The sequence below is a fragment of the Phocoena sinus genome, chromosome 11, assembly GCF_008692025.1.
Source record: "Phocoena sinus isolate mPhoSin1 chromosome 11, mPhoSin1.pri, whole genome shotgun sequence".
NCBI classification, from domain to species: Eukaryota; Metazoa; Chordata; class Mammalia; order Artiodactyla; family Phocoenidae; genus Phocoena; species Phocoena sinus.
Genome location: NC_045773.1, coordinates 51,709,553 through 51,853,731, shown reverse-complemented (window position 1 = coordinate 51,853,731; position 144,179 = coordinate 51,709,553). Strand labels below are relative to the sequence as shown.

The 144,179-nt window shown below is 45.0% G+C and overlaps 3 protein-coding genes, 1 long non-coding RNA gene, 1 other non-coding gene and 1 pseudogene across 8 annotated transcripts; 2 read left to right on the top strand and 4 right to left on the bottom strand.

Annotated features, from left to right (window-relative positions):
• Positions 1–21,216: 21,216 nt before the first annotated feature.
• LOC116762138 lies at positions 21,217–26,981 on the bottom strand (annotated as a pseudogene).
• Positions 25,283–31,766, top strand: CCR4 (C-C motif chemokine receptor 4). Of its 2 annotated transcripts, none has more exons than XM_032650520.1 (2): positions 25,283–25,303; positions 29,105–31,766. In XM_032650520.1, exon 2 carries the CDS (start codon positions 29,155–29,157, stop codon positions 30,232–30,234), a length of 1,080 nt encoding a protein of 359 aa, XP_032506411.1. In that variant the 5' UTR covers positions 25,283–25,303; positions 29,105–29,154; the 3' UTR covers positions 30,235–31,766. The 2 variants fall into 2 exon arrangements, with proteins under 2 accessions (XP_032506411.1, XP_032506412.1); XM_032650521.1 differs by lacking the exon at positions 25,283–25,303 and adding an exon at positions 26,829–26,996.
• Positions 31,767–32,587: 821 nt separating this feature from the next.
• Positions 32,588–32,721, bottom strand: LOC116762973. Its single transcript, XR_004352397.1, has one exon. It is a non-coding gene; the product is annotated as a U11 spliceosomal RNA (small nuclear RNA).
• A 16,710-nt stretch (positions 32,722–49,431) lies between these two features.
• GLB1 (galactosidase beta 1) lies at positions 49,432–140,333 on the bottom strand. Of its 3 annotated transcripts, none has more exons than XM_032648559.1 (16): positions 140,152–140,333; positions 117,617–117,786; positions 115,143–115,293; positions 114,364–114,424; positions 113,023–113,117; positions 108,003–108,183; positions 105,388–105,446; positions 103,837–103,958; positions 103,710–103,750; positions 98,191–98,303; positions 77,666–77,740; positions 74,841–74,930; positions 71,400–71,513; positions 69,617–69,748; positions 67,451–67,690; positions 49,432–50,068 (listed from the first exon to the last, which is right to left on the bottom strand). In XM_032648559.1, the coding sequence occupies exons 1-16, from the start codon at positions 140,221–140,223 to the stop codon at positions 49,826–49,828; spliced, it is 1,959 nt and encodes a 652-aa protein (XP_032504450.1). In that variant the 5' UTR covers positions 140,224–140,333; the 3' UTR covers positions 49,432–49,825. The 3 variants fall into 3 exon arrangements, with proteins under 3 accessions (XP_032504450.1, XP_032504452.1, XP_032504451.1); XM_032648560.1 differs by lacking the exon at positions 49,432–50,068 and adding an exon at positions 58,699–59,587 and having other exon boundaries at positions 140,152–140,312; XM_032648561.1 differs by lacking the exon at positions 67,451–67,690 and having other exon boundaries at positions 140,152–140,310.
• Positions 136,084–140,274, bottom strand: TMPPE (transmembrane protein with metallophosphoesterase domain). Its single transcript, XM_032648562.1, has 2 exons — positions 140,152–140,274; positions 136,084–137,762 (listed from the first exon to the last, which is right to left on the bottom strand). Exon 2 carries the CDS (start codon positions 137,651–137,653, stop codon positions 136,310–136,312), a length of 1,344 nt encoding a protein of 447 aa, XP_032504453.1. The 5' UTR covers positions 137,654–137,762; positions 140,152–140,274; the 3' UTR covers positions 136,084–136,309.
• LOC116761983 lies at positions 139,794–143,458 on the top strand. Its single transcript, XR_004352189.1, has 3 exons — positions 139,794–139,948; positions 142,795–142,967; positions 143,317–143,458. It is a non-coding gene; the product is annotated as an uncharacterized LOC116761983 (long non-coding RNA).
• Positions 143,459–144,179: the final 721 nt, after the last annotated feature.

The window sequence follows — 144,179 nt, the reverse complement described above, 5'->3', positions numbered from 1 at the left end:
CTGCATTGGGAGTGCAGAGTCTTAACCACTGGACCACAGGGCAGTCCCACAATATGGCTCACTATGGTGGGGACAGCCATTTCTCCAAGAAACCCTGGTTCCTTGTATTGCAAACTGGTATTTAGAAACAAAAATCTGGGTGCAGAGTGGACTCACTTCTGCTGGAGTGTCACTGCTCTTAGGCCCTCTCGGCAGACAGCACTAGGACATATATTTATGTACATAGATGCACCTACACACATATCTACGTGTAATATACTAAGAACCTTGAGTTCATACTGATACTTCTGATTCTAGCCCAACATCACAGGCTTTATTCCAGTCTCCTTCCTTTCATTATTTGTAAGTTTCTTCACAGAGAGAAACCTGGGACTCATTATCTAAAATATACTTACTTATTTGCCCAGTCCTAGAATACATATATACTAGTTTCAGAAATGCTTCACCCATAGTCTTATGTAAAACAAATTTGCTACCTAAAATACCATATTGGTGTACAGTTCTTTTCATCTTTAGCCTTACAACTAAGGACCATGTTCCCTTCTACAAAAGGATTTGAGCTGTGTTGCCTCATTCCTTCTAATTTTTCATATCCAGGGAGTGGTTGTTTAGTTTGGGCATTGTCTAGGATGACTTAAAACCAGTTACAGGGAATTCCCTGGTGGTCCAGTGGTTAGGATTCCACTTCTACTGCAGGGGGCACAGTTTTGATCCCTGGTCAGGGAACTAAAATCCCGCAAGCTGTGTGGCGCAGCCAATAATAAATAAAATTTTTAAATGTGTTGTCTTAAAAAAAAATGACAGTCTTCTCAGTTAGCTCACCATTTCCATTGTTGATCTTTTTTTTCCCCAACAAGACTGATTTTGGGACTTCCCTGGTGGTTCAGTTGTTAAGAATCTGCCTTCCAATGCAGGAGATGTGGGTTCGATCCCTGGTTGGGGAACTAAGATCCCACATGTCACGGGGCAACTAAGCCCATGCACCACAACTACTGAGCCCACACGCTCTGGAGCCCATGCACCACAACAAAAGATCCCGTGTGCCACAACTAAGACCCAACGCAGCCAAAAAAAAAAGAAAGAAAAAAAAGACTTTTTTTTCTCTTTTTGTTTTAAGGTTGTGCTATGACTTACACTTACTCTTGATCCCCCATGCCTAGCCTAGTGCTGCAATGAAGGCTTTCCTAGAAGAAATGAGGAGGTGGGGAATGTAGCCCTTTGGTGGGGAAGAAGATGTGTGGGTTTTGGAACTGGGTTTGGAGGTGAATATTCCTGCAACACTGACTGACAAATGTGAACATGACCTTGTTAGTCCAGTCAGACAGATGCATGATTTTGGCTGGGTATTCACCCACTTTTACCTCGTGGGTTCCATGACATGAATGTACTTTCTGCTCAACCAAGCCCTTCTAGGGCCTGCTGGGACAGGTGGCCTGACAACAACTTTGTTTTCTTAGGTGGGGTAATTTCCTAGTGTTTTACTCAAAAGATGTCAACTTTGATTTTAGTGACTGAAGACTTATCTTGGCAACTTTTACAGTCAAGCATTCCCAACATTTTTTTAAAAATATTATTGAAGTGTAGTTGATAACATGTTTTAAGATGGCTATCATATATAACACTCAGAATTCTGTTTCTACTAATATGTGCTATCCTTGCTACAAAAGGCTAAAGACAGAGTATTTTCACTGGACCGAGCTAACTATCATTGAATTGGAAACTTTTAACTTTTTTTTTTTTTTTTGGCCGCGCCGCTCAGCATGTGGGATCTTAGTTCCCCGACCAGGGATCAAACCCGTGCCCCTTGCAGTGGAAGTGTGCAAACCTAACAACTGGACCACCAGGGAATTCCCAAAACTTTTAATTTTTTACACTGTGTTCTCAGTTAGCTCACCATTTCCAGGGAGAGACCGTACTGCCTGAGGAGAGCTCAACAGCAGCCTGGACCACCTTCTCCCAGATGAGCCAGGGTTATCTTCGAGGAGCTGGCACCAGAACAAATTCTTAGTAAGAATAGGGTGGGCTGGGGACTGCAATACAGTCTCTAATCTGTACTGAGAGATCTCATCAGGTTTGGGAACTCAGTTTAGGAATGTGCCTGTAACATTAAGGTCTGGGATGGGAATGAGGAGAGAAAGGGGGAGGGATCCACCCAGAACACGCTGTCCCACTGCCCTCATGCGGGGAGGGCTGGGCAGGTGCCAGAATGTCAAGGTTCCCAGCCAAGTCCGGCAGAATCCCCAGGAAACAGGCTCTGTCGTGATTCCAGCACCACTAGTATTGCTGCACCTTCCACATAGCAACATACCCTCTCCCAACAAGATCTCCCTCCAGGACGTTTTTTCTAAAACAAGAGAGACCGAGATGCAGGCAGAAGCCCACTTTGGAGGAGTAGGAAACCACTGGAGACAGAGGAATGGCCTTTTCTGGGTGGGGCAGTTTGCCCATTTGTGACAGAGGCCAGGTAGCACTCTCCAGTGTTAAGGAGCCACTCCTTACTCATTTGGGTTCCTTTCTGCTTTAAATATTTTTATTCTTTTTTTCTTTGTATATATTTTTAAAATATTTTTATTCTTTCTTTATGTGTATATATTTTTTTCTTAAATCTTTTTATTCTTGATCGTATCAGATATGCAGGTGTGTGTGTGTGTGTGTGTGTGTGTGTGTGTGTGTGTGTGTATAGGTATGACTATGAACCGAAGAGTTCATTTTCATATTTGTCAGTTCTCCAGGAATCTCTGCCAACACCACCCGTAACAAGCTGTGAAACTGAGCCCATCTTGTCTCTTCCCTGCCAGCTGGCTTCCTTCACCAACTTCCTCACACCTGCCAGGAGGACCTCCGTTGTCACACTCTCAGACTAGAGTTCTGGCAATGCCCTTTCGTTTATTCATTAGTATATTCTATAGTCAAATATTCAAATATTTCAACTCTGTTTTCTTTCTCATTTTTTACTAGCATTTATGACTAGCTTATTTTACCTTGTTTATTTTTATTTATTTATTTATTTATTTTTGCGGTACTTGGGCCTCTCACTGTTGTGGCCTCTGCCGTTGCGGAGCACAGGCTCTGGACGCACAGGCTCAGCGGCCATGGCTCACAGGCCCAGCCGCTCCACGGCACGTGGGATCTTCCCGGACCGGGGCACAAACCCGTGTCCCCTGCATCGGCAGGCGGACTCTCAATCACTGCGCCACCAGGGAAGCCCTTACCTTGTTTACTGATTTGTCATTTTTATCCCCTCCCTCTCTGTTTAGCTCACTTGCTGTTGTATTTCCAGGGCCTAGATAGTGTCCAGCATGGAATAAACACTCAATACATATTTGAAAAATGAATGGGGGACTTGCCTGGTGGCGCAGTGGTTAAGAATCCGCCTGCCAATGCAGGGGACACGGGTTCGAGCCCTGGTCTGGGTAGATCCCACATGCCACGGAGCAACTAAGCCTGTGCACCACAACTACTGAGCCTGTGCTCTAGAGCCCGTGAGCCACAACTACTGAAGCCTTGGGTGCCTAGAGCCCGTGCTCCTCAACGAGAGAAGCCAGGAGTGACGCCACCGCAATGAGAAGCCCGCGCACCGCAACGAATAGTAGCCCCCACTCGCCGCAACTAGAGAAAGCCTGCGTGCAGCAAAGAACACCTAATACAGCCAAAAATAAATAAATACGTAAATACATTTAAAAAAAAATGAATGGGGACTTCCCTGGTGGTCCAGTGGTTAGGACTCTGTGCTCCCACTGCCGGGGCCTGGGTTCAATCTCTGGTCAGGGAGCTAAGATCCCACAAGCCCCACAGTGCAGCAAAAAAAAAAAAAAAAAAGAATGACAGATCTATGTAAGGTATTTAGAATTTTGTAAGCAGTATTAATTCCAACTAATTATGTTTTTTGTTTCATCAGTCATCACTTCACTCTATGAATCATCTGCTCTGGAACACATATTTCTTGAACGCCTCTATGACCCAGGCACTGTTCCAGGTGCTGGGGATACTGCAGTGAACAACGTGGACCAAAGTCCTGCCCTCGTGCAGCTCACATACTGCGTGCCCCGCTTCCAATCTCTCACTAGTTCCTGTCATTTCTCCTGAAATGATCCCATTCCTCTTTATTTCCTCTCTCACTGTGCTTCTCCCTTTATATGTAGAACCAGAGCTTCTTCGCTCCCTGCTCTCTCTACTCTCCTGACTTCACAGTCCCGGTGCCCATTTCCTCCTGTGTCCTATCGCCACACTGCCCAGAGGGGAGAGGGGCCTTGGAGCTCAGCTCGGTGGTTTGGCTTTGGTGGGTAGGATGATATGGGTGTAAGGATGGCTGAGACTTGGGGGGCTGGTTCTATGGCAGGTGCAGGAGGCCAGGGGGAGGGATGAGAAGCAAGAGACAAGCCCAGAGTGGGGACTGGGAATAGGTGGGAAGAGCTGAAGCTAAGAAAACCTGAGGGAAAACATGTTAGTGGAGACCTGGAAGGCTTGGCGACAGGTGGGATTGGAGGTTCATTCAGAGGTTCAGTGGCTTCTCTGTGTCAGACAGGAGCCCAAACCCAGGGGGTGGTTCCAACCCCACGCTCAAGACCTTTCTATACTTTGGTTCTGGTGAGTAAAGGGAGAGCTTCTCTCTCTTCTACCCCAGATTTTGTCATCCAGCCTTGGGGAAAGAACTTTGTGGGTGCCAGACCAGAAATCCCAGCTTTCAGAGGCCCTTAATTCAGGCGCTGCTGCCTCCTCACAAGTGAAGCTGTCTTACCTTTGGGCTCACATTTCTCATCTCCTCCATGCTAGGACACTGCACCTTCCTGATCTGTTTCTCCTCCAAATCTTTTTAGAACCAGGAGTGTTTGAGAAAGAGCAGCTGCTCTAGAGAACGTTAGAGAAAAATCAGTGTCCTCAGGGGATGACCAGATTTTAGTATTTAGTACTTAGTATGTTGAACGTGGAGGAAACACTGTGAGAGATGGTAGAGGATATTGGAGTGGTGTGGGAGAAGGCATTCCTGATGAAAGGCCATGAGGTCAAGGATGTACAGTGGAAGGGTTTCAGGGTGGTGGGCTTTCTTCCAAGGTTGAGCTGCCCTCCCTAACCCTAGAGATGTTCAGCCCAGTCCTCTCATTTTTAATTTATTTTAATTTATATTATTTATTTTTGGCTGTGTTGGGTCTTTGCTGTGCACGGGCTCTCTCTAGTTGCGGTGAGTGGGGGCTACTCCTGATTGTGGTGCGCGGGCTTCTCATTGCGGTGGCTTCTCTAGTTGCGGAGCACGGGCTCTAGGTGCATGGGCTTCAGTAGTTGTGGCACATGGGCTCAGTAGTTGTGGCTCACAGGCTCTAGAGCACAGGCTCAGTAGTTGTGGCACACAGGTTTGGTTGCTCCACGTCATGTGGGATCCTCCTGGACCAGGGCTTGAACCATTGTCCCCTGCATTGGCAGGCGGATTCTTAACCACTCTCCACCAGGGAAGCACCAGTCCTCTCATTTTAAAGGCAAGAAGGCTTGGGGTCCAGAGGGGAAAGTGCTGCCGAACTTCTTCCTTTCTCAGTCATAGGTTCCAAGGCTGGGGTAAAGTTTGAGGGGTCTTTTGGTCCAGCTCCAGGCACAGCCTCTTCCCGCTGGACCCCTCCTTGCAGGGGGACCTCATCCCCTAGCCAAGCCATTTTCCTGGGGCTTCCAACTGTTGGACCCAGTTCTGTCGATGTCATCCTGAGAGGCCTCCAATCTAGAAATGCCTTTTCCTAAAGAAGCCTAAATTTAGGTACCAGAAGGTGCTACTAATCCCCCTCCCACTCCTCAGCCCCTGAACTCCTCACATTCTTCAGATAACTAGTTAGGGAAATGACAAGAGCCTGCACCAGGTTTATCTGTCCCTTTACTTACAGTTCTAGTCATCCAACAATTTAAAGGGAGGCTTTTGCATCTTCCTCCCTTTCGTAGATGAGAAAGCTGATCTCAGAGGGGTTAATTCCCTTCCCTGAGGCCACAAAGCTTGGAGGTTGTGAAACCTGCTGTGAGTGAAGCTTGGCCTCGGACTCAGCCCTTGCAAGTTGTTAGTATGCAATCTGCCTCCACTTCCCGGGTCGAGACAAGCTCCTACTCTGATGGGGTGGGGTGCGGGGTGGGCGGGCGGCACAAAGGCAGGGCAGTCTCAATGCAGGATGATCAGGGCTGGTCCGCCTGAGATCAGATTCTCCCAGGTTGGAGGAGGCTTAGAGGAGAAGATGGCATTGCGTCGGCCTCTGAAGGAAGAACCGGAGTCAACTGGGAAGGAAAGCGAGAAGGGCATTTATGGCAGAGGAACCAGTGTGAATTCAGGCTTGGATATGCAGTAGCTCTCAGCCTCCTATTACTCACAGCGCTGAGCCTTGACAGCGCAACAGTGAGACGTCTAGATGTTCCCGTGGATCTCGCCCCATAGGAACCCACAAGACATGAGTCCTTTTGTTTGCCTTGACTGGCCGAGAGGCGGCCTCCCCTAGACGGGTTACTCCTATCAGGCTCTTGAGGTCGCCTGGGCGTGGATACACTTTCAGCCTCGAATGAAAGAACACACTCCTTGGAGCCACAGCCTCTGGGCTCATTTGGCTCTGATTGGCTGCAAGACTCGCGCCTCCAGGCTAGCCACTCAGAGGCTCCCGCCAGTTCCCCCTTGCCTCTGATTGGCTGGGAGAAGCGCATACTCAGACACACCCTGAGCTACAACCTCAGAGCTGGGAGGGCCGTCTTCACAGACTCGCTGGTCCCTGACAGGTAATTTGAGTGGGGAGCGGGGGAGGGACTGGGCGCCAGGAAGTGGGGAAGGGGAGGCTGTGGAACCAGGGAAGCGGCTCCCACCCGCCTTGGAGCACTGGAAGGAGGGGGAGCCGCCCAGGTGAGGGCCAGGCTGTGGGGCGACCGGGCCCCATCTCCCCACAAATCTGCCTCAGGGCATAGCAGTCCCCCTGGCCGGCAACCCTGGGCCGTTTCCTCCCCTCAGTGAGCCTCTGTGACATGGGGACAGACTGGGGGGTGAGGACAGGCCGTTGGGGACAAGGTCTTACTTGGTGTCGAAGGGTCGCGAGGGGCCGGAAGGACGAAAATGATTCATCAACTGTCAGTCCCCTTTGCAGTGACTGGATTTGCTCTTTGATGAACATGTTGGCCTCTCCTTGACTTCACACTGATACATTTGTTCATAATTAGAAAATAATGCATATTTTGTTCTTTGGAGTTTGCAAAAAAGAGAAAACTAGCTGGTGGCTCCAATCCTCACTTGATTGGAAGGAAGAATTGTCAGCGCTAAGCCTTAGGAAGGAGCTATAGCAGTTGTAGTGAGCTTGAAAGAAAAGGAAGACTGGTCTTCGGGGTGCAAAAGAAAGCAAGGAGATGGGAATTGACCACCTCATGGGGGTATTCCTAAGGTTTACCTATGAGATAAAGCCTTGCACCCAATACCTAGCAACCACTAATCTGTTCTCAATCTCTATAATTTTGTCGAGAATGTTATAAAAATGGAATCTTACAGTTTGTAACCTTTTGAGATTGCATTTTTCATTCAGCATAATTACCTTGCAATCCATCCAAGTTCTTTTTTTTTTTTTAATATTTATTTATTTGGCTGCACTGGGTCTTAGTTGCGGCACGTGGTATCTTCGTTGCCGCATGCAGGATCTTCGCTGTGGCATGCGGGATCTTCAGCTGTGGCATGCGGACTCTTAGTTGCAGCATGCATGTTGGATCTAGTTCCCTGACCAGGGACCAAACCCAGGCCCCCTGCATTGGGAGCACAGAGTCTTAGCCACTGGACCACCAGGGAAGTCCCCATCCAAGTTCTTGTGTGTAGCTTGACACTTGTTTTTAGGAGAGGTTGGGGTTCTTTGTGGACCCATGAAGTGACATGGGCTGACTCCTCTTAGCCAGATCTAATGTCAAGAAAAGATGGCTCAGAGCTCAAGCACTGGATGTTAATTTAGGCTCCATCACTTACCAACTTTATGATGTTGGCATGGCTACTAATATGTGTGTATCTCAATTTCCTCATCCACGTATGGAAGATAATGAAAAAACCTACTTCATAGAGTAATTGTGAGGATTTAAATGGATAGATTATATATTCAGTAGAGTGTATATTACAAAGTAAACATTCCGTAGTTCATCTTTTAGAGTTCTCTTATTATCCATTTTACTCATGTCCATGTGAGAGAATAAGATTGATTGAATTATGGCTTTTCATATTTGAAAAGGCCCGTGATTACTTCAGCCTATGTCTAATATCCATTACCATTAATATTATGATCTACCACACTAAACCTTTTACCATCTTCAGACAGCTGGTGGTATAATCCTCCTAGACTTCAGACTATACTACTAAGGTACAGTAATCAAAACAGTGTGGTGCTGGCACAAAAACAGACTCATGGGTCAATGGAACAGAATAGAGAGTCCAGAAATGAACCCATACACCTATGTTCAATTGTCTATGACAAAGGAATCAAGAATATACAATGGAGAAAAGACAGTCTCTTCAACAAGTGGTGCTGGGAAAACTGGATAGCTATATGTAAAACAATGAGATTAGAATAGTCCCTCATACCGTATACAAAAATAAACTTGCAATGATTTAAAGACCTACATGTAAGACCAGAAACCATAAAACTCCTAGAAGAAAACATAGAACACTCTTTGACATAAGTCATAGCAATATTTTTTTGGATCAGTCTTCTAAGGCAAAAGAAATAAAAGCAAAAATAAATGAATGAGACCTGATTAAACTTAAAAGCTTTTGCACAGCAAAGGAAACCATTGACAAAACTAAAAAAACCTACGGAATGGGAGAAAATATTTGCAAATGATGTAACAAGGGGTTAATATTCAAAATATATAAATAGCTCATACAACTCAATATCAAAAAACAAACAACCCAATCAAAAATGAACAGAAGATCTAAACAGACATTTTTCCAAAGAAGATGGCTAACAGGTACATGAAAAGTCACATGAGAAGATGTTCAACTTTGCTAATCATCAGAGAAATGCAAATCAAAACCACAAGATATCACCTCACATCTGTCAGACTGGCTTTCATCAAAAAGTCTACAAATAACAAATGTTGGAGAGGATGTGGTGAAAAGAGAACCCTTGTACAGTGTTGGTAGGAATGTAAATTGGCACAGTCACTGGAAAACAGTATGGAGGTTCCCAAAAAACTAAAAATTGCACTCTTGGCTGTATATCCAGAAAAAACAAAAAGGCTAAATCAAAAAGATACATGCACCCCAATGTTCATAGCCACACTATTTACAATAGCCAAGACATGGAAGCAATCCAAGTGCCCATTAACAGACAATGGATAAGTAAGATGTGGCATATATACACAATGGAATATTATACAGCCATTAAAAAAGAATGAAATTCTGCCATTTGCAGCAATATGGATGGACCTAGAGAATATTATGCTTAGCAAAATGTCAAAGACAAATACTATATGATATCACTTATATGTGGAATCTAAAAAATAATACCAATGTTTTCAGACTCATAGAAAACAAACTTGTGGTTACCAAACGGGGGAGGAAGGGGAGAAGGGACAAATTAGGGGTACAGGATTAACAGATACAAACTACTATGTATAAAATAGATAAACAACAATGATATACTGTATAGCAAGGGAATTATAGCCATTATCTTGTAATAACTTTTAATGGAAAATGCTGAATCACTGTGCTGTACACCTGAAACTAATATAATATTGTAAATCAACTTTTTGAATAAAAAATAATAAAGATATAAGAAAAGAAACAAGAAAATAGAATATTTGGTATTTTAGGTAATAGGAAATGCTAGGGAGAAAAAAGCAGAATGGGGATTAAAAGAATATGTGAGAGAGTGTTGAAATTTTCATTTGGATAACAATTGAAGACCTCATTCAGAAAGTAATTTTTTTGGTAAAAACTTGAAAGGAATGGGAGAATTTACTGTACATATCTGAAAGAAGAATATTCGAAGCACAGGAAAAACCAAATGTAAATGACCCGAGGTGGCAGCATGCCTGGTGGCATCTCTGAGGCAAAGGCTAGTGTTGAGGGAGAAAGGAAGAGATGGTAGGAAATGAGGTTAGAATATTAAGAGTAGATCATGTAGTGTCTTAAAGTCATAATAAAGGGCACTGACTTATGTATACATGTAACTGTTTCATTTAGATATAATTCGCATACCATAAAATTCACCTTTTTTTTTTTTTTTTTTTTTTTTTTTTGCGGTACACGGGCCACTATTGTGGCCTCTCCCGTTGCGGAGCACAGGCTCCAGACGCGCAAGCTCAGCGGCCATGGCTCACGGGCCCAGCTGCTCCGCGGCATGTGGGATCTTCCCAGACCGGGGCACGAACCCGTGTTCCCTGCATTGGCAGGCAGACTCTCAACCACTGCGCCACCAGGGAAGCCCAAAATTCACCTTTTTAAAGGGTACAATCCAGTGGCTTTTTGTATATTCACAGGGTTTTGCAACCATTATCATAATCAATTTTAGAACATTTTCATCACCCCAAAAAGAAACCCCATACTCATTAGTGGTCACTCACCATTCCATTCTCTCATCCTCCTCTCCCCCAGCCCTATGTAACCATTAATCTACGTTCTATCTTTATAGATTTGCCTATTCAGGGCATCTCATGTAAATGAAATAATATCTGTTCTTTGTGACTGGTTTCTTTCACTTACCATAATGTTTCCTAGGTTTATACATGATGTAGCATGTACTAGTACTTCATTCCTTTTTATAGCTGAATAATAGTTCATTGTATGGCTATATTACATTTTGTTTATCCAGTCATCAGTCTTCCAAAGTGGCTGCACCACTTTGGAAAACTGTTTTCCAAAGTGGCTGCACCATTTTACATTCCCACAGTAATGTGTGAGGGTTCCAGTTTCTTTATGTTCTTGTCAACACTTGTTACTATCTGTCTTTTGGGTTATAGCCATCCTAGTGGATGTGAAGTTGTATATCATTGGGGTTTTGATTTACATTTCCCTGATAGTTAATGATGTTCACCATTTTTACATGTGCTTATTAGCTGTTTGTATCTCTTCTTTGAAGAAATGTCTGTTCAGCTCCTTTCTTCATTTTAAATTTGGTTATTTGTCTTATTAAGTTGTAAGCGTTTTTATATATTCTGGATACAAGTCGCTTATCAGATATATGTATTTTTTTCCCATTTTGTGGGTTGTCTTTTTACTTGATGGTATCCTTTGAAGCATAAAAGTTTTTGTAAGTCTGATTTACTTTTTTTGTTGTTGTTGTGCTTTTGTTATATATCTAAGAAGGCTTTGCCTAATCCTGGATTACTTTTGATAACTCACAATATCTTAACTTGTGGCTAGGATTAATCTGAAGATACTAAACTATACCTTCTGTCACCTGCTGGCAATATTCATTACCCTAATACTGCAGTTTTCAAAATGTGGAATGTGGAGCCCTCTGGTGGGAACCAGAGATTCTTTTAGAGTGTTTGCAAGTCCAAAACTATTTTCATAATAATAAGATGTTATTTGCCTTTTTCACTGTGTTGATATTTGCACTAATGGTGCAAAAGCATTGGCAGGTAAAACCACTGGCAGCATCATGACATTGTAGCCTCTGGGAAATTTCATTGTACATTCTTTATTTATTTACAAAAAAAGAAAAAAATATATATATATATATTTATTTATTTGGTTGCACCGGGCCTTAGTTGTGGCACGTGGGCTCCTTAGTTGCAGCATACATGTGTGATCTAGTTCCCTGACCAGGGATCAAATCCGGGCCCCTTGCATTGAGAGTGTGGAGTCTTAACCAGTGTGCCACCAGGGAAGTCCCCTCTTTGTACATTCTTTAGGATATAGAAGAAAAAAGTTAAAAACAGATATATAGTTGACCCTTGAACAACATGGGTTTGAACTGCGCGGGTCCACTTATAGGTGGATTTTTTTCAATAGTAAATACTACATTACTACACGATCTGATCCGTGGTTGATTGAATCCACGGACATGGAACTGCATACTTGGAGGGCCAACTTAATTTATAGTCGGATTTTTGACCACATGGACGGTGGGTGTCTCTAACCTCGACGTTGTTCAAGGGTCAACTGTAATTCTAGAAATTCTTTAGAAGTTAAAATTATTTACTTTGGTATTAGTAGTAGTATTACAAAAATAGTTTTGACCTCATAGGCCCCTTGAAACAATCCTGAAGCCCCTTTAGGGGTCCAAGGACAACACTCCAAGAACCACTGTACTGCCGTAATAGATCCTTTGATGGAAGAATCATTTGAAATGCACTTTAAATTTCTACCAGTATCACATATATTGAGGAATCTTTGATCTAATTAAATATTAATTTGGGGGGGGTTGGGGAGAAGGAAGGATTGTCCTTGCAGCAAGTAAGGAGAATACTGGGGATCTTTTTCCAAAGAGGTGTCTCCCCGAACTGCAAAACTGGGGAAGTTTTAAACTAAGGGTACGTGCATATTCAGGAGGGGGCTTGAGCTGAGGAGAATTCAGTGTAGAATTGGGGCAAAGGTCGACAGAGTCCAAGCTTTAGTTGGTTGAAGTCAGGAGGGTCAGCATCATCATTCCATCCTCCACCTGAGTGGGGGTCTTATTAGTTCCTGCAGAACTGGTGTCAGGACTTGCTGAAGCTCAGGTTCTTTATGCCTTGTCACAGAAAGAATCCACTGAGAGACAAAATGATCGGTAAGAAGTGGCTTTATTTAGAGAGGTACACATTCCATAGACAGAATGTGGTCCATCTCAAAAAGTGAGAGCGGCCCTGGGAAAAACACACTCCACGGACAGAGTGTGGACCATCTCAGAAGGCAAGAGTCTAAATATTAATATTTAATTTAGTTTTTGTATGTGACTATAAGTATATTTTAAATTAGTACATTATTTCTGTTCTTAACTTTTTTTTTCTAAATTCTGTGATGAAAAGGCTGCACATGCATATAATCAGATTGTGGCCCTTAAAATAACTGCCAAAATGAAGCATTGAATCCTAGTTTGGGTGCAAGAACAATAGTCAAGATCTGTCATATGACATAACAGCCGGGGTAATATCTTTATCATTAAACTAATTATGTGAATTTTTCTAGGTTTTAGCCTACAGTAATATTTCTCCCCAACTATTCCAAGCTCTGTAATAAACTATGACTGCTAAACCATAAGGTGGGTGGGAATGATATTGTTGATGATCATCTTGAGCACATTCATAGGTAAGAGTTCTGAAACTTAACTCTCAATTTCTTGAGAAGGGATATTTTTTCACACGTAAATTTTCCACATGTTTAAGAATGATAATATTCTTTGGATCTTCCAGATTAATTCTGAGCTGAATTTAAATGTTAGCTATAAAATTAGATTGAATTGAAAAGCTGGTTACATTACTTCATAGCACATGACCCATGAGAGGCCCTAGTATGCAGATGAGGATGTGACAGTGAATTTGGAGTGGCATTCAACTCTGGAGGTAATAGAAGCATCAAGCAGAAACTCTTAGAGAAGCTGAAAGAAGCTAAAGCATTTAAAAACATACTAAATGGGTGAGTTTAAATACTATAGTTATTCCCTTAGTTGCAAAACTTAGTTGATTAGAAGATTTTGCTCATGAATAAATGATGTAAGTTACACTCAACATGGAAAATGCATTTCTTTGTTTCACTCTCATAATTCTAAAATCAGTTTTGTCTGTTAAAATATGTTTAATGTAGCTTGGCTGACACTTTTGACCAAGTCAGTCCCACTTCTCAATTATATGCAAGAATGATCCTTTTCCAGCACTCAGTTATTGATCACAACATCTCTTCCTTTTATCCTTAAATAAACCAAGACATTCAAATAAATATATCTTGGAACTGCTAACAATGTGTGCATGTCCCATAAAGTAAAATGAGCCCCGTTTCAAAAAAAGTATGAGGGAGGAGGGCTTTTGTAATGCAGATATACCATTGTACCGTGGATACATTTTAGTACATGAGCTTTTTATTACATCATGTCATTGTGTAGGTGTGAGTACTGCTTATATAATATTTGCACCCAAAAGTGTATGTATACAGGGACACACACACACAAGCTTACACACACACACATTCTTGTTTGATGACATATTCACAATATCATTTTGTGTTTTATTATATAAACTTTAAATATTTTCAGAAAAGAGCAAAAGTTAATTTTCTCTACATGACATTTTTAAGTACCATAGATAATATATAAAAAATGTTTTCTGATTAAAAATACATTTTATTTTATATTAAGTATCACTTCTTATCTTGGAATGTTCTCAAATATCATACATAGCATGAGAGAATCACAGTGGCTATGTGGATATAAGGTAAATATTCAGTCTTTCCTACTTCATCTCCCTCTCCACGTTGACTTCTGGCACTTAGGAAGGCTTGGTATATCCCAGCTCTTTAACCCTTGGTGCTAATGTTTAAGCAGCTTCTGGGACTAAGTGTTGACGTGGGAGTGTCAGGGAAATGGCAGGGCCGGAGGAGGCCAGAGGAAAGAGAAGAGGGAGGATAGGGATATCTGTTCCTAAGAGATGGGAGAGACAGTGTCTGACACCTGGGAACACTGAGGAGGGAGTAACCCCTAAGGGAATATGGCCCAGGGTTTCTCCCAACTGCTTCTAAGCAGTTTTGTTTTTCTTTGTTGAAAGCCCTGGGTTTTGCAGTTCAGGGTTTCATTATTTAGCACATCATGGAGCCATTATTTTCCAAGAGATTTTTCTCCTCTTTTTACCCTAGACCAAAAAAAGATGGCAGCAACAGACCATGGTGTACCTCTGCAGTCTGTTTCCCAGTCTCCACAGCCACCTTCTGCCTCCACAGGTCCCACCCAAGGATTCTCAGAGCTGCAGGAATGAGATTTTTTTCCAACTTCTTTCCTCATGGTGACTCCTCATGTACCCTCTTGAGGGCTGTGGTAAACTGTTTCTCTGTAGTAAAAATGCCTGTGATACTCTTCTCTACTGCCTCTCTCACATATAAGATGGCAGTATTAAAATTCCTCATATTGAATATACTGTCATATTTCCAAAATTATTTACATGGTAAAATAAAAATATATTCTTTGAATATGCAGAGCTGTATTTTATATTTTGTGTCTTCAACTGTGTTTAACAAGGAAGGAATAGAACCTTGGGTTAAGATGGGAGGAAGAACCTCACAGGGCTGATTTACAGGTAGAAAGTCAGGATTGGAGGCAGTTTGTTGTTCCAGAGACAGGATCTGGTGGATTGTAGGTGTGTTGGGTGGTAGTTGCTCTGGAGGAGGAAAGGTGGTCGTTGCTCTGTGTGGAGTATATGTCCTGAAGAACTGATGGAACATGTTGGTATCTAGCAGTGTGGAAGGGACCTCTCTAGGGTCTAGGCGCTGTTCACTGGAGACTCTGCTGCCCATCAACAGTCTCCCATTGTTTTTTTCATACTATTTCTCAGGGTCAAACAACTGCAATTTCACCAGTGGGCTATAGTCGCCGGGGGGTGGGGGGGGTGGTAGACAATATTTGGGGGGTTCCTAATAATGTAAAAAGTCTATCTCTGGAAGAAAATCATTGAAATTGGCCTCCATAACTGAGGAGATTCAGCAAATAAACTCATAAATCATATGGCTATGTATATGTTTCTTTTGATTAGGTACAGCAAAGATGAAAAGGCAGGAGTGTTGCCCCAGCCTGCTCCAGTGTTTGGCATTCTTTATTGTGTGAATTTGAGGAAAGAGATGAGCAAGGTTCTTAGATCAACCATACAGCTTCTTGCAGCCTCTCCCAAGCAGAAGCAAAGGGAACGGGTTGAAGAGCTGTGCTGCCGAAGCGGCTGCTGGGAGTGGCAGTAGGTGTTTGGTGTCTCCTGCTGGTCAGTGTTGAGTAGTTAGGGGGCAGGTAGCCATGACCAGCTCCTCTGAAGCCATGCCCCCATGCTGCTCCCTTGGCTGGTAGGCTGTGAGGCACCACCCCTCCTTGTGCCCTACAGACAAGACCCTTGTGAGCCTGAGCCAGGCTGGAGCGAAGCCTTTCAGGCTTTATCCGCTGCCTACCATATTTCTCTCTCTTTCTCCTCTCTGGGCCACTGGTGGGTTTTGTATAGGGGTAGGGGTGTCGGAAGTTAGGGTTCAGAAGCTCAGAGGTTGGTGGGAGGGCTGGGCCCCACTCTCCTCAGAGCATGAGGGCCCGCACTGGGGGGGCAGGCTCTGAGGTGTCTGAGCCTCACCCAGAAAAAAATCCACCTCAGGGGATCGAAATACCCTCTGGCCAATGACCCTGGGCAGTTTTTTCCCCTCAGTGACTAACTGTAATATGGAGACCAGCTGGGTGGGAATGAGGTCGTTGGACTCTGGGCTCCAGCTCCCTTCTGGCGTCAAGCATCACCCCTGGGAGGAGTAAGGTGTGTAATCAACCATCGATCTGTTTGAGATGATTGGATTTGTTCCTTCATGAACGCTGGCCTCCACTTGACTTCACACTAATACATTTGTTCATAAAAAGAGAATAATGCATATTTTATTATTCAGAATTTGGCTGTACTTGTGTGTTATATTTAGTTCCTTGGATGCAAAGAGGAAATTAGCTGTTGTCGCCTATCCTCACCTAACGGGAAGGAAAATTGTCAGGGTTAAATCCAAAGAAGGGGTGCTGCACACTGGCTAAGCTGGCCCTGGTGTGCTTTGGGGCAGAAGAAAACCATCAGGAGCTCAAAAGAAAGCAAGGAAGTGGAAGGTGACTATCCCATGGGGTGTTCCCAAGAGCTACCTACTGGATGGAGCCTACAACACATCCGCATCACTGTGCTCAGAGGTAGAGCTAACATTCGATTAGAGAGAAGAGCGTTGGGCTTCCCTGGTGGCGCAGTGGTTGAGAGTCCGCCTGCCGATGCAGGGGACACGGGCTCGTGCCCCGGTCTGGGAAGATCCCACATGCTGCGGAGCAGCTGGGCCCGTGAGCCATGGCCGCTGAGCCTGCGCGTCCGGAGCCTGTGCTCTGCAACGGGAGATGCCACAACAGTGAGAGGCCCGCGTACCGTAAAAAAAAAAAAAAAAAAAAAAGAAGAGCATTGATGAGATTATGGTTTCTCTTATTTCAAAGAATTCTGATGCCAGTGATGACGTCAGCCTGTGTCTGATCTCAGTTACCATTAGTGTCCCTCCCTGCCTACTACACTGAGCATCACCATCCCAAACAGGTTTCCTGCCCTTTCTCTATTCCTTGCCTCTGACCCCACTGTTTCCTTAGCCTTGCCAGTCAGTCCTTATGTCATGCCTTCATTTGGCAAATATGGTTGGCAACTATCAACCCTTCTTAGGAGCCTTCCTTCATTCTAATAAGCAGAGCCAGGTATGGTTTCTGTTCTGTTATAGAATTGTGCTCATATCTCACTTACTCAGTATTATACTTTATAAAATTATCTCTTTATTTTATTATGCAGTTCTGTTCAATCTTATTTTACATAATACTCTGTCATAACTATCTTCTTATATTGTCATCCCCTCCACTGGATTGTGAACTGGTGCCCTGAAACATGGACACTTCCTCTTGAAATCACCATTGTCCAGTATGTAGGAGATGTTCAGGAAATCTTGTTGAATCATTGAATTAATTTTCACCTAGGAGAATTGGTCACAACTTAAATTCTTAGGAAAAAATCTCTTGCTTTTGTTGTTGTTTGCTAGGAAGATTGCACATTATTCCATTATCATTTATTACTAATTGTATTTTCTATTTGGTGAATTGTTACTTTTATACTTTTTGCCCATTACTGAAGTCTTAAGTTTCTTGGTTATGTCATATAAAATAATTTGTGTAAGATATTCATTCAGTGAATAATTTTGAGCATATCCTATGTGTGACATTGTTTTAGGTGCTAGAGATGTGTAGTTAGCAAAGAAACAAAAATCCTTGCATGGCAACCTAAATGTCCATCAACAGGGGAATGGATAAAGAAGATGTGGTACATATATACAATGGAATATTACACAGCCATAAAAAAGAATGAAAGAATGCTATTTGCAGCAACATGGATGGACCTAGAGATTACCATACTAACTGAAGTAAGTCAGAGAAAAACAGATGTTATATATTAATGCATATATGTGAAATTTATAAAAATGGTACAGATAGATCTACTTGCAAAGCAGAAATAGAGACACGTAGAGAACAAACGTATGGATACTAAGGGGGGAAAGGGGTGGGAGTGGGATGAATTGGGAGATTGGGGTTGACATATATACACTACTATGTATAAAATAGATAACTAATGAGAACCTGAAATAGATAACTAATGAGAACCTACTGTATAGCACAGGGAGCTCTACTCAGTGCTCTGTGGTGACCTAAATGTAAAGGAAATCCAAAAAGGAGGGGGTATATGTATGTGTGTAACTGATTCACCTTGCTGTACAGCAGAAACTAACACAACATTGTAAAGCAACTATATGCCAATAAAAAAATCCTTGCATGTTTGGTAGAATTTTCCTATAAAACCATCCTGAGGGTTTTTTTTTGTTTTTTTTTTTAACTTTGTTTTTGTGCAAAGCATTTAAACTACTGATTCAATTTTTGAAAGATTATGTCAATTTTTATTTAATTTTCGACTGATTTATACTTCTTTTTGAGACAATTTTGGTAGGTAGATTTTTCTAGGAATTTATCCATTTCATTTAAGTTTTCAAATTCATTGTAATAAAATCATTCATAATATTTATTATCTTTTAAGTCTCTGCTCTGTATTTATTTCTCCCTTTACATTCCCAAGATTGTTTCCTATTTTTTCTTTACTTATTTTCCTAGAGGTTTGTGAATTTTGTTATTGTTTTCAAATACTTTTATGGGTCTATTTTACTTTCAATTTCTTTTTAAATTATTTATGTTTGGCTGCATTGGGTCTTCGTCGCTGTGCTCGGGCTTTCTCTAGTTGCAACAAGTGGGGGCTACTCTTTTTTTTTTTTTTTTTTTCCGGTACGTAGGCCTCTCACTGTTGTGGCCTCTCCCGTTGCAGAGCACAGGCTCTGGACGCACAGGCTCAGCAGCCATGGCTCACGGGCCTAGCCGCTCCGCGGCATGTGGGATCTTCCCGGACTGGGCACGAGCCCGTGTCCCCTGCATCGGCAGGCGGACTCTCAACCACTGCGCCACCAGGGAAGCCCTGGGGGCTACTCTTCATTGCGGTGCACAGGCTTCTCATTGCGGTGGCTTCTCTTGTTGCGGAGCATGGGCTCTAGGTGCGCGGACTTCAGTAGTTGTGGCATGTGGGCTCAGTAGTTGTGGCTCATGGGCTCTAGAGCGCAGGCTCAGTAGTTGTGGCACACGGGCTTAGTTGCTCCACGGCGTGTGGGATCTTCCCGGACCAGGCATCGAACCTGTGTTCCCTGCATTGGCAGGTGGATTCTTAACCACTGTGCCACCACGGAAGCCCCACTTTCAATTTCTGTTTAACTAATTTCTCTCTTATGTTTATTATTTTTTCCTTAAATTCTTCTTCTTCTTCTTCTTCTTCTTCTTCTTTTTTTTTTGCCACACTGCACAGCTTGCGGGATCTTCCCCGACCAGGGATTGAACCTGGGCCACCTCAGGGAAAGCCTGGAATCCTAACCACTAAGCCACCAGAAAAGTCCTTCCTTATACCCTTTTTGAGTTTCTTCTACTCTTCCTTTTTCTGCAGTTTCTTTTTCAAGTTAAACACTTCTTACCAATTTGTAGCCTTTCTTCTTCTTTTCTGGTATAAACATTTAAGGTCTAAATTATCCTCTAAGAGCCTCTTTAGCTGCCGACCACAATTTTTGTTGTTGTTTTTTTCGGCCGCACTGCACAGCATGCAGGATCTTAGTTCCCCCACCCACACCCCCTGTAGTGTAAGCTTGGAGTCTTAATCACTGGACTGCCAGAGAAGTCCCAGACCACAATATTGGATAAATGATATTTTATTATCATTCAGTTATAAGTGTTTTCTATTTTCTATAGTACTTTCTTTGACATCCAGGTTACATGAAAATGTGTTTTCTAGTTTTCAAATGTGCAGTAATTTTTAGTTATTGTCAAAAAACAAAACGAAACAACCCATTTGTAATATAACTGTTTGCAATCTTTTATTTCCTTTCCAAAGTTTTGTCTGTTTCTTCAGACCTCCCCTGTAATATAGTTTGTTCAAATGCTTTCTTGACCCAGTTTTGAGGACCTGTCAGTTCCCCTTTTTGAGGAGTTAGGTCCATACCCCAGTCACTTCCCACATTAGCCTCTTGTGTATACTCTGGGATCACTAGGAACCAGCCCTAATTGTCCTGGGGACTGGGAATCAGATGACTAGGGATAGCTCCTTTGCTCCAAGCCTACAAAGTTTTTCAACTTAGCCAATCAACAGAGAACTCTTGAAAACTAACTAACCCCACCCTGCTTGCCATACATAAGTTGCCCCCTACAGCTCTAGCTTGCTGTTACTGTCCTTGGGTGCAACCCCTGTGTGGCCTGCCTCACAGCCTTCTCTCATTTTAAGCTGTAAGTAACAGGTCTGACACCAAATTCTGGATGCTTTATCACCTCTGCTCTGCAGCAGAGTTCCGTGGAGCTCTTCCTGAAGGCCTTGGGAGTTTTTGCCTTCCAGTGTCAGACACGCTGGGTGGCTATGGTACCTGTGGCCCGGGGAATTGTATTTTGATGTCTTTGGTCGTGGAATAAGGTTTGTTCCACTAGGGGGCGCTGTAGGCTCAGACTATTGCTTTGTTTCTTGCTGAAGGTCTGTGCTGTGCAGCATATGACATACCACCTTGCTTTGGGGGTGGGTTTGCTCTGGGTATTTTTTTGTTGGTCACCTTCTCTCTGGTCAGGTTTCAGAAACTTAGCTCAACAAAAGATATTGTCCATGAAAATGTCAGGAGGGTAGGCGTTAGCCCTGACTGTGTCTCTGGCTGTGTTGCCTTGAGTGCACCACCTTCCTTCTCTGGATTCTTTTTTTTTTTTTAAACCACTGTTAATCTTTTAGTAGACACAGCTTTCTGAGTTTTTTCTGTACATGGATCACTAGGTAAGTATCTTTGTAGTTTTACAAAAATGGACTGATGCTGTATATATGATTCTGAAAACTGGTTTTTTAAACATTTTACAATGTACCATAAACATTTTTCCATGCAATGGATGAAAATCTGCTACTGAAACACACAGGGCTGCAGTTGGATAAAGAGAGTGACACCTAAAGTATAGTATTAGCATAAGGTTAAATAAAGCACAAGGCCTTGCAAATGCCTGCCAGGGGCACTACACAAAAGGAATGTCTTCAAAGCCCCTTTGTGGGGCCCTGCAGCCACCCCTGAGTTCCCTTGGGCCCCTCGGGTGGAAGGGGTCCTGTAAACTTTTTTGCATCCAATTTCTGTCTGGTTTTCTTCACCTCATCCTCCACCCTGGCCATCTCGTCAAATCTCTTATCATCGCTTCATTGCTCAAATGCATATCGTGTACGGCCTCCTCGTATTCCTTGAGACACTGAGCCAGCCCCTTGTTGGTTTTTCTTTTGGCCTTCCTGGGTACATGATCCCCAGCTGGGCCCTTTCCTGCAGCCCTTGGTTCGCTGGCTGGCTTTTCTTCTTTTGGCTTTCCCTCACTTACTGGCTTTCCCTCACTCACTGGCTTTCCCTCGCTCTCTGGATTTCCTTCTTTTGGCTTTGCCTCACTCTCTGGCTTTTCCTTATCCTTTAGTACTTCCTCATCTTCTGTCTTTCCCCTGAGATCTGTCCTTCCCTTGTTTTCTAACTTTTCCTTGTCTTCCACAGTACAAGCTACTCCCGGCTTTCCCGCAACCAGTGGCTGTTCTTTGTTTTCCATCTTGCCTTGGTTCTCAGGCTTTCCTTCATTTTCACTGCGAGGATTCAGGACAGGTTCCTCCTTCTCTAGCCCAGTAGAGCACTGGGAACAACAGACACATACACCTGAAAGAACCTGGAGCAACAATTAGGGGCTCCCAGACGGCTCCGGGTCCGACAGCAGGCTTCTCTGGATTCTTAAAATTTCATCCTTTATTCTTTTTTTTTTTTTTTTGTGGGTGGGGATATTGTTTAGTTTTGAATCCCTTACTGGAGGGAAAACCTATTTAGTATTTCTCCAGGACACTATCATTTTTACTTTGCAAACCTGAAGACCGACTTTCTCCAGGGCAGTAACCTTTGCAACTTGGAAATCTGAAACCAGCTTTTTTTTTTTTTTTAAATTAAGTAATTTATTTATTTTTGGCTGTGTTGGGTCTTCGTTGCTGTGCACGAGCTTTCTCTAGTTGCAGTGAGCAGAGGCTGCTCTTCGTTGCGGTGCGCCGGCTTCTCATTGTCGTGGCTTCTCTTGTTGCAGAGCACAGGCTCTAGGTGTGTGGGCTTCCGTAGTTGTGGCACGTGGGCTCAGTAGTTGTGGCTTGCGGGCTCTAGAGCTCAGGCTCAGTAGTTGTGGCTCACGGGCTTAGTTGCTCTGCGGCTTGTGTGATCTTACTGGACCAGGGCTCGAACCCGTGTCCCCTGCATTGGCAGGCAGATTCTTAACCACTGCACCATCAGGGAAGCCCTGAAACCTGCTTTTAACCTGAACAGCAACTCAGAAATTGGTTGTGGCCCACTGCGTCTAGATCAAAATAGTTCCTGGATTCCTAGTTATGGCTAAGGGCAACATCCCAGGCTCACCCATTTCAAGAGAGAAAGCTATTCCTGTGTGTTTTATTTATCCTACTAATTTTCACAGCTGGTGCCATTTTGAGCACATATCTGTACCAGGCACCATGCTAAGTGTTTTACAAACATTAGGTCATTAATCCTCCCACAATCCTCAGGCTTTATCACCCTTTTTTACAGATGAGAAAATTGAGGTTCGTATAGCTAGTACATGGTGGCCCTGAGATCCAAACCCAGACTGAGCAGGCCTCAAAAAGCAAGTGCCCTTAGCTAACATAGACCCTGGAGCTTGGGCTTATCCCCACTCATGGGGCCAGGTGTCTGTCACATGGCCAGTCAGTCAAGGGAGCACCAACTAGCTTTAAGGGACCATCTCCAGACCCACAATGACCAACTACCACTGATGACAATTTGGACATCCAGATATCATCTGTTCTAGACTTTACCACTTCTCCCCCCTCCATGGAGGGTCCATGGAGACTTACGCAACATGCTCAGATGGCCTTGCCCAGGGTAACTCGTCCCTCAAGGCCTCTAATTCCATGGTGGAAACTTCCTCAGGCTCTGCATTTCTAAAAATAAGTTACTCTGTATAATGGGCATGGATTTACTGGTCATATTGTTACCGAATCAGGTCGTATGGACCCCTGCTCGGGCCCTAGCCCAGCCGAGGCCCCCTGCCTCAGCAGGGAAGTTTCAGGTTCGTGCAGCCAGAAACAAAAACGAAGCTGAGATTGATGCAGTGCAAGCTTTATTAAATGGCCTGAGAAAGGAGAAGTGGGAACTTTGTTTACGGATGAGCTTCTCACACACGTGGATCAACTTTGGGTCATAGCCTAGAGCAGGGGTGTCATTTAGTAGCTGATGTAGTGAAATCAGCATAGAATGAGGCTCAGGGGTTGCTGGAGGTCAGATTCATCTTGGTTCCAGCTGGTTCTATCTGAGCTTTTGTTTTTCTCTTCCTATAACTCCGCTTTTTTGTCTCCAGACCCTATGATTAAAGATATATGTTAGTTCCTGTCCAAGGGAGGGGTTGGCGGGTTTTGAGCAAGGATCTGGTGTCAGCTCTGGCAACAAAATATATCTGGGACATTTTTACTCTACATCTGCTTCCAGAGTTCATGATACTATTAGCACTGGAAAGCACTGCCGTAAGGAACTGTATTTAACCTGAATCAAAGCCCAGCATTCCCTAAGGTTATTTGTCTACTTCCTTTTCACTGGATTTCTATGAATCTGGTTCCACAGTTCACAGGTGGGAATATTACTCTTGCTGAGGAGTCCTCAGCCTCAGCACTGCTGGCCTTCTGGGCTGGATGACTATTGTGGAGGGCTGGCCTGTGTGCGGTAGGATTTTAAGCAGCATTTCTGGTCTTTTCCCATTAGAAGCCAGAAGCAACTCCCCCCACCCTAAACAAACCTTACTCTTATATATATATATATATAAAGCATATATATTTGCATATATATATATATATGAAACATAAGCAGATTTACTATTTATCTGTGGTATTATTATTATTATTAATTTGGCTGCACCGAACAGATTGTGGGATTTCAGTACCCAGACGAGAGATCGAACCCGGGCCACTGAATCATAACCACTAGACCACCAGGGAACTTCCCTATTTATCTGTGGTATTAAAATATATCATGGGGAGGTGACTAGGAAAAAAAAATCCAAAAAGACTCCTTGGGAGGGGTGATAATGGAAAAAAAAAGGTTGATAAACACCACTCTAGCTCAATTTTTCAGTTCTTATTTGTGCAAATTCCTCAGGAAAAATGACATTTGTGGCTCTTGTAAGCTGAACCAAAGAGCCAAGCAACTATGGACACATAGAAGGAAATGGCTGGGAGCTGGCAGAAGCTGGCAGGATACCATATAGAAAAGACTCAGGACTGATGTCAGCTCCTTGGCTACGATGGGTACATGAACCTGAAGAAGCTCTCAGCCAGGAGCACTGTCAGGGGAAGCTCTGCTGTTTCTCAGTGGAAGGGGCTTGGGGGAGGGCTCTTCCTGTTGGGAAAAGGGCTTAGAGCTTTGTTGTCATGTCACTTTACACCAGGCTGAGGATGTTTATTGAATGTGGTTGACTAGGGCCTCCACATCACTGCCAGACATTTGGATACACTTTTCTCTCCTCCTGACTATCCTTATTCTTAAATAAATCTGGCCTCTCACTCCAACCTCCTCAGATCTCACTGTTTAGAGAACACTGAATATCTTGATTGCTGGCCACTGTACATCCATGATGGGGAAATAACAAACAGCCCACTGATCCAGAGTATAAAGATCACTTCTACAGCACATAGCCAGCTAAAATGAAAAAATTTAAAAATCCAACAAATAAATTTTAAAACATTTAAAAGTTTCTCTCTTGAAAAACTTAACTTCCCTCATCTTGCAGAGAGCAAATCTTCCCAGCTTTCAGTTTGGGGAAATGAGTGACTAAGAGTTTAACCTGAACCCAAGCTAAGAGTCACTCATTTTCTGCATCTTACTTCTATCAAAAAACCCCACTTGAACTCAGCATAGATGGATGAGGAACAGAGCTGGTGCTCACAGGAAGCCACGAGCCCTTCAAAGGCTCCTGCCGTTCTTAGTGCCGTGCTTCTTGAGCAAGCCAGGCACTGCCTCGCAGACCTGCCTTGGAGCCACTTTCAGAAACACAAGGTAAGGGGCCGGCGTGGCGGGGGGGTAGGGGTGTGCGGGTGAGGGGACGCGTTCCCAGGGCCTCAGGCCCTGCATTGCTTTGTCCACAGGTGTGTGGACTTTGGAAGCGCTGAAAGCTGCCCAGCCACACAGCTAACCCTATCACTCAGGCATCCTGGTCATCCTGCTGGTCGTTCTGTTGGCACCTGTTCTGCAGCTCACACACAACCTACCCTCCCAGCCCTCATCGGACTGGCTCTCACATACATACAGGGCTCTCCTCCTGCACACATGTGGCCTAAGTCACAGGCTCAGAACACACAGCTAATTTTCATTCAACATATACACTTTTCCGCTTCTGGCTTCTATCGACTCCCAGGTCAAGAAACACCTGCCAAATAAGGCCTGCAGAATAATTCCAGACATTCACCAGCTGTGTTGACTTTCGTTTCTTCTCCTGATAATTTCCTAACACCTCAGTCTCTCTTATTCCTTTCATTTTCACTGGTAAAATTATGGAGGAAGGCTAGAATTGTTATTCATTTAACTAGAATTGATAATCATTTAACACAGTTTTTTTTTTTTTTTTGAGACCCTGAGATGCCCCAGGTCTTCAGCATCTGTTTGCAGGAATAAACCAAAACCTCTCTCTTGAGAAACACGTAGCTTGGGTGTTTGGAGGTCAGGGTGGGAGATGGGGAATAGATGTGAATTATCGAACAATGTGAAAGGGTTTTGATAAGGAATATCAGGGTGCCACTAAGAAGGATGCAAGAGGAGGTGGCCTTGAGTTGGAAAGCCTCCTGCATTGCTCCGATTCACATGTGGACGTGTGAATAACTTTAAGAAGGTTTTAACCTCTTCATCTGCCAATTAGATAAGAAATGAGGGTGGTTGGCGAGGTAGAGATTTCTGGCTATGATGTGCCTTTTCTAGATCCGTCCTGCTAATTCCCACTCTGATAGGATTCAGTGTGTAAGATTGATTTTTTTTTTTTTTTTTTTTTTTTTTTGGGGTACGCGGGCCTCTCACTGTTGTGGCCTCTCCCGTTGTGGGGCACAGGCTCCGGACACGCAGGCTCAGCGGCCATGGCTCACGGGCCCAGCCACTCCGCGGCATGTGGGAACCTCCCGGACCAGGGCACGAACGTGCGTCCCTTGCATCGGCAGGCGGACTCTCAACCACTGCGCCACCAGGGAAGCCCAAGATTGATTTTTTACATGTGGTTTCGATGAAAAGGCCAAAAATTTCCCTCAATTTACCCAACTGAATACTGCAACCTTCTACAGGGCCTGGAAAACACATTTGCTGCATTAGTGTCAGGTCGGCCCAGGAGTGGCCCGCCACCCAGCCTGGGAGGCTAGGTGTGTTCCAACTAAGAAGGTGCTCCAGAGGAAACATGGGGCTTGGGTGTGGCGTGCTAGGGCCCACCCCCACCAGCTCTCAGGAGCTGACTGTTAAATCTTCAGGAATTTTTGAGGCGGTTGGTGGCTTGAACTTGGCCATGGTGGGAGTATTTACACCACGGAAACCAGCAAGAGCCATAAATCAGAGCCCCCCCACTCCCCCGCACCTCTTTGCCCTCGCAGACCTGGTTCACCAGCACAGCACTGGGACTTGGGGCCCGAGGAACAAGTTCTCTACATGGTTGTGTGGCCTTCAGGAGGCGTTTAACTTCTCTGAGTCTTTCACGAGTCATCTACACCATGGCTCAGTATGCTTATTTGGCTTAGAGTACCAGGTTTTTGTTGGAGGGGGTGTGGGAACAGGAGCACAGGACTGGGATTGAATGTACGATATGAGTGAACATGCTCTGAAATCCTATGAAGTACGAAGCACACAGGAGGAATTAGAATTTTTTTTTTTTTTTTTTTTTTTTGCGGTACGCGGGCCTCTCACTGCTGTGGCCTCTCCCGTTGGGGAGCACAGGCTCTGGACGCGCAGGCTCAGCGGCCATGGTGCAAGGGCCCAGCCACTCTGCGGCACGTGGGATCTTCCCGGACTGGGGCACGAACCCATGTCCCCTGTATCGGCAGGTGGACTCTCAACCACTGCGCCACCAGGGAAGCCCCTAGAATTAAAAAAAATATATATTTTCTTGGTCCTTGCCCCCTTTTCTTTTCTTCTTCTTTTTTTTGTTTTTTTGTGGGGGGGGGGTGGGTTTTGCGGTACGCGGGCCTCTCACTGTTGTGGCCTCTCCCGCTGCGGAGCATAGGCTCCGGATGCGCAGGCTCAGTGGCCATGGCTCATGGGCCCAGCCGCTCCGCGGCATGTGGGATCTTCCCGGACCGGGGCACGAATCCATGTCCCCTGCATCGGCAGGCGGACTCTCAACCACTGCGCCACCAGGGAAGCCCTATTCTTTTTTTTCCTATTCTTTTTTAAAAAATATATTTATTTATTTATTTGGCTGCATTGGGTCTTAGTTGTGGCACGCAGGAGCTTCGTTGTGGCATGTGGGCAATCTAGTTGTGGCGCACAGGCTCAGTTGCCCAGCGGCATATGGGATCTCAGTTCCCTGACCAGGGATCGAACCCGCATTCCCTGCATTGGAAGGTGGATTCTTAACCACTGGACCACCAGGGAAGTCCCAGAATTTTTTTTTTTAAATAGATTTATTTATTAATTAATTTATTTTTGGCTGCGTTGGGTCTTCGTTGCTGCCCACGGGCTTCCTCTAGTTGCAGCCAGCGGGCGCTGCTCTTCATTGCGGTGCGCGGGCTTCTCATTGCGGTGGCCTCTCTTGTTGCGGAGCACGGGCTGTAGGCGCGCGGGCTTCAGTAGCGGTGGCGCGTGGGGTCAGTAGTTGTGGCTCTTGGGCTCTAGAGCGCAGGCTAAATAGTTGTGGCACACGGGCTTAGTTGCTCCGCGGCATGTGGGATCTTCCTGGACCAGGGCTCGTACCCGTGCCCCCTTTATTGGCAGGCGGATTCTTAACCACTGTGCCACGAGGGAAGCCCCCAGAATTTTTATATAAAGGCAAGAGGCCAACCTGGTTCCCTTCTAGCCTGATGATTTACCTAAGTCATCACTGAATTTTTGGTGTTACAGTCTGAAGGGGAAACATGCATAGATTTTAAAATCTTTTTTAAATTTTTTGTTTTTGGCTTTCATGTCAGAAAGGCCCTGGATAAAGTTCTGTTGGGCACGTCAGCTAGTCTTGTCATTCTTTTTTTTTTTTTTTTAACATCTTTATTGGGGTATAATTGCTTTACAATGGTGTGTTAGTTTCTCCTTTATAGTCTCGTCATTCTTGCGAGTGATTTCAGTAATGCCAGACTAACTTTCAGAAATATATTTTTGAAAAACACCTCATCATTGGGACTTCCCTGGCAGTCCAGTGGTTAAGACTTCGCCTTCTGGTGCAGGGGATGCAGGTTCGATCTCTGGTCGGGGAGCTAATATCCCACATGCCTCACGGCCAAAAAACATAAAACAGAAGCAATATTGTAACAAAATTCAATAAAGACTTTAAAAATGGTCCCTGTATTGAAAAAAAAATCTTCAAAAAAAGAAAAGAAAAACCTCTTGTTGATAAAGAGGTTTTACTACCCCCGCTTACAAACAGGAGAACCAGAGCTCCCAGCAGAGGGGTAGAAAAAGTGGCAGAGCTGTAATTTGGAATCTGCCTCCAAAGGGCAGGATTATTTCACTTCGGCTGCACTGCCCTTCAGTTCAAGGACCTGAGCCCTTCAATGTGGGAAGGTTGGGAAGAGTGTATGGTGATCTGGGCAAAATACGAAGCAGTTGTGCTCTGTACGCAGCACCGTTCTGATTTGCTTTTGTTCTGATAGAAATCTTGTTGGCCCTTCCACTCATTAGGTTCTTCTGGTTGGGCTCAGACCTGCCGTGAGAAGCCTGTAAATCTGAAAATGAACCCCACGGGTATAGCAGACACCACCCTGGATGAAAGCATCTATAACAATTATTATCTTCATGAAAACGCCCCCAAACCTTGCACCAAGGAAGGTATCAAGGCATTTGGGGAGCTTTTCCTGCCCCCCCTCTACTCCTTGGTCTTTCTGTTTGGTCTGCTTGGAAATTCTGTGGTGGTTCTGGTCCTGTTCAAGTACAAGCGGCTCAAGTCCATGACCGACGTGTACCTGCTCAACCTTGCCATCTCGGACCTGCTCTTTGTGCTCTCGCTCCCTTTCTGGGGCTACTATGCCACAGACCAGTGGGTGTTCGGGCTCGGCCTCTGCAAGCTAGTTTCCTGGATGTACCTGGTGGGCTTCTACAGCGGCATCTTCTTCATCACACTCATGAGCATCGACAGGTACCTGGCCATTGTGCACGCGGTCTTCTCCCTGAGAGCGAGGACCTTGACTTACGGGGTCATCACCAGCGTGGCCACGTGGGCAGTGGCTGTGCTCGCCTCCCTCCCAGGCCTTGTGTTCAGCACGTGTTATACTGAGCACAACCACACCTACTGCAAAACCAAGTATTCTTTCAACTCCACGAGGTGGAAGGTTCTGAGCTCCCTGGAGATCAACGTTCTAGGGCTGGTGATCCCCTTGGGGATCATGCTGTTCTGCTACTCCATGATCATTAGGACCTTGCAGCACTGCAAAAATGAGAAGAAGAACAAGGCAGTGAAGATGATCTTTGCCGTGGTGGTCCTCTTTCTGGGGTTCTGGACCCCTTACAACGTGGTGCTCTTCCTGGACACCCTGGTGAAGCTGGAGGTCCTTCAAGACTGCACCTTTGAGAGGCACCTGGACTATGCCATTCAGGCCACAGAGACCCTGGCTTTTGTTCACTGCTGCCTTAATCCGGTCATCTACTTTTTCCTGGGGCAGAAATTTCGCAAGTACATCGTACAGCTCTTCAAAACCTGCCAGGGCACTTTGGTGCTCTGCCAGTACTGTAGGTTCCTCCCGATTTACCCCGACACCCCCAGCTCATCTTACACACAGTCCACGGTGGACCACGATCTCCACGATGCTCTGTAAAAGATGAAAATGCAAAAAGCAGAGTTAATAAGCTTCTCAAATTAAGAGCTTATTTAAAATTGTATTGTAGTAAGAGTTTCCTGAACAAGTACCGGGAAGAATTATATCCACTGCAAAAAGTAGGGCTTCTCACCCTGCAGTCAGCTTTTCTTCCTGCCAAGTACAAGTTCAGTGTGACCAGAGTTCACCCGGACCAAGGTGCCCTTCCTCGCACCAGGCTTTCCTGCAGGGATGAGTAAACCCAAGGAGGATTCTGAGCAGTGTTTCAATGAGGAATTGGATGATTTTGGAAAGGGAAGACCAGTCCCTTCTAACCTGAACTCATGGGATTCTCTAGAGGGGACCGTAGAGAATTGACTGGGGGAGTAAATCTCTACTTCTTGCTGTGAAAATGAGCCCTTTAATTAACTTCTAGCTTTTTGTGAAACAATATAGAAAACTTCGGCATGCTGTCTCAGTGTTTTCCTAAGAATATATCTGAAGCATGGTATACTCCATGTAGCCAGGTGTCTGCAGAAACCAATAGTGAAGTAATGAACTTAGATCTTGATTCTTTTATTGTAAAAGATTATTTGTTAATGGAAGCCAAGCTTTCAATGCTGATTACAATCATAAGGAGAAAAAGGCATTAGCATGGTCTGATTTCCAAACATGAAATACAAGGCATTAACAAATCTAAACATACTTGTGGAACTCCAAACACAGCTTCATATGCTTGTGGACATGTTTTGTTTTAATTATAACAGATGAATATTCAAATTAAAAAAATAATACATAGGCCCAGACACATTTATTTGGGGTCTTTTACTCATTTACAAACATTTCCTTCAAAACCAAAAATGATGAGGACTAATCAAGTATGACAGTTTTTCCTTAATCATTTTGAAGTGCCTGCCATCAAGTGAGGCAAGAATAGTCCACTAAAAGTTATCGCTGATGTGGCATAAAAATGACTTTCCAAGGTGTCATCCTCTCTTCTAAAATATTGGCCCTGCTTTTTAACTTTTGGATGACTCAAAAGTTCTGACAGGTCATTTTAATTATGTAATTAATCATTTTACACCATTAAGATAAATCTCTGTTCGTACAGCCTTAATCAGAATTAAGTAAAGACTTTAAGAAAGTCTAGGGTTACCTGTACTATCTCCAGAAACAAAACCTATTTTACAGACTATTACCTGAGTTAACCAGTTTAAAATGTTTCTGTAAATTTACACATTATTGCATGCTTTACATTTATAAAGAATGCATTTCCAGAAAATTTATTTTCAGAAGTGATTTTAACAGGGTAAGTTGATGTTGCCTTTGTAGAAATACAATAAAATACAATAAAATAAACCTGTGTATGGTTTCTCCTTGGTATGTGTGTGTTTGGTCTCCTGATGGGGATGAGAATCTGAGCCACTAATATTCCAATTGTCTCGATTAATCATCTTTGCTACATGTCATAGACGAGATGGATGTCCCCGAGAGGAAGAATTAAAGGGTTCACTGTTAAGATCACCACTTGGGATGGGGAAAGGAGTCGCTACGTGTTGTCACAACAACGCTTGGAGGTTAGAATGGATAAGGAGTGGGGGTGGGCCGGGTTCCTAGGCAGTGTTTCCTTAGAAAACCTCCGCACCATATGGCAGGGTCTGCAAATCCTACCTCTGTGTTTCCTTGTGAGTCTGACCACATTACTTTCCTCTCTTAGCCTCAGTTTCCTTGCATCTGTAAAGCAGAATATAGTTCAGAGTGATTGAAAAAAAGAAATAAGACGATTACTGAAAGCATCTATGTTCCTTAGTCATAGATAAAGTGTGGTTTTGAACTTCCCAGCCAGTGACTGCCTCCCCTTTCCTGAGGGAGCTTGTAATTTCATTCATTTAATCACAAGGAGACAGAAATTTAAGGACACCGAGAGAGTTCCCTGGCAGTCCAGTGGTTAAGACTGAGCTTCCACTGCAGGGGGCACTGGTTGGGGAACTAAGATCCCACATGGCACACAGCATGGCCAAAACAAAAAAAAAAAACCCAAAACCCCAGTAAGGACACCAAAAGACAAAGACTGGCCAAAGGGGTTTTACTGTCCCTTCCTTGTCCATCGTATACAATGCTAAGCAAGGCTGCGGTGCAGACCACACAGCTACCACTCCTCCACTTGAGGGTAGGGTCACTTATCACCCCCAGTCACTCACGGCCTCCCTTGTTCCAAAGTTGGGGGGTGTCCCCTCAGGATGGGAATTTAAAACCTCTGGTGATACCCAAACATAATCCTCTCAGAACACTGAAAAGAAAGTTCCTTCTTCCCCTTCAGTAACAGAAACATAGAAAGCAAGCCAGCTTGATTTCTACACAAAGGTTTTTTTTTGAGGGCATCAGGACCAATGATCACCAGCTGTCCAAGTACCAAAAAATTATGCTTCCAAAATCTCTTGATGTCGATTCCGCACAAAGAACAAGCAAGCTGCCCTACGTGTGCCACTCACAACAGAAGCCCTTTTTAAGGTGGGTTTAACAATAAGTTTTCAGACATTAGACCCATCCTTTTCTTGTTGCAATATGCCTCGCTTCTGGGGAACACAGGCTAGGTGTAATTTCTTTAAGAACAAAAGAAGCAGGTTTGCTTTGGAGGTGATGTAAATGTTTTGGAACTAGATAGAGGTGATGGCTGCACAGCACTGTGAATGTACTAAATGCTACTGAATTGAACATTTTTAAATGATTAGTTTTATAGTATGTGAATTTTACCTCAACAACAACAACAACAACAAAAAGAATAATAAGAAATAGCCCTGTCAGGATCTGTCCCGTAGTTGGTACTCAAATTCTATTAAATAGATGTGTTACCTGCTTCCCATGAGAAGGAAGAATACAGGGTGATGGCAAAAGGTCTTCAGATCTTTAGGTAGGTTCTTCCCAAGAAACTCTCATAACACTTTGGGACATCTGATGCAATTAATTCCTATTTGTTGAGAGTCTGTCTTGTGCCAAACCGGATGCTAGGTAATGGATAGAATATAGGATAAAGGAGTGAGCTCTGTATGTATGGAATTTATAATCTGAGAAGGGAAAACACAAGCACAAGATCGACTATAGTGCAAGCAGGACAGATAGGATAACAAAGTCACAAACAAAATGCTTCAGGACCCCAGATCGATTCAATTTCAAATTTTATAATACAAGTAGCTTTTGAAGTCGGCTTTATAGGAAGAGCATGATTTGGATGAATGGAAGGGAGGAAGGACATTCTATGCTGATGAAACCACACATGAAAAGGCAGGTGTGGTGTCAAGAGCACACTGTGTGGTCAGGTAGTGGTGAGAAGGTTTTTGTAGTTAAAGTGAACGTTGCAGGTGGGGGAGAGGAGCAAAGTAGGAAAAGATGAGACAAAAGAAAAATTATAGACCTAAGAGGCAGCAGTTTTGAGCTCCTGAGCCAGTGGCCATCCTGCATTGGGCTGGAGGAGACTGTTAGTGGGTGCTGTGGGATGCCGTCCACACACCCCATGCAGGACGGAGGGCCGCTCACTGCACCATCTACCAGGAGGCCGGACATCTGGGGCTCTCAGCTGGTCTCCTTTCAGGACTGTCCTTCCTGGGCCAGCTCATATCCAGCGCCTGGATACTGAGGAGAAAGAAACACTTGCCCCCTTGCTTTAATTTGGGACAACGCTGATAGGCCATTACAACTGCAGAGCTCCCCATAAGATTAGCTGGGGCCTCTGCTGCAGCTACATTGTGGACCAACTTTTCCTACTGCCCACTCCTGCTTCCTTCATGCCCTTACAGGTGTTGTTCCCAAGAGGACTCCCCATTAAATCTCCTGTATGCTAATCTCAGGGTGTCAGAGTCTGTTTCCAGGAACTCAGGTCTAAAATGGGGACTTCTGGATCAGCACCTAATATAAATGGAAATTGACCCCATTTCCACTGTGGGAAAATGAGGAAGCACTGAGTTTGCATCAGGGCTGTCCATTCATTGCCTTCCGGCCCCCATTTGACTCTTGGTTCATGCAATTCCATTAGTCAGTCTCACCTTTGCTGCCATAATTTGCCTGCCTCAAGCCCTGAGGCATTGTCCCTACACTCTGTTTCTATTATAGTCATAGGCCAACTCTACCCTTGGCCGTGTTGCGGCCACCTGACGTCCTGTGTTCTGTACCAGTCAGTGGCTTCCTGGGCTCAAAGGAACCAGACACAAGCTCCACCCATTTCTGTGATCACAATACTTTACTCCTGAATGGCCATCATCAAAAAGTCTACAAATAATAAATGCTGGAGGGAATTCCCTGGAGGTCCAGTGGTTAGGACTCCATGCTTTCACTGCCAAGGGCCTGGGTTCAATCCCTGGTCAAGGAACTAAGATCCCACAAGCCATGTGGCCCAGCCAACAGCAACAACAACAACAAATCAAAAAAAAAAAATGCTAGGGAGGTCGTGGAGAAAAGGGAACCCTCCTACACTGTTGGTGGGAATGTAAATTGGTGCAGCCACTATGGAAAATAGTATGGAGGTTCTTTGAAAAACTAACAATAGAGTTACCATATGATCCAGCAATCCCACTCCTGAGCATATATCTGGACAAAACTCTAACTCAAAAAGACACATGCAGCCCAATGTTCACAGCAGCACTATTTACAATAGCCAAGATATGGAAGCAACCTAAGTGTCCATCAACAGATGAATGGATAAAAAAGATGTGGTACATATGTACAATGGAATATTAATCAGCCACCAAAAAAAAAAAAAAAGAAAGAATGCCATCGGCAGCAACAATGATGGACCTAGAGATTATCTTATTAAGTGAAGTAGGTCAGACAGAGAAAGACAAATATCATATGATATCACTTACACGTGGAATCTAAAAAACATGATACAAGTGAACGTATTTTTAAAACAGAAATAGACTCACAGACATAGAAGACAAACTTACGTTTACCAAAGAGGAAGGGTGGAAGGGATAAATTAGGAGCTTGGGATCAAAATATACACACTACTATATATAAAATAGATAACCAACAAGGACCTACTCTGTAGCACAGGGAACTATGTTCAATACCTTGTAATAACCTATAATGGAAAAGAATCAGAACAAGAATAGATACATATATGTATAACTGAATCACTTTGCTGTACACCAGAAACCAGGACAACACTGTAAACCAACTAATTTCAATAAAAATAAAAATAAAATACTTCACTCCTTAAAAGCTTATAATGGCTCCAAATTCCCCTTTCAGTATACCAGAACTCCACCAACTGTTTTCACATATTGAAACTCATTTCAGCCTCTTCTTAAAGTAGATAAGGTTGGTTTTATTATCCCCAAGCAACTGAGTTTAGGGGAAACAATATTCTAATAATGAATTAGACAAACCCTACCAACAATAATCATCACCTCACTGCTTAGTAAAATGCCTAGCGCAAGCAGTTGTTCAATTATTTTTTTGTGAATGAGTGAATTTCCTTATCTCTTAATTAAGTACTCTATGCTGGCAATTCAAGTTTCTATTTCACTACACAAAGTTCACCAGCCCTCTCTCCAAAATCCCCATTATGTTTCTAATAAAACTTTGTGTGACAGAGCTCAAAGGTTGATTGAATTGCCTCCTAGTTCCAGAAATTGTGGTCCTTGGGTCAAAAATGACTTCATTAAGACTTCTGGTATGAACAGAGCTGCAGAAGTCTGCATTTTCATCTTCTCTGGGAAATTGTAAAATAACAGCAAGAAGAAAGAATGAAAAAACCCACGAACTCCATTTTCAATCAAACTTGGAGAGAGAGATACTTTTCAGACTCCAAAATATATGAAAGGTCTGCTAAAAGCAGCCGACGTCAGGCGCAAATTGTGGGGAAAGGTGAAGAGAAGGGTGGGGAGAGGGTGCAGCAGTGACGGACCTCACAAAGCACTGAAAGAATCCACTTCCCAAAGGGAGGGGCACACCTCCAGGAGAAAGGCTTCAGTCAGAAGCCCTCCGAGTCCCAGTTCGGTTCAGAAGAGCAGACGAGGCAGATACGTTAAATTTCAGATTTGCAGGAGGCAATCTCTCTCTGAGGCAGTAGAAGAGAGTCATTGGGTTGTGAAAACAGCTTGCCTCCTGGAAAATTACTGACACCCTGCCCCAAACACACACACAGACACACACAAATAAAAACATAATCGTATTTAACAATTCAAAGATAGGGCTTTCCTGGTGGCGCAGTGGTTAAGAATCCGCCGGCCAATGAAGGGGACACGGGTTCGAGCCCTGGTCCGGGAAGATCCCACATGCCGCGGAGTAACTCAGCCCATGCGCCACAACTACTGAGCCTGTACTCAAGAGCCCGCAAGCCACAAATACTGAGCCCACGTGCCACAACTACTGAAGCCTGCGCTCTGCAACAAGAGAAGCCACAACAATGAGAAGCTCAACCCAAAACAGCTCAAAATAAAAACAAAAAATAAACTAATCAATTGAAAGAAAAACAATTCAAAGATAGACACTAAGAAAAATAATATTGACTATAACCAGGATAGGAATACGACAGAAGTATAGGAATATAATATTTTATTATCATGATCAAATATATTTATCTCAGTTCAAAATGCTTAACAGGGCACTCCTGAGGTATTTTGGCTAAAAGCAAAAGACGACAAGAATGCCCGCTATCATCACTGCTACACGCCATCGTGCTGGAGATGCTAGCTCCTTGCTGTAAGCGGATAAACTAGAGCTATAAAAACTGGAAAAGAGGGACATTCTACAAAGTATCTGACCAGTACCTCTCAAAACTATGAACATCAGCAAAAACAAGGGAAGTCTGAGAAACTGTCCCAGGAGGAGTCTGAGGAGACATGACAATTAAATGTAGTTATTTGTGGAACAGAAAAGGACATTAGCTAAAAACTAAGGTCATCTGAATAAAATGTGGACATTAGTTGATAATAATGCATCGATATTGGTTCATCAAGTATAACAGATGTACCATGCTAAGGTAAGATATTAGTAATAGGGGAAATGGAATATATAGGAACTCTCTGTACTTTCTTTATAATTTTATTTTTTTTCCTCTTCCAGTTTTATTGACGTATAATTGGCATATAGCACTGTATAAGTTTAAGGTGTACAGCATAATGATTTGACTTACATACATCATGAAATGATCATCACGTAAGTTTAGTGAACATCCATCATCTCATATAGATATGAAATAAAAGAAAAAGAAAAAATGTCACCAAAGATATTACATAATTATTGGATATATTTCCCACCCTGTACATTTCATACCTGTTACTTATTTATTTTGTAACTAGAAAGATGTACCTCTTTTTTTTTTTTTTTTTTTTTTTTGCGGTACGCGGGCCTCTCACTGTTGTGGCCTCTCCCGTTACGGAGCACAGGCTCCAGACACGTAGGCTCAGCGGCCATGGCCCACGGGCCCAGCCGCTCCGCGGCATGTGGGATCCTCCCGGACCGGGGCATGAACCTGTGTCCCCTGCATCGGCAGGCGGACTCCCAACCACTGCGCCACCAGGGAAGCCCGAAAGATGTACCTCTTAAACTCCCTCACCTATGTTACTCATCCGCCACCCCCTCCCTTCTGATACCCACCTGTTTGCTCTCTGTATCTATGACTGTTTCTGTTTTTTTTTTTAACGTTTGTTCATTTATTTTGTTTTTTAGATTCCACATATAAGTGATAACATACAGTATTTGTCCTTCTATGTCTGACTTATTTCACTTAGCATAATGCCTTCTAGGTTCATCCATGTTGTCACAAATGACAAGATTTCATTCTTTTTTGTGGCTGAGTAATATCACATTACATATATATATAATACATATATACCACGTCTTCTAAAAAAGAATGTTTATATATATATAACTGAATCACTTTGCTGTACACCTGAAACTAACAATATCAACTATACTTCAATTAAAAAAATAAAGATAGCATCTTAAATCAAAGGAGGGACACAATGAATTGTTTATTTAAGGAGTAGACCAAAGTGGACCATCATCTGGGAAAAAAATGAAGCTTGATTCATACCTCACACCATACATGGTTAAATTACAAATAGATAAAATATTTAAATGTAAAAGTTAGAGCAATCAAAGTTCTAAATGGAAACATGGGAGAATTTCTTCAGAATTTTGGCACAGGCAAGAACATTCTCAAAATTCAGAAGCCATAAAAGAAATGAGTAATAAATTCATCTATGTGAATACAAAAATATGCATGACGAAACATCACCAAAAGAAAAATCAGAAGACAAGTGACAAACTGGAGAAAATATGTATACATGACTGAACTTTTTTTCTGATGATTAAATGGCACATGGATGTTTATTACATTATTCTTAGTACTCTTCTGTATGGTTAAAACATTTAATAATAAAAATTAATTAATGTATATCCATATTATGGAATATGCCATTATAAAGAATCATGTCCAGCTATAAACTTACTACCATGCAGAAATGTTCATTATGTATATTAAGTGCTTCTATTTTTTTTTTTTGTTTTTGGCTGCATGGCTTGCGGGATCGAACCTGGGCCCCGGCAGTGATAGCTTCGAGTCCTAACCACTAACTACTGGACCGCCAGGGAATTCCCTTAAGTGCATTTTAAAAACCTGGAAGGATAAACCTCAAACTTCAACCCCAAACTATTAGTCATTTTAAATGTTTCCAGGTTTATTGAGATATTATTGATGTTAGCCATTTTTATAGAGGGAAGAATTATGCTTTATAATTTCAGGGCTTCTTTATTTCTTTAAACAAACACGCATTATTTTCATATTCTGCCCAAACAATCAATATCCTCCATTTTAGAAAAATAAAATGAGGGAGACCTTGTGATTAAGGAAAACTGACTAATGAACCGCAGAGAGAGAAGCTAAAAAGCAGGGCTCGCAAGTGAGGTGAGCAGGTGATTGCTCATCCTGATATACCTGCCTATGAAGATGCGTGGTGCTTTGAAGAAGATGCTGTCAGTCCTGGGATGGGAAGCAGAGTTTGTGGTATGAGATGGTTACAAGATAGCATGTGGGAGCCTGCAGAATGTTTGCATTCTTTTGATCACACAGGAGATAAGCAAAGCCTATAACTGGAGCCCTGCCAGGCAGGAAAAAGATCTGCACCAAGACTGGACTGTACAACCACCTCTCCATGGTTGCCTTGGTTAGAGGGATTCCTCCTAATTGTAATGACATCGCTACAAAAACATCACATGCAAATAAAGTGAATGGTGGTTCGAGCAGCAGGTTTTGTGGTCTAGCTGGGCTTCTCTTGGGGGAATGACTAAGGAGGAGTTTGAGAGGGTTTGTACAGTCGACCAAGAGTGAGCTTATGAGGGAATGGATTTAAGTTGAAAACAAAAGAACTGTCCTTTGGAAACTTCTCTTTTTTTTAAAAAGTTTATTTATTTGTTTTTGGCTGTGTTGGGTCTTTATTGCTGCGTGCAGGCTTCCTCTAGTTGAGGCGAGCAGGGGCTACTCTTTGCTGCGGTGCGTGGGCTTCTCATTGCGGTGGCTTCTCTTGTTGTGGGGCATGGGCTCTAGGCACATGGGCTTCAGTAGTTGTGGCTCATGGGCTCTAGAGCTCAGACTCAATAGTTGTGGCACATGGGCTCAGTTGCTCCGCGGCATGTTGGATCTTTCTGGACCAGGGCTCGAACACGTGTCCCCTGCATTGGCAAGCGGATTCTTAACCATTGCGCCACCAGGGAAGTCCCCCCTTGGGAATTTCTTGAGGGTTGCCGATGTGTTGAGTCTATCACTGAGAAGACTTCCAATTAAGGTGCAACAAGAAGCCACAGTTTGGGGGCCTTCCTGTTTTCCAAAACTCACTGAGATGATACATAACATGTAACAAGAAAAATTTAAAAGATGGTTGGATACAGGGCTTCCCTGGTGGTGCAGTGGTTGACAGTCTGCCTGCCGATGCAGGGGACACAGGTTCGTGCCCCGGTCCGGGAAGATCCCACATGCCGCGGAGCAGCTGGGCCCGTGAGCCATGGCCTCTGAGCCTGCGCATCCGGAGCCTGTGCTCTGCAATGGGACAACAGTGAGAGGCCCGCGTACCGCAAAAAAACAAACCAAAAAACCCAAACCTATTCTTTGTAAAAAAAAAAAAAAAAAAAAAAAAGATGTTGGATACAAAAGCCACTTTGGAAAATAGCTTGACAATTCTTTGTAAAGTTGAACGTATACGTACCCAGTGATCCAGGAATTCTAGTCCGAGGTATTTACTCAATAGAAATGAAGACCTCAGTCCTTAAAAGACTTGTTCAAGAATGTTCACCACATCATACTTGATGGTGAAAGACTGAATGCTTTCCCCTTAAGATCAGGAACAAGACAAGGATGTCTGCTCTCGCCATTTCTATCATAGTGGAGGTTCTGGTCAGGAAAAAATTAAAAAGGCAAGAAAAAGAAATAAAATGCATCCAGATTCAGATTGGAAAGGAACAAGTAAAACTACATCTCTCTGCAGACAATACGATCTTCTATGTGGAAAATTCTAAGGAATCCATAAGGAACACTCTTACAGCTAATAAATGAGTTCAGCAGATTACAGGATACAAAATCAATATAAAGAAATCAGTTTTATTTCTATTCAAATTTAATCTCATCCAGAAAGCCTCACGGACACACCCAGAATAATGTTTAACCAAATGTCTGTGGCTTAGCCAAGTTGACACATAAAATTAACCATTACAAGTTGGCTGCATTGGCTTGATTTCACAGGGGCTCTGGAGCATGAATTGTTTCACAGAAGTAAGCCCATTTTGAGGCAAAGAGTATGGCCTTTTGTATTCTCATGTTGGTGAGGCATCTTCCTAATTAAGCCAGGAGTAGTTCTCTGGGGTAAAGAACAACCAGGGCTTCCCTGGTGGCGCAGTGGTTGAGGGTCCGCCTGCCGATGCAGGGGACACGGGTTCGTGCCCCGGTCCAGGAGGATCCCACATGCCGCGGAGTGGCTGGGCCCGTGAGCTGTGGCCGCTGAGCCTGCGCGTCCGGAGCCTGTGCTCAGCAACGGGAGAGGCCACAACAGTGAGAGGCCCGCATACTGCAAAAAAAAAAAACAAAAAAAAAAGAACAACCAACACTCACAGCAGGTAAAGGAGGGGTGCAGCAGTGGGCAAAGGCTTCTGGGTAGGGTACCAACAGCCTCCAATACAGAGGCAACCTCAAAATTCCTATATAGGGATGGAGGAGCAGAGAGAGAGAGAGAGAAACAAATCTTTATAAACAAGCTAATAGGAAATCTCCCATTCAAAATGAGCCTGAAATCCAACACTCCTTAGTCCAAGAAAGAAATATAATTCTACAACAATGAACAAGATCAACAATCCAAACGAGCTCACTTGAGATGAACTCAATATAATAAAGTAGCGGAGAAAATACTTCTAAATAAATATGCTGATCCATTCTGAGGAAGTAATAACACCTACTAACAAAGAACAAACGATTCTAAAACATTTACCAGCACCAGATAGGGCTGATCCTACCCAAAGGTGTTAGGAGAGATGTATGTGGGTGTCAACAGTAAACTTCCACCTAGAACTGAACTGAACTTCTGTTTTGAGACCCCGGTTCCTCCAAAAGGCGGAGACTTAATCTTAGTCAATTCAGCAGTTAACCCACCCCGCTTCCTTCAGTGGCGTTCGGTGTCAACAATTTTGGGAAAGGGACTCTGGTCTTTGTCATCTGTTGCTGTCAGCACCTGCTGAAACGCACCTCATCCTGTCTGGGCCTCAACCATCAACCCATGGACTGACCTCCTGAGTTGATCCACTGATCCTTTGGCATTCCTCTTGCAACACTGGAAATGCTCCATTTTCTCCTTTATTCCTCTGTGGCCTCAGAAGACTTAGCAGGGCTTTCTGGAGGCTTTGCTACTTCATGCTGCTCTGGCTGGCATGAGACCATCCTTCTGCTCTCCACTCCATGTCTTGCTCATAGGAACCCTTGAAGTGAAGGGGCCTTGGTCCACATGCAGACACCCATGCCATGCTGCCTCCACACTTGAGCCATGATGGGGAGCTCAGGGATCTTGCTTCCTCCCCGCAAAGCCCCATTTGCTCAGATCTCAAAACTTTGGTGGGGCTTCTCTTGTGGTTTCCAACTCCAAGGGCTTGGCCATGGGAGGGGGCCATGCCAGAACCCTTCCCAGGGATGCTCCCTGGCATCTGACTTGGCTTTCCTTTTGACTCCTCTCTCTTAGTGCATGGAAGCCTTCTCAGGGGCCCTTCCTAAGAAACTGGACCTGAAGGAGAAAGGTGAGAATGTGTCATTTCAGGAATACAGATGGGACATGTTTAATTTTTAAGTTATTAGAAACTCAGAGGTGGGAGTGGACAGAGAAGAGAAGCGAAGATAAACAAGGATGGCCAAGGAATATGGAGCATGGTAGAATGTCCTGTAAAAGCTGGAGTGTCTGATATTCAGTACTATCAAGCTTATGCTGTTGCTCTGCAGACTGTCCCTCACCCACATCTCTTAAAACTTCTGTAAAGTTCTAAAGATGAAAGGCCCAATGTGGGTGAGGTTTTGGTGAAACTCAAGGGACTCAGTTCCACATTTGAGTCAAGATACTGCAAAAGACTGTGTGGGATGATGAGCTCGTTCATGAATTGAACTAGCTCAGTGGAAGCACAATGTGTAGCCAGAGGAAACCATGAGAAAGGAAGCTCTCTCATGGGGTTCACAGAAATCTTGGGAAGGTTTTAAAGACAAATCTCATCTAAATTTTTTAAAGAGAAGGACACCTCAGCTAGCATCTGTGTTAGACACGGCTAAAGGAACACTGAAAACACATGGACCCACTCCCAGTCTGTGAATGTAGACACAGAAGTATTTTTTCATCCAGGAAGCACTGATTGAGGGCTAGACGTGCTGTACTGGGTACCAAGGATACAAGAATGAAAATCACACGGTACTTGTCATGAAGGCTCTCGGGTCAGCAGTAAACAAATAACAATATTATGAGCTAAGTCCCACAGAAGGAGATGTAACCTGGGCAAGGATTAACAGTCCCTCCACTAATAATTATCAGGGCAACCTAGCTCTTCCATTTCCTCGTCTGCCCCCAAGGCTCACAGAATGTTTGCCAACCTGGTCCTAATCCGCAAGTCTGAATTTCTGACACAGTGCCCAGGATATTTACTTATGTGTCCTTTGCCTAATTAAACGATGGCAATTCCTCTTCTTTTGTGATTGTTATTATCATTGGCTATTGCTTCATGAGCATAAGACTACTCTGCAGAAGCTCCATGATAACCACATATTGCAGTTAAGGTGATGGGAGAGTACAGTATCAACAGCAAGTGTCAACAAAACAGGAAATCGCCCATTATCTCAAAAACCTTTGGGTGAGATAATTGCCTTAATGTCCATAGTTAGCGCGAAAAACAAAAGGCTCTTTTTGGAGGTGGGCATTTGTCCCAAAGAGACAGATGAGATTCTTAGCACATTTAGTGTGAAGATAGAGAGATTTTACGAGACATGATGGAGATGGAGGGATGGTGTGGGACATGTTCTCTTCAAGTGTGAGTCGAAAAGAAAAATTCTCCCCTACCATTTTCCATAATAACAGCAATCAAGAAAAGAAAGAAGAAAGAAAGAAAACAAATTATCGAAGTTTCAAGAGTTGAGGAGGAAAATAAGTCTTGTATTGCAGACTCCTGCAACAGAAGAATTCACCGGACTATGAAACAAGAGCTTTAACCAAAATTTTTAGAAACTGAGACCCGAACTGAAATAAAAAGGTGTTTATTTGGGAGTTGTTAGGACTGTAGTCTGGGAGACACAGACTCAAGAAGCCTCTGAATTTGTTCCGCTGGACTACAAAATGGGGGAGGCTGATAAAGGCAAAACCCACAAGGTTACTGTCAGTTACGAGAGTTGTTTATCGAGAATTAGAATTGGAGCTAGTGAGAAGTAAGGGTGCTTGTTAAGTAAGATTGGTTGGGGTCTGAATATTTCTGGAATTCTCTATTGTCTGTCTAGACGTTGGATCTTTGTAGTTGCTGCTTCCCCCTTGAAGTACCTTCTGTTCTCTTCATTTCTATTCCTTTCTCCTTCTCTTATTCTCCACATGGCTCCACTCCAGGAGGCTTACCCTGACCAATCCCAGCTCCGCAACAGGTCCAGGACTAGATCCGGAATGTTCACAGCACGCTGGTCTTGTCCTTCGAATTGTCTTCCCCATAGACACTGCATCGTCCATTCACACATCTGTGTGCTCCTTGAGGGGCAAGAAATACGTCCTACTCAGTAGCATGGGGTTCAGAGTAAGAACTGAATGAACATTTATTGTATAAATGAAAACACTCCACTCACAGTTAAAGGTGAAGAGCACACCCACCCTAAAAGGGACACGACCTGAACCCCCGGGGAGTCCTCACTGACACTTCTTGGGACACTTCATGACTTCAAAGGCCATGAAAAAGAGGACAGATGATCCAGAACGGCCCAATTACCTAGATAAAAATCCTATTGCTTAGTAAAAATTCAAGCCAAAGTGAAGTAAATTGGACAGAGTGCACGTCTTGCTCAGGAATCTAAATCCAAAGATAACAAAGAAGGAAACCAGACTTTAAGTGCAGTATACACTCCCATCACCTCACCCTGCCATATACTCTTGCCGGTGGAGGGTCACACAGTGGATTTCTAGTCTATGTTCAGAGTCACAGTTCCCCTTTCGTTAATACCTGGTGGGACCCCTAAAGGCCAGTAATCTGCAAAAGAATCCAACTCATTAACACAGGCTAAACATACCCACTCTGGAGCAAGCACAGTGCTCTGCCAACGGGACTTCGGACCAAGGGTGAAGGGAGTCAATTCGTGCTCACCGGCTTCTCAGCCTTTAGTGGGATGGACGTAAATCCACAAAAAGGACGCTCTAGAATTCCCTCCTGGAACACGCCCTCTCGGAACCTGGCTACTGAAGGCATAGAGAAGGCCATGGATGGAAGCTTTGGTTGACAATCCTAGCTGAGCTCAGCCTTCAGACATCCCAGCCCAAATGCCATCTGGAGTGAAGGAACCTCCAGACGCTTCCAGGACCCGGCAGAGGTCGCAGCTGCCATGGAAGAGACAAGCCATCCTGTCGTGCCTGTCCCAATTCCTGATCCATGGAATCATGTACATCACAAAATAGTTTTTTAAGCCACTTGTGCAAATGTATTGAAGCAGTTTGATGTGTAGCAACAGACCACGACCAGCGTGGCATGCAGTGATGGGAAATGCCCTTTGGGTTAGGAATTCAAGGTGTTGGCTCCAGAAAGTTGCTCAAGTTTTGAGAACAGGTGAACAGAGGCCTTAAGGAAGTGGAGGACCCTGAGGTCTACACTGAGGTTTCTGAAGTCCATGCTGGATTTCAAGTGTTTTCTGTAGGCACAGGCTGCTCCCAGCAAGGCCAGGCTAGTGCTGGAGGGTCCTGATGGATGAAGCACCTTCACCCTTTCTGTGGAGCCTCCCCCCTCTTTTCTGGTCTGGGTCCACGTTTGATACTAGACTGTCTCCTTGGCTTTGCGTCCTTCAGCCAAGCACGGCGCCCGGTCAGAAGAGCCAAGCTGTTGAACTGAACACAAGGAGCTCCAGGGAAAGGATGGTGTCTCCTGGTGGCTTTTCTTCCCTGCCCATCCCTCAGGTTTCCAGATGATCGGTTACCTGCTTCTGTGGAGGAATGTGATGGGAAAGAATGCAATTAGCTTTCAGGAAGCCCCTGCTCCGTGGCAAGTGCCCTATGAGGCGCTTTTATGATTATTGCCTTTGATGTAAAAACTCCACAAGTGGGGACCCCACATAGGAGGTGAGGAAATGGGGGCTTAATAAGCAAATCACTTCCTTGAGACCATGTCGATGGTGAGTGATGGCGCGGGCACACGCACCTGCGTTTCTGCCCCCAGCCTGTCCTGTTTCACTGGGGCAGGGGTGGGGTGGGACAGTGCTGCCGGCCTGAGGGCTCAGAGGCCTGGGCTTCTGGGGGGTTCCTCACATGTGGAAAACCCCTGGGGGTACAGAGCAGCTGTCTGCTGAGGAATCAGTTGAGAATCTTCCCTGGGCTTTTATAGACAACAGAGGGCTGCAGGGTGTCTAGTTAGCAAACCTCAGGACCCGAAGGCTGAAGGGCAGGGGACAACCTGGGAGGTTCCCTCCTGGGAACGTGCTCAGTCAGACCAAGAGCAGAGGCTGGGCTTAACCCAGAACTGCCTCAGCCTGTATCCGGACACCAACTGGACTTTCCTCACAGCCCACGAGCTACTAGGCCACCTGAGCCGTCTCTTCTGCCACAGACCAGACAGACTCCCTCAGAGCACTGACTGAAAAAGTGATTTCAGGAAATGACTTTTTTTTTTTTTTTTTTTATGCTCATAAGGCAAGAAACAAAGACCACACAAGATCATTTCCTATGTGTGTCATCTGACAGAAGACCTATCGCTTGTTGGGGAAACAATGAAAAAACCCCAAACCCGGATGAACACGAAACAATTTCATTCTGAATAAACTGGATTTGCTGAGAAATAACAATGGACTGACTGAAAGACAAAAAGAGAGAGACACTGAGTAGCCTGACACAGAGCAGGATAAAGAGACAGAGGGCACAAACTCCAGTGCCACAGGGCTCCACCCAGGGGGACTCTGTCCCTTCTTCATCCCTTCCTTGCCTCAGACAAGATCTTCTGAAATTGTTTAGCAGTTTCTTAAAAAGTTGGACATACATTTATCATGTGACTAAACAATTCTACCCCTAGGTGCTTACCCAAGGGAAAGGAAAACAGTTGACCACATGAAGAGTTGTGCATGGATGCTCAGGTCAGCATTATTCATAAGAGCCCCGAACTGGAAACAATCCAAATGCCCATAACCGACAAATGGCTGTCCATACATGGAATGCTCCTCAGCAGAAAAAAGGAAGAAATTTCTGATCACACTACAACATGGGCAAACCTCAAACACATTATGCTGAGGGAAAGGAGTCAGACGCGGAAGACTTCATATTGTGATCCCAGTTCCATGAAATTCTGACAAAAGGCAAAATTACAGTGATGGAAAACAGATTCGCGGTTCCCTGGAGTAGGGTGGAAATGAAGATCTTCTGTACTAGAGAACCTTCTGGGGTGAAAGAAGTGTTCTAAAACTGGATTGTGATGGTGGTTTACACCTGTATAAGTTTAGTAAAACTCATCAAACTGAGTGAATTTCATGGTATGTAAATCACACTTCAATAACTCTGTTCAAAACAAGAGGTTCTGCAGGTTGTGCAAATCGGGGGAACATCTAAGCCAAGGGTACCAAGGAAAAGGCCACGATGTTCACAAGGATGGCTGAAAATATGGTAACGTTCCAGGAACATCAGTGTTACGGTTGGGTTAGCTCAGGCCTGCTCAGAAAACTTTGACATATTAAAACCATCTTAAGATAAATTTAATATAAAAGGTTTACATAGCAGGCAATAAAGGTGCTGCCCTTATTATTTTCAGAGGTAGCACCCTTCCACAGAGTTAAGAAATCAGGAATGATGGAAGGGGCATTGTATTTTAAGAACAACATTATAGAAGATGAAATGTACGCCCCTGAGAGGCAGTACAGAGAGTTGGATAGGTTTGGGTAGAGTCCAGGGTGGTACCATTTGTGTGTATTAAGATTCTGTTTTCCAGAACATGATATCCTGGACAAGGGTGAGAACCCTAAAAGATTCCCTCACATGAACCAGACAAAACACTCTGGCTTTGGACAGAGACAGACCAGATTGGAATCCAACTCCAGCTCTCACTGATGTTTAAATGTTTTCATCTGTGAAGCGGGTTTACCGCTGCCTATCGTAGGGCGCAGTTCTGAATATCGGATGAGAGAATGGAAGGGAAATGTACGCTCTGACGCGGTGGTTTCACTCCACTGCCTGAGCCTCTGGAGACTCCACGACAGGGACTCTCTGGGAAGGGGACGTGAAATGTACCAATGTACGTAAGGCTTTAAAAGGAATGGTCTCACATCTTCCCAAAACGTGTCACGAGGCACAGTTCTTGAGTGTCGTTTTCTAAGTTTTTAGTAACTTAGTAGTGGAAGAAAGAGTGATGCAGTGAGGCTGCGTGTGCAGGTAGCAACCCCTTCACCCTGTGGTCTGCCCAATATCCAAAGGATGCAGGACATCCAGCAGAAGATGCTATGGAAGACAGCCCTGAGTTAAGTTCTGGTCTGTCTCAACTCATACTTGCTTCTGGCAGTGGCTCAACCAGAGTTTCCAAACTCCCTGTTGAATCCCAGACAGTCATCACTGATGTCTAGGAGACAGAGAAAAACACGCTCCCGTAAAAGGTGTTGTAGATTAGCATCAGAAATTTTTCCTTTCTTCCTCCCTTAAAAAAATGTACATCTTCTCTGTACAGGATTTAAAATACAGGTAAGCAAAAAAGAAAAGGTAAACAATCTCTCAAACACCCACCACCCAGATATGCTCATACTGACAATTCTGTTTATGTTGCTGTGGTCCTTTCCTGTGGGAACATGAGCATTCGTCGATAAACGTGTGTCTCGACACCAGAGCCAGACCACCGGGGTTCAAACCGTATCTCTACCACTTGTAGACGTGTGACCTGGTAAATCGGGGAAGAGGACAATACGTTCCTCTGAGTCCTTGTGGGGGAGGAGTGGATTAAATATACAGTACGCTCAGAACTGGGCATAGTGGAGGACAGTGCCCGAGGTCTGAGAGCAGGATGCCCCGGGCAGGACATGCATCTCACACAACGCCTGGTCTCTGCGTGTCCACGTGTGTTCACGTGTCTACTGACGTTGAACAGGCCTGGGCTGAATGTGTGCATACATGCGGCTCTTATGTCTAAACACACAAAATGGGATCCAACTTAAGGCAACCTGCTTTCTTAACACCACTTACCATGATCTGCATCACCATTTTAGTGGCTCTGGGGCCTCCTACTGTACAGATGCACCATCCTATCTACGCTCTCCAACTGTCAGTCCTTTGCATAATTATTTGGAGTTGTGTTTAAAGGCTCACCTAGTAGATATCACAGAGATTTAAAAGGAAGTCAAATAAAGATCAGAAAAGCAATAGTCCACTAGATCAAAACAAGACTCTTTTCTACTCCTTTGAACCAACCTCAAGTTAGTGAAGTGGCTTATTCAGCCCACTCAAGTCTAGTTATGATTTAAATCAGAACCTATAATTTAATACCTGCTCAACATTAAAAACAGTAAGATCATTTGAATGCAAATTTTATTTAATAAAAAGACTACATGATTTGTACAAAATAAAAATCGGGAACACCTCGAACGCTTCCATTCCAACTCTGCAAATGCCTCTGTGTGTTGCTGGGCTACCACCCTCACCCTACGTCCACGCAGCCAGACGGGGGTGCGTCAGGCACCGCCAGGCTGTAGGGAAACCTCAGGTGAGAACACACCTAATCTATTTTCCAGTCAAACTCTCCAGTGAATGCTGACCTTCCAAGGGGCATGTGAGGTATGAGCAAGGCTAGAATTCCAAAGGGTCGCAGTCCTCGTCATCACACACGGTAAAGGGTCGCAGTCCTCGTCATCACACACGGTAAAGGGTCGCAGTCCTCGTCATCACACATGGTCCAGACATGAGTCTTAGTGTTGGTCTGTAGGGACATGGCTGTGGGTCTTGGCTGCACCGAGCACCGGCCTGTCCACGAACTCCACAGTGCACAGTTCTGGGCCATCGTCCCCACAGGGCGCACGCTCTAGCTCCAGCACGATGACGGTGTTTGGGGCCGAGGTCACCAGGATGTGCTGCGGCACGAACAAGGTCATCTGGGGGCCCCGTGCTGGCCAGTAGCGGCCAAGGTTAAAGCCATTAATCCACACCTGACCCTGGAGAGAGAGAAAGCCATCAACCCAGCTGCACTGACCACCCTGGGGAGTGCGAGAGCCTTGGTGCAAGGGGGCCGGGGCGGGGAGGCGGGCAGTGTCCACAGAAAGGAACTCTCCTGTCACAGGTCAGGCCCAGAGCCAGGCCAGGCCAGCGTGGGGTCCAGGATCCTGCCGAGATGTCCAGCCAAATCGGGCAGGGGCTGGGTGGGAGAAGCCACAAAAGCTGCCCCTGGTGCCCACCCTGCTTCAGGAAGAGATGTGTCTGGTCCCTTTGACTGGCTTCAGCACCATACATATCAGCACTGGATGACACTGTGGCAGAGGCACCAAGTTACTGGATTTCGTCCTGGGTCCAGGGCGGGGTGGGGGTCAGGTGCCTGTCGGCACACACCAGCCTCTGCCTGGCGCCTCTGTAGGCAGCTGCCTCCCTGCCTCCTCAAGGAGACGAGCTTTCTCTCTTTATTCTCCCCTCCTCCAGGCAGGCGGTGACCTCACTGCACGAGATAAGCACAGGGCCTGCAGCCTGGGACACACAGGTCCTCTAGAAGGATGTGAAGGTCGCGGAGGGAGAGACGGGGGCCGCCCAGGCGGGTGTCTGTGTTCCTGCTGTGTTTTGGCAGTTTTCACACCAGCATCAGAGTGAGAGTGGGGACTTGCTTCAAGGAGCAGAGGGGATCCTACATGCTGCAAAGACGACTTCCGTGAGTAGGAGAAGCTGCTTCAACCACAAAACTGAGAGGGAGGAGAAAGTCCTCAGGAATAGGGGACCAGGTGCAGGTGTGTCTGCACAGCCTCTAGGCAGGAGCTAGGATTTGCTCACAGGTGGGACTTAGCAGTTGGATGAATAGATGGAACCTTCTGTTACACAGAAAGAGAGCAAAGGAGGGGAGAGCTCACACACACGACAGAGCAAGTGGGGAGAGAGAGAATACGTGGGAGAGGATGAGGGAAGGAAGGAAGAAGGAAGGGAAGGAGGGAGAAGTATAAAAATTGCTCCCACGGTGGCCCACATGTATTGGGGGACACCCTGGAGGCCCAGTCCTGGCTGCCACCTGCAGCCCTGACCCAGCTGCAGAGCTACTCAGTTCTCACCTGGTTAACCCCAGGTGTCCCCTCAATGTCAGCTTCCTACCTGGGTTCAAACCTTACTCCTGCCACTTACTGGCTGTGTGACATTGGGCGGGTCCCCACTCTGGTACTCGGGGACAGTGAGGGTGGGAGGAAGCAGTGCCTGGCCCGTGGTCAGCATGGCGTGGCAGCACCCCTCACACCAGCACAGTGAAAAGATCTTGGCCTCCACAGGTCCACGAAAGGAGGCCAGTGATGGAAAGCCACCTGTCTGTTGGGATAAGTCATTTAGAAAAAGGGTGACAGATTCACAATTCTCAGAATTATTTTACTCTTGTTTTTACCACGGGATATGCTATCTCCATCCATCCTGAAGGTACACGCAATGATAGCCTCACCAGGTTTTATCAGTTGAAGATCTGGCAGCGCCCCGTTTCCGCAGTATTAGAGAACAGCAGAACATGACTTTTGCGGTCGAGGGGGAACGATGGGCTCCAAGGGGGAGTGTGAGAGGGCTCGGTGAGTAGCACACAAGGGCTGGCCTGGGCGACAGGGGCTCCACACTGCATCCCAGCCACGACCATGCTGAAGGTCAGTCCCTTCTAAGATGCTACCCCCTCACATCCCTCGTGCTGCACCGGGCATGTCCACCCGGAAGCTGGGGACCGGGTCCTGAGTTCCCTGTGTCGGTTATTGGGACCTGGGAGCGCAGGGTGGAAATAGGCTCCCCTGGCTCCCTCCAGGGTTAGGGGATGCAACTCACCCGGGCAAGGAGACAGGGTGCAGCGAGCAGGGGCCCTGGGAGCAGAACGCTCCCCGAGCAAGGAGCAACTTGCTTGACACTGGAAGGTGGAAGGGAGCCGGGACACTGCTGGGGGTTTTCACGGTTAAACGAGGAACTGACAGAACCAGGCACCTGTGGGCTCAGCTCACCCTTGGTCCAGGTCCAGCTCGTCCTCCTAAACGCTGCCCTGCCAACCAACAGTGCAGTAACTGCACAGACAACAGCCCCAAAGGCCTCCCGTGAGCTTCCCAGGGTACCACTTGCTTCTGGGAGTCCCCAGAGAAGCTGACTGGACCAAATCAGGAGGGTGATGAGCGTTTCTGCCTTTGATTGTATGGTCCTTCTTCCAACTTTCACTTCTCCAGTTACCCCCATGTTTCTGGAAGGTTCAACTCCCACTAGCGAACACTCGTGGTGGACCCACTTCCCAGACTACTCTGTGACCGAGGGATGTAACCCGCAATTGTCACTCCTAGCTGCGCATCAAAGGTGATACAATTTTTCTCCTGATTCTCCTTCATTTGCACGATCTGTTCTAGTTATTCTTTTTTACTTTTTTTTTTTTTTGCGGTACATGGTCCTCTCACTGTTGTGGCCTCTCCCGTTGCAGAGCACAGGCTCCGGACGCGCAGGCTCAGCGGCCATGGCTCACGGGCCCAGCTGCTCCGTGGCATGTGGGATCCCCCTGGACCGGGGCACAAACCCGCGTCCCCTGCATCGGCAGGCGGACTCTCAACCACGGCGCCACCAGGGAAGCCCTGTTCTAGTTATTCTTTTCTCCCACAAATTATCACCTGTGGCCTATTTTAAGCCTTCAGCTCCCACGTGGACTCTTTTATTGGCTGTGTGCCGCAGCGTGCGGGATCTTAGTTCCCTGACCAGGGATCAATTTCCTGCCCTCTGCAGTGAAAGCGTGGAGTCTTAATCACTGGACTGCCAGGGAAGTCCCTGGACTCTTGTCTTTTAACTTGCCCAAGTGACTCCAACACGTAGGCATCCTGCCTGGCACCTTCCCCCCAACTTTCCCAAAACCCAGGGTTACACTGTCTTTGGTTTTGGTTAATTCTCCAAAGCTATGAAAGTCTTCGGGACAAACTTCCCCTCTACTCTCAGTCCTTAACAGAATGGACATTCAATGAAGCCTGTGATGGCTTGGTTGCCCTTCCAAGAGAGAGGAATGAAGGATTGGGAAAGCACAGGTCGTGGTACACAGCTCCGAGGCATCGCTAGTCAACAGAACTGTCTGCAGAGATGGAGAGCTCGGCGATGCCAGCTGTGTGCCCTGACAGTGGCTCCTGAGCACCTGCGGTGTGGCTGGCGTAAGGAACTGAATCTTCACTTTGCATTAATTCAAATGTAAGCGTAAAAGAGCCACACGTGGTCAGTGGCTGCCGTGCTGGGCAGCACAGCTGAGCTGAGCGAACGGCCGTCACTCCGTCATCAGTCCGGTGTCCCCGCTCCTCTCCACCCTCATGGCCAGTCCTCCAGAGCACGTCCCAGGCAGCGCTGACCCAGCCTCCTGCAGCTGCCCCCCCAGGATGGCCCCCGGACTTCCTCTAACTCTAGATACCAGGCCGCACACAGCAGCCACATAAAAATAAGACAATTTTCACACGTTTCTGCTTCTAATCTCCTTAGTGGCCCACAGGCACATCCTCTCTCCCTTGCTCCCAGCTCCCCACTTCCCCACTCTGCACGCCAAGCTTGCTCACCTGTGCACCAAGCATCCCCTGCGCCTGCAAGACTGTCCCTCACACCTGAAGCCTTCAGATCCCTCAAGTCTCCACCCCATCATCACCTCCTCGGAGAGGAGCATGTCATCCCCTCCTCAATTCTGGGCCTTCCATTCCATCACTCACTCTCCCTTTAATTTCTTTCTTCTAGTTACTGTTAGTGTTTGAAATTTTGGTCATTTGTCTCATTACTGGTTTATCAGCTATTTCCAGCAGAGACTATGAAAGAAAAGGCTGAGTCTGTCTTGTTCAGGGAGAGCTTCTCAGCACCTAGCAGAGAGACATTCAATATACACCAGTGTTGACTCAGTAAATAACACTGGAGGATAATTCTGCCTGGGGAGAGACTCAGCCCTACTCAAAGATACTTCATGCCCCTCCGCTCTCAGCTAAAGAATTTTAGAGAATACTGTTTACTGGAAGAACAATGCAATATTTGCTTTCCCCCTTGATTAACACTTTAAAAGAGTCAAACTTAAAAAAAAAAATCGATTTTAAAAAACATATACACTCTGGGACTTCCCTGGTGGCACAGTGGTTAAGAATCCACCTACCAATGTAGAGGACACGGGTTTGAGCCCTGGTCCAGGAAGATCCCACATGCCCCGGAACAACTAAGTCCGTGTGCCACAACTCCTGAGCCTGCGCTCTACAGCCCACAAGCCACAACTACTGAAGCCCACGTGCCTAGAGCCCATGCTCCACAACAAGAGACGCCACAGCAATGAGAAGCCAGTGCACCGCAATGAAGTATACCCCTGCTCGCATAACTAGAGAAAGCCGTGCACAGCAACGAAGACCCAACGCAGCCAAAAATAAATAAATGAAATAAATGAACTTATAAAACAAACAAACAAACAAACATATACACTCTGATTTTTTTTTTTTTTTCGCAGTATGCGGGCCTCTCACTGTTGTGGCCTCTCCCATTGTGGAGCACAGGCTCCGGACGCGCAGGCTCAGCGACCACGGCTCACGGGCCCAGCCACTCTGCGGCATGTGGGATCTTCCCGGACTGGGGCATGAACCCATGTCCCCCTGCATCGGCAGGCGGACTCTCAACCACTGAGCCACCAGGGAAGCCCTACACTCTGATTTTTGTTTCTCTTTTAAAAGTAATGCTGAAATTATTGGTGGAGGGGAGAGTAGGCACATGTGATCTAGAAGTAGACACACTCTTTTTTTTTTTTTCTTTTGGCTGCTCCATGCAGCTTGTGGGATCCTAGTTCCCCGACCAGGGATCAAATCCATGCCCCCTGCAGTGGACGCACGGAGTCCTAACCACTGGACCGCCAGGGGAGTCCCTAAAAGTAGACAAACTCTTAATTAATATAGGGAGCCTCACTGAGGTGGAGCATCTGTAGAGTGAACCCAAGTGGCTTCTGGGGCTTCCCGTGGTTGTCCCAGCCGAAATATCTCCATGACAAAGGCTGACTTTCTCTGACCACGGCTTGACCCCTGGCTGACTCCAGCTCTCTGCTATTATCACCAAGGTGGTAATAGTTCCAATGACGGATAGGAAGTGCCTGACCTACTCTTTGTTGTCAGACAGACATGTGTCTGCTTGTCTGTTTTAAATTCTCTAGATTAATAGAACCCTCTGATAAGAACGCAAAGCAAAAGAGTCGATCCTGGGGCTTCCCTGGTGGCGCAGTGGTTGAGAATCTGCCTGCCAATGCAGGGGACACGGGTTTGAGCCCTGGTCTGGGAGGATCCCACATGCCGCGGACCAACCAGGCCCGTGCGCCACAGCTACTGAGCCTGCGTGTCTGGAGCCTGGGCTCCGCAACAGGGGGCCGCGACAGTGAGAGGCCCGTGCACCGCGATAGAGAATGGCCCCTGCTCACCGCAACTAGAGAAAGCCCTCGCACAGAAACGAAGACCCAACACAGCCAAAAATAAATAAATAAATAAAAGAGTCAATCCTGGTTTAAGTCATAGCTTTAAAGTTTTCAGATGTGGTCAGGAGTTCCTTTAGCAACACCAAACTTGGGTTGAATGTCGACTCTGTCCTACTCTGGAAAAAGATATTTAGACACTTGGAGGACTTAACATGGAAAAGACAAAGTTTCATTTCTCATGGTTAGAAGGCTCTCACCACACACAATTCATGAGTATTTATGGTGCTAACTTGGGAGGGAAAAAAAATGGGAAAAAAAGGGTAAAATAGTGAGAGATAAGACATTAAGTAAACCTCCATGAAGTACACAGGGGAAAAACAAAATCTCCCCTTCCTTCAGACCCCAAGGGGTCTGCAGCTGATGCAAATCCTTTGCTTCCTCCTTGGTCTTAAGAGTAAAAATGTTAAAGAACTTTGTGGTTTCTCTGTATTTTGGGACGGACCCAGATAGAATCGAAGCCATGAAAACATAGAATATTAGCCTAAAAGATGAGTCACTTCCTCCTCTCAGCAAACCCCAGAGATAAATTCCTTCCTTCTCAAGTCCCCCAGAGTGCCACCATTGCTTGATCTTTTTATGAAGCATCTCACCTAACGACAGTCATTCACACGTTCTCACACGAGGCTAGGAACTGGTGAGTGAAAAGCACCTCCAGGCAGCCATATACTATTTGTTACAAAGTCCATGCACTAAAATTTGTAGGAGACCCTCCTTCACTCAGAGCCTATTTACTCCTGTTTACACACAATTCTTACAAGTTTTTTGTTACTAAATTAATATATATTTGTGCAAAGGAGTCTGATTATGTAGTTTCCAAGTTCACAGGACTTGTGACTAGAAACAACGAATGAGGTGGAAATAGTAGATTTTGTCGGGGGTAAGAATAACTGTAAATCAGGCCAAAAAAAGTTGAAAAAAAATAGCAAATTCAGAATGAAAGTAGGGTCAAACCTTGCTAAGACTTTGTGGCAGACTGCAGAAATAGCCACAATTCTGTGCAGCTTCCCCTATCAGGAGGTAGAATCTGTTTCTCCATCCCTTGCATGGGGCTGGCCTAGTGACTTGTTCTGGGCAAAGAACATGGAAGAAGTGACATGTGAATTCTGGCTTGGGTCTTAAGAAACCTTGCACATCTGCCTTCTTTCTTTGAACACTGCCAGTCACCATATGAACAAGCCAGGGCTGGCTTGGTGGATGATGAGAGAGATGTGGACCAATCTCTGTGGCCTCAGCAGACAGCCAGCCAGCCCCCAGGAGGAGGGCCTCCTCCCTGACTAGAAGGCCCTGCCCATCTGAGACCAGCAGAAGAACCACCACCCAGTCTGCCAACACTCCAAATCAGGACCTAAATAAATGGTCTTGGTTTGAAACCACTAAGTTTGGGGTGGTTTGTTAAGCAGCAAAAGCTAACTGATACACATCTCCATGGCCTCAAGGTACTTTTTAGCAAAGTAAATGATGTCATTGAACCCGATTTAGCAAGAGTAGGATCATCCTCTACTAGTCAGTTCCTCTTTCACTAATCAGTCACCAAATCCCGTTAGGGCTACCTCTGTCGTGTCCGTGCCTCTCTCAGGGTTGTTGTTAAGCGACAGTGAGAGGACACAGGTGAGCACTCAGCACAGTGGCTGGTGTGCAGGGAGTGCTCCATGATGAGTCGGCTGGTATTATTTCCCACAGCTGGGCCCCCTCTCCATCCCCCCCCACCCACCCACCACTGCTGCACTAAAGTCCAGCTTCCTTCCTTGTCCTTGGACCACTTCTCCTGCAGAAGAGTAGGTTTCAGGGGAATGAGGAGGAAGGGTCTGTCTTATATGTATCGGGTGGGAGGTGCCTCTGAGGCCTCCGGTAGCTGGTCCACCCGGGTGCTTGGATGTGGTGTTCCCGGTCCTCAAAAGTGGTGAGTTGGAGCTGAAAATTTGGGTGTTACCAGCACATCTGTGAGGATGACCTCCCACGAAAATGTAAGAAGAGGGCCCAGGATCAAGTCCTGAGAACTGAAACACAGACACAGAAAGAGAAGCCTGAGGAGGAATGAAGACGGGGAGGGAAACCAGAAGTTTGGTCACAGATGTCAGGATAGCTTCAAGGGAGGGAGTGGTTACCTATGTCAGACATTACTTGCCAAGACGTTAAGTGAGAAACGTCTGGGGTGTCACTATGTGCGTGTCGGTGGCCTCGGCGGGGACGGTTTCCGAGGAGTGTGGGAGCAGAGTTCCTCTCCATCGTCCTCCACTCAGAGTCAGTTTTACAGGTTGGGTCCTTTCCTAACAGCCCCAAACCTGGGATAGGCACCGAAAGCACACCTTTAACTTACATTGTACCCCACCTCCCCATTTGTACAGAATTATCCATACAGACTCAAGACTGACAGGTTTTCTAGAATATGGTCATTGGGTCTGGAAACAGAGATGACAATATTCCATTGTACTGAGTGCAGCTTTCCATTTTTGCTGTGTTGCAGGCTTTGGTGGCCGAGAGCAGACAGCTCCTCTTGGATGAACAGGAAGTACTTGAGACTGAACATGCTCAACATAGGGCCTCCGGTCCCCACCTGTGCTGCTCAGTCACCCCTCTCAGAGGCTGACAGCTCCACCCCTCCAGTTGTGTAAGGCTCCAAACTCTGGAGTCCTGCTTCTGAACAACCAGCTGTAAGCTGGGGGCTCCCATGCACCCCTCCTCAGGTTCAATCGTTTGCTAGAATGGCTCACAGAACACAGAAAAACATTTTACAGATATTTATGGGCTTATTATAAAGGCTACAACTCAGGAATGGCCAGATGGAAAAGATTCATAGGGCAAGGTAGGAGGGTGGCTGAGCTCCCAGCCCTCTCCAGGTGCACCTCCTGTCCAGGTGTACCTCCCACCCAGGTGTACCAACCAGCACTGGAATGTTTTCACCAACCCAGAAGCTCCCCGAATCTTATTGTTCTAGAGTTTTTATAGAATTCCATCTCCAGTCCCCCATGTTGGCTTTAGAGATTGGGGGTGGGGCTGAAAGTTCCAACCCTCTAATCACATCATCTTTCTGGTGACCAGGCCTCCGGATAGGCCTGGTCACCAGAAAGACCAATTGATTACAGAGCTGGAAATTTCAAAGGCAAGATGCAAAAAAAGAGTCTTAAAATAGAAGGGATTTCTGTCAGCTCTTTGTTATAAATTCTTTTATTTCGTGATTTTTTTTTACATCTTCAAAGAGGGAATGTTTGCCTTTAAAGAATAAAATTGCTTTTTGTCCGTATTCTATGTTGATTCTTAACATTCAAAGCTTAATTCTGGTAGAGGAAAAGCGGGAAGTTATCCCACCCCTCTCATTGCCAGGCTTTGCTAGGCACCCAGATGTACTGCGAGTGGTAAAAAAAATGCAGGAAGGCTACACAGGATATTCATGTGCGATTATCCACACGCATCTGAAGGAGAGATAAACAGCGCACACGTCACTGCAGCGGCAGAGCACATCTTAGGTCTGGCACATCTGACCCAGCTGGAGCACTGAAAAACAGTGCCTACTGCGGGGAGTTTGCATCAGACGAGAGCTCTGTGCGGACAAAGCGCTGGCCTGTGTCTCTGGGATGGAGCAAAACATGCCTGACCGCTTCCCACTGAAATCCCGGTTGACATTCGGGCATTTAACGAGAAATCCACATCTGACTTAAGTAAGGCTGAGTAATCAGAAGTGATTTTTTTAATCTCCTGAATCACCCTTATCAGTGACTTCATTCACTCCATCAAGGTAGTTTCTCTACAGCAAGTGAATAGCGTAAGTCAAGAGGCTGGGACAGGGGCCTGACAGGGCCTCCCTGCTGGAGATGGATGGAGCGGGGTTAGTGCCTGGAGGCAGAGTCTTGGAAACGGTCCAGGCTTCAGGCAGTCCATCCCCAACGCACCCCCAGATCTGCCAAAGTGCTCATTCTCCCCAAGTCAGAACTCCATGCCCTGTCGGGCGTGGGATCTGTCTGTTCTGCATCTGCCGATCATTCAGAACCTCAGGAGCTGGCCCAGGACTGTCCTTGGCAACAGGGACCACCGCTCGCTGGAAAATAACAGAAAACACACATGCTCTGTCCTATGTATGAAAGACGTATGTCCTCTGACCTTCAGACCAGTGCAACCCAGGTCCACAAAGCCTGTGGATGGGCCTTTTTGCAGCTGTGTGTGTAAAGCTTTCTTGAGTTATAATTCACATATCATACAATTCCCTCATTTCAAGTGTACAGTTCAGTGGTTATTAGTTTACTACAGAGCTATGCAACTATCACTTCGAAGAGAAACGCTGCACTCTTTAGTATTTACTCCCCATCTCCCCTCAATACCCCCTTCTCCCTGCTCTAGGCAACCACTGATCTTCCCATATCTAGAGATCTGCCTGTTCTGGACATTTCTTTTTTTCTTTTTTCTTTTTCTTTTTTGGCTGTGTTGTGCGGCATGCAGGATCTCAGTGCTGCGACCAGGGATGGAACCTGTGCGCCCTGCAGTGGAAGCGTGGAGTCCTAACCACTGAACCTCCAGGAAAGTCCCTGTTCTGGACATTTCATATACATGCAATTATACTGTATGTATGGTTTGTGACTAGCTTTTTTCACTGCCCATGTTTTCAAGGCTCATCCATGTTGTAACATCGATAAGTATTTTATTTATTTATTTATTTATTTATTTTCATTGCCAAATAATTTTCCGTTATGTGAGTAGACCAGATTTTGTTTATGCATTCATTAGCTGATGGGCATTTGGGTTTTTCGACCTTTTGGTTGATTTTGGATAATTTTGGATACTACTGCTGTGAACACTTGTGTACTCATTTTTTCTTTTTTTTTTTTGCGGTACGCAGGCCTCTCACTGCTGTGGCCTCTCCCGCTGCAGGGCGCAGGCTCCGGACACGCAGGCTCAGCGGCCATGACTCACGGGCCCAGCCGCTCTGCGGCATGTGGGATCTTCCCGGACCGGGGCACGAACCCATGTCCCCTGCATCGGCAGGCGGACCCTCAACCACTGTGCCACCAGGGAAGCCCTGTGTACTCATTTTTGATCGGACATATAAATTAGATGGGCTTCTGGGGTTCCAAACCCCTTGACACATTCATAAATATTGTGTGTACACGTACTTTTCAAGCATGACAGTGCAGAAAATCCATCAGACTGACTAAGTAAGTAAAGAGCTTCTGCCTGGATAATTAGCACAATCTCCCAGCTGGCCCTCGAGGCCCCGTACATGCTGCCTGCCTTTTCGTGTGGGCCTTCAAGTCAGACAGACCTGGGGCTGGGGAGCCTTTCCACCACCATGTCTGTACCTCACACACGATTCTGAGGTCTCTGAGCCTCTCCCTGCTCATCCGCAAACTGGAGACACTATCAGGACATCCTACCGCAGGGGCCTCCTTTCATGATTAGGAAGATAGTGTCTCTTAAGTGCCGAGCAAAACTCCTGGGTCAGTAACTCCTGGGTGTGACACTTCTATGACCTGGCCAAGGCAAAACCCCTTGACCTCAAAAACACCCTATGCTTCTCCATTTCTTCATTTTAAAATTTTTTTAATTTTTAATTTTTTTTTTTTTTTGTGGTACGCGGGCCTCTCACCGCTGTGGCCTCTCCCGTTGTGGAGCACAGGCTCCGTACGCGCAGGCCCAGCGGCCATGGCTCACGGGCCCAGCCGCTCCGCGGCACGTGGGATCCTCCCGGACCGGGGCACGAACCCGTGTCCCCTGCATCGGCAGGTGGACTCTCAACCATTGCGCCACCAGGGAGGCCCCATTTCTTCATTTTTGCATCTACTATTCTTTCACCTGAAATTCCCTCCTTGACAAAGCCTCTAATTCCGATGAAGGACCATCCATCCTTCAGGTGTGTTTCAAGCTCCATCTGAGCCCCCTAGCCCTGTTCATAAGCCCTGTGACAGATAATGTTCTCTTTCTACTTTGCATCTCCTGAAGGTTGTTTCTCTTAAGGCACTAAACTGACACCACCTGGTGAGCAATGGTTTGTGCTGGGTCTTCTCATTGGCCTTGGTCCTGTACCCAGAGCACCAGCCAAGCCCCTCTTCACCAAAAGGACCACCCAAGGGCCTACACTCCTCTCACGTGCTTTCTTTCAAGGCACCCAGCAACACAGGCAACTCCCCCTTTCCACCTGAAAGCAGTTACAGAGCAGCCAGGCCCAGGGAGGACACAGAATAAACTGGGCACTTAAAGAAATGCCCCTCGTGAAACTTATGACTCAGTGGGTGAAACCAGGGTGCCAGCCTGAGTGATGAAGCATCACGGAGCTGAGTCCAGGCGGGGCACGAGGTGGATCAAGGGGGACTGAGGGTCTAGGAAGGTTTCAGAGAGGAGTTAATGCCAGTCCTGATGTCGTGAAGACCCGGTGGGCAGAGGGAGGGAATGAAAAAGCGTGAACAGAGGACACCAAGAGGAAAAGGGGGGAAGGACCGGGGGTGGGCAGGGAGCAAGAGAACAAGAACCAGCCTGCCTGTGCTCCGGTGGGAAGATCCGGGGAGGGCTTTGTTTTGTTTCTGGGTCGCAGAGGCCCTGGATATCACTTCTGGGCTGCAACACGGGAGTTGGCAGAGAAGACAGAAAGGCTGACAAAATGCAGCAGGAGAAAGAGAACAGGACCTCCGCTTGGAGGAAAGAGGTGGGAGGGGGATTTGGAGCTTAGACTTCCTCCTAGAGGCCACTGGGCAGGAAGCGAGGGTGGAGGCAGAGAGGCAAGTCTGAGAAAGCTGAGGAACAAAGAAGCCCCACCTGATAGTGTCAAGGAGGGTGAGTCCTCAGCAGAGGGGGTGGGGAAGAGGAAGGTGGTTTAAGGGGGATGATGAGGGTCATAAAGGCCAGCTGGGGACAGGGAAGAGAGAGGCCCAGGACTGCTGGGCAACTTGGGACCGCCAGAGTTTGGAGAGAGTGAGGGGAACGTGGCCCTGACAAATGTGCCAAAGTGGCTCCCCCAGGGCTGCTCAGTTACTGGTGAACCAGCGGAGGCCAATGGTGGACCTACTCCCAGTGGAGGATGATCAAGGAGACAGAGTGGAAGGGCAAGGGGGTCAGTGCATTGATGGCCCTTAAAAAAATGGTGGTTGGGCTTCCCAGGTGGCACAGTGGTTGAGAGTCCGCCTGCCGATGCAGGGGACACGGGTTCGTGCCCCGGTCCGGGAAGGTGCCGCGGAGCAGTTGGGCCCGTGAGCCATGGCCGTTGAGCCTGCGTGTCCGGAGCCTGTGCTCCGCAACGGGAGAGGCCACAGCAGTGAGAGGCCCGTGTACCGGGAAAAAAAAAAAAAAATGGTGTTGATGTCTATGCAGGATAGGGAAGAACTACGGCCTTAATGGTGGAGCTTCAGGTCATCCATAAGATCCAAGAGTAGGCTTGGGAGGCATGAGAGTTTGAGGGATAGAAATATGTGGCCAGAGAGAGGATGGTAGAGCTTAAAATTCCGGAGTTATATTCATCAAGAAATACAATATGCTTCAGCCATAAACCAAGTCTCAATAAACTTAAGAAGATTTTGCAACCATCACCATAATTTAATTTTGGGACATTTCCATCACCCCAAAAAGAAATCCCATACCCACTTGCAGTCATTCTCTATTCCCACCCTCAGTCGTAGGTGACCATTCACTTACTTTCTGTCTCTACAGATGTGCCTTTTCTGAACGATTCATGCAAATGGGATCATACAATATGTGGCCTTCTATGATGGCTTCTTTTACTTAGCATAATGTTTTTCAGATTCATCCATGTTGTAGCCTGTATCAGTAGTCTGCTCCTTGTTACTGTGGAATACCGTTCCATCGTGCGGATATCGCACAGCTTATTTATCCATTCATCGGTTGATGGACATTTTGAATTATTTCCAATTCCTGGTTATTTTGGTAATGCTACTACGAATATTTGCATGTAAGTCTTTGTGTGCACATATGTTTTATGTCTCTACCTAGGAGTAGAATCGATGAATCCTATGGTAATTTTATATTTAACCCTTGAAGAAGCTGCCAGACTGTGTTCCAAAGTGTTTGTACCATTTTACATTTCCACTAGCAATGTAGGAGGTTTCCCATTTCTCTGCATCCTTGCCAACATTGGTTCTTGTCCATCTTTCATTATTATAGCAATTCTAGTGGGTATAAAGTGGTATTTCATTGTGGTTGATTTGTACTTCCTTAATGATGTTGAATATTAAGCATCTTTTCACGTACTTATCAGCCATTTGTATATCTTCTTTGTTGAACTATCCATGCAAGTCCTTTGCCCATTTTTTGATTGGGTTGGTTGTCTTCCTATTATTGAGTTATATGAATTTTTATATATTCTAAAATCAAGTCCTTTGTCAGATATGTGATTTGAAAACATTTTCTGCCAGTCTGTGGCTTGGATTTTCATTTTCTTAATAATATTTTTTGAAGGGAAAACATTTTCAAGTTTGATGAAGTCCAATTTATCCATTTTTTCCTTTAAGGATCATGTATTAGGTGTCAAATATAAGACATCTTTGCCTCACCCAAGATCATGAAGATTTTCCTCCTTCTTCCAGAAATTTTATAGAGGAATTAAATTAGAAATCAAAAATAAGATATGCTTTAAAAAACGCACAAATATATGAAAATTAAACAACACACTTCTAAATAATCCATGGTTCAAAGAGATAAGGGAAATTAGAAAATATTTCAAACATCATGAAAACATATGTCCATAAACATGTAAAAAGCAAACATTATAAAAGGGCATTTATTAAACACATGTCATGTGCATCGTCTCTTCCAGCTTTTTTTCCAGTATTTTTTTCCTCTTCTCCTTCAGAGTTAAACTTCTCAAGAAGAATGTTTATCTTCAAGTATCCGTATTTATTCATGTGTTCATGTCCTCCCCCTACACTCCTCAGTAGAAGGCCATCTGGCTTGCAATGCTTCACTCTGCTGGGTTAGCCCTTACTGAGGGTCCCCATGACCCCCTGGTGCTAAATCCAGCAGAGATGCTTCTGTCTTCATCTCACTTGTCCTCTTGGCAGCATAAATGTTGTTCTCCTCTCATTTTTTGGTCTCTCCTCCTCACTTTCTGTCATGTTTGTGTCTCTCAAAGATCAGTCTGAGGTCTTCCTTTCTTCCTTCTTCATCCTCTCTCCTTAGAGGACCTCATCTATCCCATGTCTTCAACAACCATCCATACACAAATGATTTCATATGTATGTTCCCAGCCCAGATCTCTCCTCTGAATCCCCACCCATAAATCCAACAGCCTCCTTGTGTACCTTCTCTCCGCTGTTCTCCAAGGCATTTCTAACTCAGCTATCCACATCCAGACTCATGATTTTGCTCTTCCAGCCCAAGTCCTCTTCTGAAATTTCTTCTTTCAGTAAATGGTACCATCTACCCAGCTGCAAGCCTAGAACCTCAGAGTCATCTGATACATCCTTCTTTTTAAATCCCTATATCCGATCTGTCATTACATCTTATTGATTTAACTTTATTCTTTTTTTTTTGGCTGCACCATGTGGCTTGCAGGACCTTAGCTCCCTGACCAGGGACTGAACCCACGCCCTTGGCAGTGAAAGTGTGGAGTCCTAACCCTGGACCACCAGGGAATTCCCAATTTAACTTCAAACATCTCTCATATAGTTGATGTCATCTCTGTCTTGGCTCCCACCATCCCAGTCTCTCAATGAAACTATGGGCCAGCCTCCTAGACAGTTTCCCTGAATCCACATGCACCCTCAACCAACCCATCCTGGGGTCACAGAGGCTCATCACATCACAATCGTGCCATGTCTCTCTGCTGCTGCAGTGATTCTCAACAGAAAGACCAAACCTTAATATGGTTTAATTGGCCTGTCCTGATCTGGTCTCTACCCGCTTTCTAGCCTCTTCTCTGAACCACACTCCATTTTCTCTGTGTTCCATACATTTCAGTCCTTTATCAGTTCCTCACACTGGCCACTTTCCCCTCTAACCACATGGCCTTTGCACATGCTGTCTCCTCTGCCTAGAGCATGTTTCCCTCCCCTTTCTGCCACGTTAATTCCTATTCAACACTCCTACCTCTGTCAAGCATCATGTCCCCAGGTAAGGCTTCCCTGACCTCCCTGACAAGGTCAAATGCCCAATTATTATCAACCTCCATATCTCTTCTTAGCACCCATTGCAGCTGCAGTTCTATCATTTAATTTGGGTGATTATATGATTTGGGTTGGCTGCCCCAACGAGACTTTAAGTTCCATGAGGGCAAGAACCACATCTGGTTCTATTCATTATTGTATCATTAGCACCTGGCACAAAGTTTGGGCACACAGTAGTGAAATGGAGCAAGACCCTATGGTCCTTCCCCACCATGTCTTCAGCCTGCCTTTTGTCTCTAGAAAAATTTTAGCCAAAGGATAAGGTTAATCAGAGAAGTGAGAAAAATACAGCAGCAAAGGAAAACAATCAAACAGGACAAAACAATAAGAGTTCAGTCATTAAGCAAAATCAAGGACCTTTAGTTTGGGACTTCCCTGGTGGTCCAACGGTAAAGAATCCGCCTGACAGCGCAGGGGACGCGGGTTCGATATCTGGTCAGGGAACTAAAATCCCACATGCCACAGGGCAAATAAGCCCACGCGCCACAACTACTGAGCTCACCTGCCTCAACTAGAGAGCCTGTGTGCCACAAACTACAGAGCCCACGTGCCTTGGAGCCTGCGCACCACAACTAGACAGAAGCCCACGTGCAGCAAGGAAGAGCCGGTGCACCGCAACTAAGACCCAACACACGCCAAAAATAAATTAAAAAATAATAAATAAATCTTAAAAAAATGTTAAAAAAAAAAGGACCTTTAGTTCCTCCTCAAGGGCTATAGATCATATTCTGAGCCATGTCCTGTGAGCTGTCTTATAGATACTGAAATCTCCACCAGGTGGAAGAAGTTAACTACACGAGGACCAGAACTGTAGCCATCACATAAGCTGCCACAATTCAGAGCACTGGCCTCAAGGAAATGGTAACAAACTGACCCTGGAGCTGAAGATTAAGTGTACTTAAAACAGTCAAGATGAAGGTGGTCAGACCACCGATGACCAATTTCAAGATAACTGTCAGAGCTGACTGTGCTGTTTCTATATGTAGCCCCCTCCGTCCACCTGTAAAAGCTCTTGCCTGCTGATTGGGGGTGGGGGGGAGTCAGCCTTTGGGCAGGAGTCTGTCCTCCCCACCCCCAATTGCTGGCAACCAAAATAAAGCAAACTATCCTTTCCACCAACCTTGCCTCTTTATTGGTTTTAGAGCAGCAAGCAACTGGACCCACTCTTGGTAACAGTGGCCACTAAATATTTGTTGAATGAATAACTGAGTCACGATAAGGGCATCTAGGATGAAAACAGGACTTGAAGTGGAGAAGGCAACGGTGAAAGAAGACATGCTGATGTCTTCAAAGAATAAAGGAGAGAGAGCAGGCAGTAAAGTGGCCAAGGGAGAGCTGAGGATCGTACAGACAGTGGTGGATGCCCCCAGGGCACAGGGGCACTTTCACACGGAGGTGGGGGTGTTCTGAGAGTATAGAGTTAGGCATGAACAAGAGAAAACAGGTTCCCCAGATATTCACCCCTTTGCCTGGGCCAGATTTTCTTCAGAATAAAGAAGAAGGGCTCCTCCTAGGCACTTTCCAAGGGGACTATGATTTTTCTTAGAGGAAGGAGGAAGTTTCTAAAGGAAGTTGTCAGTCAATGAAAATGGGGTAGATGGTGTACCTTCATGCTGACCATTGCATCTTCAAAGATCTGCCATGGTCCTGCTCCTGAGAAATGGGTAAACTTCCAAAGAAAACCCTCCACTCTCAGACTCGCACAGCATCCCATTAGCAGCTCTTTTTGATTCTCAATCAGAGACTGAAAACCAGACGTCTGAGGCCTGAATTCAAACACTTCCCATGAAGACACATACCTTGGTCCATCCGGAAAACTGGATAAAGGTGTCCTGGGGCAAGTCTGGGATCCCACTGGGAATAGAGAAATTAGCCACATAAAAGGCCGGGAGTGTGTAGTCAGATGGGCTGTGGGCACAGCCGCTGTCATGGCCATCCCAGGTCCCCAGGTGGCTGCGTACTGCATCCTCCATGTCCAGTGGGAAGATCTCCCAGTTGGTGAGGATATTGGAACCAAGGGTCAGGTTAGAAATAAGACCCTGTAAAGGAGAAACAGAGCAATGAGCTGGGGGTGGGGGTGGAGGTTGGCTTTAAGTGACTCTGTGTTCCAGCCCTGAATTCCTGGGAAAAGCAAACTGGGATATGAAACACAAACAGTATATGCGGACTCAAACGGTGTGTACATCAAAGTGACAGATTTGGCTTGAGGCCAGAGCTTTTGATCCCAAATCCCCAATCTTCAGTGTTTGATTCAGAGACATTGCTAGAATGGAGGAAATGATGGAATTTGAGGATGTGAGAGTGAGTGGAGGGGGGGGATGCAAAAGAACATCCAGCCCACTGTAAAAGGATAGAAAGGGCCGTGATGATGATAGGGAGCCTCAGACTCACATTCTGAAGTTGCTCTATTTGTCCAGCAGGGGCAGGGGCCTGGGGTGTCCATGGCACCAGCCACTGCATCGAAGCCTTTGCTCATGGTTTATCTGGCTTTCTCTTCCCAGCCTTTTTAAAAATTAATTAATTAATTAATTATTGGCTGTGTTGGGTCTTCATTGCTGTGCGCAGGCTCTCTCTAGTTGCGGAGAGAGGGGGCTACTTTTCATTGTGGTGTGCAGGCTTCTCACTGTGGTAGCTTCTCTTATTGCGAAGCACGGGCTCTAGGTGCACAGGCTTCGGTAGTTGTGGCACGTGGGCTCAGTAGTTGTGGCTCGCGGGCTCTAGAGCGCAGGCTCAGCAGTTGTGGTGCACGGGTAAGTTGGTCCACAGCATGTGGGATCTTCCCGGATCAGGGCTCGAACCTGTGTCCTCTACATTGGCAGGCAGATTCTTAACCACTGTGCCACCAGGGAAGTCCCTCTTCCCAGCCTTTTACGAGGGGAACTTCTCCAACCCAGTGGGATCCCAAATTAGTCCCAGGACACTTCTCAATATCAAGCCTCAATTGTCCAATTAGTAATACAATAGGTATTAACAAGGCAGCTGTGTGCCAGGCTCTTGGCTGGGTCCTGGGGACTTAGACACCTCATAAGAGTCCCCATCACTCTATAGGTCAGCATGGCCTGTGACAGCCAAGCAGGAAGGCCACTAATTACAGCCTGAGCACAAGGACTGTAACAGGGACATTTCTACTGGAGACAAAAGTGGCCCCTGTATAGCTATTCCCTAAGAGTGTCATTGCCTTGCCTCCGAGGTGTCACCAGGAGGGTCAGGAAATAGCCCCAGACACCTGTCCTCTCCTAGAGTGGGTGGTGCCATCATTCCCTCAGTGAAGACTTCCCTCCTCTAGCAGATGGTGAGCTACCCACGGGGTAGTCTATATCTCAACATCCTTGGATCCCCCAAAGCGCCTCACAGAGCATGCGCACAGAGTATGAACTGCGCAAATGTTTGCTGAATAATGCTCTCAAAATGTACATTAGAAAAATGTATTTGGACTAGACACCTAGGCACAGACTAACCAACAGAAGTGAGAGGCAGTGCACCAAGGGAAGGGTTCTCTGCAATTCAAGCGTTTGTCCTGGTTCATCCACATCCATAAAACAGAGCAGACCAAATGCTAAGCTGGCTTTGTTGGCAAGGGAGTGCCTTTTGCGACCTCAGTGGGTTTTTTTAAGCAAAGGAAAAGCATGGTGCAGTGGCTTTCTCCTCCTGTTTCTTACTAAAGGATGACTGAATTCAAACGCAAAGGAAGGCTTCTGTTTGCAAAGCTCAACTTTCTCATCACCTGCAGAGGAAAACAGTTGTTCAAAATAACCCAACTTCTAGGTTGCAAAACAAATCAGGGTAGGTTCACTCATCAAATACGGAAAGGTGGGTGTGCTTTTAAAAATTACTTCTATGTGAACAGGGCTGGAGGGAAAGAGTGTATGTGGGAGAGTTTTTAAATGGATTTACAGAAACCTCCCTAGTGGCTTAGGCACAGGTCAACCTTTGAATCTCACTCCTAACAGGGAAGCTACGCCTACCTTAAAATCGTTGATAGAACTGCCGTAGTTCACACGCCCCATGTTCTCCACCAGGAGGTCCAGGGTGGCTCCAGCTTTCCCTGTGATGTTCAGGGTGATCACAGTATTTCGCTCAAGGACTCCGTGGGGGACCTGTCAGTTCAATGCCAAATGAGAATTAACTAGGGTGGGAGGGTCAGCAGAGAGGCAGCCCGCTCAGTTAGTTCAGCACTCATTTTCCTGCCTGGAAGTGTCACCAGACTTGGGAGGAAATGCTCTGATGGCTCCTTTGCCCAAGTTACTGGCCAGATGCCCACGTTCCAGAAATCACTGCTTTCTACACAAGAAGGTCAGCAGACTCAGCTCCCAGCAAGGAAGGGGCAAGGCTGGTTTCCTTAGCTCTGGGATGTTTTGTTGTGCATCTATTTTTATTTTATTTTATTTTTTTATTTATTTATTTTTTTTTATTTTTAAGTTTTGTATTTATTATTATTTTTTATTTTTATCTTATTTTTTTATTTTTTGGCCCCACTGCACGGCATGTGGGATCTTGGTTCCCTGACCAGGGATCGAACCTGCGCCCCCTGCAGTGGAAGCTCGGAGTCCTTAACCACTGGACCACCAGGAAAGTCCTTTATTTTTTAAATTAAATTTTTATTTTATATTGGGGTGTAGTTGATTTACAACATTGTGTTCGTTTTAGGTGTACAGCAAAGTGGTTCAGTTATACATACATACGTATGTATTCTTTCTCATATTCTTTTCCCATATAGGTTATAACAGAGTGTTGAGTAGCCTGTGTATCTATTTTTAACAGAAAGGGGATAGAGGCAAAAATTCCAGGGGAAGATTCCTAATACAGGAACCTCTTCACGTTCTCACAGCAAAAAGGCAGTCACAAAAAGTAGCTTCTAAACAACACCATGGAGAGAGGAGACAGAGTCAGACAAACGAGATAAAATCAGTGAGTCAGGTGGAATAGTCTCACTTCAAAATACCTGACATGATGCGTTAACCACAAAGACGAAATAATAAAATGAGGGGAAACAACAGGTATTTTAGCAGCAACATATTCCTAGTTTTGTTAAATGCAAGATGAAAAAAAAAAATGACCGTAATTCACTAAGACGACCCCCAGGTTGAAATTTTGGAAACTGCTGCCAGTATACACATAATGTCTGACACTTGCTGCCACTGAAATGAAAGCCGCTAATGACAACAGAATGGAGATATTTTCAGTTAAAATTTTCTGAACAAGTTTCCTTGGTTAGGAAAAATCTCTTCATGTGTTTTTTTTCACGTGATTGTTTCAGTGAGAGGAAGGGAAATCCTAAAATGTTATCTTTACTTTGCTACAAAACCAAAGCCTTTGTGTCTTTTAGCTCTAATTATCATGAACAATCCTACACAATATAATTTCTCATGTAATGAAGACCCACAGTTAAATGAGTCATCTGGGGTGTACAAACGGACCCTGCCCTCCAGGAGCAAAGAAGACATGGGTGACACACATGGTCAATCAGAGGGGATGGCCCTGGATTTGGGGCAACCAGGAAGCTTTCCGAGGAGGTGGGGCCTTAAGCACAGTCCTGCAGTTCGGATGGGTGAGGGGGTGTATCTCAGGTAGACAGAGCACAGGTGAGACTACATCAGCAAGCAAGGGGCAGAGCTAAGGGGCATCACGAGGAGGGTTAGAGCCTGAGGATGGAAAGGCAGCCACGGCCTTGACTGTCATGTTACCAAGTGCAACCCACAACCCCCTCTCCCGTGGGGGCAGACCCACAAGTACAGAGAGAATTCTTACCCCATCCACAGAGACGTAGGCCCGATCATGGACGCCATTGAAGGACGAAGAGAGGGGTGTTGGGTCGCTGCAGTCTTGAGGAAGTGTTGTTCGGTACAGCACAAACCCAAAGTACTGGTTAGAGAAGGATGCAAGAAAAAGACATCACTCTTGCCATTCACGTTAGGAGAACTTGGTGACCCTCGATCTGTGTGAAAGTGACATTTCTAAAACCAGAGGAATGAAATGCTTCCCCAGCCTCGGCAAAAATTCCATCTGAGAGAAGGGAACCGGCTTCAATCTTCGGGTCATAGAATAAAACTATCACAGCAGCGAACTGCAAGGAAGCCTGAAGAGTGTTTTGTCAAATGTCACCTCCCCTCCCACAGGAGGGAACTGGGTCCTGGAATGTGTTAAGTGATTTGCCCAGAATCACTCAGGGGGATCCCATCATATATATCCCAAAGTTATTTCTGTTACCTCAAAAACCAGAACCAAAGACAACAACAAAAGGCAAACGGCAACAGAATGCTCGGTAAAACATTCTCCAGATTCTTGGGCTAAATCCGCTCTAACATACAAAACAAGAGTCAATCAGAAACTGTTTAAAGTGAAGGCACGAGGGAAACCGACAGAGATGGGGGTGTAACCTGTCGCTAAGTCAGTAAGTACTTTGAGAGCTGGGATCCCTGGTCCGAAAGGAAGGCCCCAACCATCAGCCTCGGTTCGTGGCTCCCTGCTGTGGCCATTAGCTGGGGGAGGTGGATAAATCCTGAGTCATACAAGACAGCTCAAATGGAAATCCAGCAGGGAACAGAGACAAAGTTCCCTACTCCTCGGGCCCCAAAAGCAAGAAAGTGCACCCCAGGTAAGTGGAGAGATGCCTTGCAGGAGTGGAAGGAAACCGCTAACACACGTTCCTGTGTTGCAGGAAAGTGCTGAACTCAAGAAATGCTATTGCTGTCGCCAGCCAAACCTTCAAGTGCAAGGATGCCTACCTCCCAGACTCCAAATCTCCATCTCTCTCTTGTTTTTATCTTTTGAAAGTACCAAAGTGGTGAGTCCTAACTCAGAGGCCGAGGAAAACTTAGCCAGGGGTTTCCAGGAGGGGAGCAGAAGCTGAGATGCTTCCTGCAAAGGCAAAGCTGAGGCCTCTGGGGATGGGGTGGGGGGCAGCTGCAGGGGTACCAGGGCTGCACCCCAATCCCTGCAGCTGTGCCCGCCAAAGGGTTTGCTGGAAATAAATCTTCTATGGGCTTGTCTCAGATCTGAAACAGCCAGGGCCCAGGAGCCCCACCCGATCTGAGAGCACTGCCTTGGCCAGAGATGAGAGAGCAGAAGGGGTCTGAGGAAGAACAAGGGCTGCCGGTGTCTACACATGAACCTGGGATTCACTTCCCAGGTTCCTACTGCTCTGTGTCGTGTCTTGTCTGATGTGCTCAGACCCTACTAGGTGGAGAAGACAGGTAGATGAAAACGTGGACGTACAGTCAGTGTGTGTTAGAACCAGAGAAAGAACCTACCCAACCCTGAGGAAGAAGTGTGGGGTGGGGAGCTTAATTATTCATTTTTATTTATCACAAAGCAGTGCTGTTGGAGTGAAATCACAAGTATAACAATAGTAACTGGAGGCAAAATACGTTAAAGTGAGATCAGATGCGCTATTATTCCCTCGAGAAGGTGATCTCTCCGGGAAGTCAGAAAGGAGGGCTGAGATAACTTTCCATTTCAAAAAACAGGGCTGAGATCCTAAGTGATCAAACTGAACATTGAACCAAAGGCAAAAAGTGACCTCAAGGGCATCCTGAAATGATGTCCTGAGAAGAACACATCACTGCTGTCACGTTTGCGCCAAAAATGTTTCACTGAATCTAACCAGTGAGGGGCCGTATACAAAACTGGGCTGACCTCTTCAGACATGTCCATGTCATGAGAGAAAGAAAAAAAGACTCAGGAACCGTTTCGGAGGAAAGAAGACAACGTGTGATCATGGACTGGAAACTGGACTGAAAGAAGACAATGTGTGATCATGAACTGGAAACTGGACTGAAAAAAAGTTAAGCTATAAAGGACACCATGGTAATGACCAGGGCTACCTGACTTCGGAATGTGTATTAGGTAATAAGATTGTATCAATGCTCAATTTCTTTCTTTTTTTAAAAATAAATTTATTTATTTTAAAATTTTGGCTGCGTTGGGTCTTCGTTGCTGCGCGGGCTTTCTCTAGTTGTGGTGAGCTGGGGCTACTCTCTGTTGCAGTGTGCGGACTTCTCGTTGCGGTGGCTTCTCGTTGCGGAGCACAGGCTCTAGGCACACGGGCTCAGTAGTTGTGGCTCGTGGGGTTAGTTGCACCGCGGCATGTGGGATCTTCCCGGACCAGGGCTAGAACCCGTGTCCCCCTGCATTGGCAGGTGGATTCTTAACCACTGTGCCACCAGGGAAGTCCCAATGCTAAATTTCTTAAGGGTGATCATTATTTATGGTCGTGTAGGATAATGTCTTTTTTAAAAATATATGCTGTAATATTTAAAGGTGAAGTGTCATGATGTTGACAACTACCTCAAACTGCTGAAAAAAAAAGCAGTTGACTGCGTATACACACAGAGAAAGATAAAGCAAGTGAAGTAACTGTTAACACTTGGTGAATCCAGGTGAGAGCTTTACGGGTGTTTGTTGTACTATTCTGGCAAGTTTTCCAAAATAAAAAGTTGGGGGAGGGCTTCCCTGGTGGCGCAGTGGTTGAGAGTCCGCCTGCCGATGCAGGGGACACGGGTTCGTGCCCTGGTCCGGGAAGATCCCACATGCCGTGGAGCGGCTGGGCCCGTGAGCCATGGCCGCTGAGCCTGCACGTCCGGAGCCTGTGCTCCGCAACGGGAGAGGCCACAACAGTGAGAGGCCCGCGTACCACAAAAAAAAAAAAAAAAAAAAAAAGTTGGGGGAAACTTTTACAATAAAGATGGGGCTGTGGCCTGGAGATTAAACACACACACACACACACACACACACACACACACACACACACACGATGTACTGTTCTTGTTCTCTTCAAAAGCAGGAAAAAGAATCTCTAATAACCTAATCTATTAAGAACACAGTCCTTCTACCTTTGAGCTAAGGACAAATAATTGTCTTTTTTGAGTAATAAAATAGTGGTTTTCCTCTGATACCTTATAAGAAAGATTAATTATGTCTTAAATATACTCAATTTATAGCTTGTACAGAATTATGCTGAAGCAGGTTGAGCTACAACCTATCTGATAATAAGAAATGGGGGGAAAACACAGGAAAGATCAGCTCACCACGTAGTACTTAGAACTAAAGAGAGCGTGGAGATCCATGGTTAATTTATGTGGGGTCTGATTTATCTACTTACCGTTTTGGTCTCTGTGTTCAGAACAGGCAGTGCAGAAAGCACATTTTTGCAAGTAGAAAAAAGGTGAAGCATTACCTTTGAAGGCCTACCTGTTTCACCTGGATAAATGTCAAGGGATAAACGCTTTTTACGGGTCCAGAGGGACACAGAATGTCGAGAGCTTCCTCCACTGTCTTTAACTGAAAAGAAACAAAAGCAGCATTCACTCACTGTCACCCCTCCCTGGTAATCACAGTAGAGAATAACGTCATTGACCAACCCCTAAATAAATTGAAATGGTTCAAATTCTACTTAGTGCTGTCCCCCAGTCACCTTCAATCAATTCCATCTATTCCTTAACTCTGGATGAAAACTGACGGATGATAAACTTAAAAATAGTTTCAAACATACCTATCTGCAAACACAACCTCCTGTATATGAAAGGCCCTTAAAATGCATGGAAACCAAAGCTCCGTAAGCCTTCCCACCACTCCCAATGAAGTAGCTCCGACTGTGCCCTCCTCTGAATTGGTCTGCTGCATGTTTCCCACGCCTGTATCACTTTCCAGTTGTTTATACCACTGCTGTCCTTGCTGACTGTGAGCTCCTTAAGGGCAGGGTCTGTACTGAGCTTACCTCCAATGCCGGCACAAGGTAGACACTCAATTCATACTTATAATTGTGTATTCTTGCAGCTCATGGTGTTTATTCTGATGCAATAACAACAATGATAATGGCTACAAGCTCTGGCTGCCTCCAGGGGAGACATCACTTTACCCGCATACCTCACTGAATCCTCACAACGCCGGGAAAAGCAGGCATTATGGTCCCTTTTTAGTAAAGAAGAAATGGGGCTCAGAGCAGCTCACTTGAATCAAGGCGCAGACAGGATTTGCAGTTAGGTTTGGCTCCAAACCCAGGGCTTTCCCTAATACGATACTGGTCAGGAATTTTTTTTTTTTTTTTTTTTTTGGTACGCAGGCCTCTCACTGCTGTGGCCTCTCCCGTTGCGGAGCACAGGCTCTGGACGTGCAGGCTCAGCGGCCGTAGCTCAAGGGCCCAGCCGCTCCGCAGCATGTGGGATCTTCCCAGACCGGGGCACGAACCCATGTCCCCTGCATCGACAGGCGGACTCTCAACCACTGCGCCACCAGGGAAGCCCCGGTCAAGAATCCATCAATTCAGCTGAGTGGGTGCTCTCCCACTTGGACAACTAAAGGAACTCAACTCATGGTGAAAGCTTTTATCCTATATAACTATGTTCTACTTAAACTTCATTTAGTTATATGCCAATTTGCTATCTTCAATTGTATATATTTAGTTTCTGGTCTCACAATTTTCCTTCCTGGTAAACAAAATGTGCTCTGGTACTAAGGTAGCTATGTTTTAGCAATGTTGTTGTTTGAAACATTTGCAGTTATTTTCTGTTGCATAAAAATAAAATTTTCACAGCTCTGTAAAGACATAAACCGGGACTTCCCTGGTGGCACAGTGGTTAAGAATCGCCTGCCAAGGGCTTCCCTGGTGGCGCAGTGGTTGAGAGTCCACCTGCCGATGCAGGGGACACGGGTTCGTGCCCCAGTCCGGGAAGATCCTACGTGCCGCAGAGCAGCTAGGCCCGTGAGCCATGGCCGCTGAGCCTGCGCGTCCGGAGCCTGTGCTCTGCAATGGGAGAGGCCACAACAGTGAGAGACCCACGTACCGCAAAAAAAAAAAAAAAAAAAAGAATCACCTGCTAATGTAGGGGACACAGGTCTGATCCCTAGTCCGGGAAGATCCCACATGCCGTAGAGCAACTAAGCCCGTGCGCCACAACTACTGAAGCCCATGCACCCTAGAGCCCGTGCTCCGCAACAAGAGAAGTCAACACAATGAGAAGGTCATGCTCCGCAACGAAGAGTAGCCCCTGCTCGCCACAACTAGAGAAAGCCCACGCGCATCAGTGAAGACCCAGCACAGCCAAAAATTTAAAAAGTTTTTAAAAAGACTCAAACCAACCCTTTTCTTAAGTAGTAGTAGCAATGAAGAAGTAGAAGATACTCCCTTTACAAGTGTGATTAAAGTTTGGTTAATCTAAAGCAAGATTCTATCAGGCAGAGAGACCACATTCTTTGTAAATCATAACACACCTATCCGACACTAGGTGGAAAATGTTACAAGAGCTCAACCAACGAATAATACATCAAAGGGCTTCATGAATGGAAAAATTATACAATCATGTTTGGTATTTTGCTTAAAGATAAAAACTTATGATGCTATTTTAGAATTATCAAGATTCTTAAGAAATATGTAACTTTTTTTCCTTGTGAGTTAACCCATGTAGGAGTTAGGGATTATCAGAGGGGAAAACCTGAAGACACAGATGGTCAAAACAAATTGATTTGGGCTACGTCACTCCTATCAAATGAAACCTCACTTCTTTGTCTCTTTCCCTAGAATAAAATGGTCTTCACTCATATTTATGATTCATTTCTAGCTTTCCCCCCTGATGTCCCAATTACCATATATAAGCCACAAGCCACGAGGACATCATTTTGAGATGAAGGGGAGTGTATAATTGAGGGTTAATGTCTGTGCCTTTTGAGAACCCCCTTTGAGAAAGGTGAATTATAGAAAAGAACATCACCAGCCATAACAATAAGGTGCACGTTATTCCCACAAGGGCTCCTAGTGCTGCTTTTGACATGGATAATGGAACCAAAATGATCTAAGAATGCCCGCTCGTGCCCCATGTGCTCACCCTGTCAACATGCACACAGAGTCTCTCACCTCCCGTGTCCCTGTTTTCCCAGAAACATCATCCACCCCATCAGTCTCACAGAAAACAAGTTCACAGAAAAATAACGAACCGATTCCCCAGCATAACGCTTTCACTCACGACTGCTGAATTCCACTTCCTCACTCTCAATGTTCCTGTCATTTTGTTTTTTCTTACCTTTTTCAGACCAACTTTTCCATATGCAAACTTCGGTGTGGATGGAGGGATAGGGCCTTCAGGTACTTTTTCAAACTATAAACCAGAGTGGGAAAAAAACAGAAAAGAAAAACAGCTGTTAAACTCTCAGAAACATATCTATACAATTCATGTTTCAAAAGGAGGGTCAAAGAGTCAAACAACAGTGCCAGTGATTTTTGGAAAGGCAAAGGAACCAAAAACTCTCCCCCAAACAGAATCTAAGTGTATATCTTTGTATGTCTGTTCTTTAAGCTCCAGGAATCATTCAAATAATTATAGAACAAAAGACTTCAAACCGAAAGCAAAAACAAGTAGAGAGAATAAAGGTGACAGCAGAAGATTGAAGTGGAGGAGAAAAGGAAAAAGGTACATGGTAAAACGGACTCTGAAGGGAGGGAGTTTACAGTAGGAAAAGATGGTATTTGCAGATTAAATCTCATTGGTAGATTAAAGTTTGGTGTCAATGTTAAATTTGCTGTGGTTATATAAGAGCATATTCCTGCCTATTCTTACAAAATACACACTCAAGTATTTAGGGGTAAAGGGTCCTGATGTCTGCAACCCTCCAGAGGTTTAGGGAACACACGGGCTTGGCGAGGGGCAAATGATGACGCAAATAGAGTGAAATGTTGACAGGGGTGAATCTGGGTGTGGAATATACAAGTGTTCTTTGTAATATTCTTAGTCTTGAAACTTTTCTGTAAGCTTGAAATTATTTTTAAATAAAAAAATTTAGAAAATAAAAATAATTTATTTTCTAAATAAAATATTAAATATGTACACACACAGAGTCACACACACAATTTTTATTAACATCAGAAGGTATGGGTGTAATTCCCAGGTCTTAAAAACGTCTATGTCCATCTGGAATCTCCAAGTAGGTTGTATTATGATCTGTCAGGATCCTTACAGTTCTTTCTTTCCTCCTTTCTCCCTTCCTTCCTTCCTTCCTTCCTCTCTCTTGCTCTCTCTGCTTCCCTTTTTAAAAGTAGTAAAAAAGAAGAGGATAAAACACTGCTATATTAAAAAGCGATAGTCTCCTGACTCACTATTCTCTTAGCTCTGTTCTTCAGAGGAAACCATTTTAAAATCATTTAATTCTTCCAATTTTTGCTTCTTTTAGTCTCTAAATAATATACTCATCTGCTATTTCTTGTTCAATCAATTTAAAGCATGATTATTGATTTCTTTAATACATGGGATTTAGCTCAGCTGTACTCTTCTGGGTATCTCCCTTTCTTACCAATGTGGTTATGTCATTTTCACTTTCTCTACTGGTTAAATTTGTAGCTTTAAATAATATCATATACTTATATCTCAGTTCTAACCAACTAAGACATCCCTTGTGTCCACACATTTAAAGATAAGGCTATTTGCACGCTTTGCTGAGCTCTCCTCTCCACTCCCACCTCCAAACCATCAACTTTACTTTTTACATTGTCAAGGTTAAAGGTCTAGTCTATAGCCATAAGTCCTCCCTTCAAGTGTACATTGACTCTAAATTAAAAATCAGGGCTTCCCTGGTGGTGCAGTGGTTAAGAATCTGCCTGCCAATGCAGGGGACACGGGTTCAAGCCCTGGTCCAGAAAGATCCCACATGCCGCGGAGCAACTAAGCCCATGTGCCACAACTACTGAGCCTGTGCTCTAGAGCCTGCGAGCCACAACTACTGAGCCCATGGGCCACAACTACTGAAGCCCTCGCACCTAGAGCCTGTGCTCTGAAACAAGAGAAGCCACCTTAATGAGAGGCCTGTGCACCACAACAAAGAGTAGCCCCCACTCGCTGCAACTAAAAAGAAAGCCTGCATGCAGCAACCAAGACCCAACACAGCCAAAAAAAAAAAAAACCCACCAATGTTCACATTATTATAATTATATAAATATTGCTCTCTGCACAGCTAAGTGGCGAATATGTACTGGGATGGCATGTTCTCTCTCCTTGTAGATGATTTTTTTCTCTTCTTTTCCCTGGGGTTTCTAATTGCTTTCTTTTTTTCTTGTCTGCCGTTGGGTTAATACCTCTTTAGGTTGTTCCAAATTTCCAGAGATGGTATCAAGTTCCTCCCACCACTCTTTTCCCCCACTAGAAAACTTCCTACTGGAACCCTCAGTCTTCCTGCTCCAAGGCTTGACAGTCAAGGATTTTTTTTGAACTTTTATATTTTATTTATTTATTTATTGTCCCGCCGCATGGCTTGTGGTATCTTGATTCCCTGACCAGGGATTGAACCTGGGCCCACAGCAGTGAAAGCGCCGAGTCCTAACCACTGGACCACCAGCAAATTCCCTGAGAGTCCAGGATTCACCTTCATTATTCTTCTGGCTTTTCCCTCCTGTTTCTAGGCTCTCATGACTTCCTCATTTCACTAGAGAAATCTCAAGTAACTTCCTAAGGACTGGTACATGGGAGGTAAACTTCCTGAATCTTTGCAATGTCTGAATATGTCACCTTTAATTAATAATTTGGATGAGTATAGAATTCTATATTGAAAATCATTTTCCCTTAGAATGACAAGGGTACTGTTCTGTGTCCTCTATCACCTGCTGTGGCTCATGCCAGTCTCATTCCTGAAAAAGGTGACCAGCTTTTTCTCTCTAGAAGCTTGTAGGCTGTTTATCCTCGATGTCCTAAATTTTTATAAGGATGTGTCTGGATACAGATGTTTTTTACATTCATTATGCTAGGCAACTCAGATATCCTTTCCTGTTTTGGAAAAAAAAATCTGTACTGTTTCTTTGATGTTTTCTTTTTCTCAATTTTTTTTCCCCTTCCTTGTAAGTAACCTGCACATCCTAGATTCTTCCTCTGTATGTCTTATATATTCTCTCTTGTTTCCATCTCTGTCTTCTGGTTCTAATTTCTAGGATATTATTTTTAATTTCCAATAACTTTTTCTTGGTCTCCTTTATCCAAGTATCCTGTTCTTATTTTATGGATGCAATGTCATCTCAAATCTCTCTAAAGGATATAAATTTGAGAAAGTTTGCTTTGTTTTGTTTAAGATCTCTCCTTTCTCCTGAATTCTCTGTTGCCTTTAGGGTTATTTTTCTGTTTATTTCATCTTGGTCTTTGTCTTTCCCTTTGCAGGTTTTACGGATGTGCTCAAACATCTGGCCGTCATCCTTAGTTGTCTATTCATATTTAACGGCAATACAGATGATGCGCTAGCATTTGCACACCAGCTTCTCTCTGCCAGTCTTGCTCTGGGTACAGGAGCCAGGCTTGTGCAGTTGGGAGCTTTGTTTTAGGGTGACTTGGCAGGGAGTCAGACATAATATATGGGGTCTTTGCTCTGGGGCTGTTTTTTTTTTTTTTTTTTTTTTTTTTTTTAAAAAAAAATCCTCTGATTTTCTAACTGATAGAAAGATGCTTCCCTGATGGATAGTCTATTTCAAAGTGGGGTGAAGAAATGAAGGACATGACAGGAAATATGTAGAGTTTCATCAGCCTTCCCATTTTCAGCTTTCATTTTCATCCTTTTCATTTCCACCCTTTCATTTCCATGCCTGCATTTCCAGGGCCCTGGCTCTCCAGGGTTCTTTAAGGCCGATCTCTCCCTGTTCCCTGTTCCTATAACCAACTCCCTTTCCATCATCACTGGGAACCTAGATTTTCTTATCCTACTTCTTCAGTCACCATTGCTCCACCTATTTTTGTTTCCCAGAAATCCGCTGAAATCTCTCATGCATGGACAGCTCCCCTCTTGTTGGCTTCATTAGAAAAAAAAAAAAAATCCTTTTTTATCATTTAGTAACATTTTGGAAGGGAGAAGAGACAAATATGTAGACAGACAGCCATCTTGAACTGGGAACCCTTTGTATTTCTAATATTCTATGAGTCTATATTTCTGTGAAAAATTTTTTGAAAGATCATATTAAAAATGATCTTCATGGGGCTTCCCTGGTGGCGCAGTGGTTGAGAGTCCGCCTGCCGATGCAGGGGACACGGGTTCGTGCCCCGGTCTGGGAAGATCCCACATGCCGCGGAGCGGCTAGGCCCGTGAGCCATGGCCACTGAGCCTGCGCGTCCGGAGCCTGTGCTCCGCAACGGGAGAGGCCACAACAGTGAGAGGCCCGCATACCGCAAAAAAAAAAAAAAAAAAAATGATCTTCATGACTCATAGTAACATGAATGTGAGGCCAGAGTTACTGCTAATCTTAGAGTAAGATGTAAGATCTCTCTTCCCAGCTTTCCCTGAAGTCTAGACCACATTCTTTCTCCTTTGTAAGCTGACCCACTCCATTCCCCCCCACCCCCATTCTGGTCAGTAAAATAAGTAAACACAAATCCACAGAGGAGACCTGACAGCTGTACAATTCGTTTTCTGAGGTCCCCTATTCACTGCACATGGGAGTGACCATGGCACATCTGACTCCTGAGCCAGGACTGCAATCCCTCTACCACATAGGAAGAAAGAGTCACCGCACAGACACCTTTATTCAACCTACATTCAGCCAGTTCTCTCATCTTATTTACTACTCACAAAGACCTTCATAGCTAGTTATTATATTTCCTTTTTAGAGCTGAGACTGAGGAACTTGCTCAAGATTTTAAAGAGGGCAAGGGAGGGAGCTGGGACTTTGACTCCAAGTCTAGTGTTGTTTCTACAGCTCCATCTTGACTCCTTTTTTGCTGAACAATAATAGAGTAGAAAGTGTCTTACCCCATAATTCCAAAACCAAAAAATCCCACAAAACCTTCTCTCTTCTAGTTTTCCTCCTACACCCCCTCCCCACTTAAGCACACATAAAGAAAGGAGGTAATTTTGTAATTTGCTACTGCCACTTACCAAAAGCACTTTTTTTTTTTTTTTGCAGTACGCGGGCCTCTCACTGTCGTGGCCTCTCCCGTTGCGGAGCACAGGCTCTGGACGCGCAGGCTCAGCGGCCATGGCTCACGGGCCCAGCCGCTCCGCGGCATGTGGGATCTTCCCGGACCGGGACATGAACCCGTGTCCCCTGCATCGGCAGAAGGACTCTCAACCACAGCGCCACCAGGGAAGCCCCAAAAGCACTTTTGACATGACCAAATAGTAACAATAATTTTATTTACTTGCATATTACAGTCAAACGAATATGACAGAATTTACCTATGGTTATGTATGGTTTACATAACCATAACCTTTCAATATTAGGAGTTGAATTATTTCCAAATTTTGATATTATAAATAATATTGCAATGAACAACTTCATGTCTATAGCATTTTCCACGTTCAGAATGTTTTTTAATAAAGTTCCAAGTGAGGGGTCATTAGGTCAAATGATATAAGCATTTTATATGATTCTTTTTTTTTTTTTTTTTTTTTTTGCGGTACGCGGGCCTCTCACTGTTGTGGCCTCTCCCGTTGCGGAGCACAGGCTCTGGAAGCGCAGGCTCAGAGGCCATGGCTCACGGGCCCAGCCGCTCCGCGGCATGTGGGATCTTCCCGGACCGGGGCACGAACCCGTGACCCCTGCATCGGCAGGCGGACTCCCAACCACTGCGCCACCAGGGAAGCTCTATATGATTCTTAATATAGTGTATGCCAAAGCTTTCACCAAATGTCTATACTTGTTTATGTCTTTTGCCCAATTATCTAATTGGATCTTGAATTTTTAATCAGTGGTATGAGTTCATTATATTCTCATTATTAAGCCTCCATGTGTCTATTCCACTTGCCACAATCTTCTGTCTTTAAAAAAAAATTATAGTGAATTTTCATTGATTATCATACAGCAAAATTCGAATCTTCTGTCCAACTAATTAATATGTCAGAAAAGAAATAGACAAATATGCCAAAATATTATACTTCTGAACCTTTATTTCTCCATAGTAATTTGTACTTTAATCATAGTTTTAAGAGCAGTCATAAATACTGCTTCTTATCCTACCTGTTTAGATGGACAAATTCAACATGGGAAGCAGCTCTTTTCCCAGTGTAATCCAATAGATTCAATGGTGACCAACTTTTCTTTTCCCAAGATCTCTAACGTTTTCATTCATTTATCTCTAACAAGCTCTTAGGAAGTACTTTGGGAAATTCCCTGGCCAGAGTTTAGGACTCCACGCTTTTACTGCCAGGGCCCGGGTTCAGTCCCTGGTCAGGGAACCAAGATCCCACAAGCCGCGGCAAAAAAAAGGAAAGTACTTTGTGTCAGGTCTTACGCTTGGTACTAAGGATAATAACAGCCCCTAGTCCAGAGTGAGAATGTATAAACAAGTTATATTAGCAAACTAGGAGAAGTTGTGTCTTCAAGATTTCCACAGTATATAATGTGGTGACGGAAAACAAAGTGTGACTAAATTTTCAGAGAGACGAATCAAAGACAAACCCCAGAGAAGGTAAAGAGATGTGTCCTCATTTTCCAGATGGATAAGGGCAGAGGGACCAGTTTGTGCAGAGGCCAGGAGCTGTAAACTGCACCTCCTGTAAAATTCTAGAAATTTATGTACCTTCATTTTAAGGCTAGAGATTCACATATAAGAAAGTGAGAACTGAATAGCACAGGGAACTATATTCAATATCTTGTAATAACCTATAATGGAAAAGAATCTGAAAAAGAATGAAAAAGTACTGAATCACTTTGCTGTACACCCCAAACCTGACACAACATTGTAAATTAACCACACTTCAATATTTTTAAAGTGGTACCCAAAAAAAGGGGGAGAATTGAAAGATGAGGCTTGATGAAAACAGGGGCAGAGTCATGGAAGGCATCCTGACCAGATCAGCATTTCAGAGAAACCACTCTGGAAGACAGACTAGAAAAGCCAGGTCTGTAGGAAATGAATAGACTAATGCCACAAGAGTACAGGTGACGCTTTAAAAGACTATTTGGATTAGCAGATGCAAACTATTATATATAGGAAGGATAAACAACAAGGTCCTACTGTATAGCACAGGGAACTATATTCAATATCTTGTGATAAACCGTAATGGAAAAGAATATGAAAAAGAATATATATATATATATATATATATATATATATATGTATAACCGAGTCACTTCTGCTGTAGCAGAAATTAACACAATGTTGTAAATCAACTGTACTTCAATACATTTTTTTAAAAAAGACTAACATTCATTAAGTAATATTCACGTCGAAATCCTTAATTATCAGACGTAAACACTGTGTCCACCAGCAACATGGATCATCAAGAGACAGCTGTGTCTACCCATTGAGCTAATGTCATTCCAGCCATAAACCAAGAAGGACTATCAATCAGCCAGTGTAGACTGGTCCTGGGTCAAGTCTCAAACTTCATTAAGCTTCTGAGGTACTGAAAATCACAATGGCCATTCTGTCATGTCCAGTCCCCGCCCAGCCTCACTACCACCCTCATGGAATTCCGAGATCCCCTCCAGTCATCAAGGTCCTCAACTACAACTTAATTTCTGCAGAATGACCCATCTTCAGAAATTCAGCTGGACTCATCTTTGATGGAATCCCTATGAAGAACTGGAACAAAACTCTTTAAAAAATCGGTCTGAAATTCATTCAAAAGCATACAAAAATAAACTCACCACTGCCCCTCTCAGGAATTGCTACCAAGGAGGAGGGCGCTACCCTATAGTATTATGCTTCATCCTCGAGGTCAAGGTGTTAACCGCGTCTGGTTGAGTTTTACCCACACCAAAGAGAATACATTTAAAAATGCAAATATCACGAGCTTTGTCATGCCTTGAAGAGTCCTGTGTAAGGGCTGCCTGGAGTCTTCACCGCTGAGCACAAGCTTGTGCAGTCTGCTGGGAAATTCCCATCTCTGGGAGTCCATGTCAGTGAAAGAGACTGTCCATCTCCACCCAGCTTACTCTTGAGATGGAGATGAACTAAAGAAGATACCCATTCGACTTTTTAAGTCTTTGGTGAAGGAAAGAGGCAGGAAGAGCTATATATGGGGGTATTTATGATCCCATTTCTTTTCCTCGATGCAGACAAATACTTTGAATACCATCTAACAAACCATCGAAGTGAACATCTACAAAGGCTCATAAGAAAGAGCTCACTTTTAAAGTCGTTCATTTCTCTCTTCCAAACCTGAAATATCAAAAAAGAGAAGTGGGGAAAGATGACCACATCTTAAGCTGCAATCTATCATAAGCTACTGCATTACATTAATTTCTGAAGACTCTGTCTCCTTCATGGGTTCATTTTACTGTGGCCACTGGTTAAATGCTTGGGATCCTCTGGGTTTGTCTTTTGCTTGGCCCGCTGCCCTTCTTACTCAGCTTCTGCGTGCAATCTCAACCTCTCCTGGACTTCAGCCTCCACCTCCACAGTGAGTGCAGAATCCGTGCCTAACGGATTCTTCCTGGAGCTTCTCATTCTTAAGTGAGGTGCTTGCCAGACAGACACCTCCACCTGGATGTCCTCAGAGGCACCCTGAGCTCAACTTGCTTCTCCCTCCCCCTTCCCACCTGTGCCTTCTCTGCAACCCTCAATGTTAGCTGTTGACCCCAATACCAATCTAGTTATCCAACCAAGGTTGTAACCTGGACAAATCAATGACTCCTCATTCTTCCTCACACCTCACACCAGCATTCAGCCAGTTGCCAAATTCCACCAGTTTTACCTCCTGAATATTTTTCAAATCAACTGCTTCCTCTCCACTCCCCGTTGGCCCCGCCATCATCTAACTCCTAGGTTACTGCAGCAGCTGCTGAACTCATCTTCTGCAGCCAGAAGTGCCCCAAGGGAGGGTCCTAGCAGTGCATTCTCATGGTCATAGGTTTTTGTAAAATTTGCAGAAGTAATGCAATTTAACCACAAAAGGCTAAGACCCTCGCCTCTTTCCGCTCCAGCTTTCCTGTGTTAAACATCCTCTTGGGTCAGGAGGCTTTAGAGTGGCTACAGGCATCTTTGAGATTCAACCAAAGGAGAGCTGAGGTGGGGATTTATTTAATTGGGGCACAGAATATATTTACAAGGTTCACTGTCACTCCTATGAATAGGTAAATTATTGCTAACAGATTATGCTGACTCGCAATATGATTGTGCTCTAAGGCATCCAGCTCCAGAAATATGTGGGTTGTGGAGGGGAAACAGGGTTTAAAATGTTATGGGGCCAGATCATCAAAAAATCTACAAACAATAAATGCTGGAAAGAGTGTGGAGAAAAGGGAACCCTCTTGCACTGTTGGTGGGAATGTAAATTGATACAGCCACTATGGAGAACAGTATGGAGGTTCCTTCAAAAACTAAAAATAGAACTACCATACGACCCAGCAATCCCACTACTGGGCATATACCCTGAGAAAACCGTAATTCAAAAAGAGTCATGTACCACAATGTTCATTGCAGCTCTATTTACAATAGCCAGGACATGGAAGCAACCTAAGTGTCCATCAACAGATGAATGGATAAAGAAGATGTGGCACATATATACAATGGAATATTACTCAGCCATAAAAAGAAACTAAATTGAGTTATTCGCAGTGAGGTGGATGGACCTAGAGTCGGTCATACAGAGTGAAGTAAGTTAGAAAGAGAAAAACAAATACCATATGCTAACACATTTATATGGAATCTAAAAAAACAAACAAACAAAAATGGTCATGAAGAACCTAGGGGCAAGACGGGAATAAAGATGCAGATCTACTAGGAATGGACTTGAGGACATGGGGAGGGGGAAGGGTAAGCTGGGACAAAGTGAGAGAGTGGCATGGCCATATATACACTACTAAATGTAAAATAGATAGCTAGTGGGAAGCAGCTGCATAGCACAGGGTGATCAGCTCGGTGCTCTGTGACCACCTAGAGGGGTGGGATAGGGAGGGTGGGAGGGAGGGAGATGCAAGAGGGAAGAGATATGGGGATATATGTATATGTATAACTGATTCACTTTGTTATAATGCAGAAACTAACACACCATTGTAAAGCAGTCATACTCCAATAAAGATGTTTTAAAAAATGTTATGGGGCCAGGACATGTCTACAGAAATTTTTTCCAAATATTACAGCTCACGCATGAAAGAATTTGAGAGAGATCTCCCCAGTTTAGATAACAATCCTAAATATTCATATAACGCTATCAGTAACAAAATGTGAAGCTTTCCTGTTTTTCTAAACTATCAATACTAAAAAACAGATTTCAATCAGTCACACTTGAGAGAGATTGCCAGTCTCTCTAGAGAAGATTACAAACATTGTTATCATCCGAAGAGACAATAAAACAGCATGCAGCCAAAAGAATATAAGGAAAGAAGGATGACAGAAGTGTTTCAGTTAATAAAGCCAAAATATGTTTTTAAGTTTTGTGATGTTTGCAATTATTTTAATTAAAAAATTTTTAAATTTGTAATGATTTTTAAACAATTTTTATTGGGGTATAGTTGATTCATATTGTGTTAATTTCAGGTGTACAGCAAAGTGAATCAGTTATACATATACATATATCCACTCTTTTTTCTTTTTAGATTCTTTTCCCATATAGGCCATTACAGAGTATTGAGTAGAGCTCCCTGTGCCATACAGCAGGTTCTTATTAGTTATCTATTTTATATACAGTAGTGGGTATATGTCAATCCCAATCTCCCAATTTATCCCTCCCCCCACTTATCCCCTGGTAACAGTAAGTTTGTAATGATTTTTTTTTTACTCATTTAAATATACATTCGCTTTTGGTGCCTCACTCAGTACCCTTTCTGAAATGTATATCTGACTATTCCACATGGTATAGTCAGCAGCATTAATGCTCTTGGTGAAGGAGGAGATAGCATCCCCTATACCTTAAGGAGAAAGCATGGCAGTGTTGGTTCCCACTAGATGGGGAGAAGAGACCAGGATGTAAATAGAGAAGTGCAGATAATTAAAGGTCCAGTTGAGGTTGGAAGCACAAATCCCTGTTCCAGCCACTCCACACTGAAGTTCACAGTCCTCCTGCCTGGTTTCAGGGCCAGAGTGTGACAGCAGAATGGTCCAGGCTGGTGGTTTGTGGAGCAGGTGCCCTTGAACAGCAGCAGAGAGGGCTATGGAGGGTGATGGTGAAAGACTCTAACAGCCATCAATCCTAAGAGTCAGGGAAGATCAAGAAAATGTGAGGGGTTGCAGGGGTTGGGGGAGGGGGCAGAAAGAAGTAGCTAAATATTTGGGAGAATAAAAACGTGAGGTTGGGCTTCCCTGGTGGCGCAGTGGTTAAGAGTCTGCCTGACGATGCAGGGGACACGGGTTCGTGACCCGGTCCGGGAAGATCCCACATGCCGCGGAGCGGCTGGGCCCGTGAGCCATGGCCGCTGAGCCTGCGCGTCCGGAGCCTGTGCTCCGCAACGGGAGAGGCCACAACAGTGAGAGGCCGGCGTATCGCAAAAAATAAAAAAAAAAAACCTGCCAGCAACACCACTGAGAGGTATATACCCAAAGGAACCGAAAGCAGGGACTTGAACAGATACTTGTGCCCCAATGTTCAATGTAGTATCATTCAAAATAGCCAAAAGATGGAAACAACCCAAGTGTTCATCAAGAGATGAATGAGGTGAATAGATAAACTGTGGTATACAAGTCGTCCCTCTGTATCTGCAGAGTATTGATTTCAGGACCCCCACAGATACCAACATTCCAGGAAGCTCAAGGGACTTGAGTACCTCTGCATATGTTCCGTGCACATTCTCTCATATATTTCACATCAGCTCTACATTACTTATAATACCTAATACAGTGTAAGTGCTATGTAAATAGTCGTAAATACCATGTAAATGTCATGTGAAAAATTGCCTGCGTGCAACGGACTCAAGTTTTGCTTTTTGGAACTTTCTGTAATTTTTTTTTTTTAATATTTTCAATCTGTAGTTGGTTGAGTCTGCGGATGTGGGACCCACAGATATGGAGGGCTGTCTGTATGTATACAGTGAAGTATTATTCACCCATGAAAAGAAATGAACTTCTGATACATGCTATAACATGAACCTTGAAAACATTATGCTAAGTGAAATAAGTCAGACACAAAAGGAGAATATTGTATGGTTCCACTTTTGTGAAACATCTACAATATGCAAATTCACAGAGGCAGAAAGTAGACTAGTGCTTTCCGGTGGCTGAAAGGAGGGGGAAATGGGGAGTTATTGCATAATAGTTAGCGTTTCTGTCTGGGTGGATGAAAAGATTTTGTAAATAGATAATGGCGATGGTTACACAACATTATGAATGTAATTAATGCCACTGAATTGTACACTTAAAAATGGTTAAAATGACAAATTTTGTTATATATATTTTATCACAATTAAAAAAAATTAACATACAAAACCCACTGAATTGTGTACTTTAAATGGATGAAGTCTATGGTATGTGATTTATATCTAAATAAATCTGTTTAAAAATAAACAAACCTGAAGTGGTTTGTGAGATGAGGCAACAGACTGTAAAAGAAATAAGTCCACAGGCACTACAATAAAATCAAAGAAATCAGTAACTTGAAAAGGGAAGTACAATGGAATATTCATGTACAATTTAAAGAGACAAAAAGTTAAATATAGTGTATGTGGATGCATGCATTTGTGGTAAAAAAATCACAAAAATGTGTGTGAAGGATAAATACTATTCCTCCTCCTCCCTCTGAGGAGGGAGGAGAAGAAACAAGAAATAAACCCAGCTTTATCTGTGATGTATTATTTTCTTAAAAAATCAGAAGCAAAGATTTCATAATAACCTGTGTTAAATCTAGGTACCAGGTACATGGATGTGTGACATTATTTTATATATTTAACATTTTTTAAGTAGGTTATATTTTAAAGACAAATATATATCATAATATTTCTCATAAAGAAATAAAAGACTCCTTTTATAATGATATTAGTATTAGAAACATAGAATATTTGGGAATAAACATATTAAGAAATGGACAGGGACTACTTTAAGAAAACTTTAAAATAAGAAGGACATCAGAGAAGACTTGAATAGATAGAAAGGCATTTTCTTAGCTAAGACTCAATATTGTAAATATCACCCCTAATTTGATGTATAAACTTAAAACATCAACAGGTATCTCGAGTTTTTGTTTTGTTTTGAAGTTGATAGAATAATATGAAAGTTTACATAGAAAAGTAAACTTGCAGGAATAGCCGGGGAAATACTGAAAAAAGATGGAAGACTAATCCTACCAGATAATAAAACATTGTAAAGGTAACAATTAAAACAGTTTGGTATTAATAAAAGAGAAAAAAAAACAATAACATTGGGCTTCCCTGGTGGCGCAGTGGTTGAGAGTCCGCCTGCCGATGCAGGGGTCACGGGTTCATGCCCCGGTCTGGGAAGATCCCACATGCCGTGGAGCGGCTAGGCACAGTGAGCCATGGTCACTGAGCCTGCGTGTCCGGAGCCTGTGCTCCACAACGGGAGAGGCCACAACAGTGAGAGGCCCACGTACCGGAAAAAAAAAAAAAAAAAAAAAAAAAATCAATAACATAAAAGAAAGTGTTCAAAAATAGACCCAAATACTTATGGAAATTAAGTAGGTGACAAAATGGGCACATCAAACCAGTGGCAAAATAATTGATAAGTCAATAAAAAGGGCTGGGATAACTGTCTAGTCATTTAAGAGATGAATAAAGCTAAGTCTCCACCTCACTCCTAATAACAGCAACAACAAAAATTCCATGCACATCAGCACTTAAATGTAAAATATGAAATCATAAAAATTTTAAACATGCTGAGAATTTATTTATACTACTACAGTGGGGAAGCAGCCATAAAGGAGGGAAGTAACATATCTGACTACGTAAAAACACAGGATTATTTTTTACAGAAAAAAAAGGAACCCACCCCAAACTGTGAAAAATGAATAATGCGACAATAACAAAACTCTTGCAAATTACAAAAAGAACAAATAGCCCAACAGAAAAACTATGAAAAAACCTGAACAAATAGTTCATAGAAAAAGTAACATAAATGGACAATTTATACATGAAAGGGTGTACAAGTACTCATTACTAAAGAAAGTAATGCTTACTTTTAAAACTATCCTTTTACATATCAAATGGCGACGTCAAAAAGTCTGATAATTCACAGTATTGGTAAAAGTGTGGGGAAATAAGACTCAACTGATGCAATTTCATTGAAGGGCCATTTGTAATATAGTTCAAGAAAATTTCAGGGACTCCCCTGGTGGTCCAGTGGCTAAGTCTCCACGCTCCCAATGCAGGGGGCCCGGGTTCCATCCCTGGTCAGGGAACTAGATCCCGCATGATGCAACTAAAAATCCCACATGCTGGGCTTCCCTGGTGGTGCAGTGGTTGAGAGTCCGCCTGCCGATGCAGGGGACATGGGTTCATGCCCCGGTCTGGAAAGATCCCGCATGCTGCGGAGCGGCTGGGCCCGTGAGCCATGGCCGCTGAGCCTGCGCGTCCGGAGCCTGTGCTCCGCAACGGGAGAGGCCACAACAGTGAGAGGCCCGCGTACTGCAAAAAAAAAAAAAAAAAAATCCCACATGCTGTAGCTAAGACCTGGCACAGCCAAATAAATAAATAAATATTAAAAAAAAAAAGAAAAAAGAAAATTTCCTGTAGCTTCCTTGAACTGTACATGAGATGTCATTTAAAAGTTGAAAATAATCTAAATGCCCATCAATTAGAAATGGATTAAGTAAATGGCAGTAAATCTAAATAGCACAATAGCATGTAGCCATTACAGAGAATGAGATCATTTAGGTTAAGATGGCACATTAAACATAACATCTAATTTCATTCTTTCCCAAAAGAATGCCAGTAAACATCTCAGTAAACAGATTTTTGTTTAAGACATAAATACACAGAACTGAAGAACAGAAGAGGAAACAACAGCAACAAAATTCTGGAAGCTGGAAAATGGATAAATGAATGGCAAATCAGTAGTAAGAAAGCCAAATCCTAATCCAGAATGGGAGACAACTAAGAGCCAATTCAATCAGACTGCATAATTACCAAAAGGCTCAAAATTGGAAGCACCAGATACTTCTAGAACTGGGAGGTACAGGTGCTAAAATAAGGAGGATTGGGTGAAAGCTATTTGTAAAGCAGCATGATCCTCAGATTTCTTCCCCTTCTTCAAGCCAAAGGTTCTCAAACTCTAGCGCACGTCAGAATCACCCAGGGGTCTGTAAAATCTTGGATTGCTGACCCTATCCACAGCGTTTCTGATTCAGTAGAATTTGCATTTCCATCAAGTACTTAGGTGGTTCTGATGCTCTGGTATTTGAGAAACGCTGCTCTATGCAATGCCCCCTCCCACCTGGGACTAGAGATTTATTCTCGCAAGAGGGGAAAACATGGTCTTTGCTTTCATGGATAACCTGCAGCATCGAGGACATTTTAAAAGGGGAGAATGTGATCATGCACGTAGTAAAAAGTAACTACCACCCCCCCAACCCCCCCACCCCCACCTCCAATCCTGCCCCAGGGCGCAGAATGCTGGCAACCAGCCCCTTACTCCAGGCAGGACATTCGAAGACATATTTTCAGGAAATCTTGCCATAGGGGAAACATCTAAAAATACTGATACCTTGTAATTTTATATAATTAAACAAAATTAGGACAGAAAGGAAAAAAAGGAACCTCTAAAAATAAAAAATATTAAAAAAAAACAGTAAAGGAAATAAATGAACCTGTTTATCTGATTAGTGGCATAACCAAAGGCTACCTGTGATTACAATGAACACTGCCCGTCATAAATATGGCCCTGAGTGTAGGGGGATGTGGTGGTTTTAACGACATGCCCACAAATTCTCTGATACTCTTCCCCTCAACAAGTGGAACTTAATTCCCCTGAATATGGCCCGGACTTAGTAACTGGCTTCTAGTGGAAAGAATATGGAAAAAGGGATGGGATGTCATTCTGTGTTTGGGTAATAAAAAGACTGCAGCTTTCATCTGGAGGTGCCCCTCTCTCACGGATCATTCACTGTGGGGGAAGCCACATCGTGGGCAGCCTCATGGAGAGTCCCACATGGCAAAGAACTTTAGTGACCTGCACACAGCCATGTGAGATGGACCCTTCAAAGGGGAACCCTACTACACTGTTGGTGGGAATGTAGGTTGTTGCAGCCGCTATGGAGAAGAATAGGAGGTTCCTCAAAAAACTGAAAATAGAGTTGCCATATGATCCTGCAATCCCACTCCTGGGCATATATCCAGAGAAAACCATAATTCAAAAAGATAGATGCACCCCTATGTTCATAGCAACACTATTCACAATAGCCAAGACATGGAAGCAACCAAAATGTCCATCGACAGATGAATGGGTAAAGAAGATGTGGTATATATATACAATGGAATATTACTCAGCCATAAAAAAAGAAATTATGCCATTGGCAGCAACATGGATGGACCTAGAGATGATCATACTAAGTGAAGCAAGTCAGACAAAGACAAATACCATATGATATCACTTATATGTAGAATCTAAAATATGACACAAATGAACTTATTTATGAAACAGACTCACAGACATAGAAAAACAAACTTAAGGTTACCAAAGGGGAAAGGGGTGGGGGAAGGATAATTTAGCAGATACAAACTACTATATAAAAAATAGATGAACAACAAGGTCCTACTGTATAGCACAGGGGACTATGCTCAATATCTTGTTATAAAGCATAATGGAAAAGAATATATATATATACATGTATAACTGAATCACTTTGCTGTACAGCAGAAACTAACACAACATTATAAATCAACTATACTTCAATTAAAAAAAAAAAAGAGGAAAGTAAAGAAAGAAATGGACCCTTCACGGACTTCCCTGGTGGCACAGTGGGTAAGACTCCACGCTCCCAATCCAGGGGGCCTGGTCAGGGAACTCGATCCCACATGCATGCCACAACTATGGAGCCCGCCTGCTGCAACTAAGGAACACACGTGCTGCAACTAAGACCTGGTGCAACCAAATAAATAAATAAATATTAAAAAAGAAAGAAAGAAAGAAATGAACCCTTCAGCCTCACGTAAGTCTTCAGAGACTGCTGCTTCGCCAACAGCTTTCAGTGCAACCTCAGGAGAATTCATGAGCTAGAACATCCAGCTAAGCCACCCCTAGATTCTTTACCCTCAGAAGCTGTGTGAGGTCATAACATTTGTTTTTGTTTTTTTTAATTTATTTACTTATTTAATTTTTATTTTTGGCTGCGTTGGGTCTTCGTTGCTGCCGCGGGCTTTCTCTAGTTGCGGTGAGCAGGGGCTACTCTTCGTTGCAGTGCGTGGGCTTCTCATTGCGGTGGCTTCTCTTGTTGCGGAGCACGGGCTCTAGCCACACGGGCTTCAGTAGTTGTGGCACATGGGCTCAGTAGTTGTGGCTCGCGGGCTCTAGAGCGCAGGCTCAGTAGTTGTGGCGCATGGGCTTAGTTGCTCCACGGCATGTGGGATCTTCCCAGACCAGGGCTCGAAGCTGTGTCCCCTACACAGGCAGGCGGATTCTTAACCACTGTGCCACCCGGGAAGTCCCACATTTGTTGTTTTAAGCTACTGAGTTTGTAGGTAATTTGTTGCACAGCAATAAATAGGGGAGAAAACTAATCTCCCTTGAAGATTTACATCCACAACTAGCCCACAACTAAAATACATGACATTCAGAGCATATAAGTCAGGAAGGATGTAATTGGAGTTAATGTGAGATAAGTTCTGGTTGTAGGAAGGAAGTAAAGATATGGATTAATTTTAAATTATTAAAAGTAAAAACTGAATGTTAAAGTTTTTTGAAAGCCAGACATAAAGGCGTGCATACTGTATGAACCCATCTATATAAAGTGAAAAACAAGCACAGCTAGGGCTTCCCTGGTGGCGCAGTGGTTGAGAGTCCGCCTGCCAATGCAGGGGACACGGGTTCGTGCCCCTGTCTGGGAAGATCCCACATGACGCGGAGTGGCTGGGCCCGTGAGCCATGGCCACTGAGCCTGCACGTCCGGAGCCTGTGCTCCGCAACGGGAGAGGCCACAACAGTGAGAGGCCCGTATACCGCAAAAAAAAACAAGCACAGCTAACCTACGGTGATAGAGGTCAATGGGAGGTCAATGACCAGAAGGAGCATGAGGGGAGCCTTTGGGGGGCTGTGTGTTGGTTCCAGGGGTTCACGTTGTTCTATACTGAGTTGTTATTTTGGGGGGGTACATATTTCACACTTCAATAGGTAACCACTAAAAGAATAAAAATATAGTGAATAACATCCAAACTAGGGTGGGAGGGAGATGAAATAAGGAAACAAAAATAAACAGTTCAAAAGAAAGTAATAAGGGAAGACAAAAAAGAAGAGCTGGACAAGTAGATTATTATACGATGGTTGAAATGAATTGATGTGTATCAAGAATTATAATGAATGACAATGAACAAGTGCACCAGTTAAAAGACAAAAATGTTCAAACTAGATTTTAAAAATATCCAGCTATATCTTGTTTACAAGGGACACGTTTTTAATTTTTTTTTAATTGAAGTAACGTTGATTTACAATGTTGTGTTAAGTTCTGCTGTACAGCAAAGTGATTCAGTTATACATATACATTCTTTTTTATATTCATTTCCATTATGGATTATCACAGGATATTGAATATAGTTCCCCGTGCTATACAGCAGGACCTTGTTGTTTATCCATTCTGTATATAATAGTTTGCATCTGCTAATCTCAAACTCCCAATCTATCCCTCCCTCCCCCTTGGCAACCATAAGTCTGTTCTCTACGTCCGTTGAGTCTGTTTCGGGACACGTGTTTTTCTAAAAAGGATATTAAAAGGTTGAAATTAAAGCATTGTGAAAGATATACCAGATAAATACTAACCAAAAGAATGCAGGTAGCATTAGTATCAGACAAAACAGACTTTAAGGCAAAAAGCATTATCAGAGATAGATGACTTCCATATAATGATACTAAAAGATTTAATTCTCAATCTACATACTAATAACGTGGCCTCAAAAACCGACAGAACTACAAGAAGAAATACATAAACACAACTCTCTCAATAACTAATACAATAAACTGACCAAAAAATTCAGGAAGGCTATCAAAGATATCAGCAGAACCATTAATAAGCTTAATCTAATGAACACATATACAGATTATAGCCAACAATTATAAAACACGAAGTCTTTTCGAGAATACACAGAGTATTTGTTCATATTGGTATAGGCCAGGCTCTACCGAGAGGTTCAAGAAACTTCAAGGGATTGGTATCATACACACTACATTCTCCAACCACAATGCAAATATGTGAGAAACCAACAGACTAGAAAAATATTTATGTTTAATAATTTAAAAACTCACTTCTGAACGTTTGAAGGGTCAAAGAGAAATCAAAGTAGGCATGTTTAAAAGCAAACAATAATAAATATATTACATATCAAAACTTGTGATATGGTTCCATAGCAGTACTTGAAGGAAATGTATAGACTTGAGTATTTATATTAGAAAAGAAAAGAAGAAAGCCCAGTTTAAAAGGTAAGCTTCAAATAAAGGAAGGAAATAATAAAGATAGGAATAGAGAACTTTGAAACAGAGAACAAACGTACAAGACAGAACTTGGGAGTCATCACTCTAAATTCTACAGAGATTAAACCCACAATAAAAATCACACGAGCAACATTTTAACCACACATCTGGAAACGTAGATCAAATGGACAAACTCTAAGAGTAGTTAAGTATAGATCATATTTTTCAATATGTTTAAAATTTTTCATAATATAAATAACACTCAGGCTTAAACGGAGACTACAGCATACTTAAAACTAACAGAAAAAAAAGTCCATACCATTTATAGGCAGAAAATCTTTGTTTTTTAACTTCAAAACTCAGGTGACTGAGCAGAAAAACTGTGGGTTTTTTTTTAAAGCCACACAGAGACAGGAAACCCCACCTGGGTGCGTTAGATGCCTCAAAGGTCACAACGTTAAGCAAGGACTAAGCATTCAGGTGTCAGGCCCAGAGGAAACAGCAATCACTTGCCCCAAATAGAAAAATGAAGCATTGCTGACAGCTCACATTTGTACCGTGTTCAGAATGCCCACGGATTTTCTTTCCTGCGTACTTCAGCTACTTATGTGGACACACATTTTCTTCTGATTAGTATGAATAATAGTATAAATGGCCACTGCTTACTGGACAACAGATGTGTCAGGGCTGTACCGGAGGCCTTACCTGTGTTCTTTTTAATCCTTACAATGTACTGTGGAGTACCTTGCTGACAGGCTCACTTTTTTTTTTTTTTTTTGCGGTACGCGGGTCTCTCACTGTTGTGGCCTCTCCCGTCGCGGAGCACAGGCTCCGGACGCGCAGGCTCAGTGGCCATAGCTCATGGGCCCAGCCGCTCTGCGGCATGTGGGATCCTCCCGGACCGGGGCACAAACCCGCGTCCCCTGCATCGGCAGGCGGTCTCTCAACCACTGCGCCACCAGGGAAGCCCTCAGGCTCACTCTTAATCGGGTGGGACCAAGACTCAAGGCCAAGTCTTGCTCATGCTTCCCTTCATCTGTCCTTTTAAACACAAAGGCTCCAGGAAGTCGTCTACAGAGCATTGTGAGTCCCGGGCAGGCTCTGGCCCAGACCAGCCCCTGCAGCCCGTACAAAGCACTCACCTGCTGAATAACATCCCGCACAGCAAAATACTTCTCACTGAGGTCCCCGGCCTCGCTCAGGGGGGCATCGTAGTCGTAGCTGGTGGGCTGTGCTTGGTAGGGCGTGTTGGCCCCTGGAAGACAAAACCGTGCCACTAGCTACTACGGAAGGCCTTCCCCTGGGAGAAGTTCTTTGGGATTCATGGCTTGGCATTGTGGAGGGAGAAAATAAGGAACACATTAGAGTCAACTGTTAAGAGACACAGAGGTGGCCCTCAGGAGGCAAGGTTTAGAGAAACGAGTTTCTTCCTGCAAGTGGCCCTCGCCAAGCTCTTAGAGCCTACAGAGCACCTTCCCCATCCACTCTCTCAGCGACCCCAGCAGACAGCCCTGTCACTGGACAAGCAGGGCCTCTGAAGCTCCCCACAACCCCCCTGGACATCTCACAACCAGCAACAGCAAGACTTATGGCATGACTCACACGTCTGACTGTTAACCCTGCAGCCGTGATCTTGTTCGTCACCTCATGTGTGGCTGAGAAAAGGTCCATGGTGGACACACAGTTTTCTGGGCCCAGGATCAGCAGCAAACAACTAAGGGGCTATCAGACCAAACAAACTGGGAGATGACTGCAGACACACATCAGCCCACTGAAAGTCAAGTGTAACCTTGGGCGTTTGTAATGTCTGCAAAGAGTTAGGGGGGGTGCTGTGGTGTGCCTCTCACATTGACTCACTCATTCCCCCAGTTACCAGGAGTGCTTGCTGAGGACGGCTCTCAGATGTGCCCCTCTCTGGTCCTTGACATCTGCTGGGCTGCCTTGCCCAAGATTACACCCCTCCTGGGATCGCCCACATCCAAAGATTGACCAGTGCAGGGATATAAAAGCCCAGTCCCCTTGCCTCAAAGGGCCATCCCAGCTCCAGAGCTCCCTCTAGAATCAGGTGAGCCACTTTTGAGACTGCATCACTGCCCAGCTTCTCCTTCTGCCCAATCCTGACTCTGGTGTTGCCGCTGGGAGCACACCCCAATAAACTCGTGCCAGGCAGTCTCAGAGTCCGTTTCCCAGGGAACGAGACCCGCCACAGAGACTAATAAATAATGCCAATACTGTGGATGCCAAAAGCAAACAGCGCTGCAATTATTGTCCAAGGGGCACAGTCTAGACCAGTGGGCCCCAGCCTTGTCACAGGTGATATTCACAGATAGGAGACTCTGCAAATTTGGGCAGCGACCCTGTGTCAGTACAACTTGCCCTGGCCTGAGAGTCATGTGGAGAGCTCATTAAAACACACTCCTTAGCCCAACCTGGGATTCTGATTCAGCAGGGATAGGGTCAGACCTGAGACTCTGCATTTCTAAGTAAGCCTCCCAGGTGACACTGACGCTGCCTTTTGCAGACCAGCAAGGCTCCATGCCACCCCTTTCTCTTCTACTCCAGAGAGCGCTTTGCAGTGCAAGTGTGTGGAAGAATAAAGTTATTTTAGGATAATCTTATATCCAATCTAATTTTTAAGTAAATGAGGCACAAAATCTGACAGTTCACTATGATTTAGTAACGAATTCCTTGGAGTGATCCCACAGCTCACGAATGATGGAGCCGCCCTGGGTGATCCTACTGGTGGCGGGGTTGACAGATGAGGGAGGCCAAGGATCAGGTCATCCCCCAAAGACTGTCTAATCTGTTCAAGGCACAGAATCTATATTTTGATAGACCTGGACCACTCAACCAATTGAATTGAACCAGTCATATTACTTTTACTCTCCTGCCTCTGGGAACACCTATGTTAAAACACATCCTTTGCTGTGAGATGCAAAGAAAAGAAAAACCACATCCCTTGCTGCAAGGAGCTCACCTTCTCCTTTATGGTCCCTCCTCTTGCTCAGTGTGGCAGTGACCTTGCTCCACTAGACCAAGGGCATCCTAGTGGTAGGCATGGCCTTGTTTACCCGAGGCCCCTGCAGAGCCATGCATGAGAAGGAACTCTGTGAAGGGGTGTCAACAAGTGTCAACACCCAGAAACATACTTTACGGGCCAAGGGAACCCAGGCTGGGAAGTTGGCCAACGGGTTACAGGACAGACTGGAAAACTAAGTGTGTGCAGTTCTACCAGCAGAATCTTCCTCTGGATGTTTCAGATCCCCACAGGGCAGTGTCCTAGGGAAACAGTGCTGACTTCAGCCTCCTCTGGGCCACGCTGGGGAGTGTGAGGTAGGAAGACAAGAGAAATGGCAGGATGTACCGCTCCTCAGCTTTGCAGGGTGTGTGAGGAGGAGAGGACAGCTTGGCTCCCGTGGGGATACATGAGCACAGAGTGGGCGCCTATCTGCACAGCATGGGCAGCTATTGTGGGCAGGAACGCAGTGAGCACCTGAGCCAGAGGTTTTCTCCCATGCCGTCCTCTGGGAAGCTGGCCCGAAGAACTGCAGCCAAAAGCACAGACTGCTCACCCCCTCGCCCAACTCCTGCAAAGAGACCGGGCAACAGGGCAGGAGAGAGAGGACCGCAAACACAGAGGGGCTGGTTTGGGGGTTGGAAACACAGGCTTCAGGCTGCAAGGAGTTATCCAAAGAGCGGTGACCAGCTTTCCAAGGCCTGAGTTTGAGCCCAGGCTCCACTCTCTAACAACTGAATGGGAATCTTGTGGACTTTTTTGGTACCTTGCTTTTCTTATCTGTAAAGTGGGTCCATAATCCCCAGCCCAGATGAGACTGCTATGAGGACTAAATGGGAAAACAGAGGCAGAAAAGAGCCTTGTATTATTTATGGCAGGGTCAGGGGCAAGGGACAGGATTAAGGACAACTTCTGAGTGGTAGTTTTATACATGTAAATTTTATTTATTTATTTTTAAAATTTTTATTGGAGTATAGTTGATTTACAATGTTGTATTAGCTTCAGGTGTACAGCAAAGTGAATCAGTTATTATACGCAAATTTTAAAAAAGAATGTATTGGGACTTCCCTGGTGGTGCAGTGGTTGAGAATCTGCCTGCCAATGCAGGGGACACCGGTTTGATCCCTGGTCTGGGAAGATCCCACATGCCGCGGAGCAACTAAGCTAATGTGCCACAACTACTGGACCTGCGCCCTACAGCCCATGAGCCACAACTACTGAGTCCGCGTGCCACAACTACTGAAGCCCACACGCCTAGAGCTCAAGGTCTGCAGCGGGAGAGGCCACCGCAATGAGAAGTCCGTGCACTGCAACAAAGAATAGGCCGCGCTTGCCGCAACTGGGGAAAGCCCGCACGCAGCAACTAAGACCCAACGACGAAGACCCAATGCAGCCAAAAATAAATAAATAAATATATTTTTTAAATGTATGTATTGTTTTCAATAAAATAATAGGATATTAAAAATTGTTTCATGAACTGTAAAGTTTCAAACAATATCAGCCTTTATTCCTGGATTGGTGACTGGTCTTGGTTCCATGGATGGAAGCTAGGAGGAATCCCTACTTTCTGAATGCAAAAGGCATCACAAAATCTGAAGTGTTTCTAAGGGGAAGACAGACACAGGGCTGATCTAACTTCAATTACCAACCTTGGCACTCTACTATCTTTTAAGAAATGACATTTGAACTTTGCATTATCTCCATTTTTTGGCTCTAAAAATAATGTTAATAATACTTTAACCAAAGTCTTCTCCTTGACCATCCTGCCCTGCACAAAAGATAGCAGTTTGAAGAAGAAACTTCATTAAGAGCTGATAGTGTCTAATTACTAACACCAGGAGACTAAGGTCCAATTAAGCTTCCAAAACTCAACTGTAAAGCATCCTCAATGACTCCTAGAGGAAAATGCAGGTGTGGAGAGATGTGGGGAATGAGGTTTAGAGAAAAGCAATATAGGATGGTTTGTCTTTGCAAAAGTCAATGGCAATGAAGAGAATTTTACCATAATTTTTCCTACTAAAAAAAAATGACCATATAGGCCATACAGGAATGTAAAATGGTGCAGCTGCTTTAGAAAACACTGTGGCCGTTCCTCTAACTCTAAATATAGCGTTAGTTACCATATGAACCAGCAATCCCACTCTTAGGTGTACAGCCAAAAGAACTGAAACAGGGGTTCAAACAAATACTTACACATAGGTAATGTTACACATAGGTAATAATGTTCATAGGAACATTATTCATAATGGCCCAAAAGGGGGAACATCCCAAATGTCCATCAGTTGATGAATGGATAAACAAAATGTGGTATATCCACACAATAGAATATTATTCAGCAATAAAAAGGAACGAAGTCCTGATACACAGTACAATATAGATGAACCTTGAGAAGATTATGCTAAATGAAAGAAGTCAAACACAAAAGACCACAAATTGTATGGTTCCCTTCGTATGAAATGTCCAGAATAGGCAAATCCATAAAGACAGAGAGTAGACTAGTGGTTGCCAGGGGCTGGGAGGAGGGAGAGTGGGGCATTTCTTGGGTATGAGGTTTCTTTTTGGGGTAATGAAAATGTTCTGGAATTAGATGGTGATGATGGCTGCATAAGTTTGTGATAAACTAAACACCACTGAATCGTGTACTTTAAAATCATGAATTTATTTATTTATTTTTTTGGCCACACCATGTGCCTTGTGGGGTCTTAGTTTCCCGACCAAGGATCAAACCCAGGCCTTCGGCAGTGAGAGCGCGGAGTCCTAACCACTGGACAGCGAGGAAATTCCCCAAATCATGAATCTTATGGTATGTGAATTATATCTCAACAAAACAAAGTGTTTTTTTTTTAAAAAAAGAGAAGAAAAAGACCAGAATATATGAACAAGTAAGTTATAGCCAGAGACTATGACCTGCCCGACTAGCTTGATTTAAAACAATAGCTTCTAAATGTACAAGTTATGTCTCTTACATTTTTTTTTAAGGAAGAATGATTTTTTGACCTACTGTATAGCCAGAGAACTATACTCAATATTTTATAATAACCTATTAGGGAAAAGAATCTGAAAAACAATACATATCTATATATTTATATCTATCTATATCTGAATCACTTTGCTGTACATCTGAAACTACCACAACACTGTAAATCAACTATACTTCAATAAAATGAAAAAAGAAAAGAAAACTTTGAAAGATTCGTATTTACATAAGAAAAATATTCCATTTCTATGATTCTATAACACATTTGTAAATTAAATGAAAATTCTGAATTAAATTTTAAAAGAAAAAGTGATTTGTGAGCATCTCAGACAAGTATAGAAGGGTAATTTATAATCATCAAATGCAGTGCCTCATTTATATAACATTGATTATTTCATAACACCTGGATACTCAATTTTTTTAAATCAGTTCTCAATAGAAAAGTAAATTCAACATTTCTCTCCTCTTCTTTTTTTTCTCCTCTTCTTAATAAATAAAAGAAAAATTATTTTTTAAGTTATATATGCAATTCTTATATATTAGAAAATATGGGAGAAAGTAAGCAAAAATAGAAAATAACAATTGTCCATAGGCATACCCCTCCAAAAATCAAGCACTAAATACATTTTAGGATTAGATTCTACAAATAGATGTTAAGTTGCTCTTACCATTCCAATAGGCAAAATTCGTGCCACCTATAAACATGTACCTACAAGGAAACAAGAGAACAGACAGTACTTCACCATGAGCCCACAGCTACGGAGAACAGCCTCCCCTCCGAAAAATAACACTCACATGTTCACACTGGCCCCTTGGGAAAGAATATCGTGAAGGGAGGAAGCCACCGTTTTAGTCTTGACTGTTGAGTGAGGTTGGCCCCAATGGTCTAACCAGCCAGTGTAGAATTCAGAATTGACCTGAAAAGAGAAAGGAATGTGGAGCTTAGGATAGACTTAAGACCTTTACATGCTGGGCTTCTCAGTAACTACTGCCCTAGGTTCTCTACCGAGGAACAGGTGGGGAGAGGAGCTGACATTCACTACTTTACCTGGAGCTGGGGGACCAATGAGGACATCCCATATAGCATTGCCTAAACTCAGGTCTCAGGTGTGGACAATACAGGTGTCCCTGAAAAGTTGTATCTGCATCAAAATCTTGTTAACCAATCCTCAGTTTGAATATGGTAGGAAAGTTTGTTGGGCAAAAGAATCAGATGACAAAATGTTTATAAAATAAGTAGCTCCAAATTCACCCTTTGTGTGAATCTAGATTTTCAGATCTCAGGTTGACTTAAAGTGAGGTAGACTTGTCCAAATATTCTGCCAAGCAGGCCCCAAGCACTTAATGTTTGTTTCTGTTGGGCATGACCCTGCCAAGCCCTTGATCTATAGAAGGAAAGAGAAATCTGGATGTGTTCGGGGGACTTCTTGTCTCAGACTCCAGGAAATAGCTCCACCCGGAGTCTGGGAACTCGGGTTCTGCATGGCTCACGAAGCAGAGACCAGGTTCAGAAAAGGCTGCTTTGTACAAAGGTGGGTACACAGGCGGGGCAGCCTGACTTGCTGCGGGGAAAGCACAGGATATTCTCCCTTACACGGGGCCAAGTGACAAGGACAACTGCCACAACTGCAAGGAGAAGGGAAGCACAGAGAGGGCTGCATCATTGATGGGCTGAGCACACCTGCCAGGACCTGGCCTCCGTCTCCACCTCCGAGGCGCCTACACAGCATGTCACAGAGCCCCGCGGCTCCCAGAGTGGTCAGCAACACCTACCTCCTCGTGTCACCTGGTTGCTTGTCAGAAATGCAGAATCTCAATCCCCTCCCAGACCCAAGAGATCAACGTTTGCGTTTTAGCAAGAGTCCCACGTGATTTCTAAGCACACTAAAGGTGGAGAAGCTCTGTCACAAAGAGCTTTCAAGAAACACAGACCTGAACACAGATCCTGGCCCTGCCACTCACCAGCTGTACGACCCTGGGCAAGTGACATGGCCTCTGAGTTTCACTGAAAATGGAGACAATGATACTACCTAAGAGAGCTGGCACGATGACCAAATACGATGAGGTATGCAAAAGCGCAGAGCCTGATGGAGGCGGGATGTTCACTTTGGTCCCCATTCTGCCCCGCTCCAGTGCAGGGCCTCAGTGTGAAGTAGCAGCACTGCTTCTGCTGTTTCCCATGTGTCCAGAAGGGAGTCTCTACACTCCCATCAGCTGCTGACCTCAGACTCAGAGAAGCCAAGGATCCATTCCCACCCTCCGCAGCAGTTAATCGCTCTCTCCCAGCAGCGGTAATGAAGTTAGCACAAGCAAACAGTCTCCCCAGGCCTCACGCCTGATTCTTACCAAGGGTCCTTTGGGTTCACTCTTCCTCTGGGTTAGGAAAGCAGCTGTGATGTTGACACCTGAAAAATGAGAGGGAGAAGAATGGTCAGCCATGGGAATGACAAGAAGTTAAATAAAAAGATTCCTTCGTAGGACTTGCACCTGAGGCCCCCACCCTTCCCCACACCCCCAGGGGCTTGCACACCTCCAAGCTAGCTTTAGGTGGGGACTCGGGCCATCCATCTGACGGACCGTGGGGACCACAGAATGATGCTTCCTCTGTGAACAGTGCTCGGGCCTCTCCTGACTGCTTTCTTTTGGGAGATCACAGCACAGGCTTTGTGCTTCCTCTGTGTCCCCGGCACCTGGACACCTCTCGCTCTGGCTCTCGCTCTCTCGCTCTCTCTCACTCGGACATCTGGTTGACCTAGCTGCTCCCTACTGGATAGCCCTGCTTTGAACATACTTCCTGGTAAGCTCCACAGTGCCATACACACCATAGTGGCACAAATATCTGCCACTTACTTAACAAATCAAAGGGACAAATGTGCTCTAATTACGTTTATCCCTGAATCATGGAGTATACTCTGAATTTTAATTTGTACATCAACAGTCATTCCAGACCACTCGTGAACTCAATTTTTTCTTCTGAAATATTCCATTAGGATGCCTGTATCTCATCTTGCTTCCCATGACTCTGTTCTCCCCTCCACCTCTAAAGAGAGAAGGGGTTTCTCCCCAGAGAGGTAATGGGCTGCTTTACATCAGTGAACACGCACAGTGCTTCCCAGCCAGACCAGAGGACACCCTGACCCCACACTGCACAGTCCAGTTCCCGCAGTGGGTGTCCCAGCGTGAAAGGGACACCAGCCAAGTCTCCAAAACCCCCCTGCTCTTGGACAAGCCTTGGGCTTCTCTGTAAGGCCAGCTTTCAGGAGGGAATGTGCTGATCAAGAAAGAATGGAATCTCATTTATTTTATGGCTGTAAATTTCTCACTATTAAGCATTCAGTAGCTTCCAGATCTTTAAATGCTGCTCTCAGGCGCCTCTCCTGGGATCTGACCCCAGGCACTGCCCCTCTTGCACACAAATGAATAAAGCTACCACAGCCCCACCTGCCTCAGGCACACTGGTCTTGAGTGTCTGTCCTTGAACCCACAGAAGAAGCATTATTTTTATGTGCTGTCACCCTACATACAAATAATGCTTACAACTAACTCATAATAATCTTCAATTTGTTCCTCCCAACAGAAAAATACTGTGCTTTTTCACCACTGTGTTGGGAAGTGTGCCAAAGCAGGACGAAACCAGCACACCACTTCCTGTGCAGCTCTTTGTAGATGAGTTATTTCACCGCCAAATGCTCTGAGCAACGTACCATGTTTCTAGAAACACTCAATTCACTCAGAGCCAGTTATTTCCTTGTTGGTAGGGTAGAAGAATCTTTTTAAAAATGCAACTTCAGTTTTCTGTACATCCTTCTCAAGAGAAGGCAACGCTGGATATGCGTCTCATCCCTCAGATGGGAGAACAGCGGGATCCTTATGCTACTTGAAGAGCTGGTCTTTTTGGGCGGGGCAGTAACTTTTCATTTTGAAATAATTTCAAACTTATAGAAAAGCTGTGAGAATAGTACAAAGAACTCATCTTCCCTTCACCCAGGTTCCCCAATTGTTAACATTTTACCACATTCATCAGGTTTTCCCTCTCTATATGAATATACATATTTTTTTCTGAGCCATTTGAGAATAATTTGCAGACAGAATGACCCCTTACCCCTAGATACTTCAGTGTGTATCCCCTAAGGGCAAGGGCATTCTTTAAATAAACAGAATACAATGATAAAAAACAGTAATCTAAAGGCTTTATTCAAAGATTTCAATTGTCTCAATAATGTCTTTCATAACAACAACAAAGGAAAAAAAAAAACACGGAAAGAAAAAGTCCAGGATCACAACTGCATTTAGCTGCCATGCCTTTTATGAAAGCTGCTCTCAACCTACATGAAGATTTCTTAATGTCATTACAGCCCGAAGCATCCCAGCCCTCCTTTCATGTGTAGAACCTCAGCAGCTTACACAGCACTAATGCATCAGGAAGACGATTTTTTGTAGCATCTGCCAAACCACCTCTGGCCCATCACAGTTCCCAGCCTTATGAGTTTATGTAGAAAGAAAACGGAAGTACCAGGTAAGTTCCCCGAAACCCAGGACTGGCCTCAGAGTTCACGATGGCCACGACCCAGCCCGAGCATCCAGCCATGACTCGGGGGACAGGGGGAGCAGGGAAGAGCAGCATATCCCAGACAGAGCCTGAAAGGTGGAACTCCTCAACCTGGAACTGCTCCTGGCAGGAAGCCCCTAAGAGAACAGGACTCCAGGCCGCAGCCAGCTCCGCCAGGGCTGGAAATGGAGCTCCTGACCTAAGGGCCAGCTCAGCTGACATAAAATGATCTCTGCAATGGAGGGGTGCATTATCAGGTGTTCTATTTTACCAGTTACCAGATACAGGAAAATCTGGGAAATCTCACTCGATATGCCCTTGCCACTTGAACAACAGCTGCTTAGAATGACCGATGGAGTAAAAAGCCCAAACCTGCCTGGTGAGCTGGGTTTCTGTGACTGTAGACACCAACCTGCTCCGAAGTCCACGGTGGCATAGAGCCCCTGCAGTGCCCCGCACTGCAGGAAGCTCTCATGCGCCCCGTCCGTGGTGAACAGAAGCACGTCCTCACCCAGGTGGTAGTGGAAACGCTTCTGCAGGAAACGCAGGTAGTTGTAGTCACAGGTATAGTAGCTGCCATATTCATTTTCAACCTGCAAATTTAAAAAGAGGAGGGGAAAGAAATCAGGAGACTCCAACATCCGAAGGCAAGCTTTTGTTTAGAGAAACTACCTGCACATCTCTGAGATGACAAGGCTTAGTAATATCCCCAAATATCTCCTACACTCAGTCCTCAAAACTCATTTTCCAAAAAGCAACTCAGCATAAAAACCTACCTTCTAATACCTCCCAGAAATAAGGAAAACAACCAATGTGTTAGTTTTCAGATTGTAGTGATATTGTCCCCTATAATACATAACCGATACTTTAAACATTACATAAATAATACCTTTCCATGGCAGAAGTATTAAAAAATGAAGAAAAATCATCTGTTAATTCAGGGGGTAGAGGCCAAAGGATGTTGCTGGAGATCCTGCATCGTCAGCCTCCACAACAATGAATTACTGGGTACAATGACAAAAGTGCTGAGGGTGGTAACCCCTGCTCTGAAGTGTCCATTCTCAATGAGGTGGAGAGCATCCCCAAAGAGGTGGGAGCTGATTTTTATAGGATTAAAAAAAAAAAACACCTTATTTTTCATATAAAGTATAGATATATGTACAATTATACAGTATATCTCAGGTATTAAAACTTCATGGGGGGCAATTAGAAAAATATGTCTAGAGAGGATCTTTAATGGGCAACAATGAAAAAAAGGTTAAGCAACATTGCTCTAAAGCAATAAAATGAATGACCTTCATTTATTTCCTATACACCAGATACACCAGAAAATCCAATACACCAAAGAATCTTAGAGGTATAGAGGTTGGTGAAAGAAGCATGACACCGAAAAATACACACGATACAATTTCCCGAATAGAAAACAATTTCCTGAATAGTCAAAACCAAACTATCAAGTCTTGATGTGCACATAATTGGTAAAAGTGTAAAGAAAAGCAAGAAGCTGATGGCTACGAAAGTCAGAACAGTGAGAAGAGGTGGGATGTCATTAAGAAGGACACCTGGGAAGCTTCCAGGGTCCTGGCCACGTACCATTTTCCATCTTGGGTGGTCACTCTGTGGCTGTTCTCATCATAATGCTTCATTATTGCACATTAATGTGTGTGTGGTATACTTCACAATTTTACAAAAATTTAAAAATTTCCCACACATAACAATTTCTACCTGCACACAACGCGAAACAAATTTTTGTGATCCTAGGGATATGTGGCCTTTGAACATGAGCATAAGAAACTGTGAGCCTCCAGAAAAGAGGTGCCCAGTTTGAGGGTGGATGGAAGAGATGGTTAAGGAAGCTTCCCCGGAGGGATTGCCCGAGGCAGCTCTAGACAGAAAGGCACTCGCTGGTCAGGGAAGCGGGAGAGGTAGAGAGTATTCCTGCAAGAAGTATGCTGTTGGCAAAATTGCTAGTAGCTCCATGAAGCCTATGGACAGAGTCAGGGAGTGGGAAGGGAGTAGGGAGTGATGTAGAAGAACTAGACACCACCATCATCATCTGCAAAGCACCTCCTCCCAAATGGTTTAACGCACGATGGTTTTCTCAGCGAGAATCCCTCTGACTATACTTTCATGTTATGGGTTCAAGAAGCAAAACAGGCCTTCCTTGGTGGCGCAGTGGTTAAGAATCTGCCCGCCAATGCAGGGGACACGGGTCCAAGCCCTGGTCCGGGAAGATCCCACATGTCGCGGAGCAACTAAGCCCGTGTGCCACAACTACTGAGCCTGTGCTCTAGAACCCGCAAGCCACAACTACTGAAGCCTGTGCACCTAGAGCCTATGCTCTGCAACGAAGGGTAGCCCCTGCTCGCCGCAACTAGACAAAGCCCATGTGCAGCAACAAAGACCCAATGCAGCCATAAATAAATAAGTAATTTTAAAAAGAAGCAAAACAAGGACTTCCCTGGAGGTGCAGGGATTAAGACTGCGCTTCCGGTGCAGGGGACGCGGGTTCCATCCCTGGTCGGGGAACTAGGATCCCGTATGCCGCGAGGTGCAGCCAAAAAAATAATAATAATAAATTAAATTTAAAAAAAAAAAGAAGAAGCAAAACAGGTAGTAGTAGGCCAGTATCAAGGGCTTCACAGGTCATGAAGCCATCCTGCAACTGAAGGTGTTTGCCACTCACACAGAGCAGGAAACTCCCCTTGGATGACTGATTCTGATACTCTGATTACTGCCTCAGAAGTCCCTTTGGAAATAATTGAAATAAGTCTTAAGAAAAGCTTTGCAAACACTGGCAAGGTACTGTCCCCCTCATTTTCTTTTTTCTCCTCTTTAATTAAGAGCTACTTAAATGGCTGTGTCTTCCTTCATCATCTGGCTGCCAAGAAGTTCAGAGCTAAATTTAAGGGTCGGCTTTAGCAACTAAGAGGGCCCAGAGCCTCTGCACCTCTCGTTCTTTTCTGGCCACGCCCCAAGCCAATGTCATTGATTTTCACTTACTCTTTCAAATCTTATTTATCCATTATCATCATTGTATTAAGATAAAATACAGGACTGTAGTTTAAACAGGATTGTAATAAATGCATATACCTAATTTGGTTAGGTTTTTAGAGAAAGAGAAAAGCTCAACATTCGCAAGACAGCCTTGTGCTGCGGTCACAGGCATCAGAGGCCCAAGAGTCCCTGTGCAAACCTCAGCTCTGCCTCTTCTTATCCAGGTGGCTCCACCCGTAAAATGTCTCTTTGTCTGTAAGAGGTGAGTGTACCTACCTCACTGGGTTGTATGAGGACTCACTGAGCCAATACATGAATAGGGCTTTTGCACAATACCTGGCACCTGGTAAGTGCTCAGAAAGCTGGCAATAAAGCGTACAGTCAAGTTCTCTATCATTGCCAATGAGAGGAAAGCAGAGGTGTGTGTGGAGGCGGGGGAGGTAAGAGGAGAAACACACAGAAAAGGGCTTGAGACTCATAGACGAAGTTGCAGTTAGCCTCAGAGGAAAGCTGATTTTTCTAGAGTAGGAGTTTGCCAACTTTTTCTATAAAGGGCCAGAGAGTAAATATTTGGAGCTTTTTGGCCATATGTCTGTGTCTCAACTACTGGTTCACAAGCAGCCCCGGACAATATATAAATGGTCGGGCATGGTCATGTGCCAGTGGCCTTTATTTACAAAAACAGGCAGAGGGCCAGGTTTGCAGGTTGCAGGTCTTTGTTCTAGAATAATTATCTCACCCTGTAAGCTCCCTGATAAAGCAACAAAACACTGCAGACGTTTTCAGTTGTTCCTCTTCCAAAACAGCAGGTATAAACAGGGCTCATCCCTCATGATGAGTACCTCACAAATTGGATGAAGCAAATTTGTGGGTGGAAGGCCTCCACTCCTAATTATCAAGGGGCAAAAGGATTAGGTGGGATTTTAGCAGGTGGAGATGTGATGGGGGGAAGGGAGAGGAAGGAAGCTGAGTCCTCCGGCAGGATCCACGGTCAAGTTCAAGTCACCTGAGGTTGCCAGGGATGGACACAGGAGGAAATTCCCCCCAAGACAGTCAACTTTGCTCTCCCTTGCACAGTTCATATTTGCTGACATTGTGGTGCATTTCAATAACCAAAAGGTACAGAAAAGCCGTCAGCAAAAATTGAAAGTGATTTCGGCAGAAGCAGAGACTAAAAAGCAAGGGAAATTGAGGAAAACCTGAGATCAAGAGAAAGGAAGAAGACCCAGCTATGCAGATACACCCAGTTTCAGCCTTGAAATCTTCATACAGGAAAATGGGCTCCTGTAAGCTTAACTGGTACAGACTCAGGACAGGTGAGGGGCAGTGAGTGCTATCAGTACACCCCGCTGGGAGTAGCAGCCTGGCCTCTCTCCACCACGCAGGGCACCCTGGCCAGCCCAGCCCTCTCATATCTGAAGGGCATGGAAATGGCCAGGCTCCCTCCCCACAATGACCGTCCCTGCAAACACTCCACAGCGCTGTTCACAAGAAGGAAATCTGGCCCACGCTCCCCTAGGGAGCACCGCACGCACCCCCTTGCTGGTCCGGGATGCAGCCAGTTTTACATAACGTATTCTTTGCAATCAGAGCACCCTTGGTAAATGACCAACAGACATGGTTTTGTTTTACCGAAGTATTTTTACAAACATCAAAAATCATCGCAGGTCAAGTGTACCTATTTTTCACTTGAAAAATTCTTGCCACGTGATATACCTCACAATCTACCAGTCACTGCAAAGTGAAAAACACATGGAAGAAGGAAAGTGAGGGCAGGAAGTGGGAGAGAAAACACAGTGGCCCCAATTCACTGCATCCTCTTTCCACACCCATGGAAACTGACGGCCTAGGCAGTGCAGACGCCAAAGTGGGTCAGTCCATGCTGCATCCCTGTGGCCAGAAGGCAACGTGGCACCGGGGAGGAGCCAGGCTGCAACATTTGCCAGCTGCGTGACCTTGGCCAAGTCACTTTAACCTCTTTGAAGATGGTGGTTGGAATAACTGAATAGCATTTGTAGGGTATCCAGCAGTCTCACACAGCAAGCATTCAAAAATGGTAATGCCTCCCCAGAATGCAATTTAAATCAAAGCACCATCTGTGGCACTGCCTCTTAAAGAAATAGACATATGAAGATAAACAGCAAGGACCTACTGTATAGCACAGGGAACTATATTCAATATCTTGTAATAACTTAGAGTGGAAAAGAATCTGGAAGAGAATATATATACATATATATGTATATGACTGAACCACTTTGCTGTACACCTGAAACTAACACAACATAGCAAATCAACTATACTTCAATTTTAAAAATTAAAAAGAAAAACAAAGAGAAAGAAATAGACATATGAGGTTCATGTCTGCTTCGTTCCTATATATAATGTGGATGGATGGAAACCTCCCCTGACCCGGCCAGGCTCCTCTCTGCAGTTACCTGCACTGTTATAATCGGCCCTCCGTTCTGATAGAGGAGGGGCCTCATCTTGGGCAGAAGGATTCCCAACCACTTGTCCACAGCTGCAAGGTAATCTGGAAGACAACCAGGTTTAACACCATCACACGCCTTTTTCTACAAAGAGACACAACACAGCCTCTTACCCTGGGGCTGGCAGCAGAGACTGAACAGACTGGATTCAACAACCACTTTCTGAAATGGGGGGCGCTACATGCACTAAAAGTCTGCTAAAAGTGCCCTGCTGGGCTTCCCTGGTGGCGCAGTGATTGAGAGTCCGCCTGCCGATGCAGGGGACACGGGTTCGTGCCCTGGTCCGGGAAGATCCCGCATGCCGCGGAGCGGCTGGGCCCGTGAGCCATGGCCGCTGAGCCTGCGCATCCGGAGCCTGTGCTCCACAACGGGAGAGGCCACAACAGTGAGAGGCCCGCATACCGCCCCCCCCAAAAAAAAAAAAAAGTTGTCCTGCCGAGAGTTGTCTCCTCAGTGGAGCTCTGAGAGGACAAGGACCAGTATGCCTGGTATCTGCCCCTGCCATTAAGACAAAAAGCCTGCAGCACAGGAGGCATCCACCAATGTTTGTTGAATGACTGAGTGATGTGTCCTCTCTGTCACAGTTGAGGTTTTTAAAAATTAAGTTCTAATCAATTATACATTTACATTGTCAAATGGGGATAACAGAGTACATAGGTCATAAAGTTGCTGTAAGGATTAACTGAGATAAAATGTGGAAAAACACTAATATACTAAGAGCTTAAAATGTGAGGGTAGTACACTAAGAAGGAAATGCATATAGAACATAATATACTAGCCTTTTACACAGCAAATTTAATCAGCGTTAGCTGCTTTTATGACCAGCTTCATCACCAAGAGAAACTGAAGCCTTCAGAAGACAGAAATGCAGCTAAGAACTCTACTCAATTCTCTGTAATGACCTATATGGGAAATGAATCTAAAAAAGAGTTGAGATATGTATATGTATAGCTGATTCACTTTGCTGATTAGCTGGGAGTCAGCACCAGCCATGTCGTATTCTAAGAACAGAGGCAGAGAAAGCATTAAAATCAGCCAGTGAACCGCAAACAGGGCCCAGTGCCAACTCAAAGAGTTACCAGGGTATCAGCAAGATCTGGTCAAGTTGTTCAAATAATCCTTCTTTCCTAAAACATTCAGTATCTGGAGGAGCATGAGGAACACTCACACTTTTGCTAAACTTTCAGAAGCATTCGCCCAGGAGTACCCCAGCCTTTGAAATACCTGACTCTTCTGATATAAATTATCTAAGCTTTCTTAAATTCTCTTACGACATCTGTAACAACTTACCTGGATCACAAGAACGGAGAACAATAGATCCTTTCTCCAGTAGCCAAGCAGGTAATCCTCCCTAGGAGAGGAAAAAAAAAGGAAGAAGAGGCCATGATAAGGTCTTAGGGGAGACAGAAATTACTATTAGCAGTGAGGGGAGAGAAGAAAAATGTCATGGAGAAGGGGTATTTGAGCTGGGCTTTCTGGGTTGTAACTTTCAGGGCAATTAGAAATTGTAAACATAATAAAAATAAGATCACTGTGCATGAATGCAATGTTTTTTTTTTTGTTTGTTTTTGTTTTTAAATTTATTTATTTATTTATTTTTGGCTGTGTTGGGTCTTCGTTTCTGTGCAAGGGCTTTCTCCGATTGCGGCGAGTGGGGGCCACTCTTCATCGCGGTGCGCGGGCCTCTCACTGTCGCGGCCTCTCTTGTTGAGGAGCACAGGCTCCAGATGAATGCAATGTTTTGAGAATCAAAGCCTTTTCTACAGATTCCTCCACTTAACCTCACAACTACCCTGTGAGGCAGACAGAGGTCACACCATGAACTTCTTTCTACAGATGAGGAAACTGACTTCTGTACGTGACCACCAAGAGGAGGACCCATGCCTTGTGACCCCTCCCTGCTCCTCTCTGCCTGGGCACTGCTCAAGGTAAAAGACAACTGGGTTTGCTCAGTCACAGGCCCGTGTTACCTGGAATTAGAGACTTACCAACGCCGCTTTAGTTCACTTGCCTCCAGATCCCTGCCTGACCGCACACCAGGCAGGCAGGGCAGGTCTAGCCGCACTCACCATGTCCCACTCCGCACAGATGTACGGTCCAGGCCTCAGGATGACCAGCAGTCCCAGCTCATGTGCCAGCTGAATAAAATGCTCCACGTCGTGGTCCCCTGTGAACTCGTACTGTCCTGGCTGGGGCTCGTGGAAGTTCCAGGCCACGTACCTGCCAAGACACACACAGCCCCTTCCTGGAAATAGCTCAAAAAGCCAGGTGTCCTACATGAATTTCTGAACAGTCTGCAGAACTATAAACCCGCAGGACACACAGACATCTTCCTAAGGCAGACTCGCAGAAAAGAAGCCTTCTTTTGAGTTTTCACAGCAGCTACCAAGAGAATCAAACTTGTGGGGAACACTTTTAAGTGTATGACCCTCAAAGAACGCCCATTCCTATTTAATGCTTGACTTAAAAAAAAGGACAGAGTTCATGGACACAAATTACTGCTATGGAAAAATTACTTATGCCTGTGTAAGGGCTTAGGAAAAATGAAAATATCTGTGCTAAAGTAATAAGAGGCATACTTATTTTATTTATTTATTTTTTTGTGGTATGCGGGCCTCTCACTGCCGTGGCCTCTCCCATCGCGGAGCACAGGCTCCGGACGCGCAGGCTCAGCGGCCACGGCCCATGGGCCCAGCCACCCCGCGGCACGTGGGATCCTCCCAGACCGGGGCACGAACCTGCGTCCCCTGCATCGGCAGGCAGACTCCCAACTACTGCGCCACCAGGGAAGCCCCATACTTATGTTTTGAAAAATATTTTTCAATAAAAATGGGAAAACCTCCAAGCCCTGTGTCCTCCTAACAAAAGATTTTGTCAGGAATAGCCCGAAGGAGGTAAAATAACAAAAATTCTGGGACTTCCCTGGTGGCGCAGTGGTTAAGAATCCGCCTGCCAATGCAGGGGACACGGGTTCAAGCCCTGGTCCGGGAAGATCCCACATGCCACAGAGCAACTAAGCCCGGGCGCCACAACTACTGAGCCTGCGCTCTAGAGCTTGCGTGCCACAATTACTGAGCCCGCATGCCACAACTACTGAAGCCCACATGCCTAAAGCCCATGCTCCACAACAAGAGAAGCCACCGCAATGAGAAGGAGCCTGCACATCACAATGAAGAGTAGCCCCCGCTCACCACAACTAGAGAAAGCCTGTGTGCACCAATGAAGACCCAATGCAGCCATAAATAAATTTATAAAAAATAAAATTCCGACCAGCTCCTCGGGCTGCCTGCAGCATGGGACACAAACTTATTTATTTATTTATTTTTAAAAGTTAATTTTTTTAAATTAAATTTTTGGCTGCGTTGGGTCTTCATTGCTGCGTGCGGGCTTTCTCTAGTTGCAGCGAGTGGGGGCTACTCTTCGTTGTGGTGCACGGGCTTCTGCTTGCGGTGGCTTCTCTTGTTGCGGAGCACGGGCTCTAGGCGTGCAGGCTTCACTAGTTGTGGCTCGTGGGCTCTGGAGCGCAGGCTCAGTAGTTGTGGCACATAGGCTTAGTTGCTCCGCGGCATGTGGGATCTTCCCGCACCAGGGCTCAAACCTATATCCCCTGCACTGGCGGGTGGATTCTTAACCACTGCGTCACCAGGGAAGCCCTGGGACACAACTTTAAATATGAAGCCACCCACTGCCATCACAAAGGTGTCTTTGATGACCCCTGGCTTGTGTTTTTTTTCCACAATCCCATGGTTTCAGGGTTCCCTGGAACAGTCTTGGTCTCCCAGAACTTGGTGTTGAAACTACAGACATGTCCCAGTGGCCCTAGAACCAGAAAAACAAGTGGGATTCTTCCTAACTGTCCCAGGAATCTGCCGCTGGGTTTTCTCACCCTTTATCTTTGAAGAGTTATCAGCAATCCACAACAACAATGCAGAAACCAAAGTGGCCAGCCACCCCAACTTCCTTCTCAATTAGTCACTTTACAACAGCAGAAGAGATAAGGAGAGATAGTTCTGGGGTAAAATTCTGTAACCTTGGGCCATGGAATCACCCCAGCAGAACCACAAAGACAAACTAGGTTTCAGGAATCTACCCAACAAGGCATATCCCTCTAGGAGCTGAGAGGAGCTATGGTTGCCTACCAACACCCTTATCTTCAAATCTCAGCAGAACCTCTGTCCAAACACATGTGCCTGGGCAAATTTCAGTTTCGCCAGCTGCAAACAAGAAGGGTGACCTTGGAGAAATGGCATCATCCATGTAACGTGCCCTGCACACAGTAAACGCTCAACCATTGTTACTTCCCTTTGCCCTTTCAAGCTGATATCCACTTTATGATTTCTGGTGACAAAGTTCAAGGTTGGAAGAAGTAGTTAATTGTCTAAAGTAGGGACACTCAAGCCCATGACTAGCCTCTCCCGGGACCCCAGACCATGCTATTCCCCGTTCTGAGCAATGAAACAGCTGCGCCGAGAGATGCAGCTGGACCCTCCCTCCAGGGGTGGGTGTCCAGGCCCAGGTGAGAGCCCAGTGCCCTCCTACTTACGTCTGGATGGCATTCAGTCCAGCCATCTTCATCTTCAGCAGCCGATCCTTCCAGTAGAAACGGGGCACGCGGAAATAGTGAATGCTTCCCGAGATGTAGCGGAAGGGCTGGCCATCCTTGAGGAAGCAGTTGTGGCCGTAATCAATCTCGAAAGTCCTCTGGGAGGCGTTCTACAGAGCAAGGACGGAACCACATGAGAACTTCCACCCTCCGCATCTCAGAAGCAGACGCTTCAACAGTGGCAACTGACTCCCTACCCTCTTAGCTTGTGTACGTTCTTGATTCTGGGCTATAAAGCAAACCACTGCTAAGTCAGGGCATGGAGGAGCTACGTGCAGGATTCCAGAGGCCGGCACCAATGTGACAATCAGTGGGTGAGCTGCAGAATTTACATGCCCAAAGAGAAAACCCTGCTGCAGGGGACTCTTCGCAAGGTGTGGCGAAGCTCAGTGTGCTGGGGCTGGAACACACACACACATACCCTGGACCCCATGGCTGTGACCTGCCGGAGCTCTGGGTGTCCCTCAACAGGAATGCCGTTGTGCTGAAAGCAACAGATCAGAAGTCCGAAGCCCTGAAGCCTTATCCTAGGTGCTGCGCTGAGTCCCACAATGACTGAGCATCCCTCTCTAACCCTGCATCTCTTCATCCATAAGTATGCAGGATGCCAGACTAAATGAACTCTAAGGCAATATGTGCGACCCAATTTGTAGGTTGTGAACTCAACTTGGTGATGATTGGCACTTTTTTTAATGAAAGAGGATAGAAATATCAGTGTATTGCAGAGTAAAGACAAGTGTTTTTTTAAAAATTTGTTTTATTGAAGTAGAGTCGATTTACAATGTCGTCTTAATTTCTGCTGTACAGAAAAGTGATTGTTGTACACATATATACATTCTTTTTCATATTCTTTTCCATTATGGTTTACACAGGATATTGAATATAGTTCCCTGTGTTACACAGTAGGACCTTGTTGTTTATCCATTCTATATATAATAGTTTGCATCTGCTAATCCCAAACTCCCACTCCATCCCTCTCCCAACCCCCTCCCGCTTGGCAACCACAGGTCTGTTCTCTATGAAAACAAGGGTCATTTTATGAAATTTTGTTATATATACATATATAGAGTTGCATATGGTTGTATTTCTCTGTGGGGTTGAGATGTAAGATGTATTTCTATTAGCAACTAATCAAGATGCTTTCTTTTTTTTTTTTTTTTTTTTTGCGGTACGCGGGCCTCTCACTGCTGTGGCCTCGCCCGTTGCGGAGCACAGGCTCCGGATGCGCAGGCTCAGCTGCCATGGCTGACGGGCCTAGCTGCTCCGCGGCATGTGGGATCTTCCCGGACCAGGGCATGAACCCGTGTCCCCTGCATCGGCAGGTGGACTCTCAACCACTGCGCCACCAGGGAAGCCCAAGATGTATTTCTAGAAGTCAAATCAAAGTTTGAGAAACACAGTTTGGGGATCACTTCAGGAGCTGAAATGCTAGGATTTTAAAGGGAAGACCTCTGGGACTTCCCTGGCGGTCCAGTGGTTAAGACTCTGTGCTTCCAGTGCAGGGGCTTGGGTTGGATCCCTGGTCAGGGAACTAAAATCCCACACGCCATGCAGCGTGGCCAAAAAAAATTTTTTAATTGAAAAAAAAAAAAGAAAAAGAAAAGAAAGGGGAGACCTCAAAGGGGAGGCCGACTGTGAGGCAGAATAGAACACTGCCCTCTGGTGGATATAAAAAGGCAGCAATAGACCTCAGGTTCCAACAGGACAAGGGCTACAAGAGACCATTTAATTAGTGTCCTCCATTGTTGGTAAGATTCCTTGCGCATCTTTAGGCTTTTTTTTTTTTTTAAATCTCTTTTTCATAGCAGCATCACAGTCCATGAGAGCTTTGGGGGTTGCCTTTGAAGCCATATCTGGAAACATCAATGAGAGCAAAGGTCCTAGATCACACTTGGCCTGAAATCCAAATATAAAGTATTGTGACTGTGGGAATTCCCTGGCGGTCCAGTGGTTAGGACTCCAAGCTTCCACTGCAGGCAGCCCGGGTTCAGTCCCTGGTCGGGGAACTAAAGATCTTGCATGCCGCCAGGAGACTGCTTAGGGGCAACTGGAAAGCTTTACTGTATGTGAGTTACTAAAGCTAAACAAAAAAAACCAAATAATTTAAGAATCATTTTTTAGAAGGCCAGAGTGTCAATTTAATATCTCCAAACAACGCTTTAATTGCTACTCAAAAGCAAGAAACTCACATGATTTCTTATACTAGGTGCCCCAATGGATGACTTTGAAAACATCTCACAGCATGTATATGATTATGTCAAATAAGGGTTTCCCACAAGTTCTTTGAGTTCAAAGGTGGCCCATATGTTGGGGAAGTTGTTTGTACAGGTAGAAAGGGAGTGAGCAACTTCGGGCAGAACTGGGAAAAGGAAAGGGCTGTTTGGAGTTCGCTTGTCTAAGGGAAGGGATTTGGAAAAGCAGATGACGTTGGAGAGAAACGATCTGGGCAGATGGTGGAATATGGCCTTTGTCCCACAGAGCAGAGCACCCCTGCATTCAAACAACCTCAAAATCCAGCCCAAACATCAACCTAACAAGCACTTGCAAATATTACAAACACCTACTATGTGCTGGGTAATAACAGAGGGGAACCAACAGATGCAGCCACAGACCACATGAAGCTTCTGTCTAGCAAGGAAGAAACCCAAGAGTCGACATAGTGAGGCCTACAGAGCAAAATGAGGATAAAACCACCAGGTTGGGGCTTCCCTGGTGGCGCAGTGGTTGGGAGTCCGCCTACAGATGCAGGGGACACGGGTTCTTGCCCCGGTCCGGGAAGATCCCACATGCCGCGGAGCAGCTGGGCCCATGAGCCATGGCCGCTGAGCCTGCACGTCCGGAGCCTCTGCTCCGCAACAAGAGAGGCCGCGATAGTGAGAGGCCCGCGCACCGCGATGAAGAGTGGCCCCCGCTTGCCGCAACTAGAGAAAGCCCTCGCACAAAAACAAAGACCCAACACGGCAAAAATAAATTAATTAATTAAAAAACTCCTACCCCCAACATCTAAAAAAAAAAAAAAAAAGAATAATGGGTCTAAGCCGAGCCCCAGGATGAGGAAGAGTTAGCCAAGGGGATGGGCGACACAGGCAGAGGAAACTGTGAGCCCTGGTGGAGGGGGCTCCACCCTCCTGAGTTTTTTCCTAGTAAAATGTTGACACAAATTAAAGAGTCAGGGGCAGGGAGAATTGGAGAAAGGTGGTCAAAAGGCACAAACTTCCAGGGACTTCCCTGACAGTCTAGTGGTTAAGACTCTGCGCTCCCACTGCAGGGGGTGCAGGTTCAATTCCTGGTGGGGGCACTAAGATCCCACATGCTGCGTGGCACAGCCAAAAAAAAAAAAGAGGTACAAACTTCTGGTTATCAGGTAAATAAATACCAGGGATGTAAGGTACAACATGATGACTATAGCTAACACTGCTGTAGGATATACAGGAAAGCTGTTAAGAGAGTAGATCCTAAGAGTTCTCATCATAAGGAGAAGAAAATTTTTTCCTTTCTTCTTTCTTTCTTTCCCTTTTACTTTATCTGTATGAGAAGATGGGTGTTAGCTGAACCTATTGTGGTAATCATTTCACAACATGTAAATAAATCACGCTGTTCGCCTTAAACTTATCCAGTGATGTATGCCAATTATTTCTCAATAAAACTGGAAAAAGGTTAAACTTAAAAAGTGGACTGATGAAATAAATTATGGTTTCTATGGTATGTGTACTGCATATGAATGTACATACACACACATGATGAAATATTATGTACATCCTGAGAGTAATGACTTATTCTTGCCACTGTGGTAAGACCTCTGAGACAGAATAAAGAGAAGGTCAAGAGGTGTTTTTTAAAACACACCTGGGGACTTCCTGGCTGTCCAGTGGTTAAGACTCCGCACTTCCACTGCAGGGGGGGCGGGTTCCATCCCTGGTCGGGGAACTAAGATCCCGCATGCCGCGAGATGCGGCCAAAAAATTAAAAAAACAAAAAAACGAAACCTCAAAAAAACACACCTATGTCAGCTCCTGTGGATAGTCCCGCGCGAGTTCAGTGTACAGTGTGCTGACAGTGTCTCATCTCAAGCTCACCCGTCAAGTCTTTGTGTCTTCCCACCCACACGCCACGGGCACCTGCTCACCCAGGAACCCAGGTGTCGGGGGGAGTCCACGCACCTCGGAGCAGCCCTCAACCAGTGGGAGTGGATAACTGCACCCTCCTCTTTTTTTTTTTTTTTTTTTTGCGGTATGCGGGCCGCTCACTGCTGTGGCCTCTCCCATTGCGGAGCACAGGCTCCAGACGCGAAGGCTCAGCGCCATGGCTCACGGATCCAGCCGCAGCCGCTCCGCGGCATGTGGGATCCTCCCGGACCGGGGCACGAACCCGTGTCCCCTGCATCGGCAGGTGGACTCTCAACCACTGCGCCACCAGGGAAGCCCCACCCTCCTCTTTTAGGCAGGCAATTCGGGAGACGTTCCGTCTGCTCTCCAGGAGACCTTGGCAGAATCACGGTCGTGTTGCCCAGAGTGAGAATCTGTCCCTCTTGGGCCGCTTCCCAGATCACCTGCACTCCAGCCCTGGTTTCATGTTTTACTTCTAGAGGAACCCAAATTAAGACACTTGGTACCAGAACTGTCCTACACAGCAGATCCTCAGGATGTGAGTCAATACCTGGATTTCTCATTTCCTGTGCGTCAAACAGCAGGAAGAACACTACAGCTGGTGCTAAGTGGGTGGCGACGGCCCATGGTATGCAAACACACACGATAAGGCCCTCACCTGTGCAGGGCTGGGAGTGGGCATCTGCATTAGCTCTACCCGTGGAATGGGGCTGAGGGGTGGGTGCTGGTAATTATAAGGATTGTGAGGTTGGCTGGTTTTTACTAACAGATTGGAAGCTTTGAAGAAAGAGACCGGTTGACAGGCTCAAATCAGCCACCCACTCAGGGCATTCCGTGAATGCCAGAGGCTACCATGGCAATGTTTAAAGAGACCTACATCTCCTGCCAGAAAGATAAGGCCAGGACTTAATTGGGGAGGGGGAGGGGGGACACTGGGAGGGGATCTTGAGGGGGCAGAACACAAGGCAGATAGAGGGGAGTGTATGGACATGGTGCGTTCTCCCATGTGTGAGCTGTCATCTTGGTAAAGGTGCCCAACCCAGTCCCTGTGCTGTTGGAACCCAGTTCCTTGGAACTTGGACATGATATTGACTTACAGGAAATGAGGTGGAGGTGCCCAGACTGCCATGGAATCCTGAGGAAGGTATGAGATGGCTCCAAGAAGTGAGAAAGTAAAAACGGTGACCAGACACCCCAACATCTGACTATACTCCCCAGAACTGTCCAGAGAACACACCCTTCAGTAAGGAACACAGCAGTGAGGAGGGTCCTGGTGTCCTCCAGAAGTCCCCTGCGGGCTGTGCTCTGTGGGCAGGGGGTGACAGAAGATGCTCCCTTGTGTCTTCGAGGGTGATGAGATCCTGGCATAACTAAAGAGGTACCACTTAACCACCAGATGCAGATGGACATAATCACCACCACAACTAGCTAGGCCAGAGTGGCAGCTGGGGCGTGTTGACAGAGGTGACTTCAGGCAAGGGCTCAGAAACTGCAGCATTCCTAGAGGGTGAGATGGTTGGCCAACCAGTGAGGGTGTTGATTGATGTGTCTCGCAAGAAAAAAATCAATCACTCGTGAGCAAAAGGCTGAGGTCAGCCCCTGCAGTGGAAAATCATGACTCCTTCATCTGGTTCCCAGCTCTGAGGTGGTTCTACAACAAACCGCTGATGGAAGGAAGGATTGGATGGATCCCCGTGAGGAAGGGCCCTGTGATGCCACCCTAAGTACACACAATAAATATTCCTTCCCCAGTGGGACTTAGGACACCTGTGTCCTAAGGAAAGTGCACCCCCAGACCTCATCAGGACTGTTGGATGCAGTCTGGACTGGTATGTATATACCAGGGCTCCCGAATGCCACCATCCCCACCTTGTTGCCACGGGAAAGGGCCCACGTCCTTCTCACTAGTCAGAGGACCTACCCTATGGCGATGTCCCTGGTTCTGAGTGCAAACTGGGACGGTTCTACTTAACAGCCCCCAGAAGCCTCCCCATGAGTAACAGCCACTGTGGAGGGAAGGGCCAAACAGATGTCCTGGAACTGCCCACTGCGCACCTCCACCCAAGATGATTCTGAACAAGCCCACAGTTCTCCTGGAATTGCAGACACTGGTGCCTCTACCACAAAGACTCAGTGGACATCCTCATCACATCCCCATTCAGATCACCGGGGAGCCCCTGCCAAAAACAGATCGTGCTGGATGGTGGTGGACCACTTGTTTAACCAAGTGGTAGCCCCAGTGGCAGCTGTGGGACAGTCAGCACAGCCTCTGGCATTTGGTCTGTGGCTAATCTTTTCAAAACTATCAATAAAAAGGGTCAAAAGCAGTTGGTTTTTAAGTGGGCAGGACAGCAGGACACATTCTTTGTCTTGCTCCAGGGACCTGGTAACTGCCCCGCTCTCTCCCATGAGACACCTCGACTGTCAGGACACTCCCTGAGCTGTCACACTGGTCTGATATACAAACAACAGCATGTTATTTGGACCTGGGGAGCAGTGACAAGTCTCTGAAATGGAAGCTTAGAAAAGCAGCAGAGGGGATGATACAGACAGATGCAGAAGCAGCATCACCTAAGAGACAGCCTCTAACTGGTGACTGTCAGGGCCAAGGTAAACAGGGAAAATCCACTTCATGGCTCCAAAGTGACCCCTTTCAATGTTGAAGGACCTGAGAGGACCCAGTCTAAAAGAGCCAGCTTCCTTAATCTCTGAGCTGTGGCACCACTGATGGAAGTAGGGCCATCGAGAAATGTGGGGGGAGGAGAAAAGAGGGAAAGCTGCCTTCAGAGTTTATTCCCCCCAAATACATATAATGGAAAATTTTCCCTGTGTGCAAATTCCACCCCCTTTTTTTTGGCTGCGCTGGGTCTTCGCTGCTGCACGCAGGCTTTCTCCAGTTGCGGCGAGTGGGGGCTACTCTTCATTGCAGTGTGCGGGCTTTTCATTGCGGTGGCTTCTCTTGTTGCACAGTGCAGGCTCTAGGCACACGGGTTTCAGTATTTGTGGCACACAGGCTCAGTAACTGTGGCTCGCAGGCTCAGTAGTTGTGGCTCGCGGGCTCTAGAGCACGGTCTCAGTAGTTGTGGTGCACGGGCTTAGTTGCTCCATGGCATGTGGGATCTTCCCCAACCAGGGATGGAACCCGTGTCCTCTGCATTGGCAGGCGGATTCTTAACTACTGGACACCTACTTCCCCAACCCCATTTTAATTAATTCGCATTGGAACCAAATACTGAAGAGCCACAGTTTTATTTCACATGTGCTCGGGTGTGGTAGCATCAATATTTACAGTGCATGAGGTCACAGAACTTACAGAATAAAAAGCAATTCCAAGCAAGTCAAAGCCCACACCTTTCCAAGCCGTGCCCCCACCCCCAACCAATGTATTATACATAATGCATATAACACTGGAGAAAGAAGACCACAGTACAAATGAAACAACCCCAGACCAAATACATATCAGGTAACTAATACTGCCCAATACAACATTTTTAAAGTTAATGATGCTGTTGAGATGATTTCAGTGGTGAATAAGCCTTTCTTTAAAAAAGATTCAATGTAACATTGGTATTTACATCACCAGGTAACGTGAACATGCCTCAAGGTGCCTAATCCTCAGGACTAAAATTAATTATATTTGCATTATTTGTGCACATTCCTCAACCTGAATAAAGAAATAAAAGGAGCTCAGTGCTATCACAGGTTATGTGTCATGCCGATTACGTGAAGATGCTAATGTCTTCAGGTCTCTCATAATAACTCAGGTAAGCACCTATTCCATGGATCTCCATCCCCAGCACCCTACATACCTTCTCAACTCACCCCAGAGGCCCAAGAGCCTGGAGAATTCCTGACATGAGCTGCTCAGCTCCAGGGTGACAGAGACCCAACCATTCCAGGCTGCTAGCACCCTAGTGTTGAGGGAAAAGGGATTAACAGAAGGGGAGAAGACAGGGGTGGAGGGGTGTTTACACACATGGGCTTCCCAGATGCCTCAGTTCACAGAGCAAAGAGAAAGAGAAGGAATATTGCAGACGACTATAAAACACACATTGATAATGCCAGAGCTAGAGCCTTTCAAACATCAAATATCATGGAAGCACCATTACATCAGACAGGCTGTAGAACAAAAACCACCGCATGGAATGAATGGTGATAATCAATATGGATCTGGAGGAATTTGTGAATGATCTGCCATGGCTTATAGATTTATTAATTTTATTTACTTATTCCTGTCTTGTTCCAAGAAGATTTTTGTTCAGCATTCCAAAAGACTGTGGATAAAGAGTGCAAATTTCAATGGAAGAGGAAGGGGAAATGGCAGAATGGAGGAGAAATGAGCACAGTTGAGGATCAGTTCCCTATCCTCCAGGACTCACAGACATTTACAGATTTAATTCTGCTCCCTCATCTCAGAGAAAAGGTAAGTACACAGTTTAAAAAGAATAAATTTAAAAATATAAAATAATTCTTAAAAGTGAAAAACAGACCTAACTGTCCACAGAGGAAGGCATCATTTCAAGTGAATTTGAAATAGTATTTTGACTGTATTTAGACTAAGGATAAAAATACATCTTGAACTGCATTAAAACAAATAAACCAGCATCTGGTAGATTTCATCCTATTAAGAATATTTCATTACTATTCTGAATCTATAAAATACATAATAGGGGGGCTTCCCTGGTGGCGCAGTGGTTGAGAGTCCGCCTGCCGATGCAGGGGACACGGGTTCGTGCCCCGGTCTGGGAGGATCCCACATGCCGCGGAGCGGCTGGGCCCGTGAGCCATGGCCGCTGAGCCTGCGCGTCCGGAGCCTGTCCTCCGCAACGGGAGAGGCCACAACAGTGAGAGGCCCGCGTAACGCATAAAAAAAAAAAAAAAAAAAAAAAAAAAAAAAAAAAAATACATAATAGGATAAATAAGCAATTACATCGGGTTGTTAGGAACCAAACATTTCAGTATAAAATAGAAACAAACATAAAATCAAAGAAAGTTGAGTAAAAGCCCTGCAATCAGGAAATCTCTGTACCGTCCACTCAGTTTTGCTATGAACCTAAAACTGCTCTAAAAACTAATGTAACTTAAAATTTTTTCTCTTTCTAAAAAAATATTTATTTCCCAGCAATAGCCACAGAAACAGCTAAGAAATGACACTAGCCAGTAGCACTTAGCTCCTCTAGCACTTAAATTATGGTCTCTAAATATTTCCCACAAAAAGCAACCAGGGCTCCTTAAGAAACCACTTAATCCAAGTCTGGGGCAGAATATATACAAAATAAGCCTAAAACAATCAACGACTATTAGGGCCACACAAAATGACATAGAAGCCAATTTGAAGGAGCTCCAACTGGCTGAAAATGGGATATTTTGAGCATTAAAAGATTTATCATTTCGTTAGATTGAAACACGTCAGATATGCAAAAATAGCCAAATTCATAATACTCCCTCCCACCTAAAAGAAAAGCTTATTGGTCATCCCTGAAGTCTGCTGGGGTATCAACTAATTATTCTGAAAACTAATGAATAAAGAGGAAGAATCCAGCATCCGTCTTGCCTTTGGTACAGACTTTTTCAGAATAACCAAACAATTGATGAAGAGAATTCTTTGTAGAAGAACCACAGCTAGTAAATGCAGAAGAAATGAGATTAAAAATCATCGTTTTGGGGGCTGAAGGCAGAATTACACTTCTTTTTCTTTTTTTTTTTTTTGGCCGCACCGTGCGGCTTGTGGGATCTTAGCTCCCTGACCAGGGATTGAACCCAGGCCCTCAGCAGCAAGAGTGCAGAGTCTTAACCACTAGACCACCAGTGAATTCCCAGGATTATACTTCTAACTAAGCTCCACAAAAACTCCTTCAAAATTCAGAACTGAGGTAAAAGAAGTTTCCATTGTCTCTTGAATAGATAAAAGCCAACTAAATACTCCCAGAAAGTCTATTTAGTACTCTGGCCTACTAAATTCTGTATTAAATGTATCAAACTTAAAAAAAAAATCACCATTTTACAATCCCTACTGGACTAAGGACTTTAGGCAACAATCATCAATGACTGCTGAAACATTAGATGGAAAGATGATGTAGAACCTTCTAGTGGAGGAGCCAAGCTGACAACACCTGGTCAATCTCAGCATCACTGAAAGCAATGAAGTCTTCCTACCAAAAAAGGAGAAAAGTTGAACATCAATCTGTCTAGCTTCTAGCTCTAACTTTAATAGATGTCCACCTCTACCAGTTTACAGAAAATATGAAGGATAGTACATGTCAAACACCACCACAAATCCAAAATGTAGGAAATACCAAGATATATCCAGATAACTTGAACAAATAAATGGCACAAAATAAGAAGAGAGGGTATCTTATAGACTTAGAGAGACTTAAGAAATATATCACATACAATATATGGACCTTGTTTTTAGATCCTGATTCAAACAAAAGAACTGTAAAGTGACACAATTCCTCAAGAAATCAAAGAAAAAAACTAAAGCTAGCAGAAGGGAGGAAATAATGAAAATTAGAGCAGGAATTAAGTGAAATAGAAAAAAAAAAATCAATGAAAGTAGGAGTTCTTTTTTTTTTTTTTTTTTTTTTTTAACCATATGCGGGCCTCTCACTGTTGTGGCCTCTCCCTTTGCAGAGCACAGGCTCCAGAAGCGCAGGCTCAGCGGCCACGGCTCACGGGCCCAGCCGCTCCATGGCATGTGGGATCTTCCTGGACCGGGGCACGAACCCGTGTCCCCTGCATCGGCAGGCAGACTCTCAACCACTGCGCCACCACGGAGGCCCAAGAGTTCATTTTTTGAAAAGATCAACAAAACTGATAAATCTTTAGCTAGATTAACTAAGAAAAAAAGAGAGAAGCTTCAAAATCAGAAATGAAAGAGAAGATACTACAACTGATGGCACACACACACACAAAAAGGATTATGAGACTACTATGAACAATTGTATACCTATAAATTGCGAAACCTAAAGAAACTGATAAATGTCTAGAAACATACAACCTACCAAGACTGAATCATGAAAAAACAGAAAATTGCACAAACCAATAACTAGTAAGAAGATAGAATCAGTAATTGACAATCTCAAAGAAAAACAAAGGATCAGATGGCTTCAGCTAGAGAATTCTACCAAACATTTAAAGAAGAATTAACACCAATCCTCCTGAAACTCTTCCAAAAAATTAAAGAGGAGGGAACACTTCTAAGCTCATCCTATGAGAACATAACCCTAACACCAATGCCAGACAGGACATAACAAAAAAAGAAAACTGCAAGCCAATATCAATATTCCTGATTAATATTGATGCAGAAATCCTCAACAAATATCAGCAAACTAAATTCAACAACTTTTTTTTTTTTTTTTGGCCATGCTACATGGCTTGTGGGATCTTAGTTCCCTGACAAGGGATGGAACCCACGCCCTTGGCAGTAAAAGCACCGAGTCCTAACCACTAGAGCACCAGGGAATTCCCTCAAGAACTCTTTAAGAGGATTATACATCATGATCAAGTGAGATTCGGAATGCAAGAATGATTCAACATATGAAAATCAATCAATGGAACGCACATTAACAGAATGAAGGACAAAAACATGATCATTTCAATTGAGGCAGAAATTTATTTGGTAAGATTCCACAACTTTTTACGATAAAACACTTAACAAACTATGAATCGAAGAAAATTACCTTAACACAATGAAGGCCGTATACGAAAACCAATAGTTAACATCATACTCGATGTGAAAGATTGCAAGCTTTTCTTCCATGATCAGGAACAAGGCAAGGATGCTTGCTCTCACCACTTCTATTCAACATACTGTTGGAAGTCCTAGCCAGAGCAACAAGCAAGAAAAAGAAACAAAAGACATTCAATTTGAAAGGAAGAAGTAAAATTATCTCTATTCACAGACATGATCTTATATGTAGAACACCCTAAAGATTTCACACACACACACACACACACACGCAAAATTGTTAGAACTAATAAATGAATTCAACAAAGTTGCAGCATACAAAATCAACATACAAAAATCAGTTGCATTTCTATACACTGACAATGAACAATCCAAAAAGGGAATTAAGCAATTCCAATTATAATAGCATCAAAGAGAATAAAATACTTGGGAATAAACCTAACCGAGGAGGTGAAAGACTCATACACTGAAAACTACAAAACACTGCTGAGATTTTAAAAGACACAGATAAATGGAAAGACATCCCATGTTAATGGATCGAAATACTTAGTATTGTTAAGATGTCCATATTACCCAATGTGATCTATAGAGTCAATGTAATCTCTATCAGAAACCCAACAGCATTCTTTGCAGAAATAGAAAAATTCATCCTGAAATTCATACAGAATTTCAAGGAACCCCCAATAGCCAAAACAATTTTGGAAAAGAAGAACAAAGTTGGGAGACTCACACTTCCTGATTTCAAAACTACTGTAATAAAAAACAATGAGTTACTGATATAAAGACAGACAAATACATCAACAGAATAGAATAGAGGGGCCTGAAAATAAACTGTCACACAAATGTTCACATGGTCATCAGTAAGGGTGCCAAGACCACTCAATGGGGAAAGGACAGTCTCTTAAACAAAAAGTGTTGGGAAAACTGGATATCCACATGCAGAAGAATGAAGTTGGATCCTTAATTTACACCATATACAAAAATAACTCAAAATGGATCAAAGACCGAAACATAAAACCCCCAATTTAAAACTCCTCGAAGAAAACATAGGGGGAAAGCTTTATGATATTGGGCTTGGTTGGCAGTGACTGCTTGGTTATGACACCAAAAGCACTGGCAACAAAAGCAAAAATAGACAAATGGAACATCAAACTTAACTTTTTCGCATCAAGGGATACAATCAATACAGTGAAAAGTCAATCTATGGAATGAGAGACAATAATTGCAAATCATATATCTGATAAGCGGTTAATATCCAGAATAATAAAGACCTACAACTCAACAACAAAAAAATCAAATATGATTTTAAAATGGGCAAAAGACCTGAATAGACATTCTTCCAAAGATGGTATACAAATAGCCAACAAGCCTATGAAAAGATGCTCAACATTACCAATCATCAGAGAAATACAAATCAACACCACAATAAGTTATCTCACACCACTATCAAAAACAAACAAACAGGGACTTCCCTGGTGGCACAGTGGTTAAGAATTTGCCTGCCAACGCAGGGGACATGGGTTCAAGCCCCGGTCTGGGAAGATCCCACATGCCGCGGAGCAACTAAGCCCATGTGCCACAACTACTGAGCCTGTGCGATAGAGCCTGGGAACCACAACTACTGAGCCCGCGTGCCACAACTACTGAAGCCTGAGCGCCTAGAGCCCATGCTCCGCAACAAGAGAAGGCCCGCTCGCCGCAACTAGAGAAAGCCCGCGCACAGCAACAAAGACCCAATGCAGCCAAAAATAAATTTAAAAAAAAGAAAAAGAATCTGCCTGTCAATACAGGGGACACGGGTTCGATCCCCAGTCCAGGAAGATCCCACATGCCACGGAGCAACTAAGCCTGTGCACCAGAACTACTGAGCCTGTGCTCTACAGCCCGCGAGCCACAACTACTGAGCTGCGTGCCTAGAGCCCATGCTCGCAACAAGAGAAGCCACTGCAATGAGAAGCCCGTGCACCGCAACGGAAGTAGCCACCGCTTGCCACAACAAGAGAAAGCCCATGCAGAGCAGAAACCCAGTGTAGCCATAAATAAATAAATAGATAGATAAATAAATAAATTTATTAACACAAACAAAAAATGGAAGATAAGATTTGGTGAGGATATAGAGAAACTGGAACACTTGTGTACTGCTGATGGGATTATAAAGTGGTCCAACTGCTATGGAAAACAGTATAGAGTTTCCTCAAAAAATGAAAAATAGAACTACTATATGATCCAGCAATCCCACTTCTGGGTATATATCCAAAAGAATAGAAAGCAGGGTCTCAAAAGAGGTATTTGCACACCCATGTTCACAGCAGCACTATTCACAACAGGCAAGAGGTGAAAGCAACCCAAATGTCCACTGATGGATGAATGAACAAAATGTGGTACATACAGGCAATGGAATATTATTCAGCCTTAAAAAGGAAGTCTTGTCACATGCTACAGTGGGGATGAACACTGAGGACATTATGCTAAGTGAAATAATCCAGCCACAAAAGACAAATAATATATAATTCCACTTATATGAAGTACCCAGAGTAGTCAGATTCATAGAAACAGAATGTAAAGTAGTGGTTACCAGAGGCTGGGGGTGGGTAGGGGAGTTGTTGTTTAATGGGTATAGAGTTTTACATTTGCAAGATGAAAAAGCTCTGGAGATCTGTTGTACATCAGTGTGAATACACTTAACGCCATTGAACTGTACACTTAAAAAATCACTAAGATGATAAATTCCACACTATGTGTTTTTCTATCACACACACACAAAAGACAATTGAGATAATCGGAAAAACTGAAAACTAACTCTACACAGTTAACTGCATTTGAATCCTAAAGTTACTTGTAATAGATACAGCCACCTAATCCTCAGACAGTGGAAAAAATACTTTTATTAAGAGGTAGAAAACCTAACTTCTAGCCCCAAGTCTCCTAACTAGGTATAAGATGATATTAAAGAATTACTGTGAATTTCATCAGCTATAACAGCATTATGGATATGCTTTTTTAAAAAGGATTCATATTGAAGCATTTGGGGGTGAAATTATATTTTCTAAGATTTGCCTTAATATACTCCTGACAAAAAAGAAAGAGTGAAGGGCTGGGGTAGATGAGAAGGAACAGTAGAATAGTCACAAATGTTGAAGCTGGGTGATGGGGATTCTGTTGCTGCTCTCCCTAGTTTGTGAATACTTCCAAGTTTTCACAATAAAAAGCTTTTAAAAAGAACAAACAAGGGGAAAAAAGGATGGTCGGACGGATGGATGTTTGGAATGAATGGCAGTAGGATTAATGTATTGAGGTTTTATAATAATAGTATCCCAGGGCTTCCCTGGTGGTGCAGTGGTTGAGAATCTGCCTGCCAATGCAGGGGACACGGGTTCGAGCCCTGGTCTGGGAAGATCCCACATGCCGTGGAGCAACTAGGCCCGTGAGCCACAACTACTGAGCCTGCGCTCCGCAACAAGAGAGGCCGCGATAGTGAGAGGCCTGTGCACCGCGATGAAGAGTGGCCCCCGCTTACCGCAACTAGAGAAAGCCCTCACACAGAAACGAAGACCCAACACAGCCAAAAATAAATAAATAAATAATAATAATAATAATAAAAAATATATATATATAGTATCCCAGTACACGGGCTATAGTTAATTTTTTTTTTTTTTTTTTTTTTTGGTGCTACGCGGGCCTCTCACTGTTGTGGCCTCTCCCGTTGCGGAGCACAGGCTCCGGACGCGCAGGCTCAGCGGCCATGGCTCATGGGCCCAGCCGCTCCATGGCATGTGGGATCTTCCCGGACCGGGGCACGAACCCGTGTCCCCCGCATCGGCAGGCGGACTCTCAACCACTGCGCCACCAGGGAAGCCCTACAGTTAATTTTTAGAAAGCTTTATGTTTCATTTTAACTTGCATTTAACAGATTTTTAAAAAGAAACTAGAATGAAATTGAAAGCATTTTCAAGCTTCAAGTAAATGTTTCTCACCACCTCCCACAGCAATAAATAAACAAATCAAAGAAGGTAAATGAGTGAAGAACAGGGAACAGAGGTCCCAAGGGGGCCGTGGAGAGCAGCCCATCAGGACCATATCTGGACACAATTGGAGAAATTTGTGCTGGGAAAACTTCCACCACGTCATGGGACACAAACCAAGTGTGAGAAGGTGCTGCTGGCTATTCCTTGGGCACAGAAGATGGACCTGTCTTGTTTCTGTTAAGAGAGGAATCAGTCAAGCAAGGACTTCAGAGCAGGGATGACAGGTGCTCAAGACTGAAAAATGCTGGCACTCAGGGAAAGAGAAGAGACAAGAAGGTGCAAGATGAAAAGCAGGACTGATGGAAGTGAATTCCATCCAGCTCAGGGCACTGATGAGAAAGATCCCAAATCAAGAAACCAGTGAAATAATACTTGGTAGAGCAGGAGACACACAAGGTGGAAGACAAATGGCAGAACTAGTGTAGACTGGGGGTGATCCCAACTGGGGTCAGGGCACGAGAAAGTGAGAGGGTCTGGAAGAGTGACCTTCCTGAGGTGGCGAGGTTGAGTGATGCCACCAAGAATGCAGTCAGGAAACTTGAGCTGAGCTGGGCGCTGCCCTTGGCAAAGCACTTCCCCCTCCTATAACCCCACCACCCGCAAAATGTGTTAAAAGAAAGGCTCTCCAGGGTCCTTTCCTTGGTTCTGGATAAGTTTTTTTCCAAACTTATTCCTGGCTGTAAGGATGATTAAACACGACAGGGTAAATAATAAGGAAACCACTGAAATCTCAACTCAAAGATACATTTTAAACTTGACTGGAAGACCCGCTGTCAATACTTTGGTTGCCTGGAAACAAGAAAGGTGGTCTCCAGGAGCCCCCAGGGTTCCACTAACCAAGAAGACAAGGGGGAAAATGGAGAGACTTGCCCTGGCCAGGCTGAGTGTGCACAGGGAGACAATAACACAGGCAAGAGACAGAGGAAAGCAACCCCAGCAGTTGCTGCTGTGACAAATCACTGGGGCCCAGCGGCAGGCGGCATGGTACCCACTCCTGTTTCCCAGGACTGGCTGCTCCATAAATTCTCTGTGCACCTGTGACCAACACAGCCCCTTTGCAGGCAGGCCCCATGGGATGTTTAAAAATTAGCAACATCAACTGCTTCCTTGTGACTGAGCTACAAGCAACTTCCGCGCCATGTCTTAATACCCTCCCCGCAAAACAATCCTGAGGTAGATACGATAATTATCCCCATTTCAGGGTGAGGGAAACCGAGGCTCAGTGAGGTCATTTGCCCGATGCTGCCTGACAAGAAAGCAGGAGGGTGAGCCCCTCCAGTCAGAGTTCCCTGTCGCAGAAAGATTCTCAGTGAGGCCTTGTCTATCAGGCCTTATTGCTACCCCAGGGTCAAAGGGTATCCTACCTCTGGCACAGAGGCCGGCCAGCGAGGCTGGGGCTGCTCCAGACACGGTAACCCCTGCCTCTTTTTCTGAGGGTCCAGCTTAGGGATGGCCGTCTGGTTCTGTGGCCAGAGCGCTAGGACAGCTCTGATGGGGTCAGGCTGGTGGGGGGGAAGGGGGCAGTGAGCCACCAGCAGGAAGGACAGCCCAGCATCCCAGAGCCAGGGGTCCCACGAAGGGAAGGCCTTGTGGCCCGCCAGAGCTCAGTGCCCTGCCACTCCCCATGCAAGCCTCAACCTCCCTACCGGTAGAGAGCGAACCTCCGTTTCTGACCCAAACCTGGGGTGGAGGGTGTGCACTCCAGTTTCCTGACTGTCCCTCCAGTGTAACAGCCATCCTACAATGAAACTGGCCGACCCCCTTCCGGGTCCTGCTCACGTAGTTACCATGAACTGAAATCGGCCTCAAGCAGACCACTTCAAAAGGGCATCAGGTTAGAGGCCCTTGCTTGTTCTCGTTACAATGTTACTTGTGTTTGAACCCTGTCCTCACCTGTAAGGGTACAGCTACTTACCATCAGGCAGTGGGAAGAACACTGGTCTTGGGAGGCAGAAAACCTGGCTTCCAGCCAGAATCTCCCATAACCCTTGCGCTGCCGCCAGTGCTCTACCTCCCTTTGCCTCGGTTCCCTCATCTCTCAGTTGGGGAAAGTCGCCTGTCCCTAACCACCTCATCCAGGTGTTGTATAAAAGGAGCCAAGTTTGGCAAACACCCTCTGAATTCCTAGGCAGCAGCACTCTGACCTTCATTCACGGACCAGTGTTCCCATCCTTCTGCCCCACCCCCAACCCCAAAGGCCCAGGAGCACAGTCAATTAGACAGCATCACTCAAGGCCCGGAACAGGATGAGCCTCTATTCCAGCCGACTTGGCTGATGCTCTCAGTAAAGGTGACTCTGATAGAACCAAGGGGGAAAAGCAAAGCTTCTTCTCCAGCAGCCAGAGGGACCTCCATCTCGCCAGTTCTCCCAGATTACCTAGCCACACTGCCCCTTCCCCAGAAAGCTCTGGATCAATGATTTTGAAAACCGCTTAAGTCCTAAAGAGGCTTTTAAAATACCAAGAGTCCCCTCCCTACTCCACTTTCCACAGGCATCCCCTTCAAGCAACCCCCTGATTCAGTTCATCCCCATGAGTTCTGCAGAGGAGGAGGGCTTACTCCACATCATCTGGAAAATAGATGCCTGTTCCTACACATGTGACTTTAGTGGCCTCACAAATGCACAGAAAGAAGCAGATGGCCACCTACAGAGTTAACAGGCAGCCCCACCACTGATCACGGTGCAAGCCAGTCTTGTGACAAGCGTGTGCTGGCAGGAGAGACTGGAGGGGATAAAGCAGGCAGCCTGGTCTGCAGAGGGTCGGGGACGGAGGGCAAGGGCAATGAGGAGGTGCACGGGGCAGGGGTGGGTTCAGGGAACCCGCTGCAGGACGAGCTCTGTAATCTCCGCCCTGCTGCCCAGTCGCATGGGTATCCCATAGTAGGCCGTGCCTGGGCTCACATAAACAAATGTAGTCTGGGCCACTTGGTACAGACCAGCAAAGAAGGGGTTCAGGAGATAGGCTGCCACATTCAAGGGAAAGATCTGCCCAGCGTGAGTGTGCCCAGAAAGGATCAAGTTGATATCTGGCCGAGCCTGGAGAGCTCTCTTGGCAGCCAGGGGCTGATGAGCTAGCAAGATGGTGGTGTGGTCCGGGCTGCAGCCCCCCAGAGCCTTCTCGAGATCCATGCCGTGGCCAGAGTAGTGCAGGATGTCTGCTTCGATGTCGTCCACCCCGGCCAAGCAGATCCAGTCATCATCCTCACCCCCGCCAGGCTGGGCCCGGGTGGCAGAAATCTTCACGTTCTGATTGTGAAGGGGCGTGACGTTCAGGGATTCCAGCAGCGCAAACCAGTTGCTGACATCTGATGTGTAGTACTCGTGATTCCCCGTGACGAAGTAGGTGCCGAGGCGTGAACGAAGCTGGCCCAGAGGAGCGACGGCTGTCCGGAGGACAGAGGCTTCGGCATCGCACAGGTCACCCACAATCACTGTGACATCCGGTCCCAGCGTGTTCACCATCTTCACGAACATCTCCATCTTGGTCCTGCCCACCGTGGGGCCCAAGTGGATGTCGGAGAGCAGCGCGATCTTGAGGTTGTCCATGGAGGCGGGCAGCCAATGGATGGGCACCTCCACGGTTTTCACAGCCGGGGGCTGGGCAGCATTCAGCAGCCCTACCACACTGAGCACGGCGGACACCAGCACCGCCAGCGCTGGCCTGAGTGCCAGCTTCCTTGTCTTGTCAAGGCTGCCCACCACCCTGCCGGCGCGCAAGGCCAGGAGCTGGTAGGCCTGCTCCATGCCACTGAGGGTACAGAGGAAGCAGACCATGATGATGTATGCCCCGAGGCAGGAGTAGGCCGTCAGGGAAAAGAGATAGGGCTCCTCGGCTACTAGAAAGATCATGGTGAAGAAACTGGAATGGGCCAGGGCCAGGAAGGCCACAACGGCCAACTTCCAAAGCTGGAAACAGGCCGACTCTGCAGCAGGGGAGTGGCTGAGGTTGCTGACAGTGCTTCGCCAGATGTAGAGGGAACCGAGGAGCATGAGCGAGTTGGCAAACAGGGCGAGCTGCAGGCGGAACAGCCACCGCCAGGCCCTGAGCTCGAGGCTCTCCGCCAGGTAGGAGCGGGAGATGACCATGGACACGAAGACAGTGCCGGCTGCCAGGGCGGCCTTTGCGCCCAGGGACAGCTGCCTGAAGATCGCCATCACCTCTGCTCCTAAGAGGGTCCCCTGCCAGTTCTGTGCAGGCGGGCTCTGGAAGGTGAGCTCCTTAGATAGGACAGTGGCCAAGGACAGGTTTCCAGGTCAGCTCCGCCTGCAACCAGGAACCGGCGTCAGCTTTGTGGGATATGAGAGCTTCCTTGTCCCCAGTCAAAACCTGAAGGCCACTTACACCTGCCCAACCCATCCTGAATCCAAGCCACTCAAATACCAGTCAGTTGCTACATTTTATTATTGAAATACAAACACGCTGGATTATAACAGGATGGGCAGTTTCATTTTCTTACCGTTTTCTGTATGTTTCAGGTATTTCCATAATGCGTATGAACTTTTATAATAACAAAAACATTATTCTAAACCAGCGGTTCTCAAAGTGTGGTCCAGGGAGACCCTTTCGGGGGGTCCATTAAGTCACAACTATTTTCAAAAACAGTACTAAGGGGCTTCCCTGGTGGCGCAGTGGTTGGGAGTCTGCCTGCAGATGCAGGGGATGCGGGTTCGAGCCCCGGTCTGGGAGGATCCCACATGCCGCAGAGCGGCTGGGCCCGTGAGCCATGGCTGCTGAGCCTGCGCGTCCAGAGCCTGTGCTCCTCAGCGGGAGAGGCCACGGCAGTGAGAGGCCCGGGTACCGCAAAAAAAAAAAAAAAAAAAACAGTACTAAGCCATAACCATTCTCTCATGAGTGTACAGTGAAGTCTTCCAGAGGCTACGTGACATGTGATATAGCGAGAATGAATGCAGAAGTAGCTATGAGAATCCAACTATCATCTATTAAGACAGACATGAAAGAGATTTGCAAAAATGTACAATGTCACTCTTCGCCCTACAATTTGGGAAGAAATTATTAATTTTCAAGAAATATATAAAGTTTATTAACATATAACGATTTTACGATTTCTTAAGTAAGTTAATAAATATTTTTAAATGTTCGGTTTTAACTTCTAGGACAGTTAATGTTTGAGAACCGCTGTTGTAAATAAATGTAAAGAAGGAAATCATGGAAAGCTAGTTGGCTGGTATCTTTTTAAGCTCTAGGCCCAGGAGGGACACCTAGACACCTAACATAAGGATTCCTGGGGTGAAGACGGCCTCCTGGCGGTCACAGGGCAGCCCCTGTGAATGATGCTGCACAAGGATAGTGAGCAACCACGACATGGCAGGCTGCCCTGTCCCCCAGCTCCTCCTCCATAAATCCTTATCCCTTCCGTCTCACAACCCTCCTAGATATCGGTTAAGATCTGCCATCTCCCCATCTTACTCTGCCACTGAATCCTTGAACTGTTCTCTTGTGGCTCTCATAGCTGGCTAGTTCCCACTCCAGGGCTCCCAGACAAAAAACTGGGGCAGGGGAAGCACAGACCCAGGTAGACAAAGGTTAGCAAATAGTCATTTGAGATGACCTTTTCCCAAGAAGAATCCAAAATGAAAATATTTTCAGCAGTTGTTTTCCAAATAAGATTCTCAACCTCGGTTTAAGATAGATAAATTAAAAATATATATATCTATTTTTCTTTTTTTTCCCCTGCCCTACGCACTTTACTGAAAGCCTTTTACCAAAGGTGTAATTTGCAAGTCAAAGTTCACCATTTTCCACTTATAAAACAAGTCCCAGACTCAGCCCACCCGAACTCTGGAGAAAGAAAGTTGGTTCCCTGAACGTGCAGAGAGACAGGCGCCTGTTTAAATCCCCCGGTTCCTCTCCCCTCAGATCCACCCCACCTTTCCAAGGCCGTGATGCTGACCTTCCCAGGAGCGATTCGGAGTTCCCTCGGCTCCTGCCTTAGCTCTGCCGGGTGGACTGAGGCTGTAGTTTTCCCGCAATCGTGCACGCCCCGCACCGCCCAGCACCTCGTCCCGCCAGACCTCCCTCCAGCAACGCTGGCGGCTACCTGCAGCCTGCCTCTGGCTCACCGCCAAACCCTGAAGGTTTGGAAAATCCAAGCCTTAAAAAGTAGGCGGCGGGAAGGGCCGAGAAGGGCACGAGATGTCCGAAAAGAGACCACCTCGAAGGTAATTAATCCAATGTTCCCATTGCGGGGGCCTCTCTTGACCCCATTTTTCTCCTTCCGGAGCGCTCCGCAGAGCGCTGGCAAGGGAGGGCGCGCCAAGCCAGACAGAGCCCAAGGCACCCTCCAAGAACGCGCGCTACTTGGAATCCCCCTCCCGGAAACCCGCAAAGATGGAAAGCACCTCATCTCAGCCCCTCATTGCACCAATAAGGAAGTAGGCCCCAGCGAAAAGAGGCGGCAGGGGAGGAACACACGAGCGACAGAGCTACCGGTAAGGAAGCTCGCCCCGCCCGGCCGGCCCTCTGCCGGCTCAGCCCACTGCCTGAGCTCCCCCCGTTGCCCTGCGGGCCCGGGCGCGCCTTGGGGTCCCAGGACCTCCGCCCTTTGGGACCCCAGGTGGCCGCAGCACCAGCCCGGTCCCCCGCCAGCCTGTCCCCTATCCATCATTCCTGCTTGGGGGTTCTGTGGACTTACGTGCAAGCCACGCGCAGAGCCCAGCAGCAGCGGCACCAGCAGCAGGGAGAGGATGCGAACGACCCCCGGCATATCCACCCTCCGGCCTCCTGGCTCCACTGTCAGCGCCCGGGCAGCTGCCGGGTGTCACTTGACTGAGGACCCGCGGCCTGGCACCGCCCCGCGCCGGCTCCGCCCCGCGCCCCGCCCAGCGGCCGCCGAGCCATGAACCCAGGGAGGCGGGAGCCTGGGGCCAAGCGCTGCCGCGTGACAGCAGGATGGCGTTATCTAGCACTGGCAGGCCTCCGCCGGAGGGAGGGGCCTTTTGCGAAGGCCCTCAGGAGGCCTGGCTGTCAGCAGCTTGATAACGCGCCTCGGGGTTGGAGTTTTACAGGGGTCTCCTTGCTCCCTGGCTCCCTTGACAGGACAGAAGAGGGAAGTTGAGGCCAGATAAACCTAAGTGGACTAGATGGACTCCCAGCCCTGCCCACGGGGCTGTCCGGAAGACTAAACCAGGGGCCTGTAAAGTGTGGGTCCCTAGACCAATCCTGTATCTGGTACGTGTTAGAAATGGAAATAGCAGGTCCTCGTCCAAGAAATTCTAGGGGTGGGATCCAGAAATCTGTATTTTTACAAACCCTCCAGGTAGTTCCGATGCACGCTAAAGTTTGAGAACCACCGTTCCAGGTTATTGATACATTTAGAGGTGTGTTTCACCTGTGGCGAAATCTTTCTGAATGCCAACCCTCAAAGCACCAGGGGCTGCGGAATTTTTATTTCATCGTTGGGTTTTGAGAGACAAGAGTAGCAACACCTCCCATCTTTCAGTTTTGCCCTTGAGCCTCTCAACATCCCTGCGATACCGCAGATCTATCAACTGGGCATAAAATACAAGTTTTATCCAAGTTTTCCACTCGTGAAAACGAAGTCTCTACTGTGTGAGTTAACGTGTCCAGGACCGCTGGTTAACCACTAGATATGAGTCTGAAGTTGTCTTTCCTACCTAGTTCCCCGAACTCTCTGAAAATCCCCCCTTTCTCAGAGGAAGGAGCCTTTAGGGAAATCGATTTCAAATATATGTATTTTTCCAGCTTTATTGAGTTATAATTAACATTCCACAAAATTCACTCATTTTAAATATTTTCAACTTTTATATGTTAACTTAGTTTTGAAAAATAAAAATGTAAGGTTAGGGGGTTCCCTGGTGGTCCAGTGGTTAAGACTCGGCGCTTTCACTGCGGTGGCCTGGGTTTGATCCCTGGTGGGGGAACTAAGGTCCCACAAGTCTCAGGGCGCAGCCAAAAACAAAACAAAAAAAACAAATGTACGGTTAAATTACGCGGTCTATTGACAGACTCCTAGACTAAACTTTAATTAGGCTCCTCTGACTAGAGACTCTTTTAAACTCTTCTAGACCTGGACCTTGGCCTTCTGTGCCTGTCCTGTCCTTGCCTGCCCTGCATTGTCCAGTCTTAGCAAAGAATCCTGCTAAGTCAGTTTAGGAGCAATCCCCCAATTCTTGTTATCTGATCAAGGTCCTCATCCCCACCCCACCTCCCTTTGACATCTAAGTCCTTGACCTCCCCTTAGCAAGAATCCCTTGAGATCTCCTCTTACAAATTTTCACCAACAAGCCCTTCTCTCTGCTGGCTGTAAATCCCCAGCTATCTTTGCTGTACTTAGAATTGAGACCCATCCCTCCCCACCTATGGTAGTAGAGTTGACCCTTATTACAAAAAAGTCTTGAAGGAAATCTTCCTTACCATTTTATCAAGTGTCAGAATAATTCTTTTCTTTAGCACTATTTTTTACAACTTGTGCATCTTTTTAAAACTTAGTCTGGTTTTTAACACTGTGAGCGATGATTATAAAAGTCAAGAAGAGTGGTTACTTTTGGGGGTGAGGGCTTGAGATTGGGAGGGGCCCCATGGAAGGGCAACAAAGTTTTGTTTCTTGAACTAGAGGGTGGTTACAAGGGTATTCGCCATTTAGTCCTTTTTTTGTTTTGTTTTGCTTTCTGGTTTTTTTTGGCCTTGCTGTGCAGCCTGCGGGATCTTAGTTCCCCGACCAGGGATCAAACCTGAGCCCCCTGCACTGGGAGCACGGAGTCTTAACCACTGGACAGCCAGGGAAGTCCCTCATTGCCTGACTTTAGAGCCCGAATTATTTTTTATTTTTATTTTTTAATTGAACTATAGTTGATTTATAATGTTGTGTTAGTTTCCGGTGTACAGCAAAATATATTCTTTTTCGTATTCTTTTCCACTATAGTTTATTAGAGCCTGAATTACTTTTACAAGGCCATGCTTCTGTGCCTACTTTACTTATAGTTCCTGTCCAAGTGTGCATATAGAGTGTGTGCTGGTGTGTAAAGCTCCTGCTCCAGGTTGTGGGGAATATGAAGTGATCTTGAGAAGGCTATCACCCCATAGGGAATCATTTTCAGTAGAAAGATGTCCACATACACAACTATATATGGGGCATGCTCTGATATAGACCAGTGCTACTCTAAGCGTGGTCCGAGGACCAGTGACATAAGGTAAGTACAGAAATTCAGAGTAGGTATTTGGAAACTTACAGCAATTTGAGAAAGCTTGTCTGTTGCATCTAATAATGAAAAAATTAGATGCGAATTTTATGTCTATTTATATTTCTTTTTTCTAGTAATTTATTGTTATAGATTTGTACAACCAGATCAGTCCTTGAAGGATGGGAAAGAGCACTGATAATCACAGAAACAAAAGTGATCCTTCACCAAAGGAAGCTTGAGAAGCACAGAGGCCTCATCAGTAGCCTAAGAACAATGAAGGGAAGAGACATATGCGACCCAATAACAGGTAAAAACTTTGTTTTTCTATCCTAACAGGGCTTTGCACAAGTTAGGATAAATTGGGAGATTGGGATTGACATATACACACTACTATATATAAAATAGATAACTAATAAGGACCTACTGTACAGCACAGGGAGCTCTACTCAATACTGTTATTACCTATATGGGAATAGAATCTAAAAAAAGAGTGGATATATGTGTATGTATAACTGATTCACTTTGCTGTACAGCAGAAACTAACAGAACATTGTACATCAACTATACTCGAACAAAAATTAAAAATAAATAAATAAAGTTTTAGAACAAGAATCAATCTCCCTTTGAATGACCTGTTTTCCATTGTGGTCCTACAGAGCTTTCCTCAGGTTCCAGTGTCAGTTCTTTTCTTTTCTTTCTTTTTTTAATTTTTCTGGCCTGCACCGCTTGGCATGTGGGATCTTAGTTCCCTGACCACGGAACGAACCTGAGCCTTCTGCACTGGAAGCTCAGAGTCTTAACCACTGGACCGCCAGGTAAGTCCCCCAGTGTCAGTTATGATCTGTATTTCAGTGTAAAAATTTAGCTAACATTACATTTCTAATATTTTTAAAGTTCTATTAAAATGATTGTAATTTGCAATAGGTTTTAGGAATACTAAATGATAGATGTTAAAAGCAAGGAGAAAACAAGGCCTCCACTAAAAAGAAATGACAAGTAAATGCAGTGCATGATCCCAGATTGGATCGTGAACCAGGAAAAAAAGTTGCTACAAGAGACATTATTGGGACAATTAACAAAAGTTGAATATAGACTATGGATTAGAAAATAATATTGTATCAAGATTAAATTTTCCAATTTTGATAACAATACAGTGGTTATGTTCTTAGGAAATACACTCTGGGACTTCCCTGGTGATGCAATGGTTAAGAATCCGCCTGCCAATGCAGGGGACACGAGTTCGATCCCTGGTCCAGGAAGATCCCACATGTCGCGGAGCAACTAAGCCCGTGCGCCACAACTACTGAAGCCTGCGTGCCTAGAACCTGTGCTCCGCAACAAGAGAAGCCACCGCAATGAGAAGCCTGTGCACCACAACGAAGAGTAGCCCCTGCTCACTGCAACTAGAGAAAGACCATGTGCAGCAACTAAGACCCAACACAGCCAAAAATAAATAAATAAATAAATAAATAAAATTATTAAAAAAAATCACACACACACACAAAAAGGTAATACACTC

Coding starts and splice junctions, on each gene's coding strand:
- CCR4 (XM_032650520.1), top strand. CDS start 29,155: ATGAACCCCACGGGTATAGCAGACACCACCCTGGATGAAAGCATCTAT.
- GLB1 (XM_032648559.1), bottom strand. CDS start 140,223: ATGCCGGGGGTCGTTCGCATCCTCTCCCTGCTGCTGGTGCCGCTGCTG. Junction 105,447..108,002: donor CACCGTGGACTTCGGAGCAG/GTTGGTGTCTAC, acceptor CTCATTTTTCAG/GTGTCAACATCACAGCTGCT. Junction 50,069..67,450: donor AGTTTTCCGGATGGACCAAG/GTATGTGTCTTC, acceptor CTCTCTCTCCAG/GGTCAGGTGTGGATTAATGG.
- TMPPE (XM_032648562.1), bottom strand. CDS start 137,653: ATGGCGATCTTCAGGCAGCTGTCCCTGGGCGCAAAGGCCGCCCTGGCA.